The sequence below is a fragment of the Pristis pectinata genome, chromosome 3 (assembly GCF_009764475.1).
Source record: "Pristis pectinata isolate sPriPec2 chromosome 3, sPriPec2.1.pri, whole genome shotgun sequence".
NCBI lineage: Eukaryota > Metazoa > Chordata > Chondrichthyes > Rhinopristiformes > Pristidae > Pristis > Pristis pectinata.
Window position 1 is genome coordinate 106,642,851 of NC_067407.1, and position 144,179 is coordinate 106,787,029.

At 40.9% G+C, this 144,179-nt stretch overlaps 3 protein-coding genes and 1 long non-coding RNA gene across 6 annotated transcripts in view; 1 reads left to right on the top strand and 3 right to left on the bottom strand.

Annotated features, from left to right (window-relative positions):
• Window positions 1-454: 454 nt before the first annotated feature.
• rd3 (retinal degeneration 3, GUCY2D regulator) lies at window positions 455-79,445 on the bottom strand. 3 transcript variants are annotated; one of them, XM_052010897.1, is made up of 5 exons: window positions 71,119-71,141; window positions 70,738-70,970; window positions 52,760-52,956; window positions 12,687-13,004; window positions 455-2,757 (listed from the first exon to the last, which is right to left on the bottom strand). In XM_052010897.1, the coding sequence occupies exons 4-5, from the start codon at window positions 12,980-12,982 to the stop codon at window positions 2,460-2,462; spliced, it is 594 nt and encodes a 197-aa protein (XP_051866857.1). In that variant the 5' UTR covers window positions 12,983-13,004; window positions 52,760-52,956; window positions 70,738-70,970; window positions 71,119-71,141; the 3' UTR covers window positions 455-2,459. The 3 variants fall into 3 exon arrangements, with proteins under 3 accessions (XP_051866857.1, XP_051866858.1, XP_051866859.1); XM_052010898.1 differs by lacking the exons at window positions 70,738-70,970; window positions 71,119-71,141 and adding an exon at window positions 79,377-79,445; XM_052010899.1 differs by lacking the exons at window positions 52,760-52,956; window positions 70,738-70,970; window positions 71,119-71,141 and adding an exon at window positions 41,581-41,611.
• Window positions 79,446-95,861: 16,416 nt separating this feature from the next.
• On the bottom strand, window positions 95,862-110,929 carry slc30a1a (solute carrier family 30 member 1a). Its single transcript, XM_052010891.1, has 2 exons — window positions 109,711-110,929; window positions 95,862-101,211 (listed from the first exon to the last, which is right to left on the bottom strand). Exons 1-2 carry the CDS (start codon window positions 110,378-110,380, stop codon window positions 100,310-100,312), a joined length of 1,572 nt encoding a protein of 523 aa, XP_051866851.1. The 5' UTR covers window positions 110,381-110,929; the 3' UTR covers window positions 95,862-100,309.
• Window positions 110,930-111,031: 102 nt separating this feature from the next.
• On the top strand, window positions 111,032-119,432 carry LOC127567814 (uncharacterized). Its single transcript, XR_007955947.1, has 3 exons — window positions 111,032-111,125; window positions 111,541-111,761; window positions 119,265-119,432. It is a non-coding gene; the product is annotated as an uncharacterized LOC127567814 (long non-coding RNA).
• Window positions 119,433-132,285: 12,853 nt separating this feature from the next.
• The window catches only part of nek2 (NIMA-related kinase 2), a 23,566-nt gene continuing 11,672 nt past the window's right edge, over window positions 132,286-144,179 (bottom strand). Inside the window, exons 5-9 of the mRNA XM_052010892.1 lie at window positions 141,177-141,303; window positions 139,131-139,353; window positions 138,122-138,176; window positions 137,249-137,322; window positions 132,286-134,431 (exon numbers count right to left, since the gene is read on the bottom strand). Coding sequence (XP_051866852.1) covers window positions 134,199-134,431; window positions 137,249-137,322; window positions 138,122-138,176; window positions 139,131-139,353; window positions 141,177-141,303 — 712 coding nt within the window. The 3' untranslated portion in view covers window positions 132,286-134,198. The remainder of the gene's footprint in view (window positions 134,432-137,248; window positions 137,323-138,121; window positions 138,177-139,130; window positions 139,354-141,176; window positions 141,304-144,179) is intronic.

Sequence of the window (144,179 nt, forward strand, 5' to 3'; positions counted from 1 at the left end):
TAAGTATGTTCTTTTTTCTACTTGTATGATTTATGATGTTTTAAGAGTATATAAGGTTGCTGTATCTTTTTGAAGGTGATATGCATAATTTTCTTGATGGAGTATGATTGGAGAGGTACATACACACACATTATATGTTTCTTTTATGTGTGTGTATAATTTTTAAAAATCCGTTAAAATGGAGTAAGTCGGCAATGCGTAACTAGAGACTAAGAAAGAAGTTGACAGCTTGATAATCAATATAATAAATGCAACAGTTATCAGAGACTTTATTGTAAACATACAAGGGAAGCAACAGCAATGTAGTAGGATGGCATTCCAACAGTAAGACATGAAAACTAGAAAATTGGTTTATGCCTTTAGTACCTTGTCAGACTGATGGTTATATGACCTCCATGCAAAAGGAAAGCAAAAGCATTTTGAGAGACAACTCTGCTAAGCTACTCTCCTACATCTAATTGCACATCTGTAGAATACGATTAACGGGTGTGAGAGCCAGTTGCATCAGTAACTTACCAGATGAAAAAATCTAAACAGGTTGAAGGAAACGTGCATTTATAAATGTTGAGAAGAAAAAATTAGGTGTGTTCAAATTCCATGCTATTCATATTTTCATTTTAACTGCCGCATTGGATTAATAAAGAAGATGGGTTTTGTCAGGAACATTTCCATTCTAATTAGGATCACTCTGACAGAAAAAGCATGCTTCTTTAGGATAAAAAATAATCCCATTAGTGTGCCTTCTGAAAACATAAGTAATCGTATTTATATAGCTTAAAACAAACAAACCCAAGGAGCTGAAAATATGCTTTGAACTGCAGGAAAGACAGTAAACTGTAGAATGTTTTTTCCATTAGCTTTTATTCAGAGATAGGTTATGAAATTTATTTTTTTTAAACTTTGCATATGTAAAATCCTTGGATGCACTACATTTCATATAAATGGCCTTTCATTCCACTGTGTTTCATAATAGCACAGGTACCATTAAAGTGTACGTCCTCCAATTCTCTGTGACCCAGATTCACAAAAGATCTGTTAATTATTTAGCCAATAGGTGAAAGAGCTTCATTGCTGTGAACACCAGAGATGAAATGGATAATAGCAAGTAGCTAGACATTTCTCTAATATATAACAACATAACATAACAAAACAAGGTGATTGGAAACTTGCATCATGTTTAGCCTTGGATCTTCAATCCTTCATAGATTCTTTGCCCTAGTGCACCATTTTGCCATCAATGCCACAAAATGCACAAATATGGTCCAGGATGATCACTCTGCAATTTCTTTTCCTTCCCTTTGAAGTACAGGGAGGAAGTGAAAGAGACAAAGTTGGTCACATGCTTTATACCTGACAGGAAGATTTGGAGGAATTGAAAGCATTAATCTGCATCATTCAATTGATATGTAGCGTATCACTGTATTGTGCCAGGTTGCATATATATCATTCATATTATCAATAAATCTTCTGTTAGCCCTGCTCCATTCCTAGCTCCTAAATTGTACTATTTGAAGGGTTTAATTCTAGCATGATATTTAAAGACATTAAAAATAAAACTTATTTCTAAGTGAAAATAACTTAATAGTGTGCATTTGTGCCATGCATTGCAAAATGCATTTTATAAGTATCAATACTAATGAACATCACATTTCATTACTGACTGTGCACTACAGAGACTTGTCTGTGGAAAAATACCTAAAATGCTAATGGCTTATTTTTATAGACCTCAAAACAATTGGTCCATGGTATACAGCACTACATGTCATAAATTAATAATTCATATTTGAGTGCAATGACACTTGAGTTTATATTCAACAGAAGGTTGTTTAAAATCAGGCTTCCAAATCACTGTTGTTCTATAATTTTGCCAGAAACCAATTTCGCTTGTACTATATTCTGGAATAGGCAATTCAAATGCTCATCTGCAAGTTCACAAGTGCAACTGTTGATGGCAGTGGGCAGGCAATACACATTCATAGCAGTCACATTTCTGTCAGATTGAGGGTACATTAGTAAAATGTACAAGACTGACAATTCAAAGGCCTTAATATTACTGATAGGCTTAAACTGAACCCCCACCATGGCAGATGGGGAATTTAAATTCAGGTACCTAATTAGATTTTGGAATTAATAAACAAGTTTCAGTAATGGTAGTCATGATACTATTGGATTGTTATAAAAACTCCAGCTGATTCCCCAGTGTCTCTCTAGGGAGTGAAATTTCCTGTTTCTACACAGTCTGCCCACTGTCTGATTCCAGATTTACAGCAATGTAGTTAACTATAATTCTTGTCTGAAGTGAACAAGCAAGCCAAGAACAATTGGAGCAATAAATGCTGAGCTTGCCAATTCTGCCCACATCATCTGAATGAATAGTTCAAAGAAGTCAATCCTAAATTGAATGATTAAGTATATTTGATGGACTCTGTGCAATCATTTAAATTATATTGCATGATCCATCAGAAGTCTTTAATAGTCTTGAACTCTGGCATGCTCCACACTCGCCTGGCTGATACAAAGCTTTGCTCCACATCTTCTGAAACTGTCTTGATATTACTACTGAAGGGATAGATCCTTACTCGAGATTTAAATGTCATCATGGACTGACTCACTGTCCGCTTGTTGCTCCATTGCCTGATCAGTTTCCTTGTTTCTTGATCTTCCTTCATTCTCCCTATAGTATCCTGAAGAACAAATCGGAATAACTGCACCACTTCTTGCACTTCTGGTTCATACTCATCGATCAATTGCCGAAATCTGCACATCAAATGAATATCTTAATGTAATCTATAAATTCAGTGGAAGTATAGGTCAGAGAGTGAATAGTTGCTGTACTTCTTCACTGAGAACGATGCATTTGCATTGGAACAAAAGAACAGAAGAACAAGGCCTGTCAGCCCTTGAGACTGTTGCACTATTCATTGCGAGCACAGCCAACACAACCACCCATATTTTCCCCATATCCTTCACTGCCTTCAATAGATTTTGTTAACCAATCTTAGAGTTAAAGTTAGCAATTGAAGAGGGTTCCAAATTTTACCTCTCTTTGCAAATAAAAGTGTTTCCTAATTTCACTGCTGAGAGGTCTGGTTCTAGTTTTTTAGATCCCAGCTTTCCCAACTGGCAGAAATGCTTTCTTTCTATCTATTTTTTCCCCTTAACATCATGAAAACTGTAATCAAATCATCCATTAGACTTCTAAGTTCCAGGAAATACAGCCTAGTTTCTGAAATCTCTCTTTGTAATTTTAAAGTCTGTGACCCCCACCCCCCCCACCTCTCAGCCCCCCAAACCCCATGGCCATTCTATCCTTCCCAAAGTATGGCATTAGAACAGCTCACAGTGCTCCAGGTGTGCCCTAACCAGGGTTTGAAACTTACAGATTTTTAACAGGGTTTGACAGAGTGAATGCAAAGATGCTGTTTTCTCTGGCTGGGATATCTAGATCCAGGGCTCACCATCTCAAAATATGGAATTGGCTGTTAAGAATAGGGCTTAAAGGGATTTCTTCACAGAGAGGGTCATGAATCCTTGCAAGAGGGTTGGGGAAGTTCAGTCATCAAGGCAGAGATTTTTGGATATTAAGGGAATCAAAGCATATGAGGTTACTGTGGAAAAGTGACACTGAGGTTAAAGCTCAGCCATAATTCTACCAGAGCAGCTACCAGGAGCTGAATAACTTGCTCCTACTTCTATTTCTATGTATACCATTATTAGTTAAAAGCAATCATATAAACCCAAAATAAGCCAACTTAATGGATTATGATCAGCCTGGATATTATGCTCCTTACTGACAAATAGCCTACCTGTTTTCATCATCTAGTTCCACAAAATAAATTACAAAAACCAAGAAAAAAAATTAATAACCAGTTGAACCAAGGTACCAGAGGGTGACCAGCACCTTGGAGCCATATCTCAAAAAGGAATGAAGAATCTTTCATATTATTGAGAGAAAAAGGAAAAGCAAAATTAAATGAGCTGCTTTATGACATAACTACAGCTAATGGTGTTTCAGGGGTGAATGAATCCCGACCACATTGGATGCATACATGCCTGGGAGCCACTAAAAATGGCTTTGGATGCATTAATTTTCCAAGTTATGATGCTTAGTTTTATTGAATGCTTCTACCTTTAGAAAATACCTCTATGAAAAGATCCACCAGTCTTTTCTGTGATGTATTCACTTAATTAATTGATAAAACAATTGTTTCTGATTCCAAAGATAGAACTGTTGAAAGGGTGTCTATACTTATACCAAGAGTAATCAGTTTATTGTTGTTGCTGTATCTCCTGTAGCAGTGCACATTCCTTGTTACCCTGCTGCATATGCAATAAAACATTGCTGAATGCATAATTATGTTACAATAGAATGTTCCAAAACCACCAATTTTCTGTTTGCATTTTCCAGTGTAATTTAAATAAAGACACAAGTTCTCTGCACCAGACATGTAATAAATTAGAACTTTTGCATTTGTTACTTTTTATGTTAATCATTTAAATGTTTTGGTTCTTCAAAGGAGGTGTTAAAGAAAACTGTGCTGCACGACTGAGTAAAACATACAGTGCTTTAGTGTTCCCCTGTTTTGACCATGAGACTGACATACCAGTCATTGAGGGATTTTGAAACAAATTTGCCTAGAAACTGGATCGTGCAGCATCAGGAGGTGATAGCTATGAAAGGTGAAACTTTGTTGAAAATTAAGGACATCACATGGATCATAAAGTCCATGATTTTCATTGGAGTCTGACATACTAATGCAGGGAGGACCCTCAATAAGCGCTGTGGTGTCCAATGATGCACAAGGAACATTTACAGTGGCAAGACCTTGCAATGGCCTCCATGCTAGAACCTTCATGCCCAGCTTGAAACTCAGTGCTATTGTTTGCAACCCTGAGACAGCTGCAATGGGGATGAGGCTGCCTTCCATCTCCTGGAATGGATGGCATGACTTTGGAAAGAAATGCAGTGGTCTTTGTCAAAGTCTGTCCCAAACAGCTGTGTAAAACAGAGCTCTGTGCTCTACAGGCTATTCCCAGGGATCCACAACCACCGCAGGAGAGCTATCAACTCTGTGGAAGATGCCCTTTGGTCTGCCCAAAACTTGGTGCTCTTCCAATACAAGGAGTTGTCCATGACTGAATTTTACAAGGTACAGAACCATATACTGACGGATACACAGAAGCTTGGTGCAGCCACTGCATAGGCTCTGTGAGGAAAGGCCACAGCTTAAGGAGCTCTAACCCACTGCAAACTGAGAGGTTTGAGCCTGTGTCAAAAAATCCTCGGATTGTTTGGTCATGGAACATATGTACAAAGCAACTTGGTGTCAGTCTGGTTCAATGTATGTAAGCAAAATGATGTGTCTTATTATGAACAGTGATATGAATGAGCTGTGTAAGATCTTTGTACATTTAATGAAGAATGTACATTTTGGGAAAAGAGAGAATATTCAGTAACAAATATGTGACCTGCATGATTCACTGTCACCTCATGCAGAAGCAGAATTTCGCAATGCCTGCAATGTTTCCCTCTGTATGACTTAAAAGAGGCATTCCTGAGCAAGTCACTGAGCAGTTGTCGAAGTTTGACTCAGATAGGTCCACTTTAAGTTTGTTAATTACCTTTTTATTCTCGTAGTGCCATACCAGCCCACCACCCCCCAGTAGCAAACTTCACTTCCTGAAAGTTATGTGCCCCGCCCATTGACACCCACCACCACATGTTCATACTCTCTGACTCAACCACCGCCATGCCACCACCCAGACTACACACCATACATCTCATCACAACCCCCACTACTAACCCCCAAGTGGAACACACAGTCCCAACCTCTGACTACCAAACTTCACCCTGTTGGACTCAACCCTTTTAAGTAGTTTTTTTAACATGTATAGTGTTTAATACACCTCAAGTGGCTGCACAAGGAATGGCTGCTTCCTAGCTTATTGGTTCGTCCATCAAGTGAATGTGTGTTTTCTCATTGGTTGGTTTTGCCACAGGTGTCTAATAGGTTTCCTGATTGGACTATTGTTAGCTAAGGAGTACCTTTTATCTCAGGTATAAAAGGTGTCATTTTTTTGCTAATCACTCTCTTGCTCTCTCCCTCTCACCCCCCCCCCCCCCCCCCCCCAGCTCATCTTTAGTTCCTTTTATCTCGGCTCATCTCCTAGCAGTCAAGCTAGTGCCATGTGGTCTGTAACTGTTTCTTTGTTTTAAATTTTTCCAATAAATCTTTGTGAAGCACCAATTTGTTTTCAATTCATTCTTGGACTTCTGAAAGAACCTGCGGATTCAAAAATAACCAGATCCAACAACCCCAATACCTGACTACAAACCCTCCCCCAATTCATCTATTATCCTTCCTACTGATTCCCAGCAGCCAAGCAACACAGCATTCCTCCCCCAGCTCTCCCACAACTTCATAAGTCATTGACACATCAGCTGTGCCTACTTCAGCATGGCTAAATGGTAGTGTAGCAGTTAGTGTAATGCTATTATGGCTCCAGCAACCCGGGTTCAATTCTGGCCACTGTCTGTAAGGAATTTGTACGCTCTCCCTGTGTCTGCATGGGTTTCCTCCAGGTACTCCGGTTTCCTCCCACATTCCAAAAGACATATGGGTTAGGAAGTTGTGAGCATGCTATATTGGCGCCAGAAGCATGGCGACACTTGCAGGCTGCCCCCAGAACACTCTGCACAAAAGATGCATTTCACTGTGTGTTTTGATGTACATGTGACTAATAAAGATATCTTAAACTCATTTTTTACAGCCAGAATATTATGTACAAAGTTTGTCAAACAATACAACAATTAACTGGTTCTTTGCTGACTGCCTCAATGAGACTGGGGTAACGTACCCTGTGAAGGAACAGGAAATCACAGGCAGCATCTTATGGATATCAGTATTTGTCAGCACTAGAAATTCTATCAATCTCATGGAGTAATATTACTGAACATCGACAGCTTTGTAAAGAAAAAATTCCCTTTCACGAGTTTTTTACAATCTATCTCAGGTCTCCCTTTGCTGAAAATTTGCAGGGAGAGAGTTGAATATTGGCTTTCAAATCTTACTTAGTTTCTTTCAGTCATTTTATTTCTTATGCTGGTCTATATGTCTCTCTCTTTTTGAATTATCTTCTGGTTCTTTTTCTGCCCCCTTATATTGCCAAGAGCTATAGATGTTGTTGGTGATGGTGACTGGAGGAAGGATATGGTTGGGCCTGTAGATCCACATTGACTAACAGATGAGAGGTGAAACCAGCCAGCTGTACAAAGTCTTTGGCTTGATGGGGTACAAGGTTATAGAGCAAATGCCAGCAGCTAAGAAATTAAAAATAAGAGCAAAAGTCGGCCCTTAAGCCTGCCCCACCACTCATGGCTGATCTGATTGTGTTCTCAGCTCCACTTTCTTGCCTCGCCCTCATAACCTTGTCTTGTCTAAAGTCTAAAAACCTCTTGGACAAGCTCAATGATACTGCCTCAATGGTCCTCTAGATCAGAAGATTCCAAAGTTTACAACTGTTGATAGAAAATAATCCTCTGCATGTTGGTTTCAAATGATGTAGTGCTCCAGCCCATGTGTTGTGATAACCAGTTGGAAAACCAGAATTTGCACTTGAAATTGATTATTGTGTTTTAAATTGGTTCTAATATTATATGAATATAAAGAAACCAGCTACTAGTTTGACAGTATCATCCTTCATCGATTACCTGTTCACTTGCCTCCTTGACTTCCCATTAGCAATGTTATTCAGAGTCTATTCCATAAAGATGTAAATATATATTTATATTTTTGAAACAATAGAATAGTTAATATTGCAATTATAATTAAACCAAATGAGTAAATCAAAATAGGTTTCACTCACACCTCAGCTTTTGTTCAGAATGATAACACAGGATAAAGCTGTGGATAAAGCTGTTGTTTGCAAAGTGTAAACAGAAAAAGCAAAGACTGCTGATGAATGAAATTTAGACAATGGAACAGGATATTAACCAGGTCATGAGGCATCTGTCACTTGATGACCCTATCAAACTTTGAATAAAGTAACCTTAGCAAGAATTAGACAACAATGCTTTTTTTTGTGTAAAAGAAGTATGGAACAAAATTCCAAAGAAGCTGCTTAAACTCCCTTCAAGAAGCACTGGAGAGTGTTAGATGAGCATCTCTCACAATTGCTCGGAAGTGGTTAAATATAACTTTCTAGATGTGCTCTGTGTGTAGCCTTAAGCTGAATACTATGAAACAGGAATGAATTATTTGTCAGCCATATCACTTCCTCTGGATTTATTAATCTCTTATTAAAAAGGGTAACCAGATTATCCTGATGCAGTCCCTCAGCCCACGTGCCCTTCTATCCCACCTCAGTCCTCAACCCACCACCTCCCCATCAAACCATTGTCAAGTTATTTTCCTACGCCATCAGAATCAGAATCGGGTTTATTATCACTGACATATGTCGTGAAATTCGTTGTTTTGCGGCAGCAGTACGGTGCAAGACGTAACAATATAAGTTACAAAAATAAATAGTGCAAAAGAGAAATAACGAGCTAGGGTTCATGGGTTCATAAACTATTCAGAAATCTGATGGCGGAGGGGAAGAAACTGTTCCTGAAACATTGAGTGTGAGTCTTCAGGCTCCTGTACCTCTTCCCTGATGGTAGTAAGATATCTTTATTAGTCACATGTACATCGAAACACACAGTGAAATGCATTTTTTGTGTAGAGTGTTCTGGGGGCAGCCTGCAAGTGTTGCCACACTTCCGGTGCCAACATAGCATGCCTACAACTTCCTAACCCATACTTTTTTGGAATGTGGGAGGAAACCGGAGCACCCAGAGGAAACCCATGCAGACACGGGGAGAATGTACAAACTCCTTGCAGACATGGCCAGAATTGAACCTGGGTTGCTGGTGCTGTTCTAGCGTTACGCTAACTGTTACACTACCGTGAAGAATCAAAAGCTATCTTTTTTGCTGCATTATAAACTGTACCATTATAAATGCTACACATTACCATGACACAAGGTCATAAAACTGAAAAAGAAAGAACACGGGCTCTGGAGCTTATCAATGGCGGGTTAGGGAAAGTAATTACCAGAGCAGAAAGATGGAATCAACTGCAGGGTACATGTAATGCTGACTGAAGGTGGACAAAGTATCGCCAAAAAAGAAATGAGTTGCCAAAGGTTGATGAACCAAGCACGGAAGTGGAGAGAAAAAGAAAAAAAAATTGCTTTTTTATTGCACCTTCCATGTCACTTTCAGAGCATTATAAACACTAGAGTGCTTTACCACCATTGAGCATTTCTGAAATGACGACACCGTTGTTATGTTGGAAACGTGGCAGTCACAGCTGCAACCAGCAAATTCCCACAGTTATGTGAATATGACCAGTTCATCTCTTCAGTGATTTCCATTGAGATATAAGTATCTGTCACGATAGCTCCTTTTCATTAAAGATCTTTTGCATCCACCTTAGATCACAGATAAGTTTCACTTTAACATTTCACTGGAGAAGTTGCACTTTTAACAGTGGGGGACTCTGTAAGTGTCAGTGTAGATCCTTGTGCCCAAGTCTCTGGAGATGTCCTTGAAATAACAACTCTCTTACTTAAGGGTGAGGGTGCTACCAAAGACATCCCCTCCCCAGTGGCAATGACAAGCAGCCATAGGAGGGGAATGGGGGCAGAGGACAAATGGAATAGTGTGTTTGATACCTAATAAACAATCTGGGGAACATGTTGGTCATATTCTTGGTGAATGGATTCCAATACTTGCTGGTTTTCAGGATATCAGTGACTATAACATGAAATAAAATGTTGATTTTTATTTCAACTCCACACAAAAAAAAATCAGAAAATGAGGAAACAGCCCTCTGTGATTGACAATGGATGTTCCCTACATAAGAGCTTGATATATCTGCCAATTTTAACTCTGAGTATATTTTAGAAGACAGGCAGCAGGATGAATTAGAAATTTATCCATTAGAACCATAGAACACTACAGCACAGAAAACAGGCCATTCGACCCTTCTAGTCTGTGCCGAAACGTTATTCCGCTAGTCCCACTTACCTGCACCCGGTCCATAACCCTCCAGACCTCTCCTGTCCATGTATCTATCCAATTTATTCTTAAAACTTAAGAGTGAGCCCGCATTTACTATGTCAGATGGCACCCCGTTCCACACTCCCACCACTCTCTGAGTGAAGAAGTTCCCCCTAATGTTCCCCCTAAACCTTTCCTCTTTCACCCTAAAGCCATGTCCTCTTGTACTTATCTCTCCTAATCTAGGTGGAAAGAGCCTACTCGCGTTAACTCTGTCTATGCCCCTCATAATTTTGTAAACCTCTATCAAATCTCCCCTCATTCTTCTACGCTGCAAGGAATAAAGTCCTAACCTGTTCAATCTTTCCCTGTAACTCAACTCCTGAAGACCCAGCAACATTCTAGTAAATCTCCTCTGCACTCTTTCAATCTTTCTGATATCCTTCCTATAGTTAGGTGACCAGAACTGCACACAATACTACAACACAGCCAAGAAAGCTCACCAGCGCCTCTACTTCCTCAGGAGGCTAAAGAAATTTGGTTTGTCCCCTTTGACTCTCACCAGCTTTTACCGATGCACCACAGAAAGCATCCTATCTGGATGTATCACGGCTTGGTACAGCAACTGCTCCGCCCAGGACTGCAAGAAGCTGCAGAGTTGTGGACAGCAGCCTCCTATCCTTGGACTCTGTCTTTACCTCTCATTGTCTTGGTGAAGCAGCCAGCATAATCAAAGACCCCACCCACCAGGGACATTCTCTCCTCTTCCATCAGGTAGAAGATACAGGAGCCTGAGGGCACATACCACCAGACTTAAGGACAGCTTCTACCCCACTGTGATAAGACTATTGAACGGTTCCCTTATACAATGAGATGGATTATGACCTCACGATCTATCTTGCTGTGACCTTGCACCTTATTGCACTGCACTTTCTCTGTAGCTGTGACACTTTACTCTGTACTGTTATTGTTTTTAGCTGTACTACATCAATGCACTCTGTACTAACTCATTGTAACTGCACTGCATAATGAATTGACCTATACAATCGGATTGTAAGACAAGCTTTTCACTGTACCTCGGTACAAGTGACAATAATAAACCAATACCAATACTAATACCAAATTTGGCCTCACCAATGACTTATACAACCTCACCATAACATCCCAACTCCTATACTCAATACTTTGATTTATGAATGCCAGGATGCCAAAAGCCTTTTTTACAACCCTGTCTACCTGTGACGCCACTTTTAGGGAATTATATATCTGAACTCCCAGATCCCTTTGTTCCTCCGCACTCCTCAGTGCCCTACCATTTACTGTGTATGTCCTCCCTTGATTTGTCCTTCCAAAATGCAACACCTCACACTTGTCTGCATTAAATTCCATCTGCCATTTTCTGGACCATTTTTCCATTTGGTCCAGATCCCTCTGCAAGCTTTGAAAGCCTTCCTCGCTGTCCACTACACCTCCAATCTTAGTGTCATCAGCAAACTTGCTGATCCAATTTACCACATTATCATCTAGATCATTGATATAGACAACAAACAACAATGGCCCCTGCACAGATCCCTGAGGCACACCACTAGCCACAGGCTTCCAGTCTGAGAAATAATCATCCACAACCATTCTCTGTCTTCTCCCACACAGCCAGTTTTGAATCCAGTTTACAACCTTTCTGTGGATACCTAGTGACTGAACCTTCTGAACTAACCTCCCATGTGGGACCTTGTCAAAGGCCTAACTAAAGTCCATGTAGACAAATATTATTCTCACACTATTGTAATAGCCAAGCCTCTTAAAATTAGCTTACCAACATCTTACCCAAAACAGTTGGCAGATCACTAGGAAGGAGTGTAAGATCATGCTGTCACTTCATTCTAATGTCACAGGTGACTAGAAGTGACTTCTCATCTGTGTTGTTCGGGCTTTGTAATATATTCACATGCAAGCTTGAAGACAATAAAGCTTGACAGACAAGACTCCTTGAAACCTATGTGAGAGATTCCATAAGATATTAATATTAAAATACCTGCAGCATAGTACTGAACAGAAAGGTACTACTGGAGCTCTGAGCTACAAAGATTTCAGGTGAACTAAGCTTCCTTTGAATACATAAGCACCAAATGCACCACATATTCAAAAATATTTAATAAACTACAGCACGTTATTTCCAGAAGGCCAGAATGATCCTACTGTCAGCCCTTTGCAAATTTCCATATTCCCTCTATGATGAGGGCAATTTCAGCACATCGAGCCAGCACACAGAGCAATCCCATTCCCCTGAAACCTATTCTCCGCACATTCCCATGAACTCCCCCCAGGTTCTATCCCTCACCTGGTCATTAGGGGCAATTTATATTCACCAAATAACCTGCTAACCTGCATGGCTTTGGATGTGGAAGGAAGCCCGAACACCTGGAAGAAGCATAGTTTATTCAGCTGTAGTGGCCATGGGGAGAATGTGCAAACTCCTCACAGAGAGCACCAGAAGTTATGATTGAACTTGGGTCACTGGAGCTGTGAAGCAGCAGCTCTGCTCACTGCACCACAGTGCAGTGCTTCTTAATCAGTTTAGTTCATCCAAAGGAAGATCCAGACCATCATATAACAAACTAATATCAGAGTGTAGCAACATTACCTAAGTACCACTGGTCCACAGTAAGAAGGGTGGATTTTGGAACATGCTTCCTCAAACTCTAGTCTCTCCCCAGGGGTCACATCATAACTGTGTTGAGGATGGCTGACCAGCCAGCTGTAGTCCACACCTGTTTTTATTCTTCTATACTCATCTTCTCGCTCCCTTTGCATCTTCTCAGCTTGTTTTATCTGCCAGCTAAGTTCCATCATGAGAGTCTCCACGACCATATCTGTAGGGTTCTTCTGTGTGAATCTGTGATAGGGCTCATTCCATTTAAACCATGAAGATATTGACATTGTTCACTGGTGATGTTGTACTCTGAAAGCACATTAAGGAAGATTTAGTGACCTGCACAAGTTTCCTCTTAAAGTCACAGAAGCTTTAATATTTCTACTTTAGCCATGGAGGGCAACCATAATAAATGTTGAGTGATTGCTCTTAAGGGAGATTAAACCACAAATTGAAATTCTGGAGGAGGCACTCTTTTATACAAATGTACACCATTCTTTAGTACCTCTCCATTTAGCTATTTGATGAAGTAATGGGTGGGTGGCTGTGGGTAGTGCAATTAATGAATACATGAATGCGTAAATTCATTCGATAAAGCTCCACAAGGTCAAATTATCAAAATCAAATCCCATGGGACACAAAATTAGCAACAAAAACAGAAAGCAAAAGAACAGTGATGATAGTGGAGGGAAATTTGACATGGGGGGAAAAATTGGCAATGCAGAGAAGGACTGATTGAAAAGCTCTTTCAAATGCATGGGTCAAATAGAGTGCTGATCTTTCATTCTATAATTCTCCAATTCTATAACCCATCAAGCCCAGTCTTAAATGATTACTTAACAATCCTTCTAGTTACAGGATTCTAAATAATATTGGTGGTGAATGAAATCAGGAATCTTTACTTCCTTGTTTAAAGTACAAAAAATATACTTTTATTTATCTTAGAAATGTTAACATCTAATTGAGTAAGAAAACACAAAAGGCTTGCAAAATAAACTTATTCTCTGATACTAATTCTCAAATCTTCATTCATTTTAGAATTAAATCCTATTGTTCAATATCAATAGAACCTCAGAATGGATTCATTACGTTGTTTAACATATCTCAGAAGAAACTCATGAAACTTTAAAAGTTGAAACTAGAAACTCATGAACATTGAACTCTCCCACTTTAAGTAATCCCCACCTCCCTTCCCCACAACACCCCGTTCCCCCCCCCCCACCATGCTTCTCTTCTTCCCTTTCCTAGCTTATCTCTCTTTTTTCTACCTTTTTTTCCTTTCTCTCCTTACCTTTGACCCATCCCCCGGTAGGTCTGCTCTCCTCTCCTCCCCCACACCTGCCTATCACTATCTCTTACCTGCATCTACCTATCACCACCTTGTGCCCACCCCGCCTCCCCTCTTTTGTCCACCTATCACTGCTCTGCTTTTCCTTCCTCTATATTGGGCTTCCCCTTTTCCAATCTTCAGTCCTGAAGAAGGGTCCTGACCCGAAACATTGACCACCTGTTTTTCTCCACAGATGCTGCCGGGCCTGCTGAGTTCCTCCAGCATCATTGTGTTTTTCATCTAGATTCCAGCATCTGCAGTTCTTTGTTTCTCTTCTCAAACTTTAAAAGATACTGATATTAGCATTTATCTCCAAGAGATGGTTAATTTGGTTATTAATTTGATTTTCTTGCCTAACTTTTGTAAAATATTAATTATTATACAATGATTAGATGCTGCATGATATAGCCAAATCAAACTGAGAAACATATAAAAGGATTTATCCACACCACCCTAAAAAAATCACAACTTATGTGAAGAGTAATGTTCAAAATTATTTTTTTCATGTTTCAATCTTCACCTCTCATTTTCTAAATCATGCAGCTAAATGGTACTAGTAGTCTATCAATGCCTTTCTTCATGTGTAATCCAATGCCATGAAAATCACTGGAACCCCGCTACTGTGAGGCTATGAAAGTCAATGTCCTCTCAGCAAACATATTTACCACCAGTAATCCCACAGTGAAAAAAAGTGGCCACATTGTTGATCACCCAAGCTAATCCACTGGGGTAATTACTGCATCTGCTGCCACTTCCTCGCTAATTGTATCACAGCATCTAATTGTCCAAACACCAGCACAGAAACACTCACATGGGTAATGTAATTGCTGTATCAGAATTGCTATTAGTGGACTCAGCACTAGGACTATTGAGAGCAAAGGCTGGGATATGGAGGAGTATCCATATCCCAGCCTGGCGAGAGGGAGAGAATAGGGCCCCTCAAAGTGGACATCTTTGCGTGGAGCCGCAGGAGATGGGTGAGGTCCTCAATGAATATTTATCCTCTGTTTTTACTCTGGATAAGGACATGAAGACTTCGGACCTTGAGATAGTTAATGAGAAAGTCTTGGGGATAGTCTGCATTACAGTAGAAAAGGTACTGGACGTCATAAAACATATGAAGGTAGATAAACCTCCAGGGCCTGATCAGGTATATCCAAGAACACCGTGAAAAAGCTAGAGAAGAAATGGTGGGAGACCTGGCTGAGATATCAAAGTCAAAATCGAGTTTATTGCCATACGCACAAGTACCTGTATTGTCATTAATGACGGGTGAAGTGCCAGAAGACTGGAGGGCAGCTAATGTTGTGCCTTTATTTAAGAAGGACTGCAAGGAAAACCTGGGAACTATAGAGCAGTAAGCCTAACATCTGTGGTAGGTAAGTTACTAGAGGGGATTCTGAGGGATAAGATATACAAGCATCTGGAAAGACAGGGGTTGATTAGTCAGCATGGTTTTGTGTGTGGGACATCATGTCTCACTAATTTGATTGAGTTTTTTGAGGAAGTAACCAAGAAGGTCAATGAGGGCAGGACGGTAGATGAGGGTCTATATCGACTTCAGTAAGGCCTTTGATAAGGTTCCATATGATAGGCTACAATGGTTAGATCACACTGGATGTATGGAGAGCTGGCTAATTGGACACACAATTGGCTTGATGGTAGGAAACAGAGGGTGATGGTGGAAGGTTGTTTTTCGGACTGGAGGCCCTTGACCGGTGGTGTTCACCAGGGGTCAGTTTTGGGCCCATTGTCATTTGTCATCTATATTAATGATTTGGATGAGAATGTACAAGACATGGTTAGTAAGTCTGCAGGTGACATGAAAATAGGTGCTGTTGTTGACAGTGAAGATGGTTATCAGGATTTACAGAGGGATCTTGATCAGCTGGGTAAGTGGAGCAAGGAATGGCAAATGGAGTTTATTTCGGATAAGTACAAGGTGTTGCATTTTGGAAAGACAAATGAGGGTAGGAATTTCACAGTGAATGGCAGGGCTCTGGGGAGTGTTGTAGAACAGAGTACAGGTACGTGGTTCCCTGAAAGTGGCGTTGCAGGTAGACAGGGTGGTGAAGAAAGCTTTTGGCATGCTGGCCATCAGTCAGGGCATTGAGTATAGAGGTTAGGATATTACGTTGCAGTTGTACAAGACGCTGGTGAGGCTGCATTTGCAATATTGTGTTCAGTTTTGGTCACCCTGCCATATGAAAAATGCCATTAAACTGGAAAGAATACAGAGGAAATTTACGAGGATGTTGCTGGGATTTGAGGGACTGAATTATGGAGAGAGGTTGAGCAGTTGGGATTTTTTTCATTGGAGCATAGGAGAATGAAGTGTGATCTTATAGAAGTGTGTAAAATTATGAGGGGCATAAATTGGGTGAATGCACACAGCCTTTTTCCCAGGGTTGGGGAATCAAGAGCTAGAGGGCATAGGTGTAAGTTGAGAGGGGAGAAATTTAATAGGAACCTGAGGGGCAACTCTGTAATTCCCTTCTGAAGCCAACCCTTCCCTTCAAGAAGTGTCTTCATGTCGAATTCTTTTACCAAGTTTTTATCATGCCTTGATAACTCCTTCAGTGACTCAGTATATAAATTATTTATTTATACCATTCTTGGTAAAAGCCTTGGAATGTTTTTCAAGTTAAAAGTACCATAAAGGTGCAAGTCTTTTGTTGTCCAAGACCTGGTGGGGTCTATTTGGACTGTACTGACATGACAAGTGGCAGTGGGCTGTAAGAAGGAACTGCAGGCATTAATCTTTTTCCAGTGGGTGGTGCTGAGCCTTCTTTGTAAAGCCCCTTTGCTGTTCTCAAATGAGATGACATGCAAGGATAGATGCACCACATGGAACGATGAATCATCCATGGGAATCTGATTCATCTGTTGGGATTGTTTCCCTCGCCCACTTTTCAATATCATATCACTGAGAGAATTCTTTGTGGGAGTAATGGATCAGAAGCAGGCAGAACTTAAGGTAGCTGACACAAGGTTGAGTGTGACATTAGGAAGTATTTGTGGGCAGGGTGATTGAATTTTTGAAGAATGACTAGTGAGCAGTAAATATGGTTTAGACCATAGGGTTATACAGTGCAGAAACCTGCCCAACCTGTCCTGGCTGACCAAGGTGCCTTTCTGAGCTGGTCCCATTTGCCTGCATTTGACCATATCCCTCTAAACATTTCCTATCCATGCACCTGTCCAAATGTCTTTTAAACATTGTAATTGAACGCACCTCTTCCACTTTCGCTGGCAGCTCGTTCCACATACCCACCACCCTCTGTGTGAAAAAACGTGCTCCTCAGGTCCCCTCTCACCTTAACTGTATGCCCTCTAGTTTTAGATTTCCCTACTCTGGGAGAAAGACTATGACCATCCATCTTATCTGTGCCCTTCTTAAGGTGTATAAGGTGACCCCTCTGCTTTCTTTGCTCCAGGGAACATGTATTTTTGTGGAAGCTTTCATTTTTTTTAGGAAAGGAAGACTTTAGTCTGGTTAAGGCATTGGGAGAATCCTTCATCACAGAACTGGGAAGTTGGAAAGAATAAAATTGTAGTTTTTTTTTCCTACCTGAAAGCCTTCACTGGGAGTAATATGCCAGTCAAAAGCTCTGAAGAAGGCAGTTTGGCAGAGGACAAAAAGACACTATGAATTTTCAACTGCACCATCTTCAGTGAGTCGTTATACAACTTACAATGCTGGAAGGTCACAGCAAGAATAATTCACAAGTCAGTGACTTAACAAAGCAAAAGACTTTGGAATATTCTCTGAATTTTCTGAGGAATATCGCAAACCAGGAGATGCACCAGAGGACAAGGACAAAACCTATTGTCCAAATATTAAAAAGGAGACAGAGAATGGGGACCAAATGACACCAGATATTTTACCCAAAACAGCCCTCTACTAGAAATCAGAGAGAAAGGACAAAACAGCTTGTCACAAGGTGAAGAACAGCAGAGATGGGGATGAAGGGCTATATTTACTGTCTTTGAACAGGCCATAGACCGGTAGCTGTGGGGCTCTTTTGCAGAAGTCTTGGGTGTTATTTGAGGCACAAATAGAAATGAATGAGTGTGAAATTAGATTCCAAATTGCAATGATATCTGGTCAATGATTGTTCGTCAAAACATATTTTCCATTAATCTCAAAACATCACTATGCGGCATCCCTCACTAAGGACCCTCACCATCCAGGACATGCCCTCTTCTTGTCACTACGCTCGGGGAGGAGGTACACGAGCCTGATGACCCACACACTCAACAATTTAGGATCAGCTCCTTCCCCTCCGCCATCAGATTTCTGAACGGCCCATGAACCCATGAGCATTACTTTGTTATTCTTTTTTTTGCACTATTTATTCATTTCGTGATTTATAGTAAATTTATGTCTTTGCACTGTACTGCTGCTGCAAAACAACAGATTTCATGACATCTAAGTCACTGATAATAAACCTGATACTGAAAACAAATTCAGTTATAAAAGGTCATGTTATCAGGTTAATTTGTTGTTACCTTGAAGCATTTTATTTTCAATTGTTTTTTTAAAATTATGCAGGAACCTTTCATTGTAAAAATACTGCTTGGTGTGCAGGGTTTTGATAGTACTGCATTATTCCAGATTTAATAAATAACAATAAAATGTACTAATGTAGTATACCAGTTCAATTAACAATGCTAAATTAACTACTTAGCTTTTACTCATTGCCCAGAATAATCATGTGGGCGAGCACAACTATTTTCATTGAAGATACCGTTATGGATAGGAGATATTGCGCTATAATGATTGCTACTCCGCGTAGGTTATTTTGTTCCATTTCACTCTGGTATATCACCAAACAGATAAACCTCAGTTTGGAACGGAACCGAGCACCACAAAAGTAAAAGCGGTTTGCAAGGTGTCTGACTGCCTTTTCTTGTGTAAGGAACGTATTTTCACAAATAGAGCTGATGAATTCAAAAATAAATATATTACAGATACACTTACTCTTGTTAAAGGCAGAATCTCCTTTTTCAGGGATCCTCGCGTCAGAAAAGTGCGCTGAAACACCAGGAAAGTGAGAGGCAAAAATCCAATCTCTTCCACCAACTTTATTTTTGGGTGAACCGGCGATGGCCAATGTGATCAAAGCCGGAGGATGACTTGGGGAATCATACCCCGAGCAAGGCTGCTCCCCAGAACCTGTTGCCTCCGTTTTACCTTCCCGAAGATGATTCACTGGTGAAGCCTTCACTCTCCTCTGATGATATGCTGTTGCTATGGAGATGGTCTAAGCCGATTTCCACAATAAGCTTTGTCTACAGCGATCATATTAAGTGCAACCTTGGGCAGAATAGCGTAGGCTGAGGTCGCTGTCATGGTGCAATGGAGATTGATGCGCACTGTCACAAGCGGGCAATCAATCATCTGCAAGTCCTTTCAGAAGCGCCAGAATAAGACAAGGTTCATTAAGCAGATAGCATCAATTGCTGCCCAGACCTAGAATTTTCTAGAATTGATTTGATGATACGATTGGATTCCTGTTTCAAGAGTTTCCTTCTGTTTTTAACTGGATTACATCTAATTTGTGAAACATGGAAAACAGTTGTTTGATAAATCGGAGAGCTTGGAATAATCCTCTTTAAAAATCGCAAGAGGATTTCTTTAATCTAACCTGTTTTAATAGCTGGCAATTTTGTTTTCTACAGTTCATTTCTTTTGCATTTTCCTTCTTTAAAGGGAACATAATCCCTCTAGTTTCCTTTTGGGCTTTGTTATTTTTGGAACAAAGGGGAGATATTTTCTACCATTACATTGAAAGCATTTTCAAATGCTACATATTATGTCGAAGACTGTCTTTTATACATTTATATTATTGTGGTGAGGGCAGCCATTGGGAAGAAGAAGTGTAATACATTAGTTAATGCATCACAGATGCTGGAAATCATGATTAAACCAGAAAATATTGTAGTGTGACCATTTCAACTTCTTCTTAAATTCTTAGTTGCACAATCTCCTGCTTCACCTCATGTCTAGTCAAGATGGGTTCTAACTACATCAAGTCTATCAACTCCAGCTCACCAGTACCTCCACTTCCTCAGGAGGTAAAACAAAAATTGGCATGTCCCCCTTGACACCAACTTTTATCGATGCACCATAGAAAGCATCCTATCTGGATGCATCACGGGTTAGTATGGCAAATGCTCTGCCCGGGACCACAAGAAACTGCAGAGAGTTGTGGGCACAGCCGAGCACATCACGAAACCAACCTCCCCTCCATGAACTCTGTCTATACCTCTCACTGCCTCGGTAAAGCAGCCAGCATAATCAAAGACCCCACCCACCCCAGACATTCTCTCTTCTCTCCCCCTCCCACAGGGCAAAAGATACAAAAGCCTGAAAGCACATACCACCAGGCTCAAGGAGAGCTTCTATCCCACTGTTATGACTATTGAACGGTTCCCTAGTACAATAAGATGGACTCTTGACCTCACAATCTACCTTGTTTGACCTTGCACTTTATTGTCTACCTGCACTGCACTTTCTCCGTAGCTGTGACACTTTACTCTCCATTCTGTATTGTTTTACCTTGTACTACCCCAATGCACTGTATAGTGAATTGAACTGTACGATCGGTATGCAAGACAAGTTTTTCGCTGTACCTCGGTACATGTGACAATAATAAACCAATTCCAATTCCTCTGCCCATGAGGTCGGGACTGAGTTCATCCTCAGTCACTTCCCCAATGTCTACTGGTTAATTGATTCAGCTGCTTGAGATCAACAATTATATGTAAGCTGCTAGATTCCTCCATTGATTGAAAAGTTATTGCTACTCTTACACTTTCCTAACATCAAAACTTGAACGAAGCAAAATGTTTAGCTCCTATTAAATCCATATGCCATTAGCTTTAATTCCTCGGTTGCCTTTTAGGCTGAATCTTGGATTTCTCTCCCTTATCTACCCTAGCAGATAAATTTATTCTCTTTTATAACAATGCCTGCATCCACTTTACTTTCTCTGATGGTTTGATCAGCTTTACTCTGACCTCCCTGCCTGAGGCATTCCATAAGCTTCAAAGGAGAATGCAACCGTCTCTAATCATGTCTGCGAAAAACTTCTCCTGTAAACCTATTCCTTTCAGGCTTCAAGTTGGGTCTCCAAATTCAATAATCTCTGAAATTCTTTGCTTCTACCATGCCTTTAGTTTATTCCAATATTCTCCATTTCCCGTTTATCCAGCAACTGTCATCCTTCTTAATATAAGATACGTTGATCCATTATCAAGTGTAAGGAGTGTTAAAATATTTGAATTGTTTGTTCAATTGGAATATTAAAGAATGATACATTAATATTTCAAGTGTAACTTCATCAAAACTCATCAATAACACACATAAACTCCTGCATTTACTTTCTGAAAAAATACTTGCTGCATTAAAGGGTCAGCATATGCTCTATCAGATCTCTTTCAAAAACCTTTCCAAATCTTTGAGGCCTGTTACGTATTGAACAATGTGGTCACTTTACTGCATCATGATTGCATATAGAGGGTTTAGAGGGTGGAAACAGGTAACTTAGCCTAATTGGTCTATGCTGATGTTTATGCTCCATATGAGCATCTTCCATTTTGTCTGGGGAAAAAGTGCATCAATTAGTCACAGAACATTCAGCTGTTAGCAGCCTATTTATGCTGATGCATTAACTGGTTTGATCAGTGCAATGAAAGCAAATCCTATCCCGGCAGACTTATCCCAAGAGACTGTTCAAAAAACAAAAATACACAGCTCCAATTGTCTTTCCTGGCTGGAAGTGTGTAAAAAAACATACAAATGCAGCTTGCATATTAGACAACACCAAAGACAATACAAATCTGAGTAAAGCAAATTTTACATTGCAGCTGGGGCCAAAAACCTGGGTCAAAGAGTCAGGCCTTTCAGTTTTATTGGGTGCTGCTATGCGACCAGGTTCAAATGCAAATTGCAAGCACATATTTTGAGTGTCACTCACTACTCAGGAAACTGGATGTCACAGTAGAGGCGCACATTCTAAAGTATGTAGAATGTGATTGATCATTAAATACTGAATGGCCATACACACCATATCCCATATGTGAAATAAAAATAAAGGAAAACAAAACTCCCCATTTCAGCACGGTTCCTGTTTTCCATTCCTTCCACCAATGTGCACCTCACCACCTGCCTGAACATCACTCATGTGCACAACACCAACCTCAATCATCAATCAATCATCAAAAAAACATGCAAACCTTAAGGTGTTATGGTTTGTCAGAATAACAGCTTGGTTTAGCTGCCAAGGTAAGGGCATTGGTTGAGTGTCAATAGTGGGGCCACAAATGCTGTCACACTGACAGCTGGACAGACCCATCTTGTGGAAGGATTGTCACCCACCCACATGCACCTCAGCTGTCCTTTTTGCTGGGGAACGGGTGGCTGGAGTGACATGGCACCATCAACGTCCTTCTCCACAGTCTATCCAGAACTTCGATGACACCATTCTCGGACAAGTGGAGCATGTCTGAGCTTCCCTTGCAGCACTCAGATGTTGGATGATCTGTATCTGGGCTGTAATGGAAGCCCAAGGAGATGGTGTTCTATGCCTGGTCTGCTGGTGTTGAAGTGGACAAGGCAACCATGTCCTTCCTCCACACAGAGCCACCTAAGAATTGGACTCCCCAAAGCTCAGTGTCAGACCTGCCAATGCCCCCAGGCAAAGCACCCCTCAGACCTATCAGCCTTTGTCTGTCAGCTTCTCCGTGAAATCCTCTGAGAGAGAACTCATCTGCAAACGTGCTCCTTAGCTAGCCAGAACCTGGCTTACCCTTGCCGCTTGCCCTGGCTGCAACTCATTTCTGCCTGGTGACTCAGAAGATGCAGATCCTGTATCAAAACTCCCTACTAATGTACTGAGTGTGGCAGCCATTCTTACAATCAGCAGAGCTTGCAAGGGGCACAGCATTGTCTGCTACCAAGATGCAGCTGTCAGCATGTTCTCCTGACCTCTGCACCAGAGTGAGCTGTGTCTGTAAATCAGGCTGCCAGCCCTCTGCCCTGCTCCAACATGGCCTGCAACAAAGTTCCTGAAACCCAAGAATGATTTCCAGCAGTGATTGAGGTGAATCTTAGGAGGTTGCACCACCAGCTAGTCTCATCTACTTCCATTCACTCACTTAATTGTATCTGGTAAATATGTCAAATCACGTAGATGCCACGGCCAAGAAAGCTCACCAGCACCTCTACTTCCTCAGGAGGCTAAAGAAATTTGGCATGCCCCTTTGACACTCACCTACTTTTATCGATGCACCATAGAAAGCATCCTATCTGGATGTATCACGGCTTGGTACAGCAACTGCTCTGCCCAGGACCTCAAGAAACTGCAGAGAGTTGTGGACACAGCCCAGCCCATCAAGGAAACCAGCCTACCCTCCATGAACTCTGTCTACTCCTCTCGCTGCCTGGCGAAGCAGCCAGCATAATCAAAGACCCCACCCACCCAGCTCATTCACTCTTCTCTCCTCTTCCATCAGGTAGAAGATACAGGAGCCTGAGGATACGTACCACCAGGTTTAAGGACAGCTTCTATCCCACTGTGATAAGACTATTGAACGGTTCCCTTATACAATGAGATGGACTCTGACCTCACAGTCTACCTTGTTGTGACCTTGCACCTTATTGCACTGCACTTCGTCTGTAGCTGTGACACTTTACTCTGTGCCGTTATTGTTTTTACCCATACTACATCAATGCACTCTGTACTAACTCAATGTAACTGCACTGTGTAATGAATTGACCTGTATGATTGGTATGCAAGACAAGTTTTCCACTGTACCTCAGTACAAGTGACAATAATAAACCAATACCAATACAAATATCCTAACCCGAGAAACAGGACACTGGGTACAAGCTGTGACCGTGATCTTAAAGTCAGAGCACTTACTTTCCACGCACCCTCTGCTGGCTCATGTGCCACAGGTTAATTGCATATTGTGATTCCAGCACATGTTATCCAGCGCCATCCAATTTTTCCCTCGGCTATTTATCTTTCCGGTAGATCACAGAACAGTAACAGCCCCTTCAGTTATAACAAATGTGGCAGTGAGTTTTATATCATGACCAAAATAATACATATAATTCAAACAGAAGTTGATTGTCAGGAGAAAAGGAAATTGTATGTAACAAATGTCAGTTTGGAATAACGGTATAAAATGAACAGAAATCCATGACAACCTCAAATAGCCCACCAGGAGCTGGAGTGGTGTCAGGGAGATTGGAGTCAGCAGCCTGGGAGTGAATGTAGAGACCACACTTAAGATATAAGATAGATATCTTTATTAGCCACATGTACATCGAAACACACAGTGAAATGTATGGATGTTCCGGGGGCAGCCCGCAAGTGTCGCCACGCTTCCGGCGCCAGCATAGCATGCCCACAACTTCCTAACCTGTACGTCTGTGGAATGTGGGAGGAAACTGGAGCACCCGGAGAAAACCCACGCAGACATGGGGAGAACGTACAAACTCCTTACCACGAGACCTGGGAACAGCTGTAGCAACCTGGTGTGAGAGGGATGCAAACAATGAAGGGGTGAATGAACTCTGGGTATCTTACTATGGATAGATAGTAAAAGTTTGTTTCAACTGGTGAGTGAGTGGGGGACAATTCACACTAGACGAAGCAAGGAGAGGGTTCTTGAACGGAGGGCTATTAAATAATTGAATGCTTCATTATATATGGCAATAGAAGGAAGAGACTACTTTAGCATTGAAAAGGTTTTGCAATAAATATTTGAAAAAGAGGAATAAAACAGGAGGTCAGTTTACAGGACAAAGTGCAATGCTGAAGACTGCAAGGTCTCCTGCACTGATTCCTTTCATTCTATGTAAACTCAACAGGAGCTGAGCAAGGTTACTAACAGCAGACCAAACCTTTCTAAGGTAAATCCAATGATTCTGATAGACATCATATGATCAGGGGTCAAGTGGTCAGCATGTCATGTGACCAAACCACAAGGAACAACTCCGACTAGAGTTATTCTAACAAAGGCAAAGTGCTAACAAAAGCGAGACTCAGTTAGAGTCTTGAGACTTATGTTTTTAAAGCCTTTGTACAAATTACAGTCAGGGGATTGTGGGGAGAAAAGGTCAGAGGGAAAACCTATGGGGGAATGGGATTGCTGAGTGAGATGATGGCCCAAATGATCTCCTATATTGGAGGAAGTATGGAAGTCAGGACTGAGTCCCAAAAATAGCTGAATAATTTCTTTATATAAATGAGTTAGTGTTGGTGGCTAAGGACTGTTCCAAGGTTACGGCTCCCCATAAATGACTGTAAATATCAGAGGAGCCTGGCGGTTTCTAATTATATCTAAGGTACATCAATTATAATTAGTTTTTCTGACATACAAGTAGCCATTACATTTGATGTGCCAGAGGCAGCCTTTCAAATTGATTCTATTGCTCCTTCATCATGTCTCTCCGTTTTAGACTTGTTTGTGTTTGTACCTGAATGACTTGACACGGAAGCAGCTCAGTGAGCCTTCTTGTTGGCAGTCGGCCCATCTCACGTGGCTCCAGAATCATTAGTGCCTGTTCATGGCAGGGGAGGCCTGAACCTTCCTTGTGGGGCCTGAGGAAGCACATGATTGGCCTCATGGTGGCTGTAAGTACTTGACACTGATTATGTTCCAAAAATAAAAGGACATTTCTAGTATCTTTTTCCCCTTAATTGTCCCAGGGTTTTGACTTCATCACTTTGGCTCTTCCCAAAGATTAAAAGGAGGGTGGGAGCACAAAAAGACGCAACTATCTGACCTGCAGGTGCTTCTTGCATTTTCTGTCTTCAAATAAACAAAAGTAATGACATTTATTTGGGGTATAACTGGTAGGGACAACATCAATGGACCAGTCAATCTAAGCATTGACCTTTAAAGTTGCTCAAAATAGCAATGGCATGAAGCACCATTCTCTCATCCCAGACTGTAGAGTAGAGCAGCAAGCAATTCAACAACCTGACCACAGGCAAGATAATACACTCATCCCTCCCTTTCATCATCCTCTTAAAGCAACATCCACACAGGGAATGTTTCACACCACATTTGTCCGATACCCTCTTCTGTGTTACTGCTCTACAATGTCATCCTCCCATCCTCTTCATCTAACCCTATCAACTCTGACTCACCCTTGTGTGGGTACCCAGCTTCTCCTTAAATGCATTTATGCCAGCCACCTCAACTATTTCTTTATGTCATGAGTTCCACAGTCCAGGTGCTCTCTGGATAATGGGTATTTTTTACCTGAAATAGTCATTGGATTTATTGACGACTATCTTATATCTCATATTGATCGTCTCATATTGACTATGACTATAGGGCAGGCACGGTGGTGTAGCGGTTAGCATAATGCTATTACAGCGCCAAGGACCCGGGTTCAATTCCGACCGCTGTCTGTAAGGAGCTTGTATGTTGTCCCAGTGTCTGTGTGGGTTTCCTCCGGGTGCTCCAGTTTCCTCCCATATTCCAAAGGCGTACAGGTTAGTAAGTTGTGGGCTTGCAATGTTGGTGCCGGAAGCGTGGCAACACTTGCGGGCTACCCCCGAACACGCTACACAAGAGATGCATTTCACTGTGTGTTTCGATGTACTTGTGACTAATAAAGAAATCTTATTGTATCTTATTTTATATATAAACCCGAGACTGGAATCACCTACGTGTGCATATCTTCTCCACATCTGCCCAATCAAACCATTTCATAATCTGAAAGACTTCTACCAGTTCACTCCTCAGTCCTTTTATTTAAAGGGAAACAAGTTCTAATCTGTTCAGTCTTCCTTAATATCATTCTTGTGAATCCTTTAGCACCTTCTCCATTCTCTCAATGCCTTTTTCTTAAAAATAATATAACCAGAATTGCTAATAGTACTCCAAGTGCAGTCTAACCAAGGTTCTATAGATGTTTAAAATAACTTTGTTGCTTTTTAATTGCAACATCCAGAAATCAATGTCAATGCTCTATTTTATGGCCTTATTAACTCACACAGTAATCTCTAATGAGTTATAGATCTTTAGCTCCAAATCCCTCTTTTCCTCTACCTTATTTATGCACATAATTCAGACTATCAGTCCTGATGAAGGGTCTCAGCCCGAAACTTCGACTGTTTAATTCCCTCTATGGATGCTGCCTGACCTGCTGAGTTCCTCCAGCACTTTTTGTGTATTGCTCCAGATTCCAGCATCTGCAGAATTTTTTGCGTCTCCATTATTATTTTCTTATTTGGTAGCATATTTTTTGTGGGGACTCTAACTAAGGCAATTGTGTGAGGCAGATAAACATTTAATTTATGTGGCCTACAGTGGGTTTTAAGTCAAGGAATTTTGAGATTTTTGGCTATGTATCAGGTTGGTCTAAGGGTAAAGGAATGGGGTGGTAGAGGTAAGACAAGGAGCAGTTGTGGATGCAGTTGGTGGTGGCATAAACTTACCAATCAAGTGGCATAGTATATATACAGTATATCTGCTATGAGCTAATGAGTAGACAGTTTCATGCAAGAATCTGCTTGATGTCATAAAATGAAGATTAAAAGTATGTGATTTTTCAGTTAAATCATTTTGTAGGTATTTATTGATAGAATTAACTAGAAACCAACATTGGATCATTACCTCTCCCACTATTTGGTTTACTGAAATACAATATTCCTAAAGGAAAGTTAGAATGATTTTCCACTTAAAATAACCTTCTTGTATTTATCAGTCTCATCAAGAAGTATGGACCTTTATTCAGATAAATTATTTAGATATTTTCCATCCCTTTTTTTATAAAATTGGTGTATTTTGTCCTGTTAATACTGACTTTTCAGCAAATATGCCTAAAATATTATTCTTAATATAAAGGACAATCATAAAGAAGAAGTATTACCGTGGAGGTTGAATCAGGGTACTTGCAAAGCAGTACTGGAGATTGTTCCACCACAGTCCATGGAGAAAGAACAGTATAATCAAATATTAATCCCAGTGAGTGCACCATTTGCAGTTTAATGATAACTGGCTTGACAGATGAAATTAGGTTGGGTGAACATCAACATGAAAGCCCTTAGTAGCAACACTGCCTGTCAAGTCAATCAGTCAACTCAGGAGGAACATCAGTGAGCTCTGGAATTCAATATTGTTGAACAGGGACATTTTGACAAAAGCAGGCCATACTTTTCTTTGGTTTTTGTTTTCTCACTCTTTGGCAGTCTTTTGGACTTGGTTCCACTCCCATCCTAACCCGACATGCTCGGAGGGGAGAAGGAGGTGAGTGGGTAGTTTGTGAGATGGTGCATTCCTTCTGCTGTTTATGTTGGGCTTCAGTGTAGTCCTAATGCGTGGATTCAAGGTTCTCGACACCATCATAAGTGGTCCTCCACGTTGCGCAGCCATGGGCTTGAGGTTCCCAGGAGTCAGTGGGAGTTAGTTCAGGGAGGATCAGAGCACATAAGTGAATGATACCTTCTGTCCACCTGGTACTCTCTTGCTTTTGGTGGAACTTGAAGTGGAGTATTTGTTTCTGGAGTCAGATCTTTTTTTGTGTTCTGAATCAGTGAGAATGAATGTTTTGTATTATCAACCAATCTTATCCCAGTTTTATCTTTTTAAAAAAGTGGCACGTTATGAGCTTTTGTGTGCAGGCAAATTATGTGCTTTCCCATCAGAGCCAACTGATGGGAAAAATTATGGTCTCAATGTGAGAGATGTTGGCCTGGGAGAGGATGTTAAAATTGGTTCACTTATCTCACAGGTGGATTTGGAGGATTTTCTGAAGACAGTATTGGTGATAACTCTTCAATACACTGAGGTACTTGCTGTAAATAATCCATGATTCAGAAATGTGCTGGAGGGTGGGAATCACCACTGCCCTTTCAGTTTGTGCTTAACCTTCAAATGCTTTTTCCTCATCCACCTAAGGATTGTGCTGCTGCACAGAAGGCAGTGATGAATTTAATCATTGATGTCTGCCTTTATTGAAGCATGGCTCTCAAAACAAGGGTCTGATCATGGGCAATTATTGTTGGAGAGCGGTGCTATTCATTAGGGGTTATTTTTTTGAGGAGGTTAAGTGCAAGGCCCATTCTCTTGTCAGCTTCAGGGAACAGGTCAACAGTGACTTGGAGCTCGAACTCTGAATGTGCACATATGCAAGCGTCGTGTGCATACTGCAGCTCAGTGACAGAAGTTGGAGTGACCTTGGCTCTGGACTGGACTTAACATCAGTTAAGCTTCCTATTTGTCTTATAGATTGGTTCCATTCCAGCAGGAAGCTTGTCACAGGTAAGGTGCAGCACTGTGGAAAGAAAGACTGAGGAAAGTATTGGGTGATGATATAGTCTTGCTTGACTCTATTGTGCACTAAGATTGGGGTTGTTTTGATCCCAGTGGTTAAGATCACAGTCTGCATGCTGTCCTCTGGCAGAGTCAACATGGAGACAATTTTCTGTGAGCAGCCAAATTTGAGAAGAATGCTCCACAGTCTTTCTCAAATGACAGAATTAAAGACTTCTTTGAGATCAAGGAAGGTCACATGTAGTGGCTACTGCTGTTCCCTGCAGTTCTGTGAAGTTGATGTGCCACTTTTTTTAAAAGATGAAAGATTGGTTGATAATACAAAACATTCATTCTCACTGATTCATAACACAAAAAAATCCGACTAGAATTTGTAGATAAAATTGAGTCTGTTAAGTCAAAACATATCTATGCTTTCATTTACTTGTACCATCCTTATCAATCTCAATGAAACTAATTTAAAAAGCGGAGTATATTTTCACCTTCACAGCATAAACAGAATCTACAGAAGCAGATGGCCCATCCATTCATGATTTGAAATTAATTCTACTGAGCTGAATGGGTTGAAAATTATCTCTACTTACAATGGCCAGATGTTACACACTGAATGTAGTAAAACTGTCCTGTGTTTTTGTTAATCTTGGTGAATGAGACAGGACTAGGTTGAATGTAGAAGTTGACCCAAAGGAGAAAATTTCCCTTCTGGAGACATAAAAAATTCTGCAGATGCTGGAATCTGGTTCCAGATTTCATATCCAAATTTCCCTTCCATAAGCTTCCAGAACTAGGTACAACAGGGCAATGGATAGTTTTGTAGCCTGTCTCGTTGCCAACAAATCCCCATATCTTCAGGGAAGCCAGAAAGTAGCCAGTGCTAGGCCATAAACAGCAGCTGGCTCATAAGAGGATAACGCTGGCACAACTCTGGACCCACAATGTGCTCAGGACCTTTTGCCATAAATACATGATCTGCAGTAGCTCAAACTGTACTGGCTTCAAGTGCAATGACTGAACTAGAAATGAGCACCAAAATAGTTAGTCATACCCAACACACACAATTTCATGGCAAGGAAGAGCACCATGACAACAGAGTCAAAGACACTTTATTATTTCTTGCGTAATTGATTTGGGAAAGATGGTAGCTGAGTTTCACAGCAGAAACTAAGATAAATTGGGATAGGTTTTAATCATTTCCACCTGGGAGGCAGCCTGCTGGGGAAGATATACAGCCTATTACAGAAGCTTCCCAATTTCATCCTATTGGTCTGCTTTGGCAGATTAGTACTGAAGAGGTTAAGATGAAAACATTGTGCTGAAAGGAGGGTGCACAAAGGTGGAGACTCTCAAACATGGGAGTTAGGAGCAGGAGTCCTCTTTAACCTGCTCCACCAGTCAATAATATTATGGCTGATCTGATCGTAACCCCACTCTAAACACAGTCCACCCACAGTAACCTTTCACCACCATGGCCTATCAAGAATCTATCTACCTCTGCCTTAAAAATATTCAAAGACTCTGCTTTCACCTCCATTTAAGGAAGTGATTCTCAAAGGCTCGCAATCTGCTGGGAGAAAAATCTCACCTCATCTCTGTCTTAAATGGGCAACTTTAAACCACAACCCTTAGTTCTAGCTTCTTCTTGAAGAGAAATGAGTCTCTCCATATCCACCCTGTCAAGGCCCCACGGGATCTAATATGTTTCCATCAATTTTCCTCCCACGGGCATGGTAGTGTCGGGCAGGCATGGTAGTGTAGTGGTTAGCGTAATGCTATTACAGCGCCAGTGACCCAGGTTCAAATCCAGCCGCTGTCCATAAGGAGTTTGTACGTTCTCCCCCTGTCTGTGTGGGTTTCCTCCAGGTGCTCTGGTTTCCTCCCATTTTGCAAAGATGTACGGGTTAGGAAGTTGTGGGCATGCTATGTTGGTACGGGAAACGTGGTGACACTTGCGGGCTGCCCCCAGAACACTCTACGCAAAAGATGCATTTCACTGCGTTTTGATGTACATGTGACTAATAAAGAAATCTTATCTTAAATTCCAGCAGATACAAACCCAGCTGCATAGTGCAACCTGTCTATCCCAATTATTGGTCTAGTAAACCTTCTCTGAACTGCTTCCAATCCTTTACCACCTTTCCTTAAATAAGGAGACCAACATTGTGCATAGTACTCCAGATGTGATCTCACCAAAGCCTGATATAAATGAAGCACGATGGTTGGTGCGGACTCAGTGTGCCAAAGGGCCTGTTTCCGTGCTGTGTGACTCTATGGCCTCCCTTCTTTTCCATTCAATTCCCCGAACAATAAACACCAACATTCTGTTAACTTACTTAATTACTAGCTGTGCCTGCATTCCGTCCTTTTGTGAATCATGCGTGGGGACACCCAGATCCTTCTATACCTCTTGCTGCCTTGGTGAAGCAGCCAGCATAACCAAAGACCCCACCCACCTGGGTCATTCTCTCTTCTCCTCTCTCCCATCAGGCAGAAGATACAGGAGCCTGAGGCCACATACCACCAGGCTCAAGGACAGCTTCTATCCCACTGTGATAAGACTATTGAACAGTTCCCTTATATGATGAGGTGGACTCTTGACCTCACAATCCACCTTGTTATGACCTTGCACCTTATTGTCTACCTGCAATGCACTTCCTTGTAGCTGTGACACTTTACTCTCTACTCTGTTATTGTTTTTACCCTGTACTACCTCAATGCACTGTGTAATGAATTGATCTGTACGAACAGTATGCAAAACAAGTTTTTCACTATACCTGGGTACAAGTGACAATAATAATCTAATACCAATACCAAACTCAGAGCTCTACCGCCTCTCACCATATACTTGCTTTTATTTTTTCCTGCCAAAATGGACTATTTCATATTTTCTCACATAATTGTCTATTTTCTGGATGCTTACCAAACATTTCACTTATCTATATTCCTTATTGTCCTCTTTACCACTTATTTTCTTACCTATCTTTGTGTCATCAGCAAATTAAACAACCATCTCTCCAGTGCCTTCATCCAACTCACTGTTATAAATTATAAAAGATTGATACCCTACTTATCCCTGACGCAGATAACTTGTTACATTTTTCCCACCAGAGGAAGACCTTATGCCTACTCTCTGTTTCCTGTTAGCCAGTCTTCTATCCACACCTATATGCTCTCTCTTACACCATGAGATTTCATTTTCTGCAATAACCTTTGATAACCTTATCAAATGTCTTCTAGAAATTTAAATACAGTGACCATTGCACATGTTACTTCTTCAAAAAAGTTCAATAAATTGGTCAAACGTGATTTCCATTTCATGGACCATCTGCTGGAATTTAAGGTAAGATCTTTTTACTTCCTCAGGAGGCTAAAGAAATTTGGTTTGTCCCCTTTGACTCTCACCAACTTTTACGGATGCACCATAGAAAGCATCCTATCTGAATGTATCATGGCTTGGTACAGCAACTGCTCTGCCCAGGACAGCAAGAAACTGCAGAGAGTTGTGGACACAGCCCAGCGCATCACGAACACCAGCCTCCCCTCCTTGGACTCTGTCTTTACCTCTTGTTGTCTTGGTGAAGCAGCTACCATAATCAAAGACCCCACCCACCCGGGACATTCTCCCTTCTCTCCTCTTCCATCGGGTAGAAGATACAGGAGCCTGAGGGCACGTATCACCAGACTTAAAGACAGCTTCTACCCCACTGTGATAAGACTATTGAACAGTTCCCTTATACAATGAGATGGACTATGACCTCACGATCTACCTTGTTGTGACCTCGCATCTTATTGCACTGCACTTTCTCTGTAGCTGTGACACTTTGCTCTGTACTGTTATTGTTTTTACCTGTACTACCTCAATGCACTGACTCAATGTAACTGCACTGTGTAATGAATTGACCTGTATGATCAATTTGTAAGACAAGCTTTTCACTGTACCTCGGTACAAGTGACAATAATAAACCAATACCAATACCAATACATGTACATCGAAACACACAGTGAAATGCATCTTTTGTGTAGAGTGTTCTGCAGGCAGCCCGCAAGTGTCGCCATTTCATGATTTCCATTTCATTGACTTTGTCTGATTACCTTGAGCTTTTCAAAAAGCCCTGCTTCAAAAACTTTAACAGCAGCTCATAGCAAGCTCGTTGGCCCGTAATTTCCTGCTTTCTGCGTCCTTTCCTTTTTGAATAATGGAGTTACATTCACTACTCCCTAATCTACCCGAGCCACATGCAAGTTCGCATTGGACAAATCAGAGTACTGAGTGCACAGCTCAAAGATAGGTGTGGGAAAGTGTTTCAATTCATGTGGCACTGGCACCAGTACCGGGGAAAGAGGGAAATGTTTTGTTGGGATGCAACAAAGCTCATGGCACACACCATTTCACGGCAAGGGAAAGCACCATGGCAACAGGTTCAGAAACACTTTGCTATTTCCTTCACGATTGATTTGGGAAAGCTAATTGCTGAGTTTCACAGCAGAAACTGAGATAAATTGGGATAGATTTAAATCATTACCGCCTGGGAGGCAACCTGATACAGGCTCTTGACACAGTGTCTTGCCCGAAACGTCTACAGTTCCTTTCCCCCCCACAGGTGCTGCTCCACCTACTGAATTCCTCCAGTAGATTCATTGTTGCTGCAGTTAGAGTGTTGAGACTGCTCCTTCAATGAGACACTGATTCACCTGACATCTGATTCCTAGTTCCAGATCCATTGCTCTCCACAGTTCCTGATTGTTTAGGATTGAAATGATCCTGTAATTTTTGTACTATTTTGCCAAACTAAACAGCTTTTGATTTCCGTGATATTAAAGGATTTGCAAATATGCTCTAGGTTTTGGGGACTCATTTCAGTTGGAGTTGCTTTCTGGCACTCCTGTATTGTACAGTTTTGAGCAGTAACATTCTCACGATCATTGGCAGGCACAGTAGTGTAGTGGTTAGTGTGACGCTATTACAGCGCCAGCGACCCGGGTTCAATTCCGGCCGCTCTCTGTAAGGAGTTTGTACCTTCTCCCCATGTCTGCATGGGTTTCCTCCGGGTGCTCCGGTTTCCTCACACATACTGAAGACGTACAGGTGAGTAAATTGTGGGCATGCTATGTTGGCACTGGAAGCGTGGCGACACTTGCGGGCTGCCCCCAGAACACTCGACACAAAGAATGCATTTCACTGTGTGTTTCAATGTACATGTAGCTAATAAGGATATCTTATCTTATCTCTCTGGGAGTGGAGGACGTGACCAGTTTAACCTGCCGGACTTGTCCCCCTACTCTGTATTTCACAACTAACACATTCTTTTGTCCAGGTTCTTTTGTCTCTGTTTTCGTTCTCTAACTGCTCCCATTCACTCATTGACCAGATAACCTTGTTTACAGTTTATCCCCACGGTTAACCAGGTTTCACGCCTTACACTCACGCTCCAGCAGGACTTTGGAAAGTGGCTACCCCCAGCACACAGCAGCTTGGCCCTCACAAAGGTGTGCCGTCTTTGTTGTTTTCATCGAAGCTCAAAGAGTGGCCTTGCAATTTCTGTCTTCCACCTTAGTGGATTTATCAGAGAGCATTCCATCACATCCCTGACCTGTATCTGTAAAAGGCTCTGGGATGTCTGGAGGTGACGCCTCCTTGCTACAAGTGAACAACCTTCTACTAGTTCAGCTACAGCTGCTGGAAGGCACAGAATAGGAAGTAGGTTGGGCAGCTGGAGGGCGACCACCAACAGTATACTCAACAATGATTAGTTGATGTTTGTACAGTTTAGGTCTTGTTTGGAGGCACGGTAGTGTAGCGGTTAGTGTAGCGCTATTACAGCACCAGCGACCTGGGTTCAATTCCAGCTGCTGTCTGAAGGATTTTGTACGTTCTCCCTGTGTCCGTGTGTGTTTCCTTCGGGTGCTCCAGTTTCCTCCCACATTCCAAAGACGTACGGATTAGGAAGTTCTGGGCATGCTATGTTGGCACCGGAAGCGTAGCGACACTTGTGGGCTGTCCCCCAGAACACTCTACACAAAAAGATACAGTTCACTGTGTGTTTTGACGTACATGTGACTAATCTTATATTATGATCTTATATTATTATGATCACTGCCAATTTCACTATGTTATTTGTCCTAAAAGAAATTTCTGTCTGCATGAATTGAAAGACTCAAACACCTACTCATGTACACTAAGGCTTCCAATGTAACCAGCTATAGTCTGAACTGTCATTTTGTCATCTTCTGATATTATTTCTGCCAAATTGATGATGTCACACATAAAGCACACAGCGTTTTCCTTATCTTTGCTGTTCTGGCCCATTCACAAACCACAGTCTCTGACCAGCTAAACCACCTGTTTTTCCAACCTGACTCCCTTGCTGCAGAAATTTCTTTAACCAGGTGCATTCATGCCCAAGTACCTTCTGCTGAGGAATGTACCAGTCCTCACGAGAAGTACAGACACAAAAACCCTTCTCCCCTTCCTGTGCCAAATTTGGCCGGTTTTCTCTCACACTTGCAGGTCCTCACTCAGGGATTACTCAGCAACTCTGCTGGTACCACAAGCTGCCTCTGTGCTCAACAACACTGTCACCTCACAGATAAATCTTCTTCATGGACGCAAAGTCAGTTTTTCTCCCCACTTCACTCTGCCCTCACTGCCAATTTGTAATTTGCGTCACTACGCAAAAGATGTATTTCACTGTGTGTTTCGATGTACATGTGACTAATAAAGATCTTATCTTATCCACACGTCTTCCAACTGTGGGGAGGGCAGGGAATGTTGAGAAGTATGGAGAGGCACAGAGGGCTGCCGCATGTTTATGCAACTCTCTAATCACTATACGCATGCACACACATCATGCACACACTACAAGGGACTTTCTGCTGGATATCTGGGAAAGGGTGTGGTGTGCTATGTTTGGCTGAACGCCTGTGGCAGCTGGCAAACAGCCCTGCAGACCGGTCTGCTGTGCTGCATCTGCTCTTTCCCTGGGCCATCTCCTGCAAGCTTCACATACAAGCTTCACCTTCTTGCTGGTAGTCCTTGTGGTTCATATAGCAAGGTATTCCTTTAGTCTGGAGCACAGAGAAATATGCAAATAGATTTCCTCAATCGCCATGATGATCTCCCATTATACCTCCAAGTGTAGCCTGATAGAGATGCTCAAAAAGGCCAGGATGTGAACATACAGGTCCCAGCCTCATCTGTGACTTTGTGTCTCATTGTGGCCTTCTTGGAATGGAAATAACAAAGTAGTTCATATCAAAGGGAAGTGATAAGGAGCTCAGATTTCCGTATCTCAGCTGAAAGGAGCCTTGTTTACAAGTTGTTAATAAATTCTCAGAGCAGGATAGCCAAAGTTTCTTCAATCATTCCCACAATGTCAATGGCCAGCGAATGGTCCTGTTGCTCTTTTTTTCTGTGCTACCTCCAGAACTTGAACGTTTCTCTTCAGCTTTGGTGACCAGAACATCGCACAAAGCCACAACACAGTGATTTCCTCTGACTTGCACTCCACTGTTTTAATTGTTTTGTTCAGCGCCACTTTGTACTGATTGAGCAATAGATCCACCATGACCCCTGGGTACTTTTCAACTTTGTGCTCAGCTACTGCAACATTAATCATGGTGCAAACACATTACCTTTCTTCAGCAGTGTGGTGACTTGTCCTTTATTTTCTCTCTTCTCAAAGCACTGATACTTGATGAGATATATATTTTTCTAATTTGAATTTTATATAATTGAGATAATATAGATGAAAGGGGCCACTGAATGTTAGAACGTTATTAATGGGATTCTTTTAAATTGAAGTTATTTCATTAATTTAAACTCCATTTTTTAGTTTTGTTAATTAATAACTCTGTGCATTGAAATGGCAGGAACCGTGAGCTGATAATTATACCCACAGGCACCAATTTAATCCCCTCCCTGTAAAGCTCAATAACTTCTGCCAGTCGGAGCCCTGATGTTAGCAGCACATATTGATGAGTAAAATTAAACTTTGTTTATCCCCGGAGGTATGTGAACATTTCAACCATATGTAATATAACAGGTAAATTTTAAGTCACATCTTAAAGCGAGAGACATTGAGGTTTAGAAGGGGAATTGCAGAGTTTAGAATCTAGATGGTTGAAGATCTGGCTGTGAATGGTATGTTGATTACTATTGGAAATGCCCACAAACCCATAAAATGGGGAGTGTGGATTTCTGTGATGGTTTGAGGCCTGGTGAAGGCTACAGAGAAAGGGTTGGGTGAGACTGTGAAGGGATTTAAGGGTGCGAATTTTATCTTCAGGACTTTGCTCAACTGGAAATCATTATAAGCCAGTAACCATGGAGTGTTGAGGAAGTGGGAACTGGTGTGAGATAGGACATAAGCACTGGAGTTTTGGATGAGTTCCAGTTTATGAAAGGTGCAAGGTAGGAAGCCAACTACAAGTGTACAGAAATAATAAAAGGCACAGGTAAACTGTTTCAACAGATGAACTGAGGCAGGCCAGACTCAGATGATCTCAGAATGTAGGTGGCCAGAGCAGTTATGAAGTGGAAGGCTTACCCCAGGGTCAATATGGCACAAAGATTGTAAAAGGTCTAGTTCTGCCTTGTGGTTGTGTGGAGAGGGAGGAACTGGGTGATTGGGTGATTTGTGGTGTGACTGCAGATAATAGGATGACTGTTTAAAAAGGAGGCAGTCAACCAATATATTTAAATAATGAAACATCCTCCCATAAGTGAATTGGTTGCCCTTGTTCTGCCCCTGCCAAAAGCTGGAGGATGCAGCTTCGAGCTGAATTCCTGTTTCATAATTTTTGAGTTCTAGTCCTTGAGGTAACCACAACTCATCCGTTCCAGAGAGTTAAGATTCAGCCTCATGCCTTCCAGTCAATCTGGTGAAAAACATTGTGTTGTGCAGTGGTGGTCAGGGTCAGTATTGTGGAGTGAAAGACACAATCACATAGTTGTCCAAGTGTGGTATGCAGTGATTGCAGGGTGTGATGCAGAGCAGCACATAGGGTTTTTCACACAAAGCCCAGGGTGATACTTTGTAGTAGTCCTGAAAGAGAGCTGTCAATGAGGAAAGCTTTTAAAATAAGATTATGTCAATATCCCCATTCTTCATGATGGAAAAACAGTTTTGCCGAAGTCTTACCAATATTATCTGATCAACCAACATCAGCAAAAAAATGGTCATTCGTCTGCTGTTTTAGAAATCTTACTGAGTGGAAATTGATGGTTGTATTCATTTATACACTTCAAATCATTGTTTTGAATTGCCCAAAGATGTGACTAACTGCTTTTTAAGTTAAAGTGTATTCTTTATCTAATAAGTTCTCAATTCAAACAACCCAGTCTCTCTTAAAATATAACATGCTTCAGATATTATTTCATATGCTTGGGTTGTTTGGAGGTAGACCGGGCAATGTGAAGAGGTGCAGGGTGACGAGCTAGCGCACCAGATAGGGCTAAGCATAAGAAGGCTGAGAAGGCAAAGCGAAGCGAGGGCGAACCACGTAGGGCACGGAGGTAGCGGGCGGCAAAGAGGAGCGCAGAGATGGCAGGATGGAGGCGGCAGGATTTAGCGTAAGCGGACCTGAAAGGGATACATCGGGGGGAGCTGCAGCCAATCCGAAGGGTTTAGCGGACCTGAAAGGGCGATGGCCAGGCTTCGCTCAAGCGGACGTGAAAGGGCCATGGCCTAGCGGACCGTGTAGGGTGAACAATGAGCAGGGATGGACAGTGCGAAGGGGGGCAACGAAAAGTGGGCCGGGCAATGTGAGGGGGCGCAGCGCGACGAGCCAGCGCACCAGGTGCGGTGAAGCACGAACAGGCTGAGGAGGCGAAGTGAAGCGAGAGCGAACCACACGGGGCACGGAGGTAGCGGGCGGCAAAGAGAAGCGCAGAGAAGGCAGGATGACCCTGTGGAGGCGGCAGGGTGCAGCTTAAGCGGACCAGAGAAGGGTGATGGCCGAGAGGAGCACCAGCGGCCCTTAAATGGAGAGGCAGGGTTTAGTGCAAGCGGAGCTGGAAGGGATACACTTGGCTGGAGCTCAAGCCGACCTGAAAGGGAGAGGCAGGGTGCAGCACAAGTGGACCTGAAAGGGTGACGGCCCAGCGGACCGTGTAGGGTGAACCATGAGCAGGGATGGACAATTAAACTGTTCTATAGAAGTTATATAAAAAATCTATCAAGGAAGGCGCAGCTAAACGAGGAATGGGCAAGAGTAATCGGCCACAGGGTGAAGGAAGGGAGAGCAGGGTGTTTGGAGGTGGACCGGGCAATGTGAAGAGGTGCAGGGTGACGAGCTAGCGCACCAGATGGGGCGAAGCGTCAACGGGCTGAGAAGGGAGGGCGAACCACACGGGGCACGGAGGCAGCGGGCGGCAAAAAGCGCAGAGATGGCAGGATGACCCGGACGGAGGCGGCAAGGTTTAGTTTAAGCGGACCTGAAAGGGATACGCCAGGGTGCAGCTCAAGCGGACGTGAAAGGACGATGGCCCAGCGGACCGTGTAGGGTGAACAATGAGCAGGGATGGACAGTGCGAAGGGGGGCAACGAAAAGTGGGCCGGGCAATGTGAGGGGGCGCAGCGCGACGAGCCAGCGCACCAGGTGCGGTGAAGCACGAACAGGCTGAGGAGGCGAAGTGAAGCGAGAGCGAACCACACGGGGCACGGAGGTAGCGGGCGGCAAAGAGAAGCGCAGTGAAGGCAGGATGACCCTGTGGAGGCGGCAGGGTGCAGCTTAAGCGGACCAGAGAAGGGTGATGGCCGAGAGGAGCTCAAGCGGCCCTGAAATGGAGAGGCAGGGTTTAGTGCAAGCGGAGCTGGAAGGGATACACTTGGCTGGAGCTCCAGCCGACCTGAAAGGGTGATGGCTTAGAAAACCGTGTAGCGTGAACCATGAGCAGGGATGGACAGAGCGTAGGGGCAACTAACCAAGGAATGCACAACACTGAATATGGAGCAGGGGAATTATGCTGAATCAAAAACAAAAGAAAATCTGCAGATGAAATAAAAACAGAAAATACAGTAAAATACATTAGATCAGGCAGAACTGTGGCGAGGAAAACAAAGTTAACATTTAGGGTCATTGGCCCTTTATGCTGTACCTTTATAAAGCTCTAGTTGGGCCATTTGTAGAATATTTAGTCAGTTTGTGCTAGTTTTATAGAGCAGCATGTGTGCATCTCTAGCACCTGGATACTGATGGCTGAGACCTCTGTTCTGCCAATATCACAACACAGCTGTACAGTTAATATCTTCTCCCCCATTCTATGTTCCTAATGTTTATGTGGTTTGATCCCAACCTGCAGTGGTTCCATTTATTAAGCTTGTTTTCTCTCTCAGCCTGATCGTGGTACCACACACCCAAAACAAGAATCAAAAATGAGTGTCAAAAGCTTATCAGCTTCTCTCACACTTCTATTTTGACAACAGAGATTGAAAAAAATTAACTGCACTAGAATTTTAAAGATGCAGGAAATAATTTAGAACAAAATTGTCAAGGATTTCAGTCCCCTATCTTCTCAACTATATTAGTTTGAAGTTTAGCGAAGGGCTGTACTTTTAAAGGAACAAGTGGAAAATAAGTTCTCCCTCTAAAGTGGCTACATACTAAGTAGAATGCACGAAGACTAAAATAAGATATTTTCCACTTTAAATGAATGCTTCCATTAGCAGAACAATCTTTTGTGTTGTTTATCTGCCTTGCAGACTTGATGTATTTTCTTAATTACCATAGAACCATACAGCACAAAACAGGCCCTTCGGCCCACCATGTATATCACGTAATAGGTATGAAGATTATAAACAATGTTCACTCCCAGTGTGTAGCCTGTCTATTGATATAAATCAGGGGAAACCGAGGAGCACTACCCGTTGAGCCTGTTGATCTCCACACCTTATTCTCCAGTCCAGACTCTTGTCAAGCTAGGCCTCAGTTTCAAAATATCAGTAAGCTGTATAATAGCTTATCTGCTAATAAACGTTAGCAACAACATCAATTTGCCTGATACAGGTACAGTATTTGCAGTTATAGAAAAGGACCCGTCAGACCAAGAACATAATACTTAACTTTCCTGACAAATGCAAGTGCTCACACAGCTATTAGGAAACAAATAATGCATAGACGTTCAAAGTTACTGCACTCATTAAGAATAAAATTTGCCCTGCACAATAGATTAAAACCAGCAATATCAAATCGCCAGTTAGTCTTACAATTAGGCTGACTATCCTTTTCATACAAAATGGGCTGCCTTACCTTTGTACAGCATTAAGTTGCTATTATTAAGTGCAGGTATCTTCCCAAGAGTCAAATGCTCACCTTTACGTATATATACGAACAGTAGCTGAATATTGAACATGATATCATAATGACTCAGGAGGTTGAGCAGAACTTGTCTGGGCAAGTTTATTTAGGACTGCTATCAGTTTAATTAAGTTATTTTACATTTCTCAAGCAGTGAAGCCTTGGTGTTATTTTCTTTCCTGACTCAACAAGCCCTCTAGAGATACCTTTACATTTCTGAATTGCAGGTAAATGCTGGATTACCTGTAATAGAAATAGAAAAAAGTTCATATTGTAACACAATGATTAAACTTTCCTGCTTGAAAGCATTTTCCTGATTCCATTTTCTCCCTTTCCCAAAGGCTGCAATCTTTCTGCGCTGAAGTCCATTGGTACTCATCCAAGTACAAATCACTCAATGATCTTCAACATCAACGGACTTGCTTCTCTGGAAACACATAATGGGAATATGGACACGAGCCTCACTGTGGGAGGAACGTGCTGGGAGAAAACATCTCCAGAAATCAGCCTCTAAGGAGCAAATATTCCTCTATTCATTAACAAAACTGCAGAGTATGCATATTTCAAACACAATTCCATTAATTGCATTAAAAAGAACTCAGCTGACATACCTGCCATAATGAATCAACAAAAGCTCCTCAGGCAACCAACTGAGCAGAAAAGCACACCAAGTGTCAAAAGTAATTAAATAATGCACCTGTTTGCACATGATACTTGAGGTTAAAGGATCAATCAAGGTCTAAAAAAACACAATATATTGACTAGACCCAACCTGTGCTGGTGGCTTTTGTAATGGTGGCAATGTATCTCCCCATAGCTGTGACACTTTACTCTGTATTGTGTTATTGTTTTTACCCTGTACTACCTCAATGCACTGTGTAATAAATTGATCTGTACAAACAGTATGCAAGACAAGTTTTTAATGTACCTCGGTACAAGTGACAATAATATACCAATACCAATTATGATAAGATTTTTGGCATAAGAGGAGTCCACCAAATATGTTCGAGAAACAAGATGTGAATTAACTAATTGATTAATTAAAGATGGTTTCAGTCACCTGGAGAACCAGATAAGATGTTCTAAAAATATTCTGGGGATTAAATTCATTCATCCCTGTAAATGAGTTAGGTGTTGGAACAATGCATATGCATTTCTTCTTTGTGCTGCCTTGTAATTAATATGATTGTAGCATACAGCCCATGCAGTGGATTTGCTGCACACTTTGGAGAATGTGGCAGGTTCCATTTAAAGCTACCGTGAACTGCTTGAAACCTCTCTGCACCTCTTAAAGTATGTGTTTAATATGGCTGGAGCAGCTGATGATTTCATTGAGAAATTCCTCCCTGAAATGTAGCCACCTCATATACTGTTCCTCACAAAGATGTGGTATTGCTGCCTGAATAGACAGGGTCTCCTTCCAGCAGTCCATTTCATCCTCCTGCTGAACTGCCTGCGCTGCCATAAGTGCCATCTGCACATTGTCCCAACACACAGAGGAACACTTACGAGTGCACCCACATGGTGGAGCAGCTAGTTAATATAACAGTCCAGAAAGTTCTTCAGCACCTGCCATTCAACTTCTTAAAGACTTAAGCAATTTCAAAGTTTTTAAAATCATCAAGCATTTGTACAATTGTGAGAAAAGCTATTAGAAATCAAAAGGATAATTAACCCATTGATGATTTCCTTAAAAAAACATTGGCAGAGTATACATCCTGTCACCTGCTCGGCTGTGCATGATTAGGGGGTATACTGGGCAGTATTGAGATCCCAAATGGGAGTGCTAGCATTGTGTGTCAATTGGCAAATTAATGCATCTACTCAGGTCATCTGATGGACTCTTGACCTCACAATCTACCTTGTTAGACCTTGCACCTTATTGTCTACCTGCAATGCACTTCCCTGTAGCTGTGACACCTTACTCTGTACTCTGTTATTGTTTTTACCCTGTACTATCTCAATGCACTCTGTACTAACTCAATGTATCTGCACTGTGTAATGAATTGATCTATATGAATAGTACTCAAGACAAGTTTTTCACTGTACCTTGGTACAAGTGGCAATAATAAACCAATACCACCTGACAGTCATTACTGGCCATCTACTAACACTCTCAGTAATACATTGCCTGCCTAAATTTCCCCACAAGTGTGCACATCAGTCACCCTTATGAAACCAAAAAGCCAGGCACGAAGGCCAAAACAATGTGCATTATAGATCTGAATTTTATACCCTCCATCTTTTACCAGTACAGAACACATATCTTTAAGATAGGAGGTCATTAATAAAGTCGGGAAGAATTCATTTGGGATCCTTTGGATCCCAGGTGTTAAAGCAGAAGGCATAGAAAGCAATGAGATAACTCTGTGATTAAACTGCATCTTATAAAGTGTTTGCAGCTTTTAATGATTTGCCTGAGAGAAGATATCAAAACCGTGGGTTTGAAATTGAGTGGCAGTGGACCCAGTTTTCAGCTGCACTGGCACCTAAACATTTAGTGTAGTCCACATTTATTATAAGCTTAGAGTACAACACCTGCCATTTGGCTCCAGTCACTCTGTGGCGATTAACTTCACTAAATTTGCCTTAATTTCCTTTTATTATGAATAACTGGAGAGAGCTGAAGCAGCCAGGAGAGGATGAAAGATGGCAACACTACACTGGAAGTCATACTGAAGGAATTCTTGATGTTGGAGTCCTTCCCTGTGGGAACCATATGTATGAGGTGCCTATCACTTCATAGAGGAGGCTGTCACTAAGCTATGTCAGCGGTGAGTGGTTAGAATCTGGTATGGGGAATAATGGAAGTAGATTCAAAAAGAAACTCTATAAGTACTTAAGGGAAATATCATTAATCAGACAATAGAAGAGCTCAGGCACCTACAGAGCAACCAGACCTAATATGGGGGAATGTATACTTTCGCAGATAATAAATGTGTTCTGTTTCCTGCTCCTATTGTAACTGTATTCAAACAGCTTGGCTGGAGAGTTCTATAGCCTTTATTGTGTCTAACGCAGTCACCAAATTCTTGTTATCACATAGAGTGAATCAAATCAGCTGAAGACTGGCAGCTGTGGAGGCCTGAGAAAGAGGACAAGATTTGCCTTTCTGGCTGAAGCTGGATGCAAATAGCTCTCTCAGCTTTAGCACTCACACACTTGGATTTGGCTTTTTGAGAAGTGCTTGTTCATGTCATATTTCCTCCACTGTGCTCTTTGTTTCTACCAAACCTATCACACAGCATGAGCAAATACTCAGAAGCTCTGTCGACAATATATCAGGATTTCTTTGAGAATCGTACTTCCTTGCCACCATACCTCTGCCATCAAATTTCAAATATCACCTTTTTTAACTCATTATGTAAACCAGTGGCTTACAAAGTATGACTGGGTTCAGGAACCCAAAGTAAACCAGAACTAAACATATGAATCAAAAGCACAGAGCAGGAAATCATTGTCTTGATTGTATTTCATGTGTTACGTAACACCAGATCACATATTGTAGTTTTGATAATAACACTAAAACAATTATGTCATTTAGCTGCAGCTCACAACAGTTACGCCTAGCAACCAAAGGGTTTTAACTCGGTGAATCATTCGTCAAAGGACAGTTTCTTTATCTGTGGATGATTAAAAATTGAGTCAGTGTGGGTGCCAGTAACTATCAGTTTGTAACATTGAGCTCTTTTAAAATATCTTTATTAGTCACATGTACATCGAAACACACAGTGAAATACATCTTTGCGTAGAGTGTTATGGGGGCAGCCCTCAAGTGTCGTCAAGCTTCTGGCGCTAACATAGCACGCCCACGACTTCCTAACCCATATGTCTTTGGAATGTGGGAGGAAACCAGAGCATGCGGAGGAAACCCACGCAGACGCGGGAAGAATGTACAAACTCCTTACAGGCAGCGGTGGGAATTGAACCCAGGTTGCTGGCGCTGTAACAGCGTTATGCTAACCGTTACATTACCTTGTAAATTAAAGTCAGCAATTGATTAGGTACTGTGTAGCAATTATCTAACAGTTGTGCAATGGAATGAAAAGAAGGTATATGTTTAGCTTTTCTTTCCCTTTAATTGTTCAGTTTACACGCAGTGGTATTTTGTCTTTGTACATGAAGCTGATCTTTTCCCCCCACTTGGGGAGATCATATTATTTCCAGATGATTGATCACACTTCCAAATTAGTGACACACCCCGAACAACGTTTCCTTTCTCACCTCATCTTTTGTGCAATTAACTGTGGGAGCACTGTTTCTTCCAATGCATATACCTCTCACCCTCTTGACGTGATGATCCAAAGTTCAGTGAATAATAGCATCACCCAGAATTTCTTCACGGTGACGCAGGGTTCAGACGAGCAGTGTAAATTGAGATGGAAACTGCATTTGCCTGTTCTTACACTTCCATTTCCCAGATCAGCGCCAGTGCGGATATGACAACTGCTTGTGCCTTTCGTCACTGCCATTTTACATTCTGTGTCGCCTTTGATTGTATAAATGAGGGGTTTGGATTGAGAACCGCACAACTGCTACCCCTTTATGCATATTTCATGTTTGCTATTTAAATTTGGAACAAATTATTTCTAGTACATGTACTGAGATGAGCTGTAAACCACCAGTCCCAGACTGAAGCAACACAAAAAGTGCTGGAGGAACTCAGCGGGTCAGGCAGCATCTATGGAGGGAAATGGGCAGTCGACATTTCAGATCCCACCCAAAACATCGACTGTCCATTTCCCTCCACAGATGCTGCCTGACCCGCTGAGTTCCTCCAGCACTTTGTGTTGCTCCAGATTCCAGCATCTGCAGTTTCTTTTGTCTCCAGTGCTAGATTGAAGCGGAGACCCAGTTCCTTCCCAGGCTCTCATTCAGTTTGAAGTTTCTGTGCCCCGGGTGCACCAAAACATTTCAGAAGGGCCTGGAACATCACAAGAGGATGCCATGGTTGATGTGAGAGCTGAGAGATGACGTAGCAAGGAACCTGGTTCACCCAGCAGGTGAGCTGCCAGGTCAGTGGTTTAGCAATTGCTGTAGGCCTTCACCAGTACATTACCTTATGACCCAAAATGCAGGTAAATGCCACCAGTTACTCGTATATCTGCCAGTCAGCATGTCAAAAGATCTGGCCCAACACTTCTCTGGGAATAATAATTTTGCCAAATAAGTGAGGACCATTTAATCTCCATGTGCTACTCACTTAATTCATGGTGCCAGGCACTGTAGTGTAGCAGTTAGCGTAACACTATTACAGAGCCAGCGACCTGGGTTCAATTCCGGCCACTGTCTGTAAGGAGTTTGTGCATTCTCCCCGTGTCTGCATGGGTTTCCTCCGGGTGCTCCAGTTTCCTCCCACATTCCAAAGGCGTATGGGTTAGGAGGTTGTGGGCATGCTATGTTGGCGCCGGAAGCATGACGACACTTGCAGGCTGCCCCCAGAACACTCTACGCAACAAATGCATTTCACTGTGTGTTTCGATGTACATGTGACTAATAAAGATATCTTAACTAAGGCACATACATAATAGATAGAATGGACATGCTTTATGTACAAAAAGGCTCTGATGCAAATGACCTGTTATGACTCTGTTAGGAAGATACAATTTCTTAAACCTGGCCTTTACTCTGGGTAATTAGTCTAAAGCAATGATTAGGGGTCCTTGAGTTCTCCAATTTAATATTATTTTTCATCATCAGCTTAATAGCACATGAAGTAACTGGTCCAGCACAGACAGTTAAGCTGCTGATTAGAACCTCCAAATAGCAGCCTACGGCTTGTTTGTCATATGTAACATGGCACCACTAAACACACAAATCAAGTGAGCAGAATTTTTTAAACTCTCATTGTTACTTTCTATGGAGCTGCTGCAAGTCTAATACATTTGTACCTGCACCGTATTAACAACCTTGCCATTCTTTCCAGAAACATACAGAATAAAATATTTTTATACTAAATCGTTAACTTTGTTAAGGTCTATCAACCAAGTCAAACAAGTGTTTAGAGTATATACCTGGTTCATCTATTCGTCACTGTTCTAAGCTGCTGTTAAGAATTTTTAATGATGAGTTGTTTTTATCTCAAATCCGCCACTTAATTTTCTCCTTCTCCCAGGAAGGCACTCCTGTAACCAAAATACTGGCTGATCTGATCTTCCTTCTTATGTTATCAAGCATAACATGAAAATAGAAAATAATAAAAATAGAGTTTTTGTTCTATCAAACATTTAAATATTATGTGATTAAGTTATGACTGGCATAATTTAGAATTATAGTCTTCAGAATTTAAAAGAAAATTAAATAGTCAGATATCAGATATAGTAAGACATCACCTTACACATTACAGCATTTTTTATCTTGCAATTCACATTATTCCTTTAGTTTTCTATTATGTGCTTAAAATTGCTTTTATATCCATGTGAGATACATTTGCAACACAGCATCTGCGAGTTTCTCTTTTCTTTTACAGTTACATCATGCATTTCTCTTACACATGGAAGCACAACCTTCACAGGTTTGTGCGTAGGATTTGACAACTCTGAAAACATCTTAATATCAAAGCAAGCTTCAACACTCCAGGCAGATTTGAAGGTTTAGGGTAGATGGCTCATTTGAGTCAAATCAAAGAGCTCTAAATAAAGCTTCACATAGAAGACATTTAGATAAACATCACTGGGGAAAAAAACATGTACAGTACACAATTTTAAAAAGTGTTCTTTTGACTCAATTAATTCTCCACTTAATGTTACAGTTTCATTTAGATAGATTAGGTTCCTGTTTTGTGCCAACATGAAATTACATCCAACAAAATGAAGCTGTTCCATCTGTAAAGAAGCTCAAAATGAAGGGTATTATTGACTCAGTTGAAAAAGTGAAATTTCCTTCAGATTCATTTTATTGAACAACTAAAAGCAAAGGAAATGGGAATTCTTCATCGGACCTTAGACTATTTGAATATTCGTGATTTTGAATACCAGTTCATGTTCTGAATATTTACCAACAATGCACCGGTCAGATAATAATATAACCCATAAATTGCCCATGTTAGCCCATAGCCATGCCTTGGCGATTAATATTACTTTCTGAAGATTTAGAGGTATCAAGATTTGGAATGAATTTCACAAAAATAAGACTATTGTTAAGCATGCAATTAAATCTTTCTGTGTATTAATATTTGTATTCATGTATAAGAAAAGTAATATTATTTAATCTTAAAATCTTCCCAAATGTAATCATACACAGAAAAAGATACAGTGATTGAATAATAAGTCTTCTATAATGGAAAGGATTATACTCAGATATTAATAATGTCCTTTTGTATTCAAAAAGAGATGATATCAAGCTATTCCCGGCTCTCGCCATGTTAAAATGTGACAGAATGACAATTATTGGTAAACTAATAAGGTGTAGAGTATAGGGCCAGGTTGGTTAGAGCATATAGAATTTATGGAACAGTACAGTACAGGCCCTTCAGCCCATGATGTTGTGCCAAACTAATTAACCTGGTAATTAAATGCCTATCTAAATTAATCCCTTCTGCCTACGCAATGTCCATATCCCTCCACTCCCTGCATATTCATGTGCCTATCTAAGAGCCTCTTGAACACTTCATTCATACTTGCCTCCACCACCACCCCTGGCAGTGCATTCCAGGTACCCACCACTCTGTGTAAAAACTTACCCCACACATCTCCTTTGAACTTACCCCCTCTCACCTTAAATGCATGCCCTCTAGTATTAGATATTTCCACCCTGGGAAAAAGATACTGGCTGTATCTATGCCTCTCATATTCTTATAACCTTCTATCAGGTCACCCCTCAACCTGCTCCACTCCAGAGGAAACAACTCAAGTTTGTCTAACCTCTCCTCATAGCACATGCCCTCTAATCCAGGCAACATCCTGGTAAACCACTTCTGCACCCTCTCTTAAGCCTCCACATCCTTCCTGTAATGGAGCGACCAGAACTGAATGCAATACTCCAGATGCAGCCTAACTAGAGTTTTATAAAGCTGCAACATAACTTTCCGACTCTTGAACTCAATGTCTTGACTAACAAAGGCAAGCATGCCATACGCCTACTTGACCACCTGATCAACCTGTGCAGCCAATTGGACCTGTGATTCTGCTCAAGATGCCTGCAGCGATCGTGGCTCTAAATCATGTTATCCCATACAACCCAGTGCCTCCTGAAAGAGAAGAAAAACTCTCAGAAAAAAAGCAGCAACGATAGAAAGAGCAGAAAAATGTGAGATATGAAGAAAGAAAGTAAAAAGAGAAGAGTAGAGGCAGAAAGAAACAAAAACGATGGGGCCTTGAAATTTTTTTTTTAATTTTATTTACAGCGTGGTAACAGGCCCTTCCAGCCCAATGAGTCTGCGCCGCCCATTTTAAACCCCAATTTCTCTGACTTCTTTCCATAATTATGACCCCTTTCCAGATTTACCCCTGGAGAAGTTAGAGAAGCTTTGGGAAAATTCAGGGTCAAAGACAGCATAAACAGATAAAAGGGAAAGACTATATTTATTGAGTTTTTGGGAGCAATTTAAGTCCCCCATGTCTAGTGGGGCAGGGAGCAATAAATTGATAAATGTGTGAAACCCAGCCCCAATGTGCCAGGAATATTTCCACTTGCAACCAAATCTCTGTGTTCTGGGGGTACCCCCATATCTTACCTTGGAGAGATGGTCAGTGAGCATATTAAAATGACACTCAGAAGTTGGAATGACCTCCCTGGCCCTAAACTCATCTCTGGAGACACCTACATTGGACTATTGATCATTGACTACAGCTCTGCCTTCAATACTAGAATTCCAAGCAAACTCATCTTCAAACTCCTAGATCTGGGACTCAACACCTCCCTCTGTAACTGGATCCTTGGCTTCCTGACCAACAGACTGTAATCAGTGAGGATAGCCAGCAACACCTCCAGCATGATTATTCTCAAAACTGGTGCCCCACAAGGCTGCGTCCTCAGCCCTCTATTCTACTCCCTATACACTCGTGACTGTGTGGCTGGATACAACTCTAACTCCATCTACAAGTTTGAAGATGATACCACCGTAGTGGACCATATCTCTATAATGATGAGTCAGAGTAAAGGAAGGAGATAGAGAGCCTATTGACATGGTGTCATGCCAACAACCTTTCCCTCAATGTCAGCAAAACAAAAGAGCTGGTCATTGACTTCAGGAAAGGGGGCGGTGCACATGCTCCTGTTTACATCAATGGTGCTGAGGTCGAGAGGGTTGAAAGCTTCAAGTTGCCAGGAGTGAACATCACCAGTAGCCTGTCCTGGTCCAGCCACATTAATGCCATGGCCAAGAAAGCTCACCAGTGCCTCTATTTCCTCAGGAGGCTAAAGAAATTTGGCATGTCCCCTTTGACCCTCACCAATTTTTATCAATTCACCTTGGAAAGCATCCTATCTTGATGCATCATGGCTTGGTATGGCAACTGCTCTGCCCGTAGCCACAAGAAACTGCAGGGAGTTGTAGACACAGCTCAGCACATCATGGAAACCAGCCTCCCCTCCATGGACTCTGTCTATACCTCTCGCTGCCTCGGTAAAGCAGCCAGCATAATCAAAGACCCCTCCCACCCCGGACATTCTCTCTTCTCCCTCCTCCCATCGGGCAGAAGATACAAAAGCCTGAAAGCACATACCACCAGGCTCAAGGACAGCTTCTATTCCGCTGTTATAAGACTATTGAATGGTCCCCGAGTACGATAAGATGGAGTCTGGATCTCACGATCTACCTCGTTATGACCTTGCACCTTATTGCCTATCTGCATTGCACTTTCTCTGTAACTGTAATACTTTATTCTGCATTCTGTTATTGTTTTCATCTTGTACTACCTCGATGCACTGTTGTAATGAAATGATCTGTATGAATGGCATGCAAAACAAGTTTTTCACTGTACCTCGGTACATGGGACAATAATAAACCAATTCCAATTCCAATGATTTAAAGATAATGATTCTGGGGAAACTGGCAGCAAAATAAAAGCAGCGGCTGCTGACAGGAAGTTGTGCACGTTGGAGCCTTGTCTGCACCTCCCAGTCATACCACCCTCTGCCTCTCTCCCCATGTCTGGATCCTGTTCCATGATCTTCAGCCATCCCCACCTGAGCTACGTCCAATCTACCCACCCCCTCCTCTCTAGTCACTGTCACACTTCAAGCAGAACTCCCCCCACGCCCCAGCCAGCTCCTTCCTCCATCAACAGTGCCTCCCTCCAAAACCATACACCAAATCCTTCTCCCTTCCTCAGTATAAGCTTCCCAGTATGCCTCAATCTGTCCTTCGCTCATTCGTTGTTGCCTCACTCCAAGCCCCACTCACACGCTTCTGCACCAATTATCTCCACTCTCCCTCCTCACTGCCACACTCCAGGCCTACACCATAATACTAATATAGTTCCCCCAATTTTTCCCGCCTTGCTGCCTTACCTCACACCACACCACCCACACCCTTACCAAATATGCCACCATCATTTTCCACTGGCACAGACCATCCACTAAAATAATCTTTCATCTTTCAGTGACTTTTCCCATTGATAACCAAACAAGCCGTCAATCTGGGCATTTGCTGGCCAGAATAAGTGATTGATGTCCTGGCATTAAATCTGACAGGACTACAGGGTTCTTTTTTTTCTGGCTGCAAGCACACATCCCCTCACTGTACTCATCTGGGTCGTTGTATACAATGACAGGAGAACAAGAAATAGCTCAATACATTTTCACACGGTATTAGCATTTTAGTATTGATTATGCAATTGAATCTGGAAATGAGGAGGAATTTTAACTCTCCCTGCCCATTAGAAACTGGACAGAACTGTAGTTAAAATTCAAGTGGTAAACATCATGGTTATCATCTACCACTTGCCTACTTTGATGCCTCTATTTTCTTGGAGCACCTGTGTAACTCATACTGAGTCTCATATGCAAATAGAAAAACTGCATGCAGATCAAATCCTCACTCATCTGGTCTGATTGGCTGGGTGAAAGATGGCTGTGGCTGATGTCTTCCTTAGACGTATAATAACAGCTTGCCTTTTCTTTCAAAAGCCACAAAGGGTTGCCTATAAACAAAGAAATCACGACAGCTGCCTGAGAGGTGACCACTGACCTGCAGGATCCGACATTGATGGTCAATGACCAACAGTACATCGATGAAGGGGAAGTCACTGTAAGCTGTGTGGGGATCCAGCTGGCAAAGTTGGTATTCATCTTGCTGCTGATTTTCCAGGGGAAAAGTGATGAATGTGTTTGAATCAATGTCCGCGTGATCCAGATTCACAGATTGACTGGTGTCACCAACGAACCCTGTGGAAGCACGGAACGGGACATTAAAATTCAGAGCTGTAATCACCCTGACAACCAGTATTTGTTCATTCTTGTGGTGGAGGCTGTCTGCAGTGACGCTACAGCAGATGGTATGACTTTTCACTGCCTTGTAAAATTTCAATTTCTCAGTATGCCTTCAAAAACTATGAAGGCGTGGTGAGAATTGAAATTATTTTGTTTTAGTGGAGTGAAAATGTGTTCTATGACTTCATTATGAGTCAACATTTTTGAAGCAAGGTAACAAACAAACCTGAAAAGTGGGGATTGTAGAATAGAACATGAGGTAAATGCATACTTACATTTAAGCACTTTTTATTCCCTGTAATCAGTGAATAAAGTCTCACCTATTAACTGTTTGGGAGACAGAAGAGACCAAAACATTTCAGTTCAGTAAAGACTATCACATTACTTAGAACTTAAAGAACATCTATTAAAAATAAATAAATAAGATATCTTTATTAGTCACATGTACATCGAAACACACAGTGAAATGCATCTTTGTGTAGAGTGTTCTGGGGGCAGCCCGCAAGTGTCACCACGCTTCCGGCACCAACATAGCATGCCCACAACCTCCTAACCCGCACGGCTTTTTGGAATGTGGGGGGTATTGGGTTAATTAAAGTCAAACAACATTTGAAAGAAAGAAGAATCTTGCATTTAAAGTATGTTTCTCACAACCTTAGGTCACCACAAAATATTAAACAATCTTTGCTTTGATCTAGGAATTGCAGCATCCAATTTGCACAGAGAAACATTCAACAATCTGTAATGCAGAAATGCCTAAGTAACTGGGTTTATAGATATTGATTGAACATTGGTTCAGGCACAAGAGACAATACCCTGCTCTGAAAATCTACCTGAGAGGGTGAATGGAGTCTCAGTTTACATCTCATTCCAAGGATGGTACCTTCAATAATTCAGCATCCATATAGTGTTGTACTGGACCGTCAGGTTGCTTGAGGTCAGATCTCTGGAACAACACTTAACTCTACAATGTTCTGATTCAGAGTATAATCACTGAACTATGGCTATATGCTATAAATGGAATCACTTCTTTTACTAAAGTGTACTGCTGCAGAACTATAGTGCCTAAGTACATCATTCAACACAACTGTTGACTTTTTTCTTTCCGCCAAAGTGACACCCAGTTGTGTAAGTGTTCTGCTTACTGTGGCCCAAGCAACATAAATCAAAATAATCACAGATTCAATTGAATCTGCAGATCTTAGCAAGGGTTTGAAAAGCATCAATGACCCATTGGATTCAAATTATAGATTGCTATCCAATGGCCTGTGTTGGAAATTGCTCACAGAAAGACATCCATCAAAGAAAGGGCCTGCTGTGGTATACTTGCAGTTGAATAGGTAGCCCATACAAACTGCTGAAACTTAAGGAAAGCTCACATATTTGGACAAGATACCAATGAAAGAGGCAACAGGAGACCCGATAGAGTGGTAAGTTACCGCAGAGAACAGGAGAGAAAATATGAAGCAAGACGTGTTCGGTGCGATAGCTTATTGGATGGATTGTTCAAAAGGCAGCCAGCACAATACCATCCATTTTGCAATGCTGCCTAAGAGCAATTTCACCTACAAGGAATTCCACAAGCTTAGATCTCTTCAACTGCAGCTCTTTGTCTGTTATCAGAATACATAGCCTGTGACCAAATTTGTTAAGATTTGTTTGACAAAAGCATTAACACCTTTCTATCCCAGGTGATATAAAGGAAGAGTTTACTGGCTCCCTGAAGTTACTGTGTGAGTGCACTATTGCCATCTTGTGGTGTGAATTGTAGCCCTTATCTATCAATGTATAAAACAGTAACGAAATTTGCAGAATTTAATTGTCTAATACAATGTGGTCAGTGTTGTGACTGTGGGTGAGTCACATGGAGACTGGAGCTATAGACATAAAAGGGTTTTATCAGCACAGTAAGCAGGCATTCTGGAAGAGACCTGATGGAAGACTGTCTCCTGGGAGAAACACAGCAGCATCTCTCCAAACTCAAAATACATTGGGTTTGTATACTCTTAAGGACAAAGATAACAGCAGGTGATTCAATACAATTTAAATAGCTACAATTGCATTGTTTACCTCAATATTTTGAGTCCATCAAATGATCCTATTGAAGTACATATTTACAATGGGAGCACATTGTAACTGACAGACACCTCTAAATGTTCAAACATCTTTGTTGGGACAAAGTAATTCACATGGATGGTCTAAAAGCTTCTTAGGACAGAGAACCCAGACACCCAAAATTAACAAAATAAGCCTGGCCTGGAATCTTCCTTGATCTCTGTCACAATGGTGCAACATAACTTAGCTGAATATATCTAATGCCTGCTTTGATGAAGGCCAATTAACACAGCCCCGTTGTCTTATGCTTGACTGATGCTCACGAGAATGTCTCACAGCTATGTCAGTCTACAAACCATATCTCTGAAGCAGCCCCCTGCTGTGGGCCAGTAGCCTGTGCTCTGTAGACAGTACTGTTTGGTTACAAAGCTGTCCTTTTAATTTCCAAACTGAGTACTGCTTGTAGTTTACAGTTAAATGGGATTTTTTGAAGACTGGTTCCCATTTGTATTAATGCCTACTAAGATAAGATATCTTTATTAGTCATACGTACATTGAAACACACAGTGAAATGCATCTTTTTTTGCGTAGAGTGTTCTGGGGGCAGCCCACAAGTGTCGCCACGCTTCCGGCACCAACATAGCATGCCCACAACTTCATAAACTGTACGTCTTTGGAATGTGGGAGGAAACTGGAGCACCCAGAGGAAACCCACGCAGACATGGGGAGAATGTACAAACTCCTTACAGACAGTGGCCGGAATTGAACCGGGGTCACTGGCACTGTAATAGCGTTACACTAACCACTGCACTACCACACCTGCCCACTACCCATGTAATTCCTGAAGGATGTCCTATGTCTAACAATCCCTAATAATCAGTTATATCAATATTATGGACGTGGCTGACACAAATGTTAAACAATCAAATACACGCTAAACATCTGTTAAATAAGGCTTGCAGGTCAAGTATATTAATAACTCACAGTCTATGATGGGAAAGTGTAGGTCAATACAAGCTAATCATTCTACTACAGCTATACACCACCAGTTATAATACAACTGTAGAGGATTTATGAATTCATTCAAATCAGACTTACTCCTTCCCCATTGCAAATGCAGAAATGTTTTCCTTACATTTGTTCCCATTGATAAAGTTGTATGCTTAACAAATTGCTACACTCCAAAACGTAATTTATTATGAGAAATACTTTGAGATATTTTAACATGGTAAACAGTTATATTCATTTTTGGACATTATATCATTAGTCATAAAGGCTCATTTGTCAGAATATCCATGAAAAATTGGCTTGGTTATCACAGTTAAATGAGAGGGGTTGGAAACCCTTGCCTGTCACAAGGCAACAGAAATGTGTAACCAGATTTACCTCTTTATTGGGGCATCACCTGACTGCTTTGTCAGTAAGAAAGTAATGCCACCTGTGCTGAGGATTGCAGGCTATTGGGCGCATATCCCAAACAGTTTTGCAATTGAATCCTTGGCAGACGTAGGACCTACTGAGTGACAGGAATGTCAGACTGGCTTGAAAACACTTCCCTACACTTTAGTCAGACAGAAGAAGTGCACTTCACATCACAATCAACAGAACACTTTGGCAGTTTCTGAGTGGTGCTGAATGTTGGATCTCAATTCCCCACCATTTCCTCAGGCTCTAGAATGTCCAGAATTGCGTTGGGAAAATCACCTAACTTCTGAGATGTTTAAACTGAAATTAATAGCATTATAACATAAACAATAAGAAGAACAAACATTTAATTAGTAGTGCAAACTTTGGAAGTCCTGGATATTAATGACCTCATCAATTACATGTACTATACACAGGGAGAGGTTTCCATACTACATCAGTTAAAGAGATGGATAAATAAAAGAAGGTGGATTCTCTCTTTGACCTCTATTATAACTGTATTTTGCAAGTGGAGATTATTGCAACAGAAACCACAGCAGCTGCCACTTCTTCATTATTGAAGGATGCTGGAATTCAAATGCCCAGCAACTCCTGACTGATGCATTGTAGCTATTACTAGGCAAGTTAAAGATCCTTGTGACTGGCAAGTTCTTAATGTGTCATCAGTCTGCTTTGTAACTAGGCTTTAATTCTGAGCTCTTTGTCCTCTTATAAATGTGTGGGGTGGGGAGGAGGTGGGATGGCAGCTCCTTTGACAACTCTCCATTTCAGATGAAACATCAAACCAGAAATATTCCTAATCCTCACAGACCACCCACCATTCCCCATCAGTCCCGCTTATTTCCTGGACTCTTTGCTTAAATATTTGCTCTCCAAATCAAATAACAAAGTAAAATACTTCCGGCTTTTTTTGACAATGTAATAAGGTGCTCTTTCTCTTTATAACTTACGTTGGGTTCAGTGGGAGTACCTCTTCTTCAGTCGACCTTAGGCAGTCCCACAGGATCAAGCATGTAATCAGTTGTAAGCTACCCATCCTGACATTTATTTCTTCCAACATACACTAATCACAAATTTATGAACCACATAACCGCAAAAAGGTTTATGTTCATCCTCATTGCATCCCAGAGTTGAGAAGATGCATTACACAGGTTTTAGAACCAACAGGGCTGATAAACAGTATTTCTTGGTCTTCTCCTCTCTGCTTGTTTGGAATCATGGCCTACCAATATACTTCCAGATTGATTTAGTCCAGAACTACCTTTCTATTTCCTAATCAATTTGCCTACCTCTCCATGAGATTGTGGCCTTGAAATTCTTCACACAACTCCAAAAGGAAGAAGCGTGTGTAGTGGAAAATTGGCTAGGGTGGAGCAACATTGCACCTATCCTGAATGCCTTATCTCCCATTGGGGAATTCGAGCCCTGACTTTTTGGCAGGACTTCCATTTGTGCTAGTACCTTTTTTCTAGCATTATATTCCCCAGATTACATCAAGGATAGTGCAACACTGCAGATCCCAGATGACTTAAATTCACCAGTCTGAAAATCAGTAGTTCTTGTTTCCTCACGGAACAACCAGTCCTTATTGACCTTGGTTCTTCTGAAACTGAAATAATTAAAAGGCCAACATTCAAACTGTGTTCTCTTCTCTCAGTGAGATCTGTGACCTTCTGACATCTCACGTGTGCCTGGACAGCTTTGCCTTTTGAGGTCAAGGTCATGATCACTCTTAGCTTCCTCACTTCAGGTTCATTCAGTTCGATGGTGCTGATCTCTGCCACGTCTCGTATTTTTTGCTCACTGCGTTCTTAGGGACACACTAACCCACCACACTCAAGAAGAGAAGGCTTCATTTGCTCTTCCTTCAACCCACAGGAGCAGACAGAGTGAGTAGGAGACCTGTCCAAGCAGCATTAGGATGACACATAATGCTGTTTTAATACCATTAAAGTGTACTAAAGTGATTTTTGGGCCATGTGTCTCAGAAAATGTTCCAGCCTCTCCTACCACTTGTTTTTTTCATTGGGACATTTGACAGGAACTAAATTTGATGACCCCAGAAAAAGATACTGATGTCAAAATATGTGATTAACCCACCCCTGATTGCATGCATGTAGCATACCAACTTTGTGCCATTTTCTCATTCTGTTGACTTCATCATCTGTATGTAAAGTAGTTATTCCTTGGTGGTGTCCGTTTCCACATTGTAGCCAATGTGGATGCTGCATACACAAGACAGCCAGTTTCCAAGTGCATTCCCTAAAGTGCTTTCTTTTGTGAGCCTTTGCCTGTCTTATTGCTCCTACACGGTACGACCCCAGTGACTACAACATAGCTGGTGCAAGATTCAGTGAAACTCAACAGTTAATGTGTCAAGGCCTCTAGGATTCATTTAGTCCTATCGAGAAAAGGCAGCAGAACTAATGCTTCGTCATACACTCTCCCAGATTGTGTGTGGTAGCATAGATTCCACTTATCCCTGCCGTGCTCATGGACATGGATTGCACATCAGAGTCATCTGCAATGTTGTCAGCCATTGCTCTACTGCCCTGGTAGCCACTGCTCAACTCTAGCTGGCAGTCAAAGGCATCATGTCAGAACATTGGGCACTATACTCTGCTCGTGAGCACACATCAGTCATCCGAGGAAGTGGAATCTCTTTCAATTCCAGTAATGGGTAGCGATGTTAAAGAAGGGATCACTCTTAGTTGTTTTCATTATCTTTGTTTTGGTGATTCTCTCTTAACTTTCCTTATGGTAGACCTTTGTTTGTCCTTTTTTACTTCCAAAGATATTTTTCTGCTCTTCATTCTTTTCAGGTGAGTGGGACGGCTTGGCAGATTAAAGCAGCTGGACACCGGATTTTGGCTGAGCACTGCAGGAGACACACGGGCCTCCATCACAACCGTCAATCATTCCTAAAGCACAATTGTGTTCTGTCCCCTAATTCCCTGTGTTGTCTATTCCATCTTTGCTTAACCATTTCCCATGTTCCAATCTTCTCACCCCCATCATTATTCCTACTTCTGTCTCCTTAGCTGCACGACTCAATGTTTGTATTCCTCCATTCCTCTTGCTCCATTTCACTCACCTCATTTAAAACTTTCCACCCACTCTCTCAACAAATAACATTTTTAAGGAAACGTAATTAGAATAAAGTTAAAAATCCTCTCCCTCCCTCCCTCCCCTCTGGACACACAGTTGCTATTAGTGAGAATCTGTATCACATAGGATTGGACAGCATTGATCTTTTAAATGTCAGGTAGAAAATTAACTAGCATGACAATTTTGTTGAAGTATCAATGAATGAGAAAGCAAATGCTTTCACCTCTTTTCTTTCACTTTTTTAATGTCTGTGGAGCAAAATAAAAATGGTACAGCACACCTTGTCAATTTTCTTCTCCAGTTCACTCAAACACACAGCCTTTCTGATTTTTTTTTAAAGCACCCCATCTCAATTTGCATACAGTAAATTTTTAAGTTTGTCAGATTTTTTCTCAAAATTATCTGATTCATAGTTACTGGGCTGAAACTGCTAAGGTATAAAGCAAATTATTCCACGCTTCCCTGTCAATAATGCACACTGGGAAATTAGATACGGCAATGCTCAGAATGCACGATCAAAGCTGAGATCAGAATCATGGTTCAAGCCTACAAATAAAAGCATAATTTAATTATCAAATTGTATTATCTTACTGAGAAATGCATAATTTTATATTTATTTTACCTAAGACTTTGTTTTGGATCTCAGCAAGCTTGTTTATTGGGAAGAAATGATGTATTAAAGCAATCAGGAAAGGTTTTAAGCAATATACAGGAAGCCAATGAGACAGTGTAATCTCAGGGTACTAAACTACAAAATGAATTACTGCCTCACACTGTCTGACACCTTTAGTTGGTAACACAATCAGCCCATCAGCACTCAGAGGATTAAACATATGATTTCTGATGCCGACTTTTGCATTATCACATCCTCTTCTCTGTTCCTGTTAGGATAATTTTTGTTCCTAAATTTGTTTCTTGTCTGCTGACAAAGATTCTTATGAAAGAATATACTGGTATTTTTCTGTGAAGAAATTCAGTTTCATTTTGAACTGTCTGCTTTTTGTTGAACCACAGACTGTTGGATTGTTACATTTATCAATCTAAATCACCACAGCTTAATCTATAGAGTTTGTACTTGAGTGTGTCAAACATTCAACACTTACCAAGCATCAGGGTGAAATTAGTTCCCACCATCTATGGAATTATATAGTCACTCACCCCACTAATCTATTATAACTCTAATCTCCATCATTCTAATTTATTACCTTTGTGACCAATGGTGACAACTGCATTAAAATAAAGTGAATTAAATGTGAGAATGAAATGGGTCTGGATTTCAAAAAAGCTTCCTTACTCCAACACCAGCCAGGAGAACCAAGCAGTGTAGCCATTCCTATGTCTCCAGGTCCCTCAGGCCTCCTTTTTCCCCCCAGAGCATGACCTTCTCACAGGGGGCGAGCCTACATCAAGGGCATGGCCATATCTTGCTTACAAAGTGGTCAATTAATTAAAGCACATAAGAAGAATTAAAAATGCAGCAATCACTTTTAGTATTTTTTTCCCCCGAGAGGACAAGAATATAAAAGCAAGGATGTAATGCTGAGGCATTGGTTAGACCACATTTGGAGTATTGAGAGTAGTTTTGGGCCCATATCTAAGGAAGAATGTGCTGGCATTGGAGAGGGTCCAGAGGAGGTTTACAAGAATGATCCAGGGAAAGAAAGAGTTAATGTATGAGGAACATTTGATGGTTCTGGGCCCGTACCCACTCAAGTTTTAGAAGGATGAGGGGTTTGGGGTGGGGGGGTATTCTCATTGAAATCTACCAAATATTGAAAGGCCTGGATAGAGTGGACGTGGAGAGGATGTTTCCAGTAGTGGGAGAGTCTAGGACCAGAGGGCACAGCCTCAGAATAGAAGGACATTCCTTTAGAACAGAGACGAGGAGGAATTTCTTTGCCAGAGGGTGGTGAATATGTGGAATTCATTGCCACAGACAGCTGTTGAGGCCAAGCCATTGGGTATATTTAAAACAGCAGTTGATAGGTTCTTGATTATTAAGGGCATCAAAGGTTACGGGGAGAAGGCAGGAGAATGGTGTTGAGAGGGAAAAATAAATCAGCTATGATTGAATGATGGAGCAGACTCGATGGGCTGAATGGCTTAATTCTGCTCCCATGTCTTAAGGTCTTATCATCTTATTACAGTCACCCACCCATGAGCTGAACACCATACTACAACTACCTTAAGGATTCTTTGAATTTTAGAAGAAAGCTCAGTAAATTACTGATAGCACGTGGGGAATGAGCAGAGGGAAAGACTGAAAAAGGGTTGCCCTGCAATATGGAGGCATCCCATGTCACTTTGTTATTTGGATCAGTCGAGATCACTGAGCATAAGCAGAAGGTAGTATCACCAAATTAAAATCATAAATCTTTGTCACCAAACAGAACACTGGAAGAACTCAGTGGGTCAAGCAGCATCTGTGCAGACAAAAGGTGTAAGTGGACGTTTCAGGTCAAGACCCTGTGAGAGGGAATAGGAAAGATTGCCACTATAGTAGTAATACAAGGGGGTGGGACAGAGGCTGATAGGTGAGAGGCAGAACCAGGTGGGGAGGGGATGAGGGGCAGGTGGAGGGAAGGGATGGGAAAGATGAACAGAGGGAGAAGAAAACTAGGTAGACAAGTGAGTGTGTATGGGAGGAGAGCACTGGGAGCGTGGGTTACCTGAAACAGGAAAATTCAATGATCGTACCATTGGGTTGTAAGTTACCCAAGCAAAATATGAGATGTGTTCTTCTATTCTTTTTTTTAACCTCTCAGTAGCAATGGAGAAGGCAGCTATATCACGTCTTGAATGTGACCATCTTAATAGTCTGATCAGTGTTGTAAAATCTACTATTCTGCTAGTCAGTATCAGAGCAAGAGTTATCTATTCTGCCAACTACCATAAAGTAATAAAAATGAGGTCAGTTAAAACACGCCAGTTCAAATCAGTTGGATTAACCTGCATTAATCTTCCTGCTCATTAACTTAAGGTTCTGGGACGTGAGTTGAAAGTGAGTTCAATTTTATTTTGACATGGCTGGAACACAAAAATACTTCCTTGTTTGTAAATAGCTTTATGCTGTCTTGGCTCATCCATAGAAGACGGGGTGGTTGTAGATGGAGCATATTCTGCCTGGAGGTCAGTAGCCAGTGGTGTTCCACAGCGATCTGTTCTGGGACCACTGCTCTTTGTGATTTTTATAAATGACTTGAAATGAGGATATGGCAGGGTGGGTTAGTAACTTTGCAGATGACACAAAGGTTGGTGGTGTTGTGGATTGTGTAGAAGGTTGCTGTAAGTTACAACAGGACATTGATAGGATGCAGAGCTGGGCTGAGAAGTGGCAGATAGAGTTCAACCTGGAAAAGTGTGAAGTGATACACTTTGGAAGATTGAATTTGAAGATAGAATACAAGGTTAATGCAGGACTCTTAGCAGTGTGGAGGAACAGAGGGATCCAGGGGCCAACGTCCATAGATCCCTCAAGGTGGCCATGCAGGTTGATAGGGTTGTTAAGAAGCCATATGGTGTGTTGGCCTTCATTAGTCAGGGTACTGAGTTCAAGAGCCGCAAGGTAATGTTGCAGCTCTATAAAGCTCTGATTAGACCACACTTGTTGTGTTCAGTTCTGGTCGCCTCATTATAGGAAGGATGTGGAAGCTTTGGAGTGAGATTTACCAGGATGTTGCCTGGATTAGAGACTGTCTTATGAGGATAGGTTGAGTGAGCTAGGGCTTTTCTCTTTGAAGTGAAGGAGGATGAGAAGTGACTTGATAAGAGATGTACAAGATAATAAAAGGCATAGATCAAGTGGACAGCCAGAGATTCTTTCCCAGGGCGAAAATGGCTAAGACAAAGGCGCATAATTTTAAGGTGATTGGAGGAAGGTAAAGGGGAGATGTCAGGTAAATTTACTTATTTATTTTTTTTAAAAACACAGAGTGGTGGGTGTATGGAACACACTGCAGGCAGAGGTGGTGGAGGCAGATACGTTAGGGACATTTAAGAGACTCTTAGATAGCCACATGAATGATAGAAAAATGGAGGGCTGTGTGGGGAGGGAGGGGGGGTGGGGAAGAAGGGTTAGATAGAGCAGAATAAAATGTCAGCACAACATCATGGGCCGAAGAGCCTGTACTGGGCTGCAATGTTCTATGTTCTATGAATGGAATGTGATCAGTGCCATATAAATGCAAGCCTTCTTGTCTTCCTATTATCAAAGCATTGATAATATTAAACTATCAAAAATATCCAAATTAGGCAAAATTTGGGGAGTTTGTAACTCACTGGAGGTGTATTATATTGCTGAAATTCAGTTTCTTACTCTTACCCTTGCTTTAATAACAGCTCAGTTCTTCTCAAAGCATCACAGTAATACAAATTATTTTACCTAAACTCATTTACAATGGACTTACACCAAAAACATACAAGTGTACTATAGGTACGAGTACAAATTAGTCTTTTTGTTTCATTGCAAACATTAACAATCATAAATCAGCCTAGGGAAAGAGATGAAAACATTACATGGTTACTGCAGGAACAACCTCCAGGGGTTCTTCCGAGACCGAATGTATAATCAGTCTGACCTTTTCAGCAAATTGATCACGTGTTTACAATAAGCAGACTTTTTTTTTGCCACAAAACAAATATAAAGTCAATCAAAAGCTATTCTAAAAATCTTATTCCAAGATCACACTTCACCTTCTGCACCTGCTCAATACACAATGGTCATCAAATACTTTCTAATGATACGGGCAGGATAAGGAACAGGGGGCAGGTGACCTATCAGGTGATAAAACCCTTTAAGGAGATTCCATCTCTATTTTAAGAAATTTCTAATTTTTCACTCATAACCTTTAGATTTCCTGAGCTTCAGGAGACCTGGAAGTTAACAAGGATAGAGAATGCAGGGGCAACAAACAATCCGCTGGAAGACCTCAGCAATTTGAGCAGCATTTGTGGGAGGAAAGGAATTGTCAACATTTCGGGTCGAAACCCTGCATCAGGACTGTCTGTTGCTCCAGATTCCAGTCTCTTGTGTCTTTCTAGAGAAGGTAGGGGTCCTGATCACACTTTCAGAGTTACATTATGATAGGAAAAATGAGCAGTGAAAACAGACGTCAAATTGTATAATTTTAAAACAAGTCCAAGAATAGCATTGATGATGGCCAACAGATTAATGAAGAAACTAATAAAGCATATGGAATCCTGTGGCTTTATAAATGCCCAGTGCAAACTTCAGAAAGCAATGCTAAAAATGGATTAAAATCTGATCAGGCACCAGCTGGAGTGATTCAACACATTGCAGTTCTGGGAGGATGAGGAAGTCTGAGCTGGTACACAAGATTTTTACTAGAATTGTTCCAGGGAGAAGGAATGAATTGTTCCACAAAGAAACTGGAGAGGTGGGAGTTGTTTACTGTAGACTAGAAAAGATTAAGAATACAACTGAAAGAATGGTTCAGACAGAGAAAATAAAGACAAAGTGTTTACATAGTTTGAAGGATTGATAAGCAGAGAACACAGATTTAGTATGATTGACAAAAGAATCAGAGGCAACATAAAGAAAAAAACATTTCATTCAATGAATGGTGAAGTTTTGGAACAGTCTGAAAGGGTGATTGAAGTCATCTTAAATGGGAATTGGGTAAATACTTAGGGAAAAATATTTCAGAGTTATGGGAAAAAATGAGATTAAAGAGAATTAATGTGATTATTCCTTGAAATAGCTAGCATCAACTCAGTAGGCCAATTGTCCTCCTTCTGTGCTGTTCTACACTGTCATTCTCTGTTCAGCCATTTGATAAATGAAGAGTCTATTGTTTGTGATGGTGGTGGAAAGATAAGTATTAGCTAGGAACTCAGCAATCTTTTATATCTACTGGAAAGGTAAGAGGCCCCAGCTTAATGCCTCAACTGAAAGACTGCACTTCCAACAGTGCAGTACTCCCTCACTGCTGTAATGGGTTATTAGTCTACATTTTGGAGCCTCTAAAGTCAATGTATAAAAGCTGACAAAACTACCACTGAGACTCAGTTGATTTCTAATTTAGGATGCAGTCTGAGCCTCTTAAAACAGAATGCATCAGATATTGGAAAGTACTCAGCAGGTCAGGTAGCATAAATGGGGAGAGAAACATAAGTGATGTTTTAGGTCAAGGACCCTTCGTCAAAACCGGAAAATGAAAAAAAATAAGTGTGTTTTAAGTTGCAGAGAGGGGAAGAGGAGCAGAGAATGGAGGGAATGTATGTAAAGACATACAGACCAAAAGTTGTCAAAGTAAAAGTTACTTTAAAAAACAGCATTATGGTCATGGAGTCTTACAGCATGGAAACAGGCCCTTCAGTCCAACTCGTCCATGCCAAGTTACGTACCCGAGTTAATCCCATTTGCCTGCATTTGGCCCACATCCCTCTAAACCTTTCATATCCACGTACCTGTCCAAATGTCTTTTAAACATCGCAATTGTACCCGCCTCTACCACTTGCTCTGGCAGTTCGTTCCATATACCGACCACCCTGTGAAAAAGTTGCTCCTCCAGACTCCTTTAAATCTTTCCCCTCTCACCTTTAACCTATGCCCTCTAGTTCTACACTCCCCTACCCTTGGAAAAAGACAGTGACCATTCACCTTATCTGTGCCCCTCAGCCTCCTACGCTCCAGTGAAAACAGCTGCTGCCTATCCAGCCTCACCTCATAACTCATGGCCTCCAACCCCAGTAACATCCTTGTGAATTTTTTTTTGCACACTTTCCAGATTAATGGCATCCTTCCCATAGCTGGGCAACCACAAATGCACATAATACTCCAAGTGTGGTCTCACCAATGACTTGTACAGTTGTAAAGACAGTTAGAGACAGAAGGGAAAAGTGCCCGGATTACATGACCACTTTGTGTAGCACTTCAGTTCGCAGGGGCAATCCTGAGCTTCCAGTCACCTCCACTTTAATTCTTCATCCCATTCTGGCTTGTCTTTAGCCTCCTACATTACTCCAATGAAGCCCAGCAAAAGTTCAAGAAACAACACTTCATCTTCTGAGCTTGTTCCAGCCCTCAGGTCTTAATGTTGAATTTAATCATTTCAGGTGACAACCTCTTCTCTTTCTACAGATTTAGTTTCCAGTTTCAATGTTTCTTTATTTCTTCTGTCTAACTGCTGGCTTTTAAAATAATCATCACCTTGACATCTTTGAGAAGCACCGTCTGTTGTCTCCACTCCTCTGTCTGCAACATAAAACACATCTGTTTTCTCACTTTTCCAGTTCTGATGAAGGGTTTTTGACCTGAAACCTTTCCTCTCTCCACCCACGTTGCTTGATCTGCTTATTGCTTCAAGTAATTTTTTGTAAATGAAGCCTGTCATTGACCATTTGTGAAACTTGAAGCAGTCTAATATTTGGCTCCACAGGGATCTCTTGTGAGAGCCCAATTAAGTGCACGTTTCTAGTAATCTGCACCCATGGACAAGAGCTAATATGAATGGATAACAAGACAAAGAGTCAACCACGTCCACAACTGGTTCCAATAAGCCTGTTCACCTACTTCAGAATAATAAGACTGTCAACACACTGGAACAAAGTTAAATTAAGTTAATGAAGATGATATGTGAAGGAGAAATCTAAGGCAACAGGCCTTTCATATTTTTACCTCTAACTATCCTGTTGAGCAACACTTCAGTAAATCTTTACTTGTGAGACTAGTAATCAAGTCCCAGCAAGTTTGAATTTGTTCCATCAGATCAGACAATGGATCCATTCTTATCGTTACTCCACCCTGCTATTTCTGGGTTTATATTCTTGCCTGCTTCCTATCACAGGGTCAAGCTGATAAGCCACAGTTAATTATTTCTTTAAACTTCGGAATTAAATTAATTTAATTAACCATATTCCTCATAAATTTATACTTTCAACTAAGAGTATTGCTTAACATTAAATTGAAAACAATCTGTACGCTCGACCACAGGCCAAATGTTAAAATATGGCTCTGTGTCACAAAGTGACAGACCAGCTCATTGTTCTTGTTGACCTTGAATTCATCTTGTTGATGTTTTAATTGTTGTGTGCTGTAACTGGACTAAAAGTAGTCGTTACCACACCAAAGCAAGATGAAACCCAAGGAATTCAGGAATTTGGGAGATATTCAGCAAGTCAGACAGCATCTGTAGAAAGAGACAATTACCATTATAGCTCGACCAGCACTGATGGGCAAACCCCAGAGAAGCACCTTAGATGGCTAGTCACCCAGTTACAGCATTTCTCTTGTAGTTCTGACCATATTCTGCCAAAATTACGGTGTATCAGCAGAATCACAACGCAAAAGAGGGCCAGTGGCTCCAAACCTTCCATAATCCCTTTGTCATTGGAATGTATATATTGTACATGTTGCTTGATGATAATTAGCAATGTTAATCTGAAGAATAAAGAAGATTGTTTCTTGGAAATCCTATATTGTTCCAGAATGATATCACAGAAGTTATGAATTAGAATAAAGTATTTATTTTGGCTTTATCACCACTGTTTTGCAAAATGTCAGATGGCAATGAGGTGGCATACAGGAGTGAGATAGATCTGCTGGTTGAGTGGTGTTGCAACAACAACTTCGCACTCATCAGCAAGACCAAGGAATTGATTGTGGAATTCAGGAAGGAGAAGTTAGGAGAACACACACCAGTCTTCGAGGGATCAGTGGTGAAACGGGTGAGCAGCTTCAAGTTCCTGGGCATCAACATCTCAGAGGATCCACCTTAGGCCCAACACATTGATGCAATTACAAGGAAGGCATGCCAGCAGCTCTACTTCATTAGGAGTTTGAGGAGATTTGGTCTGTCACCAAAGACTCTCGCATATTTCTACAGCTGTACTGTGGAGAGCATTCTGACTGGTTCCATCACCACCTGGTATGGAGTCTCCAATGTGCAGGCCACAAAGGTTTGTAGACTCAGCCAGCTCCACCCTTCCCACCATCAAGGACATCTTCAAAAGACATTGCCGCAAGAAGGTGGCATCCATCATTAAGGACCCTCACCATCCAGGACATGTTCCCTTCTTGTTACCACCATCAGGGACAGATACAATGTTTCAGGAACAGCTTCTTCCCTTCTGCCATCAGATTTCTGAACAGTCCATAAACCCAGCCACGTTATTCCTCTTTTGGAGTATTCATTTTTTTTGTAACTTAGTAATTTTTGTCTTGCACTGTACTGCTGCTGCAAAACAAATTTCATGACATGTCAGACCTGATCCTGAATCTTGATCCTGAAACAATTTTTTTTTTAAAACATTTTTCTCTTGACAAAATTAACTGCTGTCATGTTTTATTTTCAGATCCAGTGATCACAGGATCACTACATGTTGAGGATTTCCTGTCATACATCAAAAATTAGTACTCCTGTATATCTGACAATGGAAGCTCGATTTCTCTGCAGTTTCAATTCTGTGATGCACAAATTAGCTTTATTTTAGAAATTTGCTTGAATTGACAAGGTTTGTTGAAAAAAAGTAAAATTTATTTCTTTCATATTTGTATAAAACTGGGAAAAGTAAAGTCAAAAGCCAAATTTTCCCATGAACTCATAATAGTGTGCATTTTCACTAGAGTGTTTAGCTCTCACAAGCACAAAAAGTTTTCTGGTGTATTTACTCAAATAAAAGTCTTTGAGTAAACTTTGAACTATCAATGAAAATAGCATTAATCACATAGATCAATCTTAAGAAGCACTGCAGCTCTCTTTAACATCGCAGTACTGAGTGAGTTGTTCACAGAAGTTATTTCAGCAATTTTAAGCATGAAGCAGACCACATCATTTAAATGGTTAAAAGAAAGTACCTCCACAAATTCAAGCCCAAAGTATTTGCGTTCTCAATGGTAAAATGCCTCCAGGCCTATATATTGGTGGACAGTAAGTGTAGGCATATTTTCAGTCATGACAACTCAGTCAAGAACTACTGAAAACACAACAGCAAATGCAAAGGAAATTTACATCTCAGTCTTCCAAGTCTGCATTTCTTTACCTTATAGCAAAAGCAACAGCTATACTCATACACTGTGTATCATTTTATCTTTCCTTTTATTATTTTATCCTGTCCCAGTGTAGTGATTTGCTGTATTTAAAATTAACTCGACCATGCTCCAAACATCTTGCAATTGTGAGTCAAAGGAGTTACTTTATATTTTTCATTAGATGTTTATGAATGTTAGTCATTTGAATTCACAGCTGCAGAAGTATGAAAACAGAAAATCTATTATTGTCTTTGTAATAGGAATGACTTGCGTGAAGTTTTCAGAAATATTTTGTACATTGTCTGCTTAGCACAAAGTCAATCTGCCCTGCTGGGGCACTTTATTGTGTAGATCTGAATTGTAATACTTACTTTAGCTCATAAAAATTTATAAATCATTTACCTTGTAGTACAGTACATACCTGCAGTAAAAATAAGAACCATGTTCTAAAGAGAAGTATGTGTACCTATATATAAGGGTGCAGCAAACTGTATTCTTGCCTTTGGGTAAAGAACACAATTACTATTTCAGAGATAAATATTTTTAGTTTTTGAGAAAGAATTATTGAGAAAACATAGGTGACTGATGAAATTTGGAACCACCTGCTTCCCAGAGTCAAAGGCTCTAGCAGATAACATTCAGTGCATTGTGTCTTAATAGGGGAAAGGTAACACTAATCGTCATTTACTACAATTCTGCAAGTTGGCAATCATTGTGTTTTTTCATTTACAGCTTCACCAGGCAGCTATCATTGTCAGATCTCATTCTCAGATTTAACTGTTTATCCACATTATTGATAGAATATTACCGAAGTACAAGAAGCCATTAAGTTCATGCTGTTTGCGCTAATCCTGTAAAGAGCTAAGACAAACTCAGTTGTTGCATCCTTTTATCCACATTATAAAATAAATGGGATTTCTTACCAGAAGCAATGCTCATATCACAAGTACAAGATAATCATGAAAATGGCCATTTGGTCCATCCAGAAAGATCCTAAGATCTTCTATTGGAAAGGTAGATCACTTTTTATATTAAGTAGTAATTCCCTGTACAAGTCCTGTCACTACCTCTTCTAAAGTTGTCCCCCTGTACCTCTTGCATAGCTTAATCTAATACTACAGATTAACTTTTCTTACAACTTTAAAATGCTTGTTTACCTTAATCAGTTTGTCTCCAAGGTTCCAAACTGAAAATATCATTTCTCAAGTCTTTCCTCAATTTAGATGATGTACACTTAATCTTTGGCTCTTCCCTAGTCTGTCTCCAGTCCTTCAATGTCCCTCTTGTTCCTTGGTGACCACAAATGGATACAATATTCAAGTACAAATGCCTAGTGCACTGTAAAGTTTGATCATAACCTGACACAAAAACAAAGGATGGTCAGGCACATCTGCAAAGAGGGAAAAAAAGTTAATGTTTAAGGTCAATGAAATTATAACAGAAAGAGGAAAAGCCAGCAAGGGGGGGGGGGGGGGGGAGAAGGTAGAGGTGGGAGTGATGGAAGAAGGGAAAGACAGAAGTTTTTGCTGCCATGTTACCTATTTTGTGAAACACAATTCCATCCATGACTTATTTGTTTGATATAGATTTAAATGTCACAAGATTAGTTTTAGTACAATGCATGGCAACATAGAACCCCATTTTTTAATCTGAGCTTCTCAATGTTGAGTTCCTTATATTGTTCAGGTAAGCTCATCCTTTTTCCAGCAAGGTCAATAATTACTCATGCGGTTTCTTGGTACCTTTTACTGCATTCAAGACTCTCTATAAATACAAATTGATAACATTATTTATTACAAACACATTTCGTTAACTAGATCAAGCTTCTCTATTATTCATTTTAAATACAGTTTTCAATGTACTTAATCACAGATTGTCCCTACTGCTTCTGTTTCTCTTTTTTAATCTTTTTCATACTGCTTTGCTCAAGAGTAATTTCCTCTACACGATGCCAGGAAAAGATGGTAATGCCACATGACTAGCTTTTTTTTTAAAAAATGCTTTCGTTTCCCAACTCACCCAGCCTTCTCTCAGAAGGGACAAGACGCTTAACCTGGCCTGATGCTGCATTCTGTCATTTATGCTTCTTTCCTAAACATCTCACTTTAAAATAGTCTGCATTAAATATCAACTGCCATTAATCTGCTCACGTACATAGAGAACAAATGATCATGGCATTAAATGCCTGTGTGAGTACTGGCTATTTATTGTACTCACCTTCAGATATAGAGCGATGGAGTAATGATAATGAGGAACTTCAATTATTCAGATATAGACTGCGATAGGAAAAGCACAAGGGGAAATAGAGGGAGTTTCTAAAGTGGGCTCAGCAAAATTTTCTTGACTGGTATACACCGTTCCATTTTTTTATTCCAAATAAAAGACAAACTATATACAATTATAAAACAGTGCAAGCCTTTACATTCTTGTACAGATCATTCATTAGTGTTACCTTTTTATATTAAAAAAAACACAGCACCAATGCCACGTATGTGGCTCCCTGGGGGCTACCCAATCCCGTATTTACAATATTTAAGGGGCTTTCTCGCCTGGCCCTACCCCTTCCCTCCTCCTCCAGTGGCAGAAGCCGCCTAAACTAGTCCTTCCCCACCGAGCCCTTGCATTGACTGCACCCAGCTTCAGTGTGTCCCTCAGCACGTACTCCTGCAGCCTGGAATGTGCCAGTCGGCAGCATTCCCCTATGGACATCTCAGCGCTGGAAGACCAACAAGTTTCAGGCAGACCAAAGGGAGTCTTTCACCGAGTTGATGACCTTCCAGCAGCAGTTCATATCCATCTCTGTGTGTCTTCGGGAACAGCCCATAGATCAGAGAATCCTCTGTTACACAGCTGCTGGGGATGAACCATGACAAGGACCCTTGCATCTTTCGCCACACCCTCCTCACAAACCCACAGCCCGCAAAGAGGTGGGCAACCGTCTTGTCCCCAGTGCAGTCATCCCAGGGGCAGCGCATGCTGGGACTTATGTTCCGACCATGCAGGAAGGATCTGACTGGGAGAGCCCCTCTCACCACCAGCCAAGTGAGGTCTTGGTGCTTGTTGGTAAGTTCTGGCAATGAGGCGTTCTGCCAGATGGTCTGGACAGTCTGGTCAGGAACCACCCCACTGTATCCATCGAGTCCTTCTCCTGCAGTGTCTGCAGGATGTTCTATGATGACCACTGCCTGATGGACTTGTGGTCAAAGGTGTTGGTCTGGAAGAACTTTTCCACGAAGGACAGGTAGTGCCGCAGCATCCAGTTGACTGGGACGTTGTGTGGCCACGGGGCCAGGCCCATCCTTCGCAACAGCAGGGACAGGTAGAAGCTCGGTACATAGTGACACTTGGCGCCCATGTACTTGGGTTCCACACAGTCTGATGCAGCCACAGACGAAGGTGGTCATCAGGATGAGGGCGACACTGGGGACACCTTTACCCCCATTGTCCAGGGACTTGTGCAAGGTGACCCATTGGACCAGCTCCATCTAAGATCCCCAGATGAACCAGAAGACGGCATGGGTGATTTTCAAGCCTGAGGAGCAAGGAACAGGCCACACCTGCGACAAATACAGCAGCCCTGAGAGCACCTCACACCTGATGACCAAGTTCTTCCCAGTTATCGATAGGGAACGCCGTTCCCACAGCCCCAGTTTCTGCTTCACCTTCCCAATCCAGTCCCGCCAATTTTTGTTGCACGGCCCAGCTCCTCCGAACCAGATCCCCAGCACCTTCAGATAGTCGGGCCTGACGGCGAAGGGGACGTTGGATCGGTCGGGCCAGTTGGCGAAGAGCACGGCCTCGCTCTTCGCGTGGTTCCATGTTTTACAGACATCCATAAATTGATTTTGTCCATAAGTCAGAAAAAACAGAAGTCACTGGATATAGCAACCGTACCTCCACAGTATTATAGTGAATGGTATCAAAAGCACATAAGACTGATAAGAACTATAACAATTACTAAAAGTAGAGGGAGAGGAAACCAGTTCTGCTATTCATAAGAACGTATGAAAGAATGTATGAGTGAATGTATGTAAGAAAAAGAAAGAAAGGACATACATCAGACTTTCAAATTTAATATTATGGGAGGTCATTTGCATAATGTCCATAAGTCAGGCATTTCTAACCCAAGGATAGCCTTATTTCAGGGCCAGCAAGGAAGATAGAATTGCTGGACTTAGTTCTGGAAAATGAGCAAGGCGAAGTGCAACAAATATTGGGTGGGGGGAGGAGAAACACCAAGGAAACAGTGATCGAATATACAAAGTTTAGAATAGCTATAGAAAAGGATATAGATAACTGCAATGTAAAAAGACATTCAACTGGAGAAGGGCCAGTTTCAAATGAAGAAAGAACAGATCTGGCCTAAGTAAATTGGAATCAAAGTTTGGCAGCAAAATAGGTCTATCTGCTACAGTCTAGATCCAGCCCCAAGAGGGGGAAGGGCAGTGAAGTGAAAACTGGAGCCTCCTGGATGACCAAGAATAGAGAGCAAAATAGAACAGAAAAAAAGAGCAAATAACAATTACCAGATAGTTAACCAAGTAAGAAACAGAATAATTGCAGGAAGCTCAGAGGGGAAGTTAAAAAGGAATTAAGATGGCCAAAGAGAGTATGAAGAAAGCCTGGTAGAAATTCAAAAATATTCCATCTGCATTTGAACCATGTTCTAGGAGGCAAGGTGGTGAGGCCAGAAACAAAATCCACATGTGGAGGCAGAGGGAATGGCCGAGGTACCAAATGAACACTTTATATCAATCTTCACCAAGGAAGAAGATGCTGCTGGCATCTCAGCAGAGGAAGGTGTAATCAAGGTAATGGAAAGGCTAAATATTGATAAAGAGGAGATACTAGAAAGGCTAACTACACTTGAAGTGATTAACTCACCTGGTCCAGGTGGAACGTATCCTCAGATGCTGAGAAAAGTAAGGGAATAAACTGCAGAGGCTCTGGCCATATAATCTTTCAAGCATCTATAGATTCAGGAATGGGAAATTCCAGATGTTATAACTTTATTTAAAAAAATAATGTTGGAATAAATCAAGTACCTACAGATCTGTTAATTTAACCTCACTCGTGGGGAGAATTCCAGAAACAATAATCAGGGACAGAATCCATAGACAAGTATAGATTGTTTAGAGGAAGTGAACATGATTTATTAAAGGCAAATTGTATCCAATTAGATTGAGTTTTTTGGTGAAATAACAGAAATGGTCGATGAGAAAAATGCACTTAACGTGGTTTAATGGGACTTCCAAAAAGCATGTTTGATAAGATGCTGCATAATTTGTTTATCAATAAGATTGAAGGCCATGGAATAGAAGGGTCTACGTCAGTATAGATAGGAAATTAACTAAATAACAAGGATCAGAGTTGTAGTGAAGAGCAGAACCAGCATTCAAAAGAGAGAATGAGGTATCTGTGACTGACTAGGGAAGTCAAAAACAGCATAAAAGCAAAGGAGAGGGCATACAATACTGCAAAAAAAATTTAAAAAGCAGGAAGTTAGGAGGATTGGAAACTTTTAAAAAAACTAACAGAAGGCAACAAAAGAAAAGCAATATGGGGAGAAAAGATGAAATATGAAGGTTACCTAGCCAATAATATAAAAAATACCAAAAGTTTTTTCAGATATATAAAAGAGTAAGAGAGGCAAGAGTGGACATCAGACCACTGGAAAATGACACTGGAGGGATAGTAATGGGGACCAAAGAAATGGCAGACTAACTGAATAAGTATTTCGCTTCAGTCTTCACTGTGGAAGACACCGGCAATGTGCCAGAAATTCAAGAGAGTCAGGGGGTAGAAGTGAGTGAAGTCACTATTACTAAGGAGAAGGTGCTTGGGAAACTGAAAGGTTTGAAGGGGGATAAGTCACCTGGACCAGATGAACTACACCCCAGGACTCTTAAAGAGGTAGCTGAAGAGATTGTGGAGGCACTAGTGGTGATCTTTCAAGAATCACTAGAGTCAGGAGTGGCTCCAGAGGACTGGAAAATTGCAAATGTCACTCCATTCATTAAGAAGGGAGGGAGGTAAAAGACAGGAAATTATAGGCTGGTTAGCCTGACTTCAGTGGTTGGTAAGATTTTAAGAGTCCATTATTAAGGATTAGGTTTCGGGATACTTGGAAGCACGTGATGAAAAAAGCCAAAAGTCAGCATGGTTTCCTTAAGGGGAGATCTTGCCTGACTAAGCTGCTAGAATTCTTTGAGCAAGTAACAGGCAGGATAGACAAAGGGGAGTCAGTGGATGTTGTTTACTTGCATTTTCAGAAGGCCTTTGACAAGGTGCCACACGAGGCTGCTAAACAAGATAGGAGCCCATGGTATTACAGGAAAGGTACTAGCATGGATAGGAGATTGGCTGACTGGCAGAAGGCAAAGAGTAGGAATAAAGGGGGCCTTTCCTGGTTGGCTACTGGTGACTAGTGGTGTTCCCCAGGGGGGTCAGAGTTGGGTCTGCTACTTTTCACGTTATATATTAATAATCTGGATGATGGAATTGATGGCTTTGTGACCAACTTTGCAGATGATACAAAGATAGCTTGAGGAGCAGATAGTGTTGAGGAAGCAGGGAGTCTGCAAAAGGACTTGGACAGGTTGGGAGAATGGGCAAAGTGGCAGATGGATACAGCATAGGGAAGTGTATGGTCATGTACTTTGGTAGAATAAAGGCATAGACTATATTTTAAATGGGGAGAGAACTCAGAAATCGGAGGTGCAAAGGGACTTGGGAGTCCTAGTGCAGGATTCCCTGAAAGTTAACTTGCAGGTTGAGTCAGTAGTAAGGAAGGTAAATGTAATGTTAGCATTCATTTTGTGGACTGAATGCTAACATTGCATTCAGTCATAAAAGCAAGAATGTGATGTTTTTCAGATCAGAGGCAAGTGTACAGTGACATAAGTGGACATTGACATAAAGTGACATAAGTGACATAAGTGACATAGGAAATATGCTTTTACCAAATGAGTAGTTAGCTGGAAGGTGCCACCAGGGCTAGTAGTGGAGGCAGATTCAACTTCGCTGTTCAAAATGGATCTAGTTAAGAAGCTAAAAAGCAACAAATTTGCAGCACTGTTGGATGAGGGCAGGGAGAGCAACCAGCTGGAGTTGACAGGCCAAATAGACTCCCTCCATGCAATAACCAGTGTTTCCCTGATTCTGTAATTTGGTTTTACAGAAGTCAAAAGAACTGTATGTGCAGAAGTGAGTACAACTCGTGAACAATGTAAATGCAGATATTTAGCACAGACAAGGCAAAAGGCAATTCTTCCCTCATTCTGTAATCTATGCATTGCCTTTACCAATTCCATTACTCCATTTAGTTTATTATCTTAATAACATCAATATCAATTCTACTGTCCCATATTATTTGGCATCTTAACATAAAAGCCTGTGTAAAATAGTTGCCCAATTTATTTTTTGATGATCATTTTACATTTATTCTCTCCTTTTCACTGCCACTCAGCCTCAGAAACATCCACTTTGTTCCATCCATCCCTCCCACACACCTTCAATCGAAAGCTAACTCACTTTCTCACTTCTCCAGTTCTGGTGATGAGTCTCAGACTTGAGATATGAACTGTTTCTTTTTCCATAAATGCTGCCTGGTCTGCTGAACATTCCCAGCATTTTATGTTATTACCACTGTTTTATGGAACTTTGCAAGGGAACTTGTCTCACAGGTAATCATCCCTGCACACTCCTGCGACAACTGAATCTCTACATCACAGTGCCAGACTGGGCCTAATTAAGGTAAGCAGATCTGGGTGTGATTCTTAACCAGGACTGCTCCACTCAAAATTTGAGTTTATGTAGCGCCTTTAACCTTGTTTAAGATCCCAAGGTGCTCATTGGAGTATCATCAGTTTAAATTAAATAAAATAAAAGCAAAGAATGAGACACTAGGACAGAACAAAAGCAAAGGAGTAGATTTCAGTGAGAGGTGGAGGATTTTTTTTTAAAAAAGACACCAAATTCCAGAGCCAAAATGGTGACACCCCATTATAGAACCGACATAAATAAAAAGAGGATGGAGGTCATTTATGCAGTTATCCTGACCACCCTCACAAAGAAACAGCTGATGGATGTATTAGCTTACAGATTTTAAGCAGCCTTCTCCAGCTTGGAGACCTATTCTGACAGAGCTGCACTGTAATATTAACCTCTTTTCAAATGCAATTGACTTGGGCATTTACAGAATGTTTTTATTACAAGGTTCCTGTAATTAGTCTTTTTTGCAGAATGAAAATTTGTTTCCTTTCTTTAAAGTAGGCAGGCATAATCTGTACTAAAATGTTACTAATATACTGTCATGCTAGGAATAAAAAGTCACTGAACATCTTTATAGAATCACAGAATGGTTACAGCAGGGAAGGAGGCCATTCGGCCCACTGAGTCTGTGCTGTCTTAGTGCAAGATCTAGCTATTTCCACTTCCCTGCTATACCCCTTTTAGAACTGTGTCTTTAGTTTTCTTCTTACCAAAAATACTACACATTTCTCAGCATTAAATTTCACCTGCTCCTATCTCTCCATTCCACCAGCCTGTCTATACCTTCTTGAAGCTTACTGTTATCCTCTTCAGTACACCATCTGCAAATTTGGAAACTGTGCCCTGTAAACACAGGCCAAAATCATCTATATCAAGACAAACGGTGGTCCTTGTACCAACCACCCCCCTGCCCCCCCCACCCCAGGAAACTCTACTGTACGCTGCCCTCTAGTCCAAAAAACTACTGCACACTATTATTTTCTGATTCCAGAGACAAGAAACTGCAGATGCTGGAATCTGGAGCAACACACAAGCTGGAGGAACTCAATGGGTCAGGTAGCATCTATGGAGGGAAATAGATAGTCGATGTTTCATTTCAAAACCCTTCATCTGTTTATTTAACCAATTTTGCATCCATGCTGCCACAGTCTTGTTTAATCCATGACCTTCAATCTTAATTACAAGCCTGTCATATGGCAACTTATCAAATGCCTTTACCAGTCCACATACCACATCAACTACATTTCCCTCATCGGCCCTCCCCGTTACTTAAACTGTTAAAGTTGGACAAAATTTGCCTTTAATAAGTTCCTGATGGATTTCTCTAAACATCAGAATCAATCTGCACTAATCAATCACAAGTAACATTTAATTCTGTCCTCGACTATCATAACCAGAATGTCCCCACCACCAAGGTTAAACTGAACAGTTTCTAGTAACGGAGGTTAATGCTACACCCTGTATTAAGCAAGGACATAACATTTGCAATTTTCCATTCCTCAAGCACTATGCCTGAGTAAAATTAATTTTGAAAAATATGAAGTCAGAAGAACTTAATTACCATCTTTTTTGGGGATTATTTATCATATAGTCAGTGCTTTGGTCTAAATGGACACATCATACATCAGGGATTTTAATGGTCCAATTGGAAGGTGCATTCAAGGAAAGAAAATGCACTTTCATCCAAAACAGATGCAATTTCAGATTTTATAAGAACAACCAATTCCTGTACAACCAGACTAAAGAGACAAACGTTACACTGTTTGTAGCAATAGTTGCTAGATAAAGAAAGAAAAAAAACATTTGTGAAAACTAAACTCAGAAATTAGTACATGTGCATATCCAAGAGCTCCAATATGCTCTTGCAAGGCTAAATATCTAGATGTGCCATCCTATTCAGTATTCTGCTGTGTAAGTATTACAACACATCCTATTACAAATCCCGAAGCAGTCAAAAAAAATTAGACTATTTTATATGCTTAAAAACAATCAAGCAACACTCATCTAAGACATGAATACTTACTTCAGGATCATACATAAATATCTTGATAGAGGACTGCAGTATTTTCAAGAATAGAAATATAGGCCCAAGTATATTTAACTATACTACCCCCACAACACATTGTATTTTGAATACCTTCTCAACCCATCCACTCCCTCTGCAATGTCCAACTGCTTGTCGAATACAGAACCTTGGAAGAGTCATACTTTTGGATTGGGAGCCAAAGGAATCACAGGACTCCAAAGTTTGGTTCCCAATCAGCTTGGACCACTCAAGTTTCACTGAAGATATTAACTGTAAATTCAAAGCTGAATGTCCATTGGATTCAAAATGTAACATTTTTATCTGCAGTGCCTGTATCATGATTCAATGTGCTAAGCTGAAGGAAGAGCAGAATGTGGAACAGTACCACCTGGACTGCTCTACACCTGTCATATTTCTGGAAAATATTGATTGCGGAAGGGCTGTTATGCTGTCTTTGATTACCTTTCAAGTCATGACATTGGCCCTGATGTCTGGGGAAATCTTGGCATTTCTTACGTAGCTGTGAGCGATATTTCTGTGCACATATGGAAGTTGGTGGGGAATCCACACTAACAACCTGTATCAGCTTAGACCTAGCGCATGGAGTGCTTCTCCATTCATTTCAAAGGAAGCAAAAGGCTGCAAAGAGGCAAGGTTCACAGTCATTAATTCAGAATTTTTCTTTTTAAATGAGTCTGTTAGATTTTTAGCTATTTGTTTTAGTTTATGACTTCTTGAAAATATTTAAATATTGTAATTGCTTGAATCTAGTTTTGAATGCCTCTGAATGCTAGAAACAATTCCCCGCCTCTGCCCCCCCCCCCCCACCACCCCCTTCTTCAGCTGCCAGCTAATCTGGAGGCATGGCATAGTCAGCCCCAAGAGTTTCATATTTTTTCGGTGATGCATTTTCGGTCTCCCACACCATGCAGCAGCATAATATTGAACCATTTGATTTTTATTAACTAAGTGTCATGCAAAAAGTGAAATTTAGCCAATTTAGTTGATCATAAAGTCTCAACTTTAATAAATAATCTTGTGAAGACACAGCATATGGGAGAATAATGAAGTTAAAGGAAGTGGGCGGAACTCAAAAACATCAACCATGAGACATGCACAGCCGGATAATCCATATGTTAGCATTCATTTTTCACAACATGACAGATACTATTCTTGGAACAAGAAAGTGAGAGAAGCAAAATCTGTGCAAGGTGTTGGTTTCAACTTATGGATCATTAATCAACCTCCTTAGCAAAGATGCTGAAATTGAACTAATCGCCGATTTTCTTTCTAAAGTTCTGACATACATTCAGGTGTTTATTTTTAAGAAGCTAGAATTACCAAATCTACTGTTTCAGGGGGAAAACAGAAATAAAGGAAAATTTGATGCAATTCGAATGTTTTCATAATTTTATTACTTCTCTTTACACCTACTGATTCCTGGTTATGTAAATGAGAGAAAAGAGAATTTCTCACTGGATGGAACAAAAATGTGCAAATATCTTAAATAACAGCCATGACATAGATAGTCAGTCACTGACAAACCTTTACAAGCAGCTAATGGCAAATTGTCACATAACATTCATTTTCTTATAGAAATCAATTTAACCCAAATGAACTTGAAATTAAGAGGGATTGGGTACTGATATTTACCAGGGTTTAAGCTGTACAACAGTGGTAGCAACTAACTCAGAATGAGTCATAATCCAGGCACACAACACTTATTGTATTGGATAAGGTTGGATAAAAGGAAAACCAGACTATTGCCACTAGCAGCAGGAATAGAGAATTTCACTATAGGACACTGCAAAATGTAAATAAGCAGGTAAACTTGCTGAATTCCAAATTGTAAAGATATTTTAATATATTTTATCACTTTAATCTTTTTTGAATTAAGGTTTAGTTTCTTTCACTTGGCAGTAGAAGCCAGAACCCTGGTTAGAAATCAGTCTGAAAAGACTGCATTGCACCTTTTGGATGTATTTTGACTGAAAGATCAGTTCAAAAAAAAAACTGCTGAAAGCCGAGTTCTTGCTTGGTCATTAAAACATTACATTTAAATGTGTTTAATACCTAGAAAGGGTTAAGAAAACAACAGAAGCAAGTGTAATATTTTTGCTGGAAAACTAAACTAAAAACAGGAACTGTCTGAAAAAAAAACTCAGGTGAGGCAACTTCAATAACCTTCCTACCATCACAAGGTCAGAAGTGGAGATGTTTGTTGCTGATTGCACAATGTTCAAGCCCACTCACAGCTCTTTGAAACATAGAAAATAGCAGTGGTAGGAGGCCATTCTGCCCTTCAAGCCAGTTCCACTATTCAGAATGATCATGGCTGATCATCCAGTTCAGTACATATGAACTATATTCAACTCCTTGAACATATTTAAGAATTTAGTCTCAATTGCCTTCTGTGGTTGAGAATTCCATCTGAATCATTCATATGTATTGTGACTTCCTGGGGTCCAAGCAATGAACCCTGGGAGCCTCACATTTCACTCCCTGCCACTCAGAAATGGACCAGTTTATTCCTACTCTTTGCTTCTGTCTGTCAACCAGTTTTCTACCCAGGTCAGTATACTATCCTCAATTTGACATGCATCAATTTTACACCCCAGTCTCTTCTGTGGGACCTTGGTCAAAGAATGCTGAAAGTCCAAATAGCCCACATCCACTGGTTGTTGCCCAACCACTTTACTGATTACATCTTCAAATATTTCAGTACATTGCTTCAGTATGATTTCCTTTTTTTTAAAAAAAATCCATGCTGACTTTTAACTGATTGTGTCACACTTTCCAAATGCTCTGCCATTATATCTTTAATAATACTCAAGCATTTTCCCCAGTGCAACATCAGGTCAACAGGTCTATAATTTCTGGGTTCTCTTTCCTTTAAGTAGTAGAGTTACATTAGCTACTCTCCAATCTGGAAGAACTGATCCAGAGTCCAGAGAACATTGGAAAATGACCACTGATGTATCCACTTGTCCAGGGCCATTTTCTTAAATACTCTGGAATGTAGTCTGTCAGGCCCTGGGGATTTATCATCCTTCAGTCCCACTAAAAAGAGAACCAAGGTATTTGTTCAGTTCTGATGCAGGGTTTCGACTTAAACATTGACAATTACTTTCCTCCCACAGATACTGCTCAATCCACTGAGTTCTTCTTGCAGATTGTTTGGTGCTCCCATTTCCAGTATCTGCAGTCTCCTGTGTCTCTTTGTTCAATTGGGTCTGACATTTCTGTGTTTCCCATTATATGTTCCCAACTATGACTGTTATATAGAATTCAGTAATCTTTTTCACTTCATATTATCCAAGGATGCTTTTACAATCAGTTTCTACATTTCTGCAAACTTACTCTCACACCTTATTTTCAGCCTCAATCAATCCCTTCGTTCTTTTGCCGAGTTCTAAACTGTCCTCAGGCCAAGTTATACATCTCCTCCATGAATTGGTCCTTATTTCCTTCATCAGCCTCATCTGAGCCACCCTACCCATTTCATTTTTGTGCCAGACAGGAATGAACAATTGAGGTAGTTTATCATTGCGCTTCTTGTCAATTCACCATCAACCCTACAAGTAACATTTTCCAATCTACCTTGGCCAATTCTTGCCTCAAACCACTGCAGTTTATTTTGATTCCTAGGGTCATTAACTTCAGAAAGAAGGGAGTGCACATGCTTCTGTTTACATCAATGGTGCTGAGGTTGAGAGGGTTGAGAACTTCAAGTTCCTGGGAAGTAACATCATCCATGGCATGTCCTGGTCCAACTACATAGACACCATGGCCAAGAAAGCTCATCAGCACCTCAACTTCCTCAGAAGGAGAAAGAAATTTGGCATGTCCCTGTTGACCCCCTCTAATTTTTCCAATTGATACTCTATAAAAAGCATCCTAAGCATCACAGCTTGGTACAGCAACTGCTCTGCCCGTGACCACAAGAAACTGTAGAGAGTTGTGGACACGGCTCAAGATGTCACAGCTTCCCATCCATAGACTGTCTATACTTTGCTGCCTCAGTAAAGCAGCCAGCATAATCAAAGATCCCACCCATTCTCTTCTCCCCTCTCCCATCAGGCAGAAGATAAAAGCTCAAAAACACGCACCACCAGGCTCAAGGATAGCTTCTACCCACTGTTATAAGACTATTGAACAGTTCCCTGGTATGATAAGATGGACTCTTGACCTCAATCTACCTCATTATGACCTTGCACCTTATTGTCTACCTGCACTATAAATGTAACATTATTTTGGATTGTTATTGTTTTACCTTGTACTACTTCAATGCACTGTTGTAATGAATTGACCTGTATGAACAGTGTACAAGTTTTTCCCCACTGTACCTCAGTATATGTAACAATAATAAACAAATTTAAGGTCTTGACTCTGTGTCACTCTCCATTTTAAAACACAGAACATTACAGCACAGTATAGGCTCTTCTGCGCACGATGTTGTGCCGACATTTTATCCTGCTCTAAGATGCATCTAACCCTTCCCTCCCACATAGCCCTCCATTTCTCTATCATTGATGTGGCTAAGATTCTTAAATGTCCCTAATGTATCTGCTTCCACCACCTCTACTGGCAGTGTTCCATGTTCCACACACCCACCATTCTATGTTTAAAAAAATACTTACCTCTGACATCTCCCCCCCCACCCACCCCCCATACCTTCCTTCACTCACCTTCAAATTATGCTCCTTGTGCGAGCCATTTTCACCCTGGGAAAAGTCTCTGACTGTCCACTCAATCTATGCCTCTTATCATCTTGTACACCTCTAGCAAGTCACCTCTCATCATCCTCCTCTCCAAAGAGGAAAGCCCTAGCTCATTCAACCTATCCTCATCTGACATGCTCTCCAATCCAGGCAGCATCCTGGTAAGTCTCCTCTGCCCCCTTTCTAAAGCTTCCACATCCTTCCTATAATGAGGCGACCAGAACTAAACAATACTCCACAAGTGTAGTCTGACCAGAGTTCTACAGAGCTGCAACATTACCTCATGACTCTCGAATGCAGTACCCCAACTAATGAAGGCCAACACACCATACGCCTTCTTAACAACCCTTTCAACCTGTGCAGCAACCTTGAGGGATCTATGGACGTGGACCCCAAAATCCCTCTGTTCCTCCACACTACTAAGAGCTGCCATTAACCTTGTATTTTGCCTTCAAATTCGATCTTCCAAAATGTATCACTTCACACTTTTCCAGGTTGAACTCCATCTGCCACTTCTCAGCCCAGCACTGCATCCTATCAATGTCCTGTTGTAACTTACAGCAACTTTCTACACTATCTACAACACCAACCTTAGTGTCATCTGCAAACTTACTAACCCACCCTTCCACATCCTCAGCCAAGTCATTTATAAAAATCAAAGAGCAGGGGTCCCTGTCTTCTATGGGCAAGACAATTCTGAATCCACAGCGCCAAGTTTCTCTGGATCCCATGCCTCCTGACTTTCTGAATGACCCTTCTGTGAGGAACTTTACCAAACGTCTACTAAAATCCATGTACACTACATCCACTGCTCTACCTTCGTCAATGCTCTTCGTCACATCCTCAAAGAATTCAATAAGGCTCGTGAAGCACAACCTGCCCCTCACAAAGCCATGCTGACCATCTCTAATCAGACTATGCTTCTCCAAATACCTATAAATTCTAAATCTTCTCCAGTAATTTGCCCACCACTGAAGGAAGACTCACTGGCCTATAATTCCCAAGGTTGCCCCTACTCCCTTTCTTGAAAGAAGGAATAACATTTGCCACCCTCCAATCATCTGGCTCTACTCCAGTGGCGGTGAGGATCATCGCCAATGGCGCAGCAATCTCTTCCCTCACTTCCTATAATAACCTTGGATACGTCCCATATAGCCCCAGTGACTTAGGATAATGTTTTTCCAAAAGCTCCAGCACAGCCTCTTTCCTCATTATGACATTATCACATCAACATGCCCAAGCGATTCAGCCTGTTGTACACCATCCTCAAACAGCAAAGTCTCTCTCTCTGGTGAATACCAAAGTATTCATTAAGGACCACCCCTACCTCTTCTGACACCAGGCACATTTCCTCTTAGCCCTGATCAATCCTACCCTCAGTCTCATCCTCTTATTATTCACATAGGTGTAGAATACCTTGGGGTTTTCCTTAATCATACCTGCTAAGGCCTTCCCATGCTCACTTCTAGCTGTCCTAAGTCCATTCTTAAGCTCCCTCCTGCCTACCTTGTAACTTTCCAGAGCCCTTTCTGATTCTTGCTTTCTAAACCTTAGGCAAACTTTTCTTCCACTTGACAAGAGGTTCTATGTCTCTTGTCAACCATGGTTCCTTCATTCTACCATCCTTACCCTACCTCAAATGGGACAAACCTATCCAGAGACCTGTGCAAGTATTCCTTAAACAACCTCCACATTTCCATTGTGCACCTCCCCAAGAACTTCTGTTCCCAATTTATGCTCCCAAGCTCCTGCCTAATAGTATCATAAATCCCCCTCCCCATTTAAATACTTTCCCATATCATCTGCTCCTATCCCTCTCCAAGGCTATGGTAACGTTCAAGGAATCATGGTCAGTCTCCAAAATGCTCTCCCACCAGGAGATCTGAAACCTGATCAGGCTCCATCATTGCCTAGTACCAGGTCCAGTACAGCCTCTCCTCTAGTTGGCCTGTCCATATACTATGTCAGGAATCCTTCCTGGACACACCTAACAAACTCTGCCCCATCTATCCCCTTTACACCGAGATGCCAATCAATATTAGGGAAGTCGAAATCCCCCATGACAACAACCCTGTTATTTTTGCACCTCTCCAAAATCTGCCTCCTGATGTGCTCCTCAGTGTCTCTGCTGCTATTGGGAGGTCTGTAGAATACTCCCAATAGAGTGATCGCTCCCTTCCTGTTTCTGACTTCCACCCACACTGACTCAAGATGATCCCTCCAGGACTTCCTCCCTTACTACAATTGTGAATACTGTCCCTGATCAGCAAAGCCACTCCCCCACCTCTTACCTCCATCCTGATCCCTATTGAAACATCTAAACCCTGGAATATCCAGCAGCCATTCCTGCCCTTGTGACAGCCAAGACTTTAATGGCCACAACGTCAGAGTTCCACGTAGTCACCTATGCTCTAAGCTCATTACCCTTGATCCTGATACTGCTCACATTAAAGTAGACACACTTTAGCCCATTCAACTGACTGCAATTTTGCCCTGACTGCCTATCCTTCCTCAGTCTTTCTACATTCTGCATCCACTTGTGCACTAAATGCACCCACCTCTGACCTATCATTTGGGTTCCCATCCCCCTGCCAAACTAGTTTAAACCTTCCCCAACAGCTCTAGCAAACCTGCCCACAAGAATATTGGTCCCCCTCCAGTTCAAGTGTAACTCGTCCTTTTTATACAGGTCATACGTACCTTCCTCAGAAGAGATCCCAATGATCAAATCTGAAACCCTGCTCCCTGCACCAGCTCCTCAGCCACACATTCATCTGCTAAGTCATGCTATTCTTACCCTCACTGGTGCATGGCACAGGCAGCAATCCAGAGATTACTATCCTTCCTGCCTAGCTCCCTATATACTCTTTAGGACCTTCTCTCTTTTCCTACTTATGTCATTGGTAACAGTATGTACCATGACCTCTGGCTGTTCACCCTCCCCCTTCAGAATACTGTGGTCCCAATCCAAGATGTCCCTGACCCTGGCACCCAGGAAGCAACATACTACCCTGAAGTCTCTTTCACAACCACAAAATCCCTTGTCTGCCACCCTTACTCTTGAATCCCCTATCACTCCCTCTTCTCCCCCCCTTTTCTTCTGCACCACACAACCAGGCTCCATGCCAGAGACCTGGTCACTGTGGCTTTCCCCTGCTAGGTCGTTTCTACTCTTCCCCCACCCCACCCCCAAACAGTATCCAAAGCGGTATACCTGTTATTCATGTGAATGGCCATAGGGGTACTCCGCACTACCTGCCTATTCGCCTTCCTTCTCCTGACAGTCACCTGGCTACCTGTCTCCCTGCAGCTTAGGAGTGGCTGCCTCCCTGCAGCTCTCATCTATGAACTCATGCTCCCACGAGTCAAAGGTCATCCAGTTGTAGCTCCAATTCCCTAACACGGTCTGCAAGGATCTACAGCTAGATGCACCTCATGCAGATGGAGGTCTCCTAGAACTCCCACATCTCACAAGCTGAACACACCACTGACCCTGGAGTCATTCTATCTACTCAAGCCTGGCACTAGAGGAAAAAAAAATCAAAGACAAAGAAACTTAGAGATTGACCCTAGCCGCCACTCACCAAAGCCTCTTGGGCCAAAGCCTCAAGTGCTCCACTCTAACACTGGTCCACTCACACAAGAGCTGCTCAAAATGGCCACTCTGCTTATATCTACCTTCCTTTTATTTGCTGCTGTTAATTAGCCTATCAATTAGTAACAATTTGCAAATGTACCTTTTATACTCTTGTAAGATGAAACTCCCAAGCACATGCAGAGACTCACCTCTTTTCAAAGCTCCCGCTCAAAGACTTGTGCTCCCAATATGAAGACTTCTATCGTATTATAGTCACTCCTCAAGGTGTCTTGCACATTATGTTTGCTAAGTAATCCTTTCTCATGACAATATGCAGCCGAGAATGGCCTGCCATCTTGTTGGTCAATGTATGGATTCAGTAAAACCATTTCAAGTGCATTCCAAAAATTCATCCGCCATAGTATTACTAATAATTTGGTTACCCCAATCTTTGCATTGATTAAAGTCACCCTGATTGCACACAACTCTAATTCATGTTTAATACCATCCTCAAAATTACCATTATTCCCTGATCTGTATATTACTCCCAGTGTTTTCTGCCCCAAAAAGTTTTTTTTTTAAAAAACTTCTGCCCATAAAGATTCCACATCAAAGCCATTATCCTTCCTCACCACTGCATTAATCTCCTCTTTGGCCAGCAACATTACCCCATTTTCTCGTCCTTCCTAATTTATGGAATACCCCTGGATGTTCCCACAGTTGATCCCCCTTTAATCATGTCTCTGTATCCTGCTATCAGATCATTTATTTGCATGATTAATTCATATACTTTATTGTGAATGCTCCACACATTAAGCCCTTAGGCTTGTCTTTTTAACATTAATCCCTGTAGCATTATTGTGTGCTCTGGCCCTGTTGCACGCCTCATTGATTTCTCCCTTTTCTACTTTTGCATTTCCCTTCCCTCTGTCTCCTTGCATCGTATACCACCCCCCCGCCGTTTTAGTTTAACCTCCCCCCACCAAGAGCACCAGCAAACATCCTCCTCGGGTATTGGTCCTGATCCTTCCTATGGACAGCCAAACCACCTCTCACAGAACCAGTTCCAATGGCCCAGGAATTATAATTCCTCCCCTTTGCATCATTTCCCTAACTACATATTCATCTGATTTACCCTCCTATGTCTACCCTAACACACGGCACTGGTCATAAACTACCACACGAGGTCCTTTTTAAAAAAAAATTCTTCCCAATTCCCTACATTGAGCTTATAGGAAATATATTGCCATTCATTCATCATAGTTGGGTCCCAGCTTCTAGAATTCTCTTCCCAAACACATTATGGGAATACCTTCACCAGAAGCACTACAACAATTCAAGGAGGCTCATCACCACCTTCTCAAGGGCAAGGATGGGCAATGAATACTGCCTCTGTAAAGGAATTTTTTTTTAAATGTGTAAAGAGAAAGTTGACATTTGAGGTTAATGAATTTATTAGAATTTGTAATAGTTAAGGGAGGTTTTAATATGCAAGGAAAGAAGGAAGAGCAAGAGTAAACTCAAGGAAAGATCTGTGATAGGGTGAAGGATAAGAACAAACAAGTTACAAGAGGCAACTGTGTAACATGAAAGGTGGTTAAAGGATAGAACCACAGAATGGATACAGATGGAAAGAAGAATTTGGCCCAATGTCCATCATCTCTGTGTAAATTACATCAGCTAGTCTAACATGACTGCCCTTAGTATATTGCTCTGCAAATGCTTTCCTTTCATATACTTAGCTTGCTTTTGGGTGCTACGTTTCCATTTACCTCCACTACTATTGCTGACAGTGCATTCCTGACCCTAACCACTCACTGTGCAAAACATTTTTTCTTGCATCTCTTTTGAGTCATGAATGACAAGGAAATGACAGGTTATTCTGAAGGTCCCATGATAGAGGGCTCCTTGGTGCCAAATGCCACTTTGATGCCAAGGGCAGTCACTCACTTTGCTCTTGGAATGCAATTCCTTTGTCCATCTTATGGATCAGCATTGTAATGTATTACTGGCAGATACCAAGAATGAGTAGGCTATTTGGAAAGTCCCACAGCGGCACTATCAACAACATCCATTACTTTGTTGATGATTGAGAATAAACAGTAATTAGTAGATTGGATTTGTCCTGCTTTGTGGACATAAACGCAGATGATTTTTCCCAATGAGGTTCCACTGTTAAAACTATACTGGAAGAGTTTGGCCTGCAGCATTTTATGAGGTAAACAATTTGTGCTGGAATATTATTCTGCTGCTGCTGATGGCCCATAGCATCTCATGAATATCTGGTATTGAACTGCTGGTGTTGCCACATCACATGCTAAAGCATATCTTTTGTGACAACAACAGTCACTCCTGCTGATTCTCTTGTGACCAACTTCAGGTCCAGACTGGGAGCTGCATCTTTTACTACTGGCTGAGCTGACCAAGTCCTAATGCTACCAGGTCACTTTTGGCAATGGATATTGAACGAAAATCAAATCAAATTTGGCTGTCCTCAAATTGATTACCTGTCTACTCCATAATGACAAGCTATTCATGATCTGCACCAGTAGATCCACCCCAGACTTGATTCCAGTGCAAATTGGGGTCAAGGCTACAATCATTGCACCAAACTTCAACCTTCCTCACTGCAATACTGCACCTCATCCCCAAACTTCTTGTTCACAAGACAAAAGGAGCAGAAGTCGGCTCCATGAGTTAAGCTACTACTATTTCTCTCTAGCCTCAATTTCCAGCCTTATCCCCATATCCCTTGATAGCTTGACTAATTAGATACCTATCAATCTCCTCCTTAAACACCCCCAATGATTGGGCCTCCAGTTGTATGTGGCAAAGAATGCCATAATTTCACTACCCTCTGGCTAGAAATTTCTCATCTGTTTTAAACCGGTACCCTCTAATTCTAAGATTTTGCCCTCTGGTCCTGGACTCACCCACCAGGGGGAACAGCTTAGCCACATCTCTGTCCAGTCCTTCCAATATTCTGAATGTTTCTGGGAGGTCCCCTCTCATTCTTCTGTACTCCAGTGAGTACAATCCAAGAGCTGACAAACACTCATCGGAAGTAAGCCCTTTCATTCCAGGAATCATCCTCTTAAATCTTTTCTGAACCCTCTCCAACATCAGTACATCCTTCCCAAGGGGCCCAAAACTATACACAGTACTCCAAATGAGGCCTCACCAGTACCCCATAGAGCCTCATCAACACTTCCTTACTTTTATACTTTATACCTCGAGATGAATGCCAACATAGCATTCACTTTCTTTACCACCGATCCAACCTAGTGGTTAACCTTTAGGGTATCCTGCATGAGTACCCCCAAGTCCCTTTGTACTTTGAATTTTCTCTCTTTTTAGATAATAATCTGCCCATTTATTTCTTTTTCCAAAGTGTACAATGGCACATTGAATCTCATCTGCCATTTCTTTGCCTATTCTCCTAAACTATCCAAGTCACTCTGCAACCTTCCTATTCCTTCAATACTCCCTACTCCTCCACCTATCTTGGTGTCATCTGCAAACTTAGCCACAAAACTATTTACTCCATAATCCAAATCATTAATATACAAAGTAAAAAGAGGCCCCAACATCGACCCCTGCGGAACACCACTAGTAACCGGTAACCAACCAAAACAGGATCCCTTTATTCCCACCCTTTGCTTTCTGTCTACCAGCCAATGCCCCACCCATTCCAATATCCTACCTGAAATCCCATGAGCTCTCATCTTATTAATCAGCCTCGTGTGGCACCTTGTCAAAGGCCTTTTGAAAGTCTAAATATACAACATCCACAGCCTCTCCCTTATCCACCCTACCTGAGATTTCCTCAAAAAACCTCCAATAGGTTGGTCAGGCAGGATCTTCCCTTCACGAAACCATGCTGGCTTAGGCCTATCTTGCCTTGCACCTCCAGGTATTCCATAACATTGTTAGAAGGGAATCAACTGTACAAGCAGAAAACTCAACCAAAATCATTCTACTCTTAGTCATTATGCACGCAAGTGCCACTTGCCTACATGCACATTGAGGCTGAGCATCAAACCATTGTTGCTTTCTTTACTGAAGCATACGAAACTAAAAAGGTCATTCACCAGTGCACTCCTGTTACACAAGAGCTACCTACACCACACCAGAGAGAGGCTGGTCAACATAGATCATTTTCTGGATGTCAGGAGCCATATCTTAGTGAGGGCAGATATCAAATGACAAAGCACTGGAGTACCATTACTGCTGCCTCTGCAAAATCCTCCAAATCCACTGGCAGGACATCGATATGCCCAGCACTGAGAACCTAAACATGCTCAAATAACCCCAGTCCTTGGGCCACATCAATAGCACTCAGGAAACAAGCATTCCATACTCCATGATGGCAGTGAATTCCAGGACAGGAAAGACACTTCAAAGATATTCTTAAAGCCTCCTTGAAGAAATGTCACCGACTTATAGGAATCCCTGGCCCTAGATAACAAACTGGTTGACAGGCATTAAGGAAGGGGCTACACTTGAGTCATCCTCAGTGGCAGCAGATGATGGCCAAATACAAAAACACAGTATTTCAAACAATCCACTCAACTGTCCATGAGTTGCACTTGGTCCACTTGTGACAGGATCTACAGATTCTGTGTAGAGCTCATTAGTGATCTCAGAACCCAAAGAACTGGAGGGGAAGCAAGCCATCACCATCCCCAGGGGACGGTTTAAAAGGACGGTATTGATGTCCAAAATGAAAGATCAACCCAAAATGCTAGGCTTGTTTCTCTCCACAGATGCCATCTGACCTGCTGGGTCAGACAAGCCGGCAGTCAGAAGTTTCTTCCCCCCCCCACTCCCCCCAGAAAAAAAACTTTTCCAGAGTATTTTTAGACACCTAACAGAGTATATTCTGTAACCTTACTACTCTCAATGCTTCTGACTAATGTTCAGTAGGGAAGGGTTCATTAGCCAAGGTAAGGTGGTTCATGGCATCTTGCCGGCATTTGACCCGTTTGAGAGATTTCACAGCTTCATCATCGTTGAGGATTCCCCAAGCCATTCCTTCCTGACTACATATCATTGTGCCACCAATTCTGGTGATTTTGTCCCGCCAGTGGACATTATACATGAACAGATGGAGACAGAAACCAGAGACATTATCAGACCTGTGCAAACCATAGCTTTTTAAACCAATGTATAATGACTAGTACCCATTGAATAATTAAGGGTTATTTGGCACAATTGTTCATATTAAACCAACACCTGCATGCCATGCAGAGAATAAAGAGGGGCACTCAGTTGATATCATCTACACACAATTGTAGAGTCACCACATAGGAGGCCATTCAATCCTTGTCAAAACATTGCAGGAGCAATTAATTAATTGGCAGAGAGGGGTCCATACTGCAAGTCAGAATTGTTGATTCACTGTTCATCCAATTCCCTTCATCGGGAGAAAGTGTTGTCCTGACTGCATGAGGCATATTTTAAAGCTTCACCCCAATTATCCTGCAATATGAAACATTTTTCTACCATGCAGTGTTCTAGCAACCAAAACCAGCAGTCATAAGAACCGAATTTATCATTCACATCAAATACAGAATCCAAAAAAAGCTGAATTTAAAATAAAGACAAAGCATTGTAAATATTCAATCAAGTGGCATCTGTGGAGAGGGTAAGAGGCAGCATTCATCAAAATTTCTTCAGATCGATAAACTTCAGGTCAAACAACAATCTCGAGTGGCACCATCCATGGTAGGGAGTGGGAGAGGGTAGGTGCTCTTTTTGGAGATTGTCATCGGTGCACTGCAATGATCATTTGTGCAAGCTGTCAAGATTTTTATGAAGGTCATTTTAAGCCCAATTATCACCACTTTGAACATTTCTTTCTCTCCCCCAATTTAAGTGGCAGATTTGGAGATACTTTGAGCATTCATTTTTGTCAGCTTACATTTAGATTAGCATGAACACTTTACAAAAATATTACCAACAATTACATCTGTTAACAAAAACGATAAAGCTTAAAATTTTAACTGGATTAACGCAGTTTATTATAGTTGATACATCCAAGCTTAACTTTGAGAATTATACAGTAGACATTTGGAATTGGAAAAAATGCAAGGTGAAGAGATGAGTAGAGTTGGTTTTCTACTGTCCCTTTCCTGTAAAAGGACAGCTCTCCACTGAAAGGGCCCGGCCTTACCAGCAGCAAAAACAGCAACTTAAATTGAACGTTTGTGAATATCTTTAGTATTTTTTAAATCTGCCCATAGCACCTGTTAAAAGTTTAAAATTGTAAAAAAATACTTAGTCATGCACAAGTGTTTAAAGTCCACTGAAATTAAAGAAATTTCCCTCCCATCGATTTCAGTTGATATGCCAGATTAAACTGGCACAGGGCAGGAAGCCTACATGTTGACCTTTAGTGGAAAAGCCAAGGAACTCTGTGCTGTCCCTTTGGATTTCTCATATCTCCCCAGTCCATGTGATCCAGCATTAGCACTTTGAGGAAGTGGTGAGGCAGGTATAACAATATTTAAAAGACATTTGGACAGTACATGGATAGCAAAAGTTTAGGAGGGATATGGATCAAACATGGGCAAATGGGACTAGCTTAGATGGGCATCTTGGTTAGTATGGACGAGTTGGGCCAAAAGGTCTGCTTCCAACATTTTGGTGTCAGTCTCAGGGTTTGCTGAATCTTGGTAGCCAGTGGAAACGACTGTCTCTATGACTTAACCAGAGCAGAAGGCTGGACATCAGCCTGTTCTCTAGAATCCTGAGTGACTACCAAAAACCAGCAGATCTGACATCTTTTAAGGTCAAAAGTGCAGCCATGAATGATAGTGGAAGAATTATTCTTCCCCTAACACACATGGGCAGAGTTGTTAAGGAATACAAGTTCCTAAATAGCATGCCTCAGCACCTTTTCTCCACACTTAGAACTCCACCTTCCCTTCCTCCTGTCCCCATCCCACACACCCCCCTCTAGTCTCAAATAGTCTCCTTTAACAACTAATTTTCGACATGGTTTAAAAAATTGTGCCAGTGGTCTTCAAAAACCTTAGTCACGTCACTGCTCATATTAACCGAGGGAGAGCATAAATCGGCTATTCAATATGCATGATTTAATCACAGCCAAGCCAAATTCTGTTCGCACCAATGTAATTCAAACATGGAGAGGAATTGCCAGTCAGCAACTTAAGTCTGGAGTCATGGGCAGGTTTTGCTTCCAAAGATATTAGCTCCACACAAGCAAGTGAATCAGGCCTTTTTTGGGTAAGAGCTCAGTTACTCAGATTAATTTTGGTAACTAGATGGTTCCCTTCAACACTTTGTACATGCAGTGAACTCTGTTTCAGAGCAATGTGTCCTAAAATGTATGAACTTTGTACTTGTTATCTCTACTTGATCCAAAAGTAATTGCACATTTCAAACTTAAACTGCTAGCTTCCTGTCTGCAATCTGTTTGAATTTACAAAATTAGAACAGAAAGGTGACTAAACTTCTAAATGAAGAGTATGTATTGCAGAGTACCAAATGTTCTGCCTAACCTTGTTATTACTCATGTTTGTGCCTTTTTACACCACTCAAGTTTATGTTTGACACTTGTGTGAAATTAACCCATCATAATGTAATAATTTGGGTTTGTTTTATTGTGGCAATGTCCAACATCTCAATTAGACAGCAGAAAAATGTGGTAATTGGAATTAATACCTAGAAGTTTCCTCCCAGTGAAGATCAAGTTGCCTGCTGTTATAATCATACTCCATTATACTTTTACTCAATTTATTTTCATACTTTTAAGTTATTCAACATTTATCCCTGGTTTTAGATTATGTGGTATAGATTTCAGAAAGATACCCAAATACACAGACAGTGGCATTGCCAATTCTCACCCAGTCAACAGATACAATTGTGTCGGGGGGGGGGGGGGGGGATTTAGTTTTGGGAAATTACAAACTGCAACATACACAAAAGTAGCAAAATTCCACATTTCAGGAATGTGCTATAATTGCAGGCAAAATAGGAACATTGAACTGGACCAAAATCAAAGTCAGGATTAGGCCAGCAACAGTTTGATACAAAACTAAAAAATATGCAAAAACAAATTGCATTCAGTGATATTTCTTATGCAAATACCACAACATTACTTTTAAAGATTCAATTGTAGATGAAAATTGTTTATTTCTGATTATGTTCACCTGGATTATTACAGTTCAGTGCACACTCAATGTGCTTTACTTGTATCTAAAAATCACAAATTCTATTTTCCAAATCTCACAATTTTCCTTACCTGAAAGGCATCAACCTCTGCAAAGTACAGATATCATGTTAAAAACACATAGGAAACATGAAACATATTTAAACTTTTCAATAGATCAGGCTTGTAAATTTTAATGTGGAATGACAAACTTAGTACATTCCTTGGTCACAATACTTAGAAAAATTTTGTATTAGTCATAGGCAATTGTAGACCAAGGAACATTCTTTTATTTTAAACCATCTTATTATGTCCCTCCCACATCATTTGGCCCCTAGGTTCAATCTGGTTCCAAGATGGGCAATCTCATTCATTTTATTCTTCTGGTTGACTACAATATTTGCTCACATCAATTCTACTCCATTCTTTTTTGACATTAACCTATACCAAGTTAAATTTATAGTAGCCAATTATCCTAGCAGCACACCTTTAGGATGCAAGAGGAAAGCAGAGCACCCAGATGAAGTTTGCCTCAGGAGGGAATATGAAAACTGCACAGACAGTATCAACTCAGGATCAACCATGTGAAGCAGCAACATTAACTTCTGCACCACCATGCCACCCCTACACAAAGAAAAATAGCCGCCAAGACAATGCACCCCCTCTTGAAATTAATTTCAGCCAAACTTTGGCACAAAGCGAATTTTTGGTGGGAAATTGATTTATAAACAGAATTCCAGAAGATTTATGCAAATAGCATTAACAGCAATTCTCAGATAAAGGGTCTGAAGCATTTCATCTTGAAGTTTAGCTCAACTGATGATTTGTAATATGAACATAAACACAGCAGTCTCTACAAAGAATGAAAATTTCTATGAAGTACATGGCCTTTGCATTCATTTTAGATTTAAGTAACAATGAAGATAAATTCTGTTGAGGCTACAAGTGTCAATCTTTGATTAACACAAGAGTCATCACATTACGAACTGAATCACCACAATATTGTACAACTAAATTGAAAGATCATTGTTTATCACCACCTTTCCCAGTTATCATAGTCCTCAAATGAACCAGTTTCTTCAAAGCAACTGACTTGTCTCAGTCTCCTAAAAGTTCTAATAGCTATATTAAAATAACACAAGAAATATGCCCCATGTTTTTCTGGCAACCCAATTCTGTAAGCAACAGTGCAAATCAATCATCTCCATCACAGGGATGGAGCAAATCAGGACTGAAAAGGCACTTGGCTGACTTCCAAGGAAGATAAATCAATTGTTTTTGTCAACTTGACAGCAAATTTACTGCCAAGTTTATTTAAATCCTGCAGTAACTTTGCCAAGAGTCCCTATTTAAATAGTATTACTTTAAGACAAGGCCTCAAACAACTTAAAGTGGGCAAAATCAGATGATATAACAAGTTTCTTAGTGTAATTCCTTGCAATCATTTCAATATCCACAAGAACTAAAACAATTCATAGCATTGCATTTGAAGAAAATAAGAATTCCAAGTGAAACCAACCCATTGACTTTATATGAACTCCTTCACAAAAAGACCAACTTTGAAAATATTAATGTTGCTTGGATCCAGAATACTTGAAACTCAGCAAGCAGAAAGTTGCTTTAGCCCCCAAAACCAGAGCCTGCATTGGCTTCCTAATCGGAAGGTGCTTAGTAACTACAAACCATTTATCATTATAATTGAATATCTGTTGTTAAATGACTGAATGAATCCAGTTCCATCACAGGCACAACCCTCCCCACCATTGAGGAGATCTTCAACAGGCTGTGCCTCAAGAAGACTGCATCCATCATGAAAGACCCTCACCATCCAGGACATGCACTCTTGACATTACTACCGTCAGGGAGGACGTACAGGATCCTGAAGACCCACACTCAACATTTCAGGAACAGCTTATTCCCTCTGCTGCCAGATTTCTGAACGTTCCATGAACACTCCCTCCCTATTCTTCTTTTGCATTATTTTTGTAATTTATGTCTTGCACTATATTGCTACTGCAAAACAACACATTTTATGACATGTCACTGATAATAAACCCGATTCTGAAATGATATTGTCATAGCAAAAATGTGGTCAAAGATGCACATTAGTTCAAGTTAAAGCATCCATAAAGCTGACTGTACAATATGCAATATGTAGATGTACATTTGAAACAGAATATGAAGTAAAACAAATTGAGGGGCAAAGTACAGTAATACATTTAATGAATGCAAAAAAACATTTTAGTACTAGTTTTCCTGTAAAACATTTGAAGATTCAAATACAGTTGGTTCTTTACACTCTACATGCCACATCCATTATGAAATTTGTTAACCATTTCCTTCCAAATCAGGACCTTGGATCAAGTGTTTTTAAATTGATTACCACCTTCACTTAAAAACATTTAGAACCTATGATCCAAAAGATTTGCACTAAATCTGATACAATCAAAACTCAAGCCTGATTTCCCCCAACCCAAACACTCCTTAGACTAAAATGCAATGAAAAGGATTGCCATCTAATTTCACCCCCCCCCCACCCCCAAAATATTAGCAGAAAATTCAACCCAAGTGTTTGTATTCAATGAATACACTTCATTTGGCATCTGAAAACTCTCACCCTGTAACAAAGCAGTAATGGACTTGTATGTTACCAGTACCATATTTCAATGCTGGTGTAATTACATCCAGGCACAACACATTTAGAACAATGGACAAGGCATTTTCCCCCCCAGCTGTAATAGTATTAGTATGAAACTTGTGTACACATTTGGCTTTTCTGAAACCCTAGTGAAAACCTACACATCTCTTCAATCTAGCCTCACTGCTTGATGGCAGCTAGCCTTCAGGATGTTAGTTTGAAAATTTCCATGGTGGACTAAAGCTCATTAAGTTACACAATACAAAAATGTTACTTCTGCAGGTGGCACTGCATTAAAATCCAAATCTACCATTACAAAAAAGGAGTAGAAAAGGACGATCAAGAAACTATGAAAAAATAATGAAACCAATTTAAAACAGTTGGGATTAATTTGAAATTTACAAAATTAAAAACATCAGCATATGTCATTTGCTCACCCAAAATTCAGAGCAATCACCACAAAATTTAACTAAATTTATGGTTTTTGTACTTCATTTCACCTTAAGGGTAACACACTTGTACGTGTTGGTTTAAATCTACCATTTTAAAATTTCAATGCCAACTTAAACGAAACAGCAAAGGCAGTTAAAGAAACTTTTACTGTATTTTTAAAAATCTGCAGGAAAAGTCTTAAGGCAAATAATGTTACACAATTATCTATAGAATTCTCAAGAAAATAACACCCATTTCCAGACATTACACCCATTTCTGATGCTGGGGATAGAAGTTACAATAATGAATCTGTATAACCAAAACCAAATGTCAGCTGCTTTACTTGATTCTTTTGAAAAATGGGACTATGCAACCTAAACAGTGTTATGGATGGAACAAAATAGTGGATTGTCTCCAAAGTACTACCAGAGATTCTGATAGATGGTAAACTATTCCAAAAATGAAACTGAATTAAAAACAGGGCACCAAGCAGAACAATGTTACAGTCCCAAATTGTTTACAATGCACACATTCAACATACCAGTTTAGAAGTTTGACTCATAGGTTTGGTTGACATTTTTCTAAAGCAAAGCCACAGCACTTGGTTGTACATATTTCTGTATATTTGCACAAGTTGCTGGTCCGGAAGAAAGCAATTGCACACTATCCCAGACAAGCATTTGTATCATGGGATACAATTACATCAGATCATTAAAACATTACTTACAATTATCAATTATAATCAACAGGATTGAAGCAAGAATTAATAAAGATCATTCTGTATCAGAAACATTTGTTCTAATAATTTAAAGAAATACAATAAATGCATTCTTGGAGCTAGCAAGGAGAAAATTTCACTATATTTTGCAGCACACAAAACAAATTACCCATGCATAATACCAATCATTATGTTTAATACCCTGGCTTCGCTTGGAGTTTCCACAGTGTGACCTTCCCTTCTTCCCCTCCCACCTGCCCAACCCAGTTTTATACAGCAGCAGCTCTTTTGGTGAGAACAACGGATTTTGTAAATTGATGCAAAGTTTTTACATCAATCTATACAAAACTGCTTATATAAAAACCTAATTTCCCAAAATTCTACAGGCTTTATTAATAATTAAATACATATTTTTTTGCTGACACAGTCAGTGATGCACTATCCACATTGCTTCCCAGAAAGCTGTGATAACAAGTTCAAGTAGTTTCTAGACAACTGTTCAGTTTTGCTATGGAATGTGCCACATACAAATCACAGAGCTGTGGAACAAGTTCAATATAGTTGCATTATCTACCACGGTTATTTTAGCTTAGTGCCAATTCCAGTTGACAACCCCAAAATTTGAAGTCTGTAAAGTACATCACTTTTCAAAATTAGGTTGGGTAAGTTTACACAGCTGATTCATATTGTGTGTCTTTGTTTTTTACTGCATTGTTCCCCATCTCACTTCTTTCAGTCCTTGCAATGGGATGTTCAGGAGATTCCCTGATAACCTCAAGAGAATGGGTAGATGGAGTTTCCAACTTTAAATCACCAGATGACTTTTCTCCATTGCCACAGCATTGTTTTAAGGCACATTGAGTCTTGCATGGCAGTTCACAAAGAGAAGTACGTGATTCAGAGTTCACTGAAGCAAATTCTGGTTGGATTGTTGTGGCGTGGATACCTTCATCATGGAAAAAGTCTTTGATACGTTTAGCTACATCCATATAAGCAGTTGGGTCACGACATTTGATGTGGGCTGTTGCAATGATTCTGCTACCAGCTAACTGCCAGACATGCAGCTCATGTACAGCAAGGACACCTTCCAGGTTGCGCAGCTTCTCATTTATTAACTCCATATCTATTTGTTTTGGGACTGTTTGCAACAGAATGAGAGCAGATTCCTTCAGAAGAGGATAGGTTGTATAGAGCAAGATACAAACCATAATACAGCACAGGGTAGGATCCAAGAAAAGCACCCAGCAGGGTCCAGCTTCTGGTATGCTTTCATGATTTTCAGTCATGTTTGACTGTGTGCCATTTATATGTCGATTCGGACAATGATCATGGCGGCATAGATTAATGCATGGACCACTTTCAGGACATGGGTTCCAAATAAAGTAAAATATCAGTGCATTAACCACAACTATGACCGAGCCCAGGGCATCTCCCAACACATGGAGAAAGACACCACGCATGTTCAGCTGTGATGCAGAATCGTCTATGTCTCCAAATTCGTCACGATGGTCGTCAAGAATAGAAATCCCATTCATCTGCAGGCCTGGCACACTATTCTCCCTCAGTAGATCTATTTAAAGTAAAAAAAAAACACATTAGACACAATAAATGTTTCATGACTGCTGATCTTTAACATTTTTTGTTCCTTTTCCCCAATTTTTAAAGTGTTTTAATTACACCATTCCAGTAAAAGATGGACAACCTGCTGTAAAGTCCAGTAGCAAAGAATATGAGTGTGCTACTGAATGTTCAACATTGGGCACGCCATAAGGATTATCACTGAGCAATATCTTTTAAAGAGGAAAGTCAAAACAACAGTACAGAAAGGCAACTGCCCATTTTAGTAATTATAAACCTGTTCAAGATAATCACTGGACCATACACCTCAGAAAGCTGTCTAACAATGATCTCAAAATATTCACACAAAGCAAAATATTGCCATGTTGGAAAGCTAAAATAGAAAGTTTGTGGCAAAAGTAACTCAGGAGGTTCTATCGTGCACCAATCAAGGGGAAAACTAGAGCTTCATACAGTTCCTTAATTTTACTTTTGCAGACAGAATACAAGAAGAATTTCATATTTTCTTTCAATGCCTTCTTAACAGATAGCATATTTGCACATTAAGTATAATGATATACCAACCAAAAACAAAATCTAATACTTTCTCAATGTTGAAAATTATTGCTCAAGAAATAGTCACATTGCTGCCTTAAACAAACCATTAATAACCATTGACCTCAAAATGAAATTAGAAAAAAATTTAAACACATCCAAAGCTCTAATAACCCAAATCTCAATTGTTCCAGTCATCCAGTCCAGAAAAAGGTGGGAGAGACAGCATGAAGAAAGCAACAGTACAGCATGCATGGGGATGGAGGAAGTACACAGGAGGATTGGCTCATGACCAGAGAATGGGAAAATTGGGTATATAAATTTCAGGGAGTTGGCCTAGCCTGCTGATAAGGTGTAATCTACCAGCAGGTGAGTCATGCTCCCAAGGCTGCATCTGGCTCACTACTGAGGCCATGGCTCAACCTGTCCCAAGTGCAAGGGGGGAAAAAGTATTGGCTATTCATGCTACCCTGTTCGCCATCCCATCCTCAAAGGAATGCAGGCTGATGTCTGAAAATAGACAGTTAGTTCTGAACAGGAAACCACACAAAAACATTGGCAAGTATAGTGTAAAAGTATACAAGCATTTCCAGAAATTAAGCTATTCCCACCACCAAAGAATTTACCTTTACACACAGGATTTGAAATTCTCAAGTTGCAACAAAATACAAATACATGTTTCTCAAGGTTAGTAGTCTGAGCTTCTGAACTACGTGTATGCAATTAAATTCTCAAGGTATCAATTGTATAGTCACAGTTACAAGCTAGGAAATGTAAAAACACATCTGGAAGTCATGTTTGTGAGATGCTTCAGGTCTTCTGACAAAAAAAAGAGTACAATGCTTTGTTGCCCATTTCAGGATCTTTTCCAACTGATTTTAAATTATCCAACATGATCTAATCATACCAAAATTTGATTGAAGAATATTCATTATTGCTGTGAAGTCAACTCATTTTTAAGTTCTATAAATTTGCTTTGTACCTCTACTGTAGTTGGAATTTTCAGAGTCACTTTCATTTGAGGTTTTAAATTAGACAAATCATCAAATCAGAGCTACAATATTCTTCAAATAACTGGATATCATTACTGGATACAAACAGCTCATTAAAAAGGGGAGAAAAATAAAGCAATATAAATAAACCAACTACAAATCTAACTTAAGTTTAGAACTAACCTGGTCTAGAGTAGGTGCATTTAGCATCGTATTCTGGCAATAATTTGGCAAAAGTAAACAAAGACCAAGCCACTTAAACAATGTCCTCAAGTAAGATTTCAACAAAACACTTCAATATTTTATTTCATATTATGTTATGTAGTATATACATGGAATTACTGAAAAAAATTAAACATCAGCAGATCTCTACATTTTTATCACTCTAGCCTGCCAGAAAATCTTCTTATAAAACATCCATCTGGTACAACCAAGTGAGCTTCTGGTTCATTTTCCAATAATTATTCAAACCCAAATGAAACTACTCAAGCAAATTAGGAGACACGCCAAGGAATAAATGAACTATCCTTTTATTCAAAAATTGGAGATAACTACTAATATAGCACCTATAAAGTGTAAAACATTGTGCAAGAGCATTATCGAAAAAGCCTGATGACAAATCACACAAGGAGATACTAAGGTGAAGGGCCAAAACAAAAGGTACATTTTCAAGACCTTTCCAAATGGAAAGAATACAATTCATGGTCTTAACAGCTGAAGAACCAGCCACCAATGATGGTGCAAATTAAGTTGGGAGATGCTTGGAAACTGAATTAGAGATGCAAAGAGACCTCAGAAGACTGCAGATTATCCAAAGCCTTGGATGTTAAACAAAGTCTGATGAGTTAGAGACATGAAGGCTTGTGCACTGATTGTATTTAGCTTTAAAACATATGTTCTGTTTTTAAGACAGAAGGGATACTACAGATGAAAAACAAGAGGGCATTGGGACAAGTCTCTGAGGAACACATGAACTCTGGTTATGGCTAGATACACAAAAACGAAACCAAGTAAACCTATTCAATTGGACAATTGAGAAGATTAAGATTACTCATTCACAGAAGGGAAGGGGTGACGGTGTCAATGGCAAGACCAATATTAATCACTCCATTCCCCTAGTACTGCAGATGAGCCACATTCTTAAAATTAAAAGATTTTTACCCATGAAAGCATATTAACTTTTCCAGGTACTCAGTAGGCACATCACGGGGGGGCGGGCGCAACTTGCAATAATGTATGTACAGCATCTTGCAAATGTGCAAACAGCCTTGGAAAGTTGCTGCATTAAGTCTTGTAGATGGTACTTTCAGCAGCTTCAATGTGCCAAGAACGAGGGAATTTATTGGTGGATAAAATAACAGTAGCATGCTTTGTTTTGGATGGCATCAATCTACACTCAAGAGGCAAGTGAAGAGCATTTCAACAAAATTAATACACCTTACAACACTTTAGCAAGCCCAGCAGCAATTTCCCTGTCAGAAAATACCAGGCATCTGTTGTGATAGGTCCAAGTTTCCAGTCAATCTTTAAAACAAAAATTCCTCCTTCCATAAATTAAAAACAATGCATGAAAATTTAGAGCAGGTATTGTCATTGACTGTCACAGGCAGATGGTTAGATAGCCATTGCCTGACACTTTATAACATTCATGCCACAAATTCTCAATGTTGCCCAAATCTGGTATGTGGTAACAAACCCCTTCATTATTTGGAGCTGTAAATTGAACTGAACAATCAGCAGCAAATATCCCCATTTCTGATGTTGCAATGAAAGAAGAGTCATTTATGAGCCAGCTGAAGATGTCCGGAGCCAAGATTAGATCATAGAATCATGATAACTCAGGAGGTGGCTATTCATTCCACCAAGTCTCTGCCTGCTTCTACTAAAACAATTCCATTTCCCATGGTCTCCCCCATAACCCTTTAAATTCTCACATCTATGCAAGTTCCTTTTTGAAAGTCCTGACTGACTCTATAAAATCACCTTTACAAGCAGCAGCAGCTTCCAGATCACAGCTAGAAAAGTATTTCTTTACACCCTTTATTTTTCCCTCCAAAACTTCATCCAACCCCCTTATTCCTGAACCATTTGTTATGTCCAGAGGAATTCCTGCAGCAATTACTCTACAACAAATCAACGATTTTCCTTTGTGCCAAGAACCATTCCTCGATCACAGATTTGCAACAAGTTTGACTTGTACTCCTTGTTGCCACATTCTGATACTGACTTACTGCCAAGGAAAGTCACCAGCATCTCACTTCTACAATAGAACTCTTTTCTCAAATGTTTGGATGGTGCTTGACAGTGGTTCTGACAAAACCCAAAGCATTAGCAAGGAAGTTTCAGTGAGCGGAAACAAATGAGCTGCTAGAGGAATTAAGTACTGTTAGGGAGGGGAGTGAGGGAAGAAAGCAGGGTGGAGATAGCAATAGAAGCTGGGAGATGATGGATGGATGCAGATTATGGATTCCCATCTACCCACCAGTGGGACAGACCTAGTGGGAGGAGTGTGTGGGTGATAGGCAAGTGGAGTAGGTGGGGAGAGGGGAAAGAAACAAGTGTGAGGGGGCCTGGTTAGATCAGAAAAGAAAGGGAACGGGACAAAGGAGGAGCAAGTTACCCAAAATTGGAGAATTCAATGTCCATGCTGTTGTAGATGGAATACATCGTGCTGTTCTTATAGTTTGTGTTTGGTCTCAAACTATAGTGAAGGAGGCCAAGGACAGATAGGTCAGTGTGGGAATGGGAAGAATTCAAGTGGCTTGCTAACCAGGATCTCAAGATGGCCATGGCAGACAGAGCACAGATGAAACAGTGGTTTAGTCTGTGCTTGCTCAGACCATATCAAGAGCACTGAATGCAATAAGACAAAGTTGGAGAAGGTGCATGCAAATCTCTGTCTCACCTGGAACAGATGTTTGGGTCCCTGGATGGGAGAGGGAAGAGGTGTAGCAACAAGTATTACATCTTCAACAGATTGGGGGGGGGAAGTGCTGGGGGAGGAATGAGTGAACTAGAGAGTCAAGAAGAGAGTGGTTCCTGTGGAAAACAGAAAGAAGTGGGGAGGGGAAAGGTGTGTCCGGTCTTAGATGAGAAAGTACCAACTATCAGGAGATTGTAGAAACTAAATCCACCTGTTCCATACACCATTCTGTACTTTAGGTGCTACTCCTAAACAGCAGTTTTGAAGTGAAAATAAATCCAAGAGAAGCAAGAACCTGTTTTATTGCCAATTCCTGGCTGGCTTTAGCCAACAATGGTAAGCCATTTTCTTTAGCAAAATTGCATTTCTTATGAAAATGTGCTCCCATTGAGTGGGAAATTGAACAAAGGACCCAGCAGTTATGAAGGTACAGCAGTGTTCTTGAAAGGAGGCACAAGGGTGATCTTGTGCTCACAATATTGCTGCAGTGCAATGGTGAAGAGATTTTGCAGCAGTCTTGGTTGGTACCTTGCACATGGCATTTTGCACATACATCGTCTTTGAACACATTATCCATCTACAAACTTTGGTTAGGATCACACTAAACAGTGACTTCAATTTTCCACTTACAACTGGAACAAAGGCCAGGACAATGATCTGCAAATTCCTCTGAATGAGCAAACTCTTGCAAACACCACCACATGTTCAGGGAAGCCCCATTTTGTACATTCATAAATATGGTTTCAGAAACTCAAAAAGGGAGAAAAAATTTAATAATGTTTAAAATTGACATTGAACAGAAAACAAGTCAGTCCACTGAAACAGGAAATACAATTCCCTTGCAAACACTCTAATGCTCTACCAGCTGTTTACTCCAGAAAACAGGGATAGAAGCAGGTGCTTGGTTAGGTTAGAAAAACAGCATGTTATCCCTGTGGAGATGGAGGATCAGAATCCAGACTGGCAGGTACATTCCCAGTTACTTCATTCTTGGGGATTTCTCATTTTACTGCAAGATTTCCACAATAAATCAGAAAACTTGTACTTTGGGTTTTCAGCTGCAGGTAAATTTAAAATCATTTCATTCCACCCACCCCTCCCCACGACGTGCATACTTTAAAAAAAACACCTTCATGTTTAAGTTTCTAACAGGTGGTAATCCTCACTCAAGTACTGGTCAAAGTCAACACTCTGATAGTTCAAAATTTTGGTGGTCATGCATTTCATCTTTCTTGCAAAATAACCTGATGCAATACAAGTTTGTACAGCTTAAGTGCTTTATGTTCCACTTTATCAGTAGTCAACTTGGATGCTGAATTACATTCTGTAGCAAAATGGCACACAACTGCGACCATTGCCCTTAAACATATCAAAAAGATCTGAACTTGGGATATAATTTTAAAGAATACAGATGACACTTAAACTGGAAATAAATATATATAAAAAGGACTGTAACATACTACAGAAGATACAGTAGTGAATCTGGCAACATGCAATTCAACATGAAGTATGGAGTGACAAGTTCAGAAGAAGAATCAGGTTTATTATCACTGACATACATCGTGAAACTTGTTTTGCAGCAGCAGTACAGTGCAAGATATAAAAATTACTAAGTTACAAATATAAATAAATAGTGCAGAAGTGGGAAAATGAGGTAGTGTTCATAGACAGTTTAGAAATCTGATGGCGGAGGGGAAGAAGTTGTTCCTAAAACGTTGAGTGTGGTCTTCAGGCTCCTGTGCCTGACGGGTTTTGATTAGAAGGATATAGAGATAATACAACCTAAAAGTACAATATCAAAGGATCTGAAACAACAGATTCTTGATCGGGACTGCATGGAACTGTTGAATAAGACATAGATAAATATTGTTAAAAAACTATAGTAAATATGAGAACAAGAAATGCATTAAAACATACAAATTAAAAAAATACATTATTAATTCAACACAACCAGAGTGTTCAGTTTTGGGCTCCACACTACAAGGACAATGTCAAGGCCTTAGAGTGCAAAGGCTACCACTAGAATGCACCAGGAATGCAAGATTTCAGTTACATGAAAAACTAGGATTGTTCTCTCAGAAGAGATGATTAAGAGGTTGCATAGGCTTGTTCAAAATTAAGATGTTGAGATTATTTCCATTGGCAGAAGACATTTAACTAGCAAAAAGTAACAAAAGATAACTCTAAATATTAGTCATAACATAAAATGACTTGGAGACTCGAGACTGCAGATGTTGGAATCTGGAGCAACAAAATCTGCTGGAGGAACTCAGTGGGTTAGGCAGCATTTGAGGGGAAAGTAATTGTTAACGTTTTGGGTCATAACACTGCATCAGGACTGAGAGTGGAGAGGGAAGATGCCCAGTATAAAGAAAGGGAGTGGTAAGAGGGACCAGTAGGTGATTGGTGGACTGAGGGGTGAAGGAATGACAGGCAGATGGAGCCAGGTTAGGGATGGATGGAGTTGGGAAACAGGCAGGTAGAGGCAGGGAAAAAAACCAAAACTACTTGCCTAAAAGAATTATGGAAGAGCAAATAATAAGTTTCTAAAAAGTTTTCAGGTATATAAATTTTGCAGAGCTACATGGAAAATATTTGAGCACAAGGCTAACCTCTTTCAAAGAGCTGCACAGAGATCCATGTACAAGTTGGAAATCATGGTATGCTATTTAGTCCTTTGCATTTGGTCTTCTCCTGATTAATGTCTTTTAAGAATGCAACCACACACTAATGACGTCCAATTACAAAATTAATCCATACCAACTATAGAGTTCGATGGGTTAGATGGTAGGACAGTCAAAAACTGAGTTACACAAATGCAGGAATCAATCACAAGACTAGCAAACTATTAGGGCAAGTTTCCCTACTTAACTGGTGAAAATACTACTATACAAGTGTTTCAGGTGAGCAACTTTGATGCATGTCAGGGGAAGCTTTAAAAGTACAAGGAATAGAAAAGTGCAATACAAATGAAAGGCTGTATAACATAATATGTAAAGCTTGTAATAACACCAACATATTTATTTGGGACTGAGTGACCCTGTAGAACTGCTACTTTTATCTCACTATGGTCAGGCACCCTCTGAAGTAACCTCTATTAAATGCAGGTTGTATAAACAATTTTTATAACGATATACACATTTAGACTGCATAAATGGATTCTCCTTTGAAACCAACAGGATCCCACGTCATTTAAACTAGATAAATCAGATCAAATTGTTGCATTATACTTAACCGTTTACAGAAGACTTGAAAATATCGACCACCGCTTTTTTAAGGAATATTCTAATGAAAGATCAAATCCCTAATTCGTAATGCAAATCCTGCATTATGGCAAACTAACAGGAAAACGTTAATAAAACCACCATTGAACTACTATTGGAAGTGTCTGAAAAAGTGTGGGCTACGAGTTCCGACTGTCCACTCAACTGCTAAAAACAGGTTATGTCACTCAGGACTAGCGTTCGCCATCGAATACCATGCCGCCTAGTGCAGTACAAAGGGGCATTAATTCAAAACCAGAAACGGCACAAATCCTTTTGATTAAACCCGAGGACCTACTCGACGCAATACAGCTTTAACTTTTTTTAAAAAAACAGCTTTCAATACTTAAGGGGGGATTCCACAAATTATTACCTATGATATTGGATAGGACATTATTCGGTGTCGTAAAGTAAGCCCAGCGTGGACTGGGGCAAATAATACCACAGTTCCCATAACGGCTTATTATTCCAGAGAAACAAGTTCCCCTTTAACAAGTATTTTAACTCGACTATATTCCCTGTGGTGAATTAAGACATAAATGGCTCATTGTATAGTAATATAAATCTGCCCTGCTATTTTACTACCAGGCACTGCAGCCAATCGAATACATTCTGAATTCTCAGCGTTTCCATTAAAAGAAATCCCGGGATTTAAAAAAAAGCATTTTAAAAAAACTATTTAGTTCTTTCGCCTGGTGCTTAGGTGAATCGGTATCCGGGACTCCAGCCAGAAGATTTTCCATCAATGACAGACAATACAGATTGAATGGAGGGTCTACCGTTAACATGCCGGGGGTCGCCGCTTCTGCGAGTGCTGAACACGTCCTGTTTGTCCGGGTTCACGCCGTTGCTGGCGCTGCCGCTGTTCACCAGGATGTTGACCTCCTCCTGGTCGCGGAGACTGCTGCCGTTGCCGGCCAGTTTCTCGGCGTCGCTCCGCTTCTTCCTGCGGAGCCAGTGGCCCTTCTCCGCGCCGGAGACGTGCGTGTGCGAGTGCGAGTGGCCGTGGGCCGCCCCCGGCCCGCCGCCGGCCCCGCTGCCGTGGAACATGCAGAGCCCCAGCAGGTTGACCAGGAGGCCGGCCGCTCCCACCCCGATCACCACCACCGCGTTCTGGATCTCCCGCGGCTCGCTGAACCGTTCGATGGCCTCCAGCACGATGGTGAAACAGAGGGCGGTGAGGAAGACGGCGTTGACCAGCGCGCCCATCACCTCGGCGCGGATCCAGCCGAATGTGTTCTTGGCCGTCGACTGGGTCTTGGCGGCAAAGCGCACGGCGATGAGGGCCACCACCAGCGCGATGACATCCGACAGCATGTGGAAGGAGTCGGAGAGCATGGCCAGGGAGCCGGTCAGCCGGCTCACCACCACCTCCACCACGAAGAAGCCGAACGTCAGCCACAGCATGCACATCAGGCGCGCCCGGTTCGGCTCGCAGTCCATCTTCATTCAAAGGACCGCTGACACCAAGCTGGATGTCGAGGGCACCCCCACCCCCCAACTTGTCCCGGACAGAACAAAGGGCCGTCTGAACGCCCGCAAAATAACGGCCGCAATTCAAAACACAACTGGGCTGCGGGAGACCTACGCCGAAAGTTCCAGAGAATCAGGAACCTGCTCTCTCATTCTTTCGCCCAGCCCGTAACTACGCAGCGGTTACAAAAAAACTTTTGCACCCGGCAAGTTTTTTTCTGCGCACGGTTTTTTTTTCAGCACGGACCCATTTCTTCCCTCTCTCCAATCAAACCCTGTCTCTAGGCCAGGCCGATTGGTTGAACCGGCAGGCGAGCTTCATGCTTATTCGCTGATTCTGGTGTCAATCAATCGGTTTCAGCCCGCCCTGCGCAGCCTCCCTACTGGTTTTTTTTAGAAACAAAAGGCCGGATTGTCCGGCACGTTGGTTGCGTTTGGTCCTGTTTCGCTGTCCAGGTAATTGTGACGCCATCAGCTGTCAAATTGTCCCGAAATCAATCAACGACCGCTGCTGCCGGCTCCATTCCCACCCTACCTCAGGCTGGATTGGGCAATACTTTCGATGTTTCCTTTTAATTGGCTGATGTTGGTGTCAATCAATCTCAGTTATGCGAGGTGAGCAAGGTAGTTTTATTTCGATGTGTCAATTGGTCTTTCCAGTCAGGGGGTTAGTTCCCTGTTCTTGACTGACAACTTATTCTGTTAGTCGTTTCGCAATTCTGTAAGTACCTTTAAATTATTGTGTAGCATGTCTTACTTAGTGTGACTCAGCATTACAAGGAAGTAATAATATTCCAATAGTTTAAATGTTGGGGGAAAACACTTAAAGGAATAGTGCCCCTTATTCCCAATAAGTGCATCTTCCACTTGTAATTTTTTGAAGTTTTAATTTTGCTTTATTTATATTACTTAATAGACTTTGTATGTCGTGAAAGAAAGGGAAAAAACTGCGAGAAAGCTATCTATTTACTTATAAAATAGTTTTGCGCACAGTTCACGTGGACAAATCGCCCAAACAGGTCCATTCATCTGTGAACTCGAGGGACAGGAGACGGCAGGTACTGAAATCTGAAGCAAAAGACAAGTATGCGGGGTCTCGACCCGAAAAGTTGACTATTCCTTTTTTCTCCTTACAGATACTGCTTGACCCGCTGAGTTCCTCCAGCAGTTTTTTTTACATCTATGGACTCTTGTGTGAAGTAAGATTGTCCATGATCCACCAAGTACGGCCGCACAAATCACCGACTAACACTTCTGTGTTTACAGCTCACTAAGTTTCCGTTCCTTCGTGATTCTCCCTCGATGACACTCAAAATAATGAACTTTAGTCTTGCTGTTTCCGCAGCACGTTCCCCATGTAAGTACCGCAAGCCTTCACATTAGTTGAGGCCGTATGTGCACGTCTTTTTCAAACCTCCCTCGTGTGGCTGGCTTTGCTGTTGTCCATTCAGTAGAATTTTCGAAATAATACATTCGTATGTACTCAGACAGGGCCAACCCAGTAAAAATTAGCATCAATGCCATGCCGGTGATGCATTACATTACACCTCCAGAAAAGCTGTGCCTGGAATCCCAGTGCCCTAGATTTCGAAGGCAGGGCAAACGAAAAGTTAAAAGTCGTTTCAAAGTGTGGCTGGATAGGTCGTTCGTATCTCGAAGTATAACCTCGAAGCGGCATGGCCTCTTCTGGAGTCTTCAGAAATATGGCCATGTTCATCCATGTGCGTTTGGTCAAGTGCCCCAAAGAGGCGTTGGCTTTGGGGAAATGGTCAATATTGGTATCAATTACAGCACGATGATACAGAATGGATCCTAGTTCCTCCGATTATAGTTCGTGGTCTATGAAAAAAAATTGCAGAGAAATAATGGATTTCATGTTGTTTGCATGGTGCCTTTTGAGTCTATTGTTATTCCAACTTCTGAGTGTGAGAGTTAGTGAGTTATCTCTGTCATGATATATTGAAATTGGAAGCAGATCCCTCTAGCCTGCTCTGCTGTTCAATACTTTAGTGGCTGATAAACCTCAACTCCACGTTCCTGTCTATTCGTGGCAATCCTTTATCCCCTTGCTTTATCAAGAGCCTATGTAACTCTGCCTTTAAAATATTCAAAGATTCTGCCCCCATTGTCCTTTGAATTCCAAAGAAAAGAATTCCAAAGGCTCATGACCCTCCTAAAGAAAAAAAAATCTGCCTTATCTCTTTCTTAAATCAGTGCCCCCCCCTTTATTTTAAACAGCCATTCCATAATTCTACATTCTCCCACAAGTGGAAAATCCTCTTCACATACACCCAATCAAAATCCCTCAGGATCTTATAAACTCTAATCAAATTACTTCTCACTCTCCTAACATCCAGCCTGGTACTTTAGATGTGGTCAAAACAATACCTTGTATAACAGAAGCTTAATCTCTCTACCTTTGTGTTTAATTCTCCTTGCAAAAATATTCTTTTAACTTTGTTAATTATTTTATGTATTTACACATCAGCCTTTTGTAAATAGGGCACATAAATCCTTCTGCAATCTCCTCCCCCTTAGATATTATGAATCTTTTTATTTTTTTCTAGAAATTGACTATTTCAATTGAGTCTATATGGGTAGAACTCAAAAATAAGAAAGGTGCAATCATTCTGATGGGATTATACCAGGTCACCAGGACATTGAGGAACAGATATTCAAGCAGATTAGGGAAAGGTGCAAAAACAACAGGATTGTCATGGTGGGTGACTTCAATTTCCCCAATATAGATTGGGACCTTAGTGCAACGGGGTTAGATGGGTTAGAATTTGTTAGGTGCATCCATCTAACTAGAGGAGGAGCCATACTAGACCTTGTATTGGGAAATGAGCCTGGCCAGGTGAGTGACCTTTTAGTGGGGGAACATTCAGGAAATGGTGATTACAACTCATTAAGTTTTAAGATAGCTATGACTAAGGATAAGTATCGACCTTGCAGGAAAGTATTAAACGGGTGGAGAGCAACAAGAGTATTATGCAGGAGCTAGGAAGAGTTAATTGGGAAGAGCTGTTTTTGGGCAAGTCCACATCTGACATGTGGAGGGCATTTAAAGACCAACTACATAGAGTACAGGACCAGTATGTCCCAGTAAGAAGGAAGGACAAGGATGGCAATGTAAGGTAACCTTGGATGATGAGAGAGATTGTGAATTTAGTCAAGAAGAAAGAGGAAGCATATGTATGGTTTAAATTGAATTTAAATTTAAAATTGAACAGGGCCCTTAAGGAATAGAAAGAAGCCAGAAAAGAATTCAAGAAGGGAATTAGGACAGCCAGGAGGGGCCATGAAAAGTCCTTGGCAAGTAGGATTAGAGAGAATCCCAAGGAATTCTGTACATACATCAAGAGCAAGAGGATAACTAGAGAGAAGGTAGGACTACTCAAGATAAATGAGGGAACATCTGCTTGGAGGTGGAGGATGTGGGTGAGGTCCTAAATGAGTACCTTGCATCAGTATTCACCAAAGGGAAGGACATGGAGGATAGTGAGTTTGGTGTGGAGCTTTTGAGATAAAGAAGGAGATAGTGTTGGTCTCTTGAAGAACATTAAAGTGGACAAGTCCCCAGGGCCTCATGAGATATATCGCAGGTTATTGAGAGAGGCAAAAGATGAGATTGCTGGAGCCTTGAACAAGACCTTTGTGTCCTCTTTAGCCACAGGCGAGGTCCTGGAGGACTGGCAAGTAGCTAATGATGTTCCATTGTTCAAGAAGGGAAATAGGAATAATGCTGGAGATTATAGACTGATGAGTCTCACATCTGCTATTGGAGAGGATTCTTAGGGATAGGATTTGTGAGCATTTGGAAAAGCATGGCCTAATTAGGGACAGTTAGGGCTTTGTGCGGGGCAGGTCATGTCTTACTAACGAGTGAGCTTTTTGATGAGGTGTCAAAAAAGGAAGCAATGAAGGTAGAGCAATGGATTTGTATACATGGATTTTAGTAAAGCATTCAACAAGGTCCCTCATGGTAGGCACACGCAGAAGATTAAGATGCATAGGATCCACAGTGACTTGTCCGTTTGGATTCAGAATTGACTTACCCATAGAACACAGAGGGTAGTGGTTGATGGGTCTTACTCTGCTCGGAGGCAGATGGAGTTTAATCCAGGCAAATGTGAGGTATTGCACTTTGAGAGGTCAAATGTAATGGAGGGAAAACACAGTTAATGACAGGACCCTTAACGGCATTGATGTAGAAAGCAATCTTGAGCTTCCTGAAATTGTTGATAGGGTGGTAAACAAGGATATGGCTTGCTTGCCTTTATTAGTTGAGGCATTGAGGTCCAGAGTCAGGAGGTTATATTGCAGGTTATATTAAAACTCTGGTTAGGCCACATCTGGAGTACTGCATTCACTTCTGGTTGCCTCATTATAGGAAGGATGTAGAGGCTTAGGAGAGGGTGCAAAAAGGTTTACCAGGATACTGCCTGGATTAGAGGGCACTTGCTCTAAGGAGAGGTTGGACAAACTAGGGTTGTTTTCTCTGGAGTGGTGGAGGCTGAGCGGAGACCCGATAGAAGCTTATAAAACGATGAGAGGTATAGATAGAATAGACAGCTGGTATCTTTCTCCCAGGGTTGAAATATCGAAAAGCAGAGGGCATGGATTTAAGGTGAGAAGGGGAAAGTTCAAAGGAGATGTGCTAGACAAGTTTTTTTTACAGAGAGTGGTTGGTACCTGGAATGTGCTGCCAGGGGTGGTGGTAAAGGCAGATACAATAGAAGTGTTCAAGAGGCTCTTAAGTAGGCACATGAATATACAGAGAAAGAAGGGCCATGTGCAAGCAGAAGGGATTAGTGTAAATAGGCATCATTAGCTTAATTAGTTTGGCACAACATTGTGGGCTGAAGGGCCTATTCCTGTGCTGCACTGTTCTATGTTCTACTTCACATTATTCCACATTATACTTCATTTGGCAGATTTTTATCTACTCACCTAAACAATCTCTCTCCCTTTGTAGCCTCCTTCTGTCTTCTCCACAACTTATTTTCCTACCTATCTTTCTGTCATCAGCAAATGTCATCCAAGTCATTTTTATATATATATATATGTATATTTTTTTTTGTTAAAGTCAAGGTCCCTGCACAAATCCCAATGGCCCACCATTCATTGCATCTTGCTGTCCACAGAAAATGACATTTATGCCCACCCTGAGTGAGTTCAGGGAGAAATATGTGGATAATCTGGAGCATGTTAGTATTAAGAGGGAGGCGGTGTTAGACATTATGGAACACCACAGGTGATAAATCCATAGGCTGGATGAGATCTATTCCAGAATGCTATGTGATCGCTGACAGACATCTTTTTTTTAGCCACAGATGAGGTGCCAGAAGCTGTTCTCTCTTTATTTAAGAAGGGCAGCAGATATAAGCCAGGTAATTACAGGCTGATGAACCTGACATTAGTGGTAGAGAACTTGCTGGAGAAAATTCTAAGGGATATGATTTAAGTATAAATGGAAAGGCAGGGGCTGATCAGGCATAGCAAATGTGGCTTTGTGCAGGGGAACTCGTGTCTCACTAATTTGACTGAGGTTTTTGAGGAGGTCATTAGACAGCAACAAACAATCTGCTGGAGGAACTCAGCGGGTCAAACAGCATTTGTGGGAGGAAAAGAATTGTCGAGGTTTCAGGTCGAAACCCTGCATCAGAACTGAGCCTTGAGTCCCGAAATGTTTGTTGCTCCAGATTCCAGCATCTGCAGTCTCTTGTATCTCTACAGGGTATTAGACATTGTGTATATGGACTTCAGTAAGGCATTTGACGAGAACCTGCACGGTAGACTTGTCCAGAAGGTTAAGGAACATGGGATCCAAGCCGAACTGACCAATTGGATACAAAGTTGGCCTTGTGATAGGAGACGGAGAGTGGTGATAGAAGCAGGCTTTTCTGATTAGAAGTCTGTGACCAGCGGTGTACCACAGGGATCCGTGCTGGGACTTTAGTGATTTAAATTAAGGTCTTGAATGTGAATGTAGGAGTTTGCCAATGACATGAAAGTTGTTGGTGTTGGGGAATAGCAAGGAAGGTCATCTAAGGCTACAGCAGGATCCAGGTCTTCCTCAAGTTATGGCCAGGTCCCATTCCTGTGAAATGTTTGTAACTCGGACAATCCACAAGTCAGAAATGGATCCACAAACCGAGTTCCCCCACTGCACACCCCGTAGCTGCTGGCAAATCCATCGCACCAGTCTCCCAAACGCTTGTTCATATGTACAGACTGTACATAAGTCAGGAATTTGTAAGCTGGGGAGGACCTGTATAGATCAGTTGGAAAGTTGGACAAAGCATTGACAGATATAATTTAACTGACAAGTGCTGGTTATGTCAAATAGAGATAGGACATATACAGTAAATGGTAAGGAATGTTGCTGAACAGAAGGACCGAGGTTCAAGTCCATTGTTCCCTGAAAGTGGCAGCACAAGTAGAAAAGATGGTGAAGAAAGCATACGACATGCTCGCCTTCATAGGTCAGGGCATAGAGTATAAAATTTGTGATGTTATGTTGCAACTTTACAAAACACTGGTTAGACCACACTTGGAGTATTGTGTGCAGTTCTAGTCACCATACTGTAAGAAGGATGTGCTAGTGCTGGAGAGAGTGCAAAGGAGATTCACCAGGATATTGCCTGGATTGGAGGACTTTAGTTATAGGGAGAGATTGGATACGCTGGGCTTGTTTTCCCTAGAGGGAAGGAGGCTGAGGGGTGACCTGATAAAGGTATATAAGACTCTAAGACGCATAGATAGAATCTAGTTCTCCTGGTAGGAGTATCAAAAACAAGAGAGCATAGATTTAGGTGAGAGGAAGGAGTTTTAAAGGAAATTTGAGGGGGAAGTTTTTTTGGCACAGAGTGGTTGATATTCGGAACTCGTTGCCAGAGGAGGTGGTGGAATCAGATACAATCACTACACTAGAGAGACATTTGGACAGACATCTGAATGGGCAAGGCACAGAATAATATGAATCTAATGCAGGGAAATTGGATTTGTGCGGACTGGGGGAAATGGTTGACATAGACATCATGGGTTGAGGTGCCTGTTTCTGTGTTGTACAACTCTAACTATGATTTTTATTTAACTTTGTTGACTTTGATTACCTTGCATCCTTTTAAGTGCCCTGCTATGATGACTTTAATAATAGTTTCTAAAATTTTCTTAATGACAGTCTTTAAACTGTCTCCTAGTTTCCTGCTTTCTGTTTCTTGCCCACCTTCCACCACCACCTACTCCCACATTCTCGAATAAAGGACTTCATAATTTTTAGGAAAGAGATCCAGAACAAATGAGGTTTAAATGGAGCATATTGAAATCAAACTTTAGACTATTGTTTATTGACTACAGCTCTGCCTTCAATACTATAATTCCAAACAAACTCATCACCAAACTCCGAGACCTGGGACTCAACACCTCCCTCTGTAACTGGATCCTTAGCTTTCTGACCAACAGACTGCAATTAGTGAGGATGGGCAGCAATACCTCCAGCATGACTATTCTCAACACTGGTGCCCCACAAGGCTGTGTCCTCAGCCCTCTACTCTACTCCCTGTATACTCATGACTGCGTGGCTAGATTCTGCTCTAACTCCATCTACAAGTTTGCAGATGATACCACCATAGTTGGCCGTTTCTCAAATAACGATGAGTTGGAGTACAGGAAGGAAGGAGATAGAGAGCTCAGTGGAATGGTGTCATGACAACAACCTTTCCCTCAATGTCAGCAAAACAAAAGAGCTGGTCATTACTTCAGGAAAGGGAGCAGTGTACATGCACCTGTCTACATCAATGGTGCTGAGGTTGAGAGGGTTGAGAGCGTTGAGAGCTTCAAGTTCCTAGGAGTGAACATCACCAATAGCCTGTCTTGGTCCAACCACATGGATGCCACAGCCAAGAAAGCTCACCAGTGCCTCTACTTCCTCAGGAGGCTAAAGAAGTTTGGCATGTCCCCCTTGACACTCAGCAATTTTTATCGATGCACAATAGAAAGCATCCTATCTGGATGCATCACAGCTTGGTATGGCAACTGCTCTGCCCAGGACCGCAAGAAACTACAGAGAGTTGTGGACGCATCCAGCGCATCATGGAAACCAGTCTCCCCTCCATGGACTCTGCCTATACCTCTCGCCGCCTTGGTGAAGCAGCCAGCATAATCAAAGACCCCACCTACCCGGATCATTCTCTGTTCTATCCTCTCCCATTAGGCAGAAGATACAGGAGCCTGAGGGCACATACCACCAGGCTCAAGGACAGCTTCTGTCCTACGGTGATAAGATTATTGAACGGTTCCCTTATACAATGAGATGGACTCTTGACCTCACAATCTACCTTGTTTGACCTTGCACCTTATTGTCTACCTGCAATGCACTTCCCTGTATCTGTGACACTTTACTCTGTATTCTGTTATTGTTTTAACCCTGTACTACCTCAATGTATCTGCACTGTGTAATGAATTGATCTGTAATGAAAGGTATGCAAGACAAGTTTTTCCACTGTACCTTGGTTCAAGTGACAATAATAAACCAATACCAAATAGTGGGGAGGGGAAAGAAAAATAAAAATGAAAGAAAGTTTGGAGTAAGATAAAGAAGTAAGAAGATGGATCAATGACAACAGATAACATGTTAGTTATAAAACACAGCTGCAAAAAAAACAATGTGTGAGAATTGTCTGAATTACTTTAAAAATATGATTTTGTTGATTTTAAGATGGGTGGATGAATTACCTTGTAATTGCTAACTGCAAGGTAATAGTGGAACAGTGCAAAAGTCCAAGCAAGATATGGGGCTACATAATAGTGTGAGTCACTTACTTTATAATTTCCAATTTCTTTCACATCATTCAAGGATACCCAAGGAGTAAATGCACCATTGGAATGGTATGTGTTGCCAAAATGAAACTACTTTTTCTGGAATTTTCTATTACGGTATGAAGTTCAAGTGACAGAAAATCTGAGGAAATTCAGAGCCTGAATTTCATTAAAGAAGAGGACAATGGCTGGAAACCTATGTGTCATTCTTTTCACGGTAACTAATTTAATATAAAATGACATATCTCACAGCATGTGGCAAATAATAATGGTCTTTGCAAAGCAATTTTCACCCAGTGAAACTGGTTGGCCATTGGAAGTATATTTAAATGCACGTAGCATTAGGAATAAAGTAGGTGACCTAGTGGCACAACTGCAGGTTAATAAATATGACATTGTGGCAATCACTGAGTCATGGCTTTATGACGGATGTGATTGGGAACTGAATGTCCAGGGGTACACTGTGTATAGGAAGGATAGGCGGGTAGGCAGAGAGGGAGGTGTGGCCATGATGGTTAGTAATGATATAAAATCAATAGAAAGGACATTGGGTCAGAAGAGGCGGAATCCTTATGGGTGGAGTTAAGGAATAGCAAGGGTAAAAGGACAATAGTAGCAGTTATATATAGGCCCCCTAAGAGCAGTCAGGAAGTGGACCATAAGTTGCAGTTTGAAATAGAAAAAGCATGCCAGAGTGACAACGTGAAGATAATTATGGGGGATTTTAACATGAAGGTGGACTGGGAAATCCAGCAAGGCAGTAGATCTCAGGAGAGTGAGTTTGTGGAATGTCTACGGGACGGTTTTTTGGAGCAACTTGTTGATGAGTCCACCAGGGTGATCAGCTGTTTTGGATTGGGTGCTGTGTAATGAACCGGAGGTGATTAGGGAACTAAAGGTAAAGGAACCATAGGGAACTAGTGATCGCAATATGGTTGAGTTCAGTTTCAAATTTGAGAAGGAGAAGCTGATAACTGGTGTATCGATATTTCAGTGGAACAAAGGAAATTACAGTGGTATGAGAGAGGAGCTGGCCCAAATTGATTGGAAGAGTAAGCTAGCTGGAGGGACGGCGGAGCAGAAATGGAAGGAATTTCTACAAGTAATAAGGAAAATGCAGGATAGATATAATACAACAAAAAAGGTTATGAATGGAAAAAAGGCACAAATGTGGATAACGAGAGAGGTGAAGGCTAAAATAAAAGCAAAAGGGAGGGCATACAAGGAAGCAAAAATTAGTGGGAAAACAGAAGACTGGGAAACGTTTAAAAACCTGCAGAAAGAAACTAAGAAGGTTATTAGGAAAGAAAAGATGAATTATGAAAGGAAGTTGGCAAATAACATTGGAAAGGATACCAAGAGGTTTTTTAAATATATAAGGAGTAAAAGAGAGAGACGGGTTAATGTAGGACCAATCAATAACTGTGCGGGAGAGATTATAATGGATGATAAAGAGATGGCAGGAGAACTAAATGAGTATTTTACATCGGTCTTCACTATGGAGGACATCAGCAATATACCAGTTAGGGGGTCTCACGGAATGGAGCTGAGTTCAGTTAAGATTACTAGAGAGAAGGTGCTAGGAAAACTAAATGGGCTAAAGACTGTTAAGTCTCCCAGACCAGATGAGGTGCATCCCTGGGCTGTGAAGGAGGTGTCTTTAGAGATAGTGGAGGCATTGGTGATAATTTTCCAGGAATCGATAGACTCCGGCATCATTCCGGAGGACTGGAGGGTCGCAAATGTAGTTCCACTGTATAAGAAAGGTGGGAGGCAGCATAAAGGAAATTACAGACCTCTTAGTCTGACATCACTGGTGAGAAAGTTATTTGAATCGATCCTCAAGGATGAGGTTATGGAATACCTAGAGGTGCAAGGCAAGATAGGTCCTAGCTAACATGGTTTCCTGAAGGGAAGATCCTGCCTGACCAACCTATTGGAGTTTTTTGAAGAAATCACAGGTAGGGTGGATAAGGGAGAGGCGGTAGATGTCGTGTATTTAGACTTTCCAAAGGCCTTCGATAAGGTGCCGCATAAGAGACTGATTAATAAGATGAGAGGTCATGGAATTGCAGGTAGAATAACAGAATGGGTGGAGCATTGGCTGGTTGACAGGAAGCAAAGGGTGGGAATAAAAGGATCTTATTCTGGTTGGCTACCAGTTACTAGTGGTGTTCCGCAGGGGTCGGTGTTGGGGCTGCTTCTTTTTACCTTGTACATTAACGATTTGGATGATGGAGTAAATAGTTTTGTGGCTAAGTTTGCGGATGACACCAAGATAGGTGGAGGAGTAGAGAGTATTGAGGAGACAGGAAGGTTGCAAAGAGACCTAGATAGTTTAGGAGAATAGGCAAAGAAATGGAGTAAATGGTTTTGTGGCTAAGTTTGCAGACGACACCAAGATAAGTGGAGGAGTAGGGAGTATTGAAGAAAGAGGAAGGTTACAGAGAGACCTAGATAGTTTAGGAGAATGGGCAAAGAAATGGCAGATGAGATTCAATGTTGAGAAATGTGCCGTTGGACACTTGGAAACAGAAATAAACTGGCAGATTATTATCTAGAAGGAGAGAAAATTCAAAGTACAGAAGTACAAAGGGACTTGGGGGTACTCGTGCAGGATACCTTAAAGGTTAACCACAAGGTCAGATCGGCAGTAAGGAAAGCGAATGCTATGTTGGCATTCATTTCAAGAGGTATAGTGTATAAAAGTAAGGAAGTGTTGATGAGGCTCTACGAGGCACTAGTGAGGCCTCATTTGGAATACTGTGCACAATTTTGGGCCCTGTATCTTAGGAAGGATGTGCTGATGTTGGAGAGGGTTCAGAGGAGATGTACGAGGATGATTCCTGGAATGAAAGGGCTTACATATGATGAGCATTTGTCGGCTCTTGGACTGTACTCATTGGAGTACAGAAGAATGAGAGGGGACCTCATAGAAATATTTAAAATGTTGAAAGGACTGGACAGAGTAGATGTGGCCAAGCTGTTTTCCTTGGTGGGTGAGTCCAGGACCAGAGGGCACAGGTTTAAAACAGAGATGAGGAGAAATTTCTGTAGCCAGAGGGTGGTGAATTTGTGGAATTCCTTGCCAGGTACAGCAGTGGAGGCCAGATCATTGGAGGCGTTTAAGGAAGAGATAGATAGATACCTAATTAGTCGGGGTATCAAGGGATATGGGGATAAGGCCGGAAATTGGGGTTAGAATAGTTTTTTTGTCCCCCCCCCCCAATTTCTCATTTCTTTTTTTCCTTTTTCTTTGGAGCAGACTCGATGGGCCAAATGGCCTACTTCTGCTCCCTTGTCTTGTGATCTTGTGGTATTCACAATTTTAATGGCAACGACGCAACTTGCACCAAGCTGGTGGTATTTTATGTATAACAATTCCTGTAGGACAATCTTAACATAAAATTAACAATTTATACTGTGATTAACCAAAGACTTTCAGTCAATGTGAAATTATCAAGGCTGATCATGTATTCCAAAATGCAAGGACAAACCAGGGAACTACAGGCGAGTGAGCCTATCATCAGTAGTGGGAATGTTACTGGAGGCAATTCTGAAGGGCAGGATCTACCAGCATTTGAAAAGGCAAGGACCATTTAGGGATAGTCAGCATGGCTTTGTGTGTGGGAAATCGTGTTTCACAAACTTGATTGAGTTTTTTGAAGAGGTGACCAAGAGAATAGATGAGGGCAGGGTGGTAGACATGAATGTTAGGCAGGTCTGGAAGGTTAGATCGCATGGAATCCAGGGTGAGATAGCCAATTGGATGTTAAATTGGCCTGATGAAGGAGGCAGAGGGTGGTAGTGGAGGGTTGATTTTTTTTAAGAGTGGAGACTGTATTGTGGAGGGCCGTGGCTGTCATGTGACAGCACTGCCCAGTACCTGGTCGAAAGACACACCACTGTCAATCAAGGCCTGGCTCCACCCCACCCATCAGTGCACTCCTGATCATTGGCCCCTTTAAGCACCTTTGTACTTGGCCTCAGGCCATTGTCCTTCTGTGATCGATTAGTCCTTGCTGGCACCAGGGCATTGGCCTTTTTGAACTACCTGGGCTGGACCCCCCCCCCCCCCCAAGCCCTCCAGCACTATAATAGAGTGCCATGCGTGCCTGGTTCGCTCTCTTTGTTTGCTCAGAGGAATCGTGAAATGACGCTGGAGATACCACCGGTAAGGTGTCCACTTCAACAGGGTTAGGATCGTTATAAGTTAGTATTCCCGGTAGCGTGGAGCCATGTCTGCACTGAGTCAATGGGTGGCGGGTAGTGTATTGCTTTTCCTTGATTGTTTGTACCCTGTGTGTGTGTGTGTGTGTGTGTGTGTGTGTGTGTGTGTGTGTGTGTGTGTATTTTACCCTTGTTACAATTTTCCCACGTTCACTAACACCGGTGCACGCATGTGTGTGTGTGTGTGTGTGTGTGTGTGTGTGTGTGTGTGTGTTGCCCCGTTAGTTTTCCCTGCATTTGTCTTTGTAAGTAAATCATTTAACTCTAAGACTGTGTTCCAAGTCCTTGTCCTTCAAGACCTCGAATCTATTTCACAACAGAGACCTCGACCAGTGATGTGCCACAGGGATAGGTGCTGGGTCCACTGTTGTTTGTCATTATTACAGATGACAATGTTCTTAACATGGTTAAGTTTGTGGATAACACCAAAATTGGTGGTGTGGTGGACAGTGAAGAGATTTATCTAAGTTTACAAGGGGATCTAGACCAACTTGGGAAGTGGGCAAGAGAATGGCAAATGAAATTTAACTCCGGCAAGGGTGAGGTGTCACAGTTTGGTAAGTTAAACCAGGGCAGAACTTGCACAGTAAATGAGAGAGCCCTGGAAAATGTAGAACAAAGCGATCTAGGGGTACGGGTGCAGAGCTTACTTAAAGTGGAGACTCGGGTAGACAGCATGGTGAAGAAGGCATTTGGCATGCTTGTCTTCATCGGGGCATTGAGTAGAAGAGTTGGAAGGTCACGTTACAGCTGTACAAGATGTTGGTGAGACCACACCTGGAATATTGTGTGCAATTCTGGTCACCTGGGAATAGTAAGGATGTCATTCAGCTGGAAAGGCTGAAGAAAAGATTCATGAGGATGTTACCGGGACTGGAGGGCTTGAGCTAATAGTAGAGGCTGGATAGTCTGGGATTTCTTACCCTGGAGTGTAGGAGGATGAGGGGAGACCTTATAGAGACTTGTAAAATCATGAGGGGCATAGATAAATGGTCACGGTCTTTTTCCAAGGATAGGGGAGTCTAAAACTAAGGTAGGACATGGGTTTAACGTAAGAGAGGAAAGATTTAAAAGAATTCTGAGGGGCAACTTTTTCCACAGAGAGAGTGGTGGGTATATGGAAAGGCCTGCCAGAGGAAGCGGTAGAGGCAGGTGTAATGCAACATTTAAATTACATTTAGACAAGTACATGGATAGGAGAAGTTTATAAGATATCTTTATTAGTCACATGTACAACGAAATGCACAGTGAAATGTATCTTTTGCGTAGAGTGTTCTGAGGGCAGCCTGCAAGTGTCGCCACGCTTCCGGTGCCAACATAGCATGCCCACAACTTCCTAACCCATACGTCTTTGGAATGTGGGAGGAAACCGGAGCTCCCAGAGGAAACCCACGCAGATAGGGAGAACGTACAAACTCCTTACAGACAGCAGTGGGAATTGAACCCAGGTCACTGGCGCTGTAATAGCATTACTCTAACCACTATACTACCGAGCCTGCTGGCACTCCATGGGCCAGACATGGAGAAATGGGACTAGCTCAAGTGGACAACTTGGTTGGCGTGGACAAGTTGGGCCAAAGGGCCTGTTTCTGAGCTGTATAACTCTATGACTGTGAATATCTCATGCGGTATTTGACAGCAATTTAAATTACTCCAACATATCATTGGTGATGTCACCCAGGAAGAGAGCATGAAATTTTATGAACTTTGTATATCCTTGAAGACTACTACTCGCAGGCCTCCAGCCTGAATAAGTCCTTTCAACCACCACCCTCTGTCTTCTACATGCAGGCCAGTTCTGGATCCACACAGCCAATTCTCCACTGACGCCATGCATCTGAACTTTCTTGATTAACCTATCATGTGGGACCTTGTTGACGCTATTACAGTGCCAGCGATCAGGGTTCGATTCCCGTCGCTGTCTGTAAGGAGTTTGTACGTTCTCCCGTGTCTGCGTGGGTTTCCTCCGGGTGCTCCGGTTTCCTCCCACATTGCAAAGACGTATTGGTAGGTTAATTTGGGTTTAAAAATGGGTGGCACAGACTCGTTGGGCCGGAAGGGCCTGTTACCACGCTGTAAATAAAATTTCTTTAAAAAATTAATATAAATGCCATACTAAAGTTCATACGGATGACATCCACAGCTCTACCTTCATCAATCTCTCTTGTCACCTTGCCAAAAAACTCAATCAGGTTAGTATTTCAATACCAATCTTCCTCTTTTAGTTTAAACATATTAGTATCTTTTGATGTGCATTCAAAATGGAAAGTTGTGAGACTGAATTCAGTAAGCCTGGTAATGTATAGGCTGTCAGATTATCATTTAAAAAAAACTCGACTACCTTGCTTACGCTTTTTAGGGAAAGCAACACACACCCTTGACTTGTTCTGATGCTAGGTCAATATCTGAAATATTAACTCTGTTTCTCTCTCCGAGATGTTCCCTGATCTGCTAGGCATTTCCAAAATTTCTACATTTGACTCCAGAGTCAACTTCATGACCCCCATCAGAGATGGGGAATAAATGCTATCTTGCAGTATATCAAGGATATATATTTTTAACCGCAGCTGTGTTTGTAGTTTAATTGTAATTGTAGGATTACAATTGTTTAATTGTAATTCCAATTCTTCCTGAACCACCTGCACTTTGATAATGGCTAGGTCAAGAAAATATAAATTAGGATGTTAGCTTTGAATCTGGTATTTTGCTGAATATGTTTGATAGTACCACATGGAAAGATTGTTTATAGAAAAACACATGCAATATCCTGCCTTAGATTATACAATTGCATTAATGTGATATATAGCCTTTTCTTCTCCAAATAAAATAAAAATTATAAAATAAAAAGGCATGCTGCTGTAATGAGTGGTGCTGTGTACAGTTATCTACTAACAGTCCTTAATCTCTGCCCTCTTGTCTTATTGAAAAACACAGTGATGCCATAGGAATGTAGCAGGCCAGGCAGCAACCGTGGAGAAAAACAGGCGATCAACATTTCGGATCAGGACCCTTCTTCAGGACTGAAGATAGGAAAAGGGGAAGCCCAATATACAGGAGGGAAAAGCAGAGCAGTGATAGGTGGACAAAAGGGGGGAGGTGGGGTGGGAACAGTGTGGTGATAGGTAGATGCAGGTAAGAGATAGTGATGGGCAGGTGAGGGGAGGAGGGGAGAGCAGTTCTACTGGGGGATGGGTCAAAGGTAAGAAGAGAAAGAAAAAAAGAGGCTAGGAAAGGGAAGAAGAGAATAAGCATGGGGGGGGTGCAGGGGGAGGAGTTTTTAGGGATTACCTAAAGTGGGAGAATTCAATATTCATGCTGTTAGGCTGCAAGGTTCCAAGATGGAAAATGAGGTGCTGTTCCTCCAGTTTGCGCTTGGAGTGGAGGAGACCGAGGACTGTCATCAGTGATAGTGTGGTTGGGGGTGGGGGGTGGCCGGTAAGTGATTGGCAATGGGAAGATGCAGGTTATGGTTACAGACAGAGAGCGGGTGTTCTGCGAAAAGGTCACCTAGTCTGCGTTTGGTCTTGCCAATGTATAGGAGGCCACACTTGGAGCACCGAATGCAGTAGCTGATATTAAAGGAGGTGCAGGTGAATCTCTGTCTCACCTGAAAGGATGTTTGGGTCCCTGGATGGAGGTGATGGAGGTGGTGTAGGGGCAGGTGTTGCACCTATGGCAGGGGCAGTGGAAAGTCCCCGGGGTGGGGGCAGGGGGAGGAGGAGGAGTGAACGAGGAAGTCGTGGAGAGAGTAGTCCCTGCAAAAGGCAGAAAGGGGTGGGGACGAGAAGATATGCTTGCTAGTGGGGTCCTGTTGGAGATGGCGGAAGTGGCAGAGAATGATAAGTTGGATACGTAGGCTGGTGGGATGAAATGTGAGGACGAGGGGGACTCTATCCCTGTTGGGTCTGGGAGGGGTGGGGGTGAGAGCGGAGGTGCGGGAAATGGCAGAGATATGGGTGTGAGCTCTCTCGACCACAGTGGGGGTGGGGGGGGATGCCCCAGTTAGAAAAGAAGTTGGACATCTCGGATGTCCTGGAGTGGAAAGCCTCATCATGGGAGCCGATGCAGCGGAGACAAAGAAATTGAGAAAAAGGGATAGCATCCTTGCAAGAGACAGGGTGGGAGGAGCTGTATTATTACTTGGACATATCTGGGTTTATTTTCCAGACCTTGTTAAATATCTTATTAATATATTTTGACAGTGAAAAATACCATCTCAACATTTTCAGTATTATGTCTTCTCTTTTCCCTGTTACAGTTTTGGGCAAAAGAATTCATAATCAACCTGTGGCGTTTTAAATATTTTTCCACTTCAAAGACAGCGACCACACAACTGTTTGCTCTGTTATCAATCAGAAGGTAGAATCTCAGTACCGGTAGAGTAAAATGTGTTCGATGTGGAGATTTTCTAAAGGTTGGCTGATTATTTTGTTCATCTTATGAGAATGGGTATTATATAATTATGCAATTAGAGGTACAGCAGTGCAGGCAAATAAGATTCAAATCAGTAGATATCACCTATAATGTACCTATTACTAAATCGAGAAAAGTTAGTCATTGCTAATCAAAGTTCATTGTAATGAACTGTGGTTTTAATCTTCATCTATTATTCCTGACCTTTGGTGTATTAGTTCTTGATTAATGGAAGTATCAGTTGTGATTAGTGAATCTGTTCATTTCAGAATGACAACCTGAGACTTCTCCCAAACCCAAGATGAGGATAAATTATCATTGGCAAAATAAAAAATGTGAGGCTATATTTATTTAGAAGCAGAGTGGAAAGCAGAATACTTAATAGGCCTTGTATTCACTAAGCACCACCAAGTTGAGATGGTATTGCCAGGAAAAGCCACAAAGAGAAGAAATTTTAACAAAAAAAATGTGCTAATACACAAGGTAAATTTCTCTCTTTTTGATGTTATAATGACCAAAGTCACCTGTAAGGAGGACAAGCCGTATCAGGTTGTCATCATGAGTCCTTAATAGTAAGCTGAATAAGGGAAAACATTGCTTCGGCTTCCACCAGATTGAACGTGATGTAACTTTGTTTTTAAAAAAAAAGTGCCATTAATTGAATTTTGGGTAGAATTGCAATATGAAGTAAATATGCCAGGAAGTGAGGTTTCTGACAAGCTTAGAACCACATATGATTTATGACATAGAAAAAGACCAATTGCCCCATATGGTCCACATCAGGTTTAATGTTCCACATTACCTTCTTCTCATCAACTGCTTGTAACCCTATCAGCATAAACTTCTGTGCCTCTTTCTCTCTTATTTACTTACTTCCCTCCAGAGGTAGTCCCCTCTGCTAAATATGGTAGCAAGTTCCATATTATAACCACACTGAGTAATGAAGTGTCTCCTGAACTTCTCCTTGTTTACATTTGTATCTAATATTTATGAATTTTACCATAGGGTATTTTGGCATCCAAGTGACAAACATCCTGTAACCTATCAGCCACGAAGTTTTCATATTCTTGCAGAATTTTACATTTTTAGTACAATTTTTGTCTGTTTAGCACACCGATTCCATCTAGTGGCCAGTGTGTGCAATATTATGTTAACATTGTATTTAAAATAGTGCATTACCACTGAAACACTGCAAAGAAACATTAATGTGATAAAACACAAAGGCAACTATAAATCTATTAACCTTATTGTAATGTGTAAAATATTGAAGTTTTTCTTCAATGACATCATCTACTCAGTATATTGTCCTCCTTCCTTTATATGATGTCACCAAAAACTATACATAGTACTCTAATTTTGATCTGATCAACTAAGTCTATGTAACTGATTCTGTGTAGTTGAATATAAACAGCAGCCAATACTTTTACATATTTTTGGTGCTAGTGACCAAAGACTAACTTCTCCCCTTATATCTTTTGAAAAAAAAGTAGAGGGAGTGCCAGGGAGAGAGAGTGAATATACCTCTGTAGGTTTTAAGGATGTTGTGGATAAGGACAAGGCTGGATTAGAAATTAAGGTCCTAAATTGGTTAAAGCGGATTTCAATGCAGAACAAGACCCGGAAACAATGGACTGACAGTAGCAGTTAAATCTATAGGTGACCACTGGGAGGGTTCCAGAAATAAAATAGTGAGAATTCAGGGCCAACGTGTTTCCCTCGTGGTGAAAAGTATGGCTAAGGAACCACTGATATCAAGGGACCCTGACGATTGGATTAAAAAAGATAGCTATCTCATAGCATGTTAAAGGGAATGCAGTTGAGGCACCACAGAGTTATAGGAAGTGTGTGGTGGGGGGAAGGAAGGGGGTACTTAAGTAATTAAGAGGGGACATGAAATGGCATGAGCAGGCAAGATTATGGTAAATTCCAAGGCTTTTTATAAGTATATTAAGAGCAAAAGGATAAGCAGGGAAAGAGTAGGGACCATGAGGGGCCAAAGTGGCAATTTGTGCCACTTTGGGTGTAACTAGGATTTTAATTGAGTACTTTTCACCTTTTTACTATGGCAAAGAACATTGTTGGAGAATTCAGGGAGAGGGAATGTGGAATTTTAGAACTAATCAGAAAGGTTTTCGATGTCTTACTAGGTGAAAAAGCACATAAATCCCAGGCATCTAGGTGTCAAGGAAGGGGATTGCTGGAGCTCTTACAGAAATTTTCTTAACTTCTCTGATTAGAGAAGTGCCAGATGACTGGAGAACAATCAATGTAATACCTTTATTCAAGAGGAGCAGAAGGCGAAAAGCCAGGTAATTACAATGACTCTGACATCAATGGGAGGGAAATTATTGAGGGGAGAAAAATCTGAGGTGCAGAATTAATCTACAGTTGGAGAGGGAAGGTTTGATCAGGAACTATCTGTGTGGCTTTGTTAATGGTAGGTCCTGTCTGACTAATTTAATTTTTTGAGGTGACGACTAAGTGTGTTGATGCAAGTAGTGCAATTGATGTAGGGCTTTGACATGGAGACTGTTGTAAAAGGTAAGAGCTCATGGAATACAGGGTGACTTGGTAAATTGGATCTGGAATTGGCTTGGTGATAGGAGGCAGAGGGTAATGATAAAGAGTTGTTTTTGCAATTGGAAGCCTATGTCCAGTGGTGTACCACAGGGATCACTGCTGGGACCCTTGCCATTCATTATTACATTAACAATGTTTGGAAACAAGAAGATATTGCTACAAGGTACTAGTGAAGCTACATCTGGAGTTTTGTACAGTTTTGGTCCCCATATTTAGGAATGGTTATACTAGCATTACAGATGGTTTGAAAGAGATCTACTATGCTAATTCCTTATGAGTGTGTTGTCCTATCGTGGGAGGTGAAAGAAATAAAACCTATGTTCTTTGGAGTTTACAAGAATGAGGGGAGATCTTATCGTGCTTCCAGAACCACAGATCTCTCAATACTCCCACACCCGAGAAATCCCTTAAAAATACTGTCAGATCCTACACAGCATTCAATGGTGACAAAACATACTATTATTTGCCATATTTCCTCAGTTCTCTTAAAGGTTGATAGAGAGCATGTAAAAAAAAATTGTGAACAAAACAAGCATGGGCCAGTTTTGATTCTTGGCAACTTGCTGGTAGGGAGAGTAACTTATCTTCTAGCCTTATGGCAAGTTTTCCAAATGATTCCAGTGAGTCTGTCAGAGTTCTATTTAAACCAACAATGTACCTCTCACAAAGGTTGCATTGCACTGTCACAACTAAATTTTGCTGGATAAGGGGCTCAAGACATACAGTCAGGTTCTGCACGAAAAGCTGAGGGAGAGAACAATACTTTATCCTATCACTGAAAGAAACTTGCATAAGCAACTGAGTGGAGTGATCTGGTTTGGAATGGCTTAAAACTTCAATGAATGTCTATAACATACTGTATAAAAATATTAATGATGGGTTTTCAAAAAATCAACTTGTCTGCATGCTGAAGAAGAATACAGGCAGCTTTCCAATAACCTGCACAACCTAATTCTCTTTCATGACAAAATAAAACACACTTGGACAGTAAGGTTTAAGCTACTCAAAGTAGCATGCAATCACGGGGGTCTGGAGTTTCTGACACGATCTGCTGGCAAACTCAACAGGAGTCTCTGATGGTAAGGGATAGGTGAAGAGGTTTCAGAGAAAATACAACAGCTTAAACCCCAGACAGCATAAAGCAATGGATACCACTGCCAATGCAAATAGGGCCTAAAATATAAACCAGATGCTTTAGTGTTAGGTATCCATCATAAATTAAAACAATCACTTTCACCAAAACAATCTTAACAAGCTGGATGAGAATTTTTAGTTAATATGTGGCAAAGCAAAATTGTCATGTTGAATCATTGTTCCGGTTTTGGTCAATGAATAAATCTGTTATGAACCTTAAACTAATAAAGTATCAAAGGATGATGAAACTTGTTCCCATGTCATGCAAATACATATAAATGCAAATTCCATATAAATTCCTTTGGAAAACACTCCCCAGTGAGTTAATCAAATTGCATACTTGTTTCCTGAAAAGTAGTTCTTAAGATGTTGCCCTTTCCACTGAAGTCAAACTTAGAACAATGTTTTGTCAAGTGAGCCCTTAACAAGATTATCATCATAGCATGTACTTTCCATTTTTTTTTAAAAACAAAGTCTATTTACAACTAAAAATTTACATTAAATCTTGGTTCAAGTACCATTATTGATATCTACACTGGCAAAGATCATAGCTACCAATGGGAATTCATAGCTCTGAACATACTAAAGCCATACTTGGGCAAAGAAAAAGTTCTTTGGTTATTTCAGTTCAATGGCCTTTTATCAGACCCTGTGCTTGTATGTCTATAAAGAATAATCTTCACAAGATTGAAATATTTCTTGAACTCTGCATAGTTTATAAAAATTTTAAACATCTTTTTTCCTTGGGCATCGACAAAATAATTGTAATCAATAAAGAAACACGAATAAAATAATTACTTTTCTTCAGAGATCTAAATTTGTGTCTGCAAATGTGCAGGAAAACCTCAAAATAACTTTCATATGTACATTTTCTGATAACAATAAAGCTTGGAGAAGTGAAGATTGATCAAATAAAATTTTAAAAACCACAAGAACATGCAATTCAAGCAGAACAAACAAGAAATACAAGCATGAATTAGATAGCTTCAACAATAAGAATGCCATATGCAACATAATGGCACTTTTGTTTGAAATGTGGGAAAAAGTTGAAGATTAAAATCAATTTCTTGTATGTATAGAACTTGATTTAAACATGGTTGGATTAAAAACACCAATTGTGGTCTTGTACAAACTATTTAAATAGAAATAAGGTCATCCATTTTTGAAGAATAAAAAAAACTAAGTAGGGTGAGACTATATAATGTTGCAGTACAAAGGAATTTTATCATTCATGTAAAAATTTAAGTGTGCAGGTATAGCAAGTGATTGCAAAGGCTAATGGAATGTTGGCCTTTATTGCAAAGGATATGGAGTATAAAAGGAAGTTTGATGCCACAGTGTAGATCACTGGTGAGAATGTACCAGGAATTTTGATCTTCATATTTAAGAAAGGATGCATTTGCATTGAAAACAATGCAGAGGTTTACATTGATCCCTGAGACAAAGAGGTTGATAAAGGAAGAAAGACTCAGCCTATACTCATTGGATAAGGGGAAAAAAAGCTGATCGTATTATAACATGCTAGATTCAAGGGGAGGTTTACTGGGTGGATGCTGAGAGAATGTTTTCTATTGTTGAGTAGCTAGAAGTAGGGGAAATGTCAACCATTTCAAATGGAGACAAGATGGAGTTTTCTTCTCTCAGCTTGTTGCAATTCTTTGGAATTAACTTCCTCTGAGAGCTGTGGAGGGAGAATCATTGAATATATCCCAAAAGGATACTGACAGACACCAGGGAGTCAATGGGCATGAAGTTAGAATGTGGGGAAGTGATGTTGAGGACAATATTGGGTCAACCATAATTTTATTAAATGGAAGAACAGGCTTGGACTACTCCTGCCTCTGTTCTTAGAAGTTTAAGCTGTTGTAGCAATGAAAGGAAAAACAGTTACCAGCTTATCATTACCAAAAAAGTGCACAACTTAACTTTGTTGGGTAAATAAAAGTGGTCATATTAAATGTGCTGTGTGTTACACACCCAGACCAAATATTTTCACTAGAAAGGAGTTGATTACATATTAGCTTCCTGCCCCAAAGTTGAACTACTGTCTTAGATTATAGATACCAATGTTTCAATATAGGAACACAAACTGTGCAATTTGGAAATCAAACAGTTTATACATAGAAGGAAAATTAATCCTTACAAAGATATACAAGGTAAAAACAAAACTACTTGCTCCCAACTAAACTTTCTGAAAATAATTTACAACTAATCTGATCTCATAAAAAAGTAACAGCAATGCTAGTGCAAATACTTAAAGGAAATAACATGTGATAACCATCTCACACCATAGCTGGTGGTTTATGCTACAAGAGGTTCAAAAGCAAAGTTCCAAAAGTGTGCAGAATAATTGTATAGTGGGGAAATCAGAGGGAAACGAGCATGTCACAAGGCAAGGCGAACCATGGTGCTGGATAAAGCAAATGGTCGATCTTTCTTGCACTGATAGCAAGATGTTTATTTTCATTTTTGAGTGTAGGACTAAAAGCCTAAATGTCCATTTATCAGAAGTGTGCAGTTCACCTTCATAATCTAAAAGATAGTTAGGCTCATCATGGACTTGACAGCTTTAAAGAATCTAATTTCTTTTTTAATTGTCAATGATAAAAATGAGTTAGCGCATCCCCAAAAGTTGTCTGCTTTTTAGCTGGTAATTTTTTTCCATTTCACATAATGCTCTGGCTCGGAGGTTGGCAGCTTGCAATCTTTTCTTCAGATCCAAGTTCTTTGGTTTATTCAGAAGTTGTTTTGTTGCATCAGTTTCCTTAAAGTGAATGTTCTCTTTACTTTCTCCTGCAAAATGAACTTTCTTCTTCCCTGGAGAGGATTCTATGTCCATGTAATCATCTAATGGAGAAGTCAGAAAAAAAGTCTCACATTTCGTAAGATAATTTTTCCAGCTTCCAAACAAATTAAATGTACAAATGAGCTGATTATCCAGGCACAGTGTGAACTGGGAATGATTTTTTGTATTTTTCCTGGATTGAGCATGAAGAAAGGCAAAAAATAAAGGATCGTAAAAGCAGTAATTATAATTTCCAGTGCTCACCAATAATAGCAGGTGTTCAGGGTGCAAGGAAGTTGCATAAAGCAGTCTGTGGCTTTAAAGATAATTTAAACTAGATCAGCTATCAGAAATATAATTTCTCTCACAGGGATTGCCACTCTCATGTTTTCTCAATCTTTACCCAACAGGATAAATCGGACTACATCTACAAATTAATAATTACAAGGTTAAAGAATGTTTAATCAACTCCTTAGAGATGTATTTATTTGCTAGCTCTGCTCATGCCAAACTTAAACCAGGAGGTTTAACAAAAATTTATGCAATTGAAGCACAAATCTTTCATGTATTCACTTTCATCTCAAATACAGACTAGGATAGAAATAATATTGGGGATATATAGAGGGGAGGAGCTTAAGTGTGTTCAGGTGAAGTTAATTAACCACTACATTTCCAGTCCAATGGGGATGGTGCCATTGCTTTACTTGGTTCTGGGAAAATGAGCCAGGTTAAGTAAAGCAAGTACTGGTGGTGATATAAAGTTCAAAAAGGGGTGGAATCAAAGCTTGGCAAGCTTTTAAGGTGGACATGTTCCAGATATATTCCCATCAGGGAGAAGGGTACAAAATTAAAGCCAGAGCATTCTGGATGACCAAGATTGAGGATAAAATAGACCAATAAAACAAAGAGTAAGTGACAGATGCCACTTGAGAGCCAAGTTGATTACATAAAGTTCAGAAGGGAAGTTGAAAGGAAGGCAAGAGAGAGAATCCAAAAATAATCATTGGGCATGCAAAACAGGAAAAGATTTGCAAGAGAAAAGGGTGGGACTGATCAGAGACAAAAAGAGAAGTCTAATCATGGAAGACTTGAGTAGCTAAGTATTTTCCACCAGTCTTTACCAAGCAAGAGGATACTGTTGGAACTCACAGAATAGTACAATTGAGAATTTTGATAGACTATAAGTCAATAGAGGTATTAGAAATGATACATGTACAAAAAGAAAGAAAATGCTGGAAATACTTAGTACATCAGGTACGATCTGAGGAGAGAGAATATATCAGATTCATAGTTATTCATCAGAACTAGGAAAATTTCAGAGAAGTGTGATTTAATTATAGAGAATGTAGAGGGGTGAAGAGAATAGAATAACATGGTGGAGACCAAAAGAGACTGATGCAAATGGTAGTACTACCAGCTGAGGTGGGGGAGTTCAGGTTTATTCACTGCAGATGATCTGTCTAGAGGCAAGTAAAAGGAGACATGATAAGAGGAGAGGGAAAAGAAATGTTAGAACTGAGACGTGCACTACAACTGCTGGAGATCTAAAATAAACAAGAGAATGCTGGAAATACTGAACAGGTCAGTGAACATTGGAAATAGAAAAGAAAGAGTTAATGTTCATGTTGCTGACCTTTTATCACAACTGAGTCATCCGGAAGAGGCTGGTGATCTGAAACTGTTGAATTCAATGACAAGTGCTGAGAGCTGAAACCTGTTAAGCTGGGGGACATGATCAAGTTCACGTTGGTCTTTGTTGTGCAAGAGGCCAAAGACAGGCAAGAGTGAGAATGAGATGGATAGGCAACTGGAAATTTGGGGCCACCTTGTGATAGTGAGAAAAGGATGGAAATAGGCACTAAAAGTGATGAAATATCCAAGTACTGTAAGAATAGCAGGAAGGAACACCAGTACACAGTCATCAGTGTACCAGAAACATGGTGAGGGAGGGAGGAACAAACAAATGATCTGCTGGAGGAACTCAGCAGGTCGAGCAGTATTGTTAGGGGAAAGGAATTGTGGACATTTCAGGTCACAACCCTGCATCAGGTGAGGGAGGCATTCTCAGTAGTACTAAATCAAGGACTATTCCAAGTATTCTATAATGAGACAGGCATATTTTAGACCCATACAGATTCCCATAACTACACATATGATTTGGAAGAAGAAAGGTGTCACAGGAAAGGTTATCAGAAAGTTCAGCCAAGCAAAGAAGGAAGATGGTAGACAGGGACTGATTGGGCCACTTCAAGGAAGTGAAGGGCTCTCAGGCTAATCCCAGTGTGAGATCAAGGTGCAGAGGGTTTGGATACCCATGGTGAATATAGCTGGTTGGGACCAGAAAACTGAACTGTCAAAGTAGCAGAGGATAGAGTACATCAGAGGTGTCAAAAATTTAAGGCAGCAAACTGATTAGCTGCAATTAACAAATCTTCTATCACCCTCTCTCAGTCAACACCACGTGTCAAATCAGCCTCTCGATCTCCATAGACATGGTTTTTGTTTGCTCCTTCTCTGCAACTTTTTCTAGTTCTAATGAAAGGTGATCTACCTGAAACATTAACTCCTGCAGATAACTAATAAGCATTTCTAACATATTGTCTTTAATTTCAGTTCCTGCATCTGCAGTATTTTGGCTTTTCAAACCACTTTGTTTCAGCAAATCTAGTTCCAACAGCTTTTGGAAACAGATATTGCGGAACAGAATTTTTGCAGTATACATCTATTTTGGATAAACTTAGAAAACCCATCAGAAAAAAAAAATCTAAGAATTTCAAATGTTTCATTAAAAATTAGAAGAGAAGTTTCATGCACAACCTTACTTTTAAGGGTTGACTAGGTACAAATGCTAGGAATTTTTTTTATATAGTACAACTTACCTAATCTACCAACAGGTATCTTCAATTTTTGCTGTTGCTTCATGAAGGCGTAGTTCTTTATTAAGCTCTCTGCTCTGTTCACAAAAAGAGAAAAAATGGTTAACACATACCCAAATTGTTCTCATTTATCTGGTGCACTTGCTTACAATATTGTCCAAAACAATAAACTCAATTGAATGGAACTAGCTTAAATGAAGTAGTTCTACAATACCTTAAATCTTATGCATAGCAAACTTCAGATGTGTTTATCATTCCATACTAATCTACAAATACACCAACTGTTTTGCTTTAAACAAAGTTTTATATACTTTGTAATTTTGTTATAATGAACATATTACAACATTTTAGAATTTAAGAAACTGCTTTCATGTCAACAATAATTCTTTATTGTGATTCATGGTTCATTCATAGTTGCTGATCTCAAGGGATCCCATTGAACACTAACTTGACAGCAGAAGATGTCAGAAAAGGGGAACTTCTACCAAAAGACAGCTCAACCTTTTATGGAGTTCTTCCCCACACCATCCCATCCACATAAAACTGTCAGGAAATACTGTTGCTTCATCGATAACTACAAATTCTGGACAAAGTTTTTTTTTATAAACAAAAAGTAACAAAAAAATAAGTAAAATACTTGAATTCTAATTATACTATGATGCTCTAATGATATCCCACAGCCTTCAAGAAAACAAAAGTTGGATTTAGATTTGATGCACATAATCTCTTCCTGTTGGCTGACTTCCATTTGGAGGATGGGAAGGAATGGACCGTGTTGATAAGGTTTCATAGCAATGGAATGAGTTTTGCAATAAAATGTTGATGATTTTGCACAGGAGGGGAAATGGCAGACATTATTAAGCAGGTAACCATTACCTAGAAAATTTTTCCTCTACCAGTCTCTCTCGGATGCAAAGCTCTCGTTCACGTTCTGGAAAAATACAAATGGAATGCACCATTAACAATACTGGTACAGTTTCTACATCTTTTAGCAATTTAATGGAATTTGCAGTTTTATGTGTACATTAAAGTGATGTGATTTTTGTGAACTGTTTGTAAGACTTTACTCCCAATAAAGTCAGTAACCCAAAACTTTCCCCTCCTGCCCCCCCCCGCCATACAGATGCCTCCCAACCCAAATATTTCTAACATTTACCATATCCCTCCCACCCCCCACACATTTCCAGCATCTGTACTACTTGGCTTAATTAAGCAAGAAACAGAAGTCAAGGAAAGAATATGCATCATACATGGTATTGTTTTAGATTGAAACTCATTGTAGCATTTGCTCACTACATTCTACCTTCCACCAAAAAGAAAAATAAAAGACTTGCAGATCAATTAATTAATCTAGGTGCCTCTTCCATATTTTCATACAATGCTAACCAGTAGAGAGAGAAAAAAAAGGTTTCAAATAGTGTTATACAGTCAAGAATCATACAACACGGAACAAGCACTTCGGCCCACTGCATCCACACTGAGAATCAAGCACCCAATTATACCAATCCTATTATTTTCTCTCCAGATTCCCACCTACTCAACCCAAATTCTAGCACTCACTTACACGCCAAGAGCATTTTACACTGGCTAATTAACCTACTAACCCAGCTTTGGGATGTGGGAGGAAAGTGAGATACTTGGAAGAAAGCCACATGATCTTAGGGAAAACATGCAAATTCCACAAAGACAATACCGGAGGTTGGAATTGAACCTGGATTGTGGGTGTTGAGAGACAACAGCTCCAATAGCTGCACTACTGTGACCCTCTTAAATTACTTTAAGTACAGCATTTGAATTTGCCACATGGAAGGAACATGCCTCAAACTCCTGTTAGCAAACCCTTTCCATTTATTTAATATACTTGAATAAATGGAACTGTACTTACGTTCAAGAAGCTCTTCTCTTTCTTTCAAGGCCTTCTCCCTGTTGTGGAGCTGATCCTCTTTAAGTTTCAACTCAGCCATCAGTGGGTTACTGTCCTGGAAGTGATCATTCTCCAGAGATTTACTCCCTCTCCTTTCAGCTGAAATTTTGCGCTGTTCTTCAGCCACCAAATTTGCAATTAAGAAATGCTGCATTAGTTCATCCACAGAAGGCCTCAAATAATCCTAGATTTACAAAAAGATAAACAAATTTACATTGAAAGAATAAATCACAAATCAGTATTATAAAACAGTCAACTTTTCCAGGAGCAGAAATCTTGTTCAAGGTGAAGGGATTGCAAAATTGCATCTTGCAAGTAGACTCCAATCATGTCCCTTAAAACTAACTTATCCATTTTAAGCAATAATTAGTTTATGGACGAGATCCTTCAATACCACTACATTGTACCTGCGATCAAGATTTCAAACGCTACTGTGGTAAACAGAATTCAAAGATTCCATCAGTTTGTGAGCAGGCAACAGATAAAATGACAACATTTGTTGCTTGAACCAACAGGTTCATCTGTAACTTTCAGAGAAGAGACCCAAGATCCCTACCTAGTCCAACCTACACACAATTTCAGCCCCCTACTAAGTGGCTGATTCAAAGTAGCTTCAGAGTGCTAGAAAGTGAACAAGTACTCCTTGCCAATGTCACCAAAATCTCAACAACTTTTGCAATCCAAATCAATGGATTAGTGTGTTTGTGGAAATAATTGGTGTTCACCAATGGCACCATCTTTGTCTAACATTCTTGAAAATCTTACATGCAGTATGTGTCAAATAACTGGCAATGGATGCAGCCAATCTTCAGCTACGAGGCAATTCACCTAAAATATTAGTTGGATTCATAATGTTTCCTATAGAAACGAGGTATGTTGGAAAATGGACAACTTTGTGTATAAATTAGGTCAGACTATATTTGCATTTGCACCTACACCCACTAAAATGATTTTCAGACCTCCTTCACGAAGAGTGGAGGACATGCTAGTTTGGCACAAGTGAGATTCCAATAGCTGATATATGAAGCACAGTTTCTGTTCAAGGATCCATAATTCATGGTATTGTTTTACCAACAGAGTAGTATAAAGTGCATTCTCATTCCCAAATGACAATGGGCTGGGTCATCTTTAATGGGACAAGTGCCTTATGTTTGCCTCCTGCAAGATTTCTACTCATCTATCAGAAAACTTTTACACCACTTCCAAATATCTCTGATGAGAAACAAACCTTACATTTTTAATGAAGGTCAGTTACCTTGTTCAAATGAATGGTGGTGTCACTTTCACAAAGGTGCAGGTGAAATACAAGTACAGGGGTTCTCCGGACATGACACTGAAATCTGACTTTATGCAAATTTTTCCAGATTCTGCACTCAGGTACAATACTCAAATCTCTTCACCAGGAAACAATGCAGAAATCACCCACAGAAAAAGCCAATGCTTTCACCAAACTCTACTTAAGGCAAGATCAAACCGAGCAACCTCTCGTTAGCGCACGCTTTTATTAAACTGCCGATAGTTTTCTTGCTGATTACCCCCCCAACCCCTCCCCACCCCTTCATTCCACCCATGCTGCATTCAGACAAACATTTGTCACAGTTCACTTGCTGTTAACAACTCCTATCACCTTTGCTAACCTTATCCAGCTTATTCTTTGCAATTCAGTCTGTTGAGGCTAAAAATTTCACATTACAATTTCTGTGGAAATTGTTCATTTTCAATTTAGGGAAAATTCAGTTTATGCATAGTTCTCAGGAATGAAACCCTAGTGTAACCCAAGGACCCCTGTAGTCAGTCAGTGAGAGATCAGATGCACAGAGATGCCAATTACACTGATGTGTATGCTACAGCAAGCTGGCATTGCAGAACTGCTAGCTGGCCATCAGCATGATCAACGCCATTGTTGCCACTTGGGATAGAGATGTCACTTTCTGTGCCCAATGTATAGCACAAAATAAAAGGTCAATTCAAAGCAGCTATATTGGGGGAGAAAAAGTCATTACTAACCTTAAGATTTAGCATTCTGCCAAGGAGATCATTGAGTTCATCTGAATAGCGAAATGGGATTCTTCTAAACTTGCCTTCCCTTATTTTCTCTGCTAATTCCTTTTGATTAAATGCAGTGAAAGGTGGGCTTTAAAATAAAATTATTAATTAAATCAACCATTATTTTAAAATGTAACATGGACACAACAGATTGAAAAACAAACTATATATTTACAGAGGCATAACAGATTATATGACAAGTACAAGCTTGAATAAAAAAGCACTTCAGAATTAAGATGTCAAGGATTCAGGTTAAAAAAAATCCTTCGAAGGGACTGGAGGAAGAATTTTTCCCCCCACCTAGGGAGCGATCTCTAAAGTACTGCCTTAAAGTCAGAGACTCTCACAGCATTTTAGTAGTATCTAGATGAGCACTTGAATCACCACAAGCTACAACCCAAGTTCTGAAAAAAAAAGGATAAGTAATGGTCAGCACAGAATAGGTGAGCTGAAGGACTTGTTTCTGTATTGTCTAACTCTAGTCAGACTCCTAATCCAGAAGTTGGGATAACTTTTAAAAAATTCTCCATTGTTTTTAAAATGGCATGGAAAATAGTAAAAATTTGTATTTACAATAAAATCTGCATTTTTAAATATTGCTTCATTATTTTTGCAACATAGAAATTGTAGCCTGAACTCAGGCAGCACATCCAAACAAACTTCCTTTCTGCTCCACAAAAACCACAGAAGCTTTTGTTCCAGACCCATTTTCTGATGCAATGAGCTAGTACCTCATGAGTGCCTTTCTTGACTAAGGACTGTTTGTTCCTTCAGCATATCCAAAGGGATCTTAAAGATCCTTCAAAAGGGGTCTTAAAAAGGACCAACCAGTAATACCAAGGTCCCACATTCAAAATGCAAAGAGGCGAATGGAATGGCATCATAGAGAACATGACCACTGTGGGCCACATGGTGCTGGCGAGAGATGGCAGCAACCATCTGCTGCTTCACTCTCAGTGCCTCAACACAGCTGTTTTTACTCCTGGGCCCAGACACCTGAAGCCTGACTCAATGTCAGCCAAAAAAAATACTCTGAAATGAGGTCCTTTTTATAGTCCAAACTGCATTTACAAAAGATGCCTCTTTTTTTTTTAAAAAAAGCAAGTCAATTTTTTTCACCATAAAAAATCCTGTATATATTATAATTATACATAAATACAATCTCTAATCTTCTTTGTTGTTCATCTTCAGTAATAGAAAATAGCCACAAGATGTCATCTAACACAAACAGCTACCTTCTGAATGCAATCAAGATATCCAAAAATTGCTTCAAGCCTCTCAGGTTGAGACACAATTGGAAAACAGTGCAAAACAAATAAGTCTAAAATTTCACTAGACAAGTTAGAGTTCAATTTCCATTTATAAGTTAATTGCATAAATCACAAATATAATGAAAAATTTCATGTATAATGTAATGGAACATGTCTTCCTTATGAAGTATGCCCATCAAATATAATCAAGGAAATCTGCTGCAGCTTTAAAATAAAAAAAATCCAGGTGAAAATACATCACCAAAAAGATACATTCTTAAAAAATGTGTGCAATTGATCATCTGTCAGTAACCTCTCTTTTTAAAATAAAGGGATAGATAATTAATCTAAAAACAAAATGTTGCCAAACATTGATCAACATTCCTGTACCAGTGAAACCTTGCAGTTTCAACTTAAAGGGATGGCCAATTTTGTGGTGGGGAGAATTGAATATTGACACAGGATAAATGATTACTGAAAATAATTGCAATTGATTTTGAACATGATTTACTTCCTTTTAAAATATTTTACAATTTAAATAAATGATGGATGATGGAACTAGAAGTATGGTTGCTAAATGTGCTGGTTGCTAAATGTGCTGGTTGCACATAGATAGAGAAGAACACAAATTTGTGAAGTGGATACAAGGGGTCTAACAAAGATAGGTTATTGATGGCCAAAGATCTGGTAAATGAAATATATTGTGGGAAAATGTCAAATTGTCCATTTTGACAGGATTAAAAAAGAAAGCATGTCATTTTACTGGTAGTAGAGGTCTGTGATGCAGAAAGATACAGGTACACAAGTCACAATAGAGCAAGTGATTCAGAAAGGTAACAGGATGTCATTGTTCATTACTGAGAGAACTGAATATAGAAGTAGGGAGTTTGCATCTCGGTTACATAGGATGTTGGTGAAACAACATCTGGATTATTATGTACACCATTGATCTCCTTATTTAAGGAAGGATGTTAATGCATTGGAATCAGTTCAGAAAAGCTGTTATTAGTCCAACACCTTGTCTTAAGAGAAAAGATTATACAGGATAGGATTTTATCCATTGCAGATTAGAAGAGCAAGAGGTGACTTGACTGAATCCTGATGAGTCTTAACAGGGTGAATGTGAAAAGAGATTTTCTATTGTGGGAGAATCTACAAATAGTGGTCATTCTTTAAAAGTAAGGGAATCATTCCCTCCGTCCACGCCCAGCCAAGACAGACTTAATTGGCAGCAGCCAACTTCTGACATAGCACCACCACACTTTATTGCAAAGATGTACTGTAGCTTGAAAGCTGCTCTTCAGGACAAAATAGACACCACATATCTGAAGTTTCCATCAGGATTGAAATGTTAAAAGTAAAAGGTACTTACACATTTTCCCACAAATACCAGTCAATACTTGGTTGCTAATTCTTGCCTCAAAGTCTTAGGTTTTAGTCCAACCTTTGAGGCTCAAGCACAAGACCCACCTACCACTGTCCCCCCCCCCCCCGTGCAGTACCAAGGGACTGCTACACTGCATCTGTGATGCAGTCCTTTGTAATGTCAAACAACATTCCCATTTAGCAACTCGGGCGGATGTAATAGTTCCCAATATTTATCTCAACCAAAATAATTATCTGATCATTGCCTCTTAAATGTTATATGCAAATATCTTTTTTCTTTCAAGTATTGTGCTGACAATGACATGTTCAAAGTCAAAGTCAGTTTATT

What these genes read in the sequence shown, in the direction of transcription:
- slc30a1a (XM_052010891.1), bottom strand. Translation starts at nt 110,380, where the DNA reads ATGAAGATGGACTGCGAGCCGAACCGGGCGCGCCTGATGTGCATGCTG. An exon ending in CGACCCCCGGCATGTTAACG is followed by an intron (nt 101,212 to 109,710) that starts GTAGACCCTCCA and finishes TACTTTAAATAG; the next exon opens with ATCTACTGAGGGAGAATAGT.
- rd3 (XM_052010898.1), bottom strand. Translation starts at nt 12,982, where the DNA reads ATGTCAATATCTTCATGGTTTAAATGGAATGAGCCCTATCACAGATTC. An exon ending in TGTGGACCAGTGGTACTTAG is followed by an intron (nt 2,758 to 12,686) that starts GTAATGTTGCTA and finishes TTTGATGTGCAG; the next exon opens with ATTTCGGCAATTGATCGATG.